Below are 137,576 nucleotides of genomic sequence, written 5' to 3' on the forward strand. Positions count from 1 at the left end.
CTCAGTATCCAGCAGACAGCATAAGGAAGGGTCTGAAGGGACATTTCCTGTGATTCTTTTCCAAGCTTATTAGCAAAATCCTGCCATCCCTCTCCTCAGGTCTAGTCATGATAGTGGGAAATGAAAGCAAGTTCCTTGCACGGTAGGAATAATGTAACAGGACTTGTCCAAGAGGCAGCACCTGTGGGATTCTGCAACCTTGGGAAAGGAGGTTTGGTTTCTTTCAGTAGTTTCAGGAAGATTTACTGAAGCTCTACCTGTTTCATGAAGTGTGATTAGAAACTTTGATGGGAACATTAACAACTTACAAACTCAAAGGAAAGAAGAAGGCCCATGAAATGTGGAAAAAGGGTCTGACTACTTGGGAAGAATACAGGAATGTTGTCAGGGTCTGCAGGGATGCGACAAGGAAGGCTAAAGCCCGCCTGGAATTAAATCTGGCAAAGGGGATAAAGGATAATAAAAAAGGTTTTTTCAAGTACATTAACAGTAAAAGGAAGACTAGGGAGAATGTGGCTCCCCTGCTAAGTGACGGGGGTGTTCTGGTAACGGGGGATGCTGAGAAGGCGGAGATACTGAATGCCTTCTTTGCTTCTGTCTTCAGTGAAAAAGCTCCCCCTCGGGAATCTGAGACCCTGGAGATTAGTGAGAGGATCTGGGGAATGGAAGACCCCCCTTCTGTCAGGGAAGAGGTGGTCCGGGAGCGCCTAGGCAACATCAATGTTCAGAAATCCATGGGACCCGATGGGATTCATCCACGGGTGCTGAAGGAGCTGGCAGAGGTGATTGCTGAACCGCTTTCTGTCATCTTTGAGAAGTCTTGGAAGACGGGGAAGGTGCCTGAAGACTGGAAGATAGCCAACGTCACCCCTGTCTTCAAAAAAGGCAAGAAGGAAGACCCAGGCAATTATAGGCCAGTCAGCCTCACCTCTGTCCCTGGAAAGGTGATGGAACAGCTTGTACTGGATGTCATCTCCAGACAACTGGAAGAAGAGGAGGTTATCAGGAGTAGTCAGCATGGGTTCACAAGGGGGAGGTCGTGCTTGACCAACCTGGTAGCCTTCTATGATGTTGTCTCTGGCTGGGTGGATAGGGGGAGAGCAGTGGATGTAGTCTACCTTGATTTCAGCAAGGCATTTGATACTGTCCCCCATGACGTCCTTATAACAAAGCTGAGGAAGTGTGGGATAGATGACTGGACAGTGAGGTGGGTTGAGAACTGGCTGACTGGCAGAGCACAGAGGGTCGTTGTTGGTGGTGCAGAGTCCGGTTGGAGGCCGGTAACCAGCGGTGTTCCTCAGGGGTCTGTGCTGGGTCCGGTCTTGTTCAACATCTTCATCAATGACCTTGATGAGGGGATGGTGGCCACCCTCAGCAAGTTTGCTGATACAAAGTTGGGAGGATTGGCTGACAGCCTGAAGGCTGTGCTGCCATTCAGCAAGACCTGGATAGGCTGGAGAGCTGGGCAGAAAAAAAACGCATGAGGTTTAACAAAAGCAAGTGTAGAGTCTTGCATCTGGGGAGGAATAATTGCATGCACCAGTACAGGTTGGGGGATGAGCTGCTGGAGGGGAGCTCTGCAGAAATGGACCTGGGTGTCCTGGTGGACGACAGGTTGGCCATGAGCCAGCAGTGTGCCCTTGTGGCCAAAAAGGCCAGTAGCTTACTGGGGTGCATTAAAAAGAGCGTGGCCAGCAGGTCAAAGGAGGTGATCCTCCCCCTCTACTCTGCCCTGGTAAGACCTCATCTGGAGTACTGCGTCCAGTTCTGGGCTCCCCAGTACAAAACAGACAGGGATCTCTTGGAAAGAGTCCAGCGGAGGGCCACGAAGATGGTGAAGGGCCTGGAGCATCTCTGCTATGAGGAAAGGCTGAGTGAACTGGGTCTGTTCAGCCTTGAGAAAAGGAGACTGAGAGGGGACCTGATCCAGGTCTATAAATATCTAAGGTGTGGGGGGCAGAATGGCGAGGCCGGACTCTTTTCAGTGGTGAGTGGAGACAGGACAAGGGGAAACGGCCGGAAACTGCAGCATAGGAAGTTCCGCACAAACATGCGCAAGAACTTCTTTACAGTGAGGGTGACGGAGCACTGGAACAGGCTGCCCAGGGAGGTGGTGGAGTCTCCTGCTCTGGAGATGTTCAAGACCTGCCTGGATGCCGACCTGTGCGACCTGGTGTAGGGAACCTGCTTTGGCAGGGGGTTGGACTCGATGATCTCTGGAGGTCCCTTCCAACCCCTACAATTCTGTGATTCTGTGAACTTGAATGTACTATGTATCTATGGCCATATATTTCCATAAAGAAAGAAGTGAAAGAGTACATTTTTCTTTTTTCACAGTGTCTCTGTTTTGATCATTTCTGTATATTTGGTGTTTCCTTTAGGTTGAAGTTCTGCATGATTTTGAGGCAGCTAACAGTGATGAGCTTAATTTGAATTGAGGGGATATGGCACTAGTAATTCCTTCTGAGACCACAGCTGATCAGGTAACAACAACATGATTATTTATTTCTTTTGCTAATGTTTCCATTTGTCTCAGTTTCCTTCTCACTCTTTATAGTTAATTTGAAATGTTGATTCAGAACGTCTTTACTGTTAGAAAAGACCAACATTCTTATTTTGCCCTTTTGCTTGGTTTGATTTGTGACCAAGCAGCACAGCTAACTAAGCTAAGGTCCCAGGTATGTACTGCCAACAGGATCCAACTTCAGTGCATTTTTCTAGGGCTCTTTTATGTTACTTTGTAGTGAATTTTATACAGGCTTACATACAGACACAGGCTGAATACAGAAGATGGCTTACGAATTGTGCATCCTGCTGTCATGTTGTTGTAACACTGGGTCGGAGCTGACTGTATTTCCCCACATGTTCAGAGTTTTACATGGAGATCTGGGGAAATATGCATTTGCCCAGAGAGAGCACTGAGGCTGCACACCAACAGTTCTGTCCTGCAGCCCAATGGCACAGAGGTGTTCCTACATGTCCTGTGTGCCTCTTGGAACCTGAGCCTCACACAGCTGTGCTCTTGAGCTTTGTCTTTGGTGCAAGAGCCTAACAGTTCAGTGTCATTTAAGATGTTTTATTTTGTCTTAACAGCGTGTTTCAGGTTAATTTTTAAACGATTTAATTCCACACGTTATGTTGATTTGCAGTCAAGTTAATTAATTTTTTACATCCTCTTTAAGAGCAGCCTGTCTTGCACAATTCGTACGAGCCACTTCATGGCTGCAGTGGCAGAAAGCGTTGATGAAAAGCATCCCATTGAACTGGGGGCTGGGAGGTTGGGCTCTGGACCTGCACAGTGAGACAGCCAGGTCTCTGCTCCGAGTGAAGAGCAGTTCTTAAAACATGCCCAAATGCTGTCAGCGCGTTTGGAGAGCCAGAGACTGTTCATTATCTAAGCTGAACTCTCTCTTAATGCAAGAGACAAGTAATTGCTTTGGTTTCTGATTCTTTTTTATTATTGCTTCTGAATAAAAATTATTTTTACTTTCCTTTTCACTGGGACACTTTGTCATTTTGTAGGGACAGATCCTCTTATGCTTACTCAAACTGCGCTGCCTCACCTCTTGGGCTGTTCAGCTGATTTCATTGTCAGTATTTGCAGAACCTACTCTAAGGATATAAAAAGACGCTGTCTTCAGTTATTTTTTCTTATCATGTTTTGTATTAATCTATATAACCTTTCCTTGGTGAATCCATTGATTGTTTTTCTCTTGTGGTGTGCATCCAAATCCCATTAGCGTTCAGTGGAGTGAATCGTGTGCAGTGATGGAGAAAATGAAGCCCCATGTATTCGTGTTGCTGAGATCATTCTGCTCATATCTTTATTACTCACTGTGTATTTGCCCTTCGTGTTTCACATCACCGTAGAACTCAATTTTTCTCTTACCAGATAATTTGCTGATTTACAGAGTATTTGATCTTGGTTCTTTTTTCTCCTGCAAAATTGATCTGAAACCATCATTCTGAGATAGCTGGTGCTGTCAGCCTGTGCTCCCTGTGCAAAGCCAACTCATCCCAGCCAGTGACTCCAACTTTTATCCATAATTATTGAGTTGAAGTCATCATCCATTACAACTTCAGTCCTGAGCAGAATCTACTCTGTCCATGGTAGAAAACTTCATTTCCCCCACCTCAGGTTTTCCAAAAGGTGAGCTTCAAAAACGTGCTGCCAGTTACTCCATCTCTCTTTGTACTGTCTGTAGAATAATAATGAATCAGCATTAGAAATTAGAAATTAGAAATTCCCTGTTAATCATCACTTTTCTCTGACTCCTGTTCTTAAAAGGAACAAAGCACAGAGTTAGCCATGTGGTGAGATGAAAATAGGCTGATCACTGCAAAAATACTGCATGGGTTTTATTCCAGGTGAAATGGATAGCACTTAGGAGAACCCAGCACTTTCCAACAAGAAATCTTCCTTTTGATTGATGGATTTGGATTGCAGCATTGCATGTCAAGATCTGGCTCAGGCTGAAGCTTCCAGGAATTTTTGGAAAAGGTTGTTGAGTATCAACTGACTTTTAGTTTCTAGCAGTTATGATGGCAGAGAAAACAAGAACTGTTATTTCTTCTGTCAATACAGGAATGAGAGAAAAGAACACTCAGAAAAAAATAATCAGATGAAAACATGGATTTTTTCCCCCTCATCTGTGGCATTCTATGATGATTCTAGCACAGTGCTGTGCTCTTACTGTGTAAGTATCCCAATATTGCTGTAAGAGCTTTGAAAACGTCTCCATGTGCATTTGCACAAATGCAGATTTGCTGTAACACTGGATGACTCCAGAGGCTGATCATCCAATCTTCAGTTCAGTTGGAGGTTAGGTGGGATAAAGGCCATCTAATGTGCTCACAGTCTCACAAAACCATGGCAGAACAGAGAAAACAGTCTGTGCAAAATCAGAGTATGCTGTGTAACAAATCACCACTTCTTTTAGCCGTATGACTCTAAAACTTCTCCGGGCCTGGAGTATATAGAAAGGAATGGGAGAGAGCTGACCCTGAAGATGCTCTGTCTTTTCTCTTTCAGGAGGCTGCTTGACAGGCATTAAGGAATCTGAGTGGCTTCAGCACAGAGATGCAAATGGTTATAAAGGACTTTTCCCAGTGAACTTCACACGCCACCTGGAACAGTTCTTCTCACAGGCATACGGATGTGGTTTGAAGCTCAGTCAGTGGGTTCTTCACCTCCTTGAAACACAGGAGCCCACTTTTTCTGTAGTTCAGGCTGTTAGTGGTTTACAGATTGGTTGCTTGTTGAAGCATATCAAAATCAGCATGAGTGCAAGCAGTTAGGCTAGCCATTTCTGAAGCAGTGTGTGAAAACAAATCAAATACAAACAGAAATGTCCTCATTTGTTCACATGCACGTGGCAACAGGTTTGTTTGTGCTTTGCCAGAGCTGTGGTGATCCTGTGTTTGGTCCTTTCCCATGAAATCCAAAGTTAGCCTCCTTGGTAGCAAAACCTGAACTTGTCTGCACTCAGTGCATCGTATTGAGTTGCACTGCAGAAAACTTAATTAGTAATCCTGTAGTAATGAGGTCAAACTATTACAAGTTTCATGTGTTTAAAAAATAATATAATTAACTGCTGCAACGTTTTTCCGTGTTACCTTTGGACGCGCACAGTGTATCTACACGGGAACTTGGACGTGTGTCTGCAGGTGCATGTGGGTATGTGTGCGTCTCAGCAATGTCATGCAGTGCTGTGGCTGTGCAGTGCCATCAGTGCATGCATTGCTCTCCCACTGTCTGGCATTACAGACAACAGTTTTATTCCAAAGCAGAACCAGCTGCTCCATTGCCAAAGCACTGCACAGTATCCATGTTAGTGATGTGAGATTTTCATTCTGAGATGATGAATGGCATCGTTTTCAAAGCTGCTGAACCTTTGAGAAGGCATGGCTCGGTTTCCTCTTCCGGCTGCAGTAGTTACAGTAAGGTAATCTGGAAGAGGAACTGTTATGATGCTCATCTATACTTTTTTATTTAATTGGCTGAATAAAAAAAAACACGACAAAGTTAATCTCTGAGAAATAAGCATGTTTTCACAACAAGTATTTATGCAGCGTACCTTCACAGATTCTTTTAAGGATTTTAGGTACATAATGTATGCTGTATCAAAAAGTCACCTGTAACTTCTGTTTTCCAGTGCTGTGTCATTAAAAATAAACCTGTGATCCACAGATGTTTCATCTGTGATGCTTTTGAAGTTGTGTTACAATGAATTTCACGCGGTTCCTGTGTTCTATTAGGGAATCTAACTTTAATTTAATGCCTCTTTTCCCAAAGAAGCACAGCACAGCTGGGGCACCATCTCAACCACCATCTCAACTCTTGCTTTCAACCCCCAGGTTCCAGCAGGTCTGACTCCCAGCTCAGCACATCTCCTGGCTGCTCCTCCTGGAAATGGGCTCTGGCCACCAGCAGCAGCAGGGGAACTTGTCTGTGCCCAGCTGTCACTCAGGCAGCTGCCTCTTATTCGTCTCTTGCTCGTCCATTGATCTTATGTGAAAAGAAAATTCTCCATCACTCTGCTCTGTTCTGTTTGCAAGCAAGGCAAATTTTTCTATTGTATTCTTTTGTCTGTTTGTTTTTTGTTGCTGTTACATTCAAGTGATGCCTTCCTCCCCAGAGCTGGATCAGCACAGAACTGTTTCCCACTCCTACATTTCTCTGTTTAATGCACTGTGCTGCACTTGGTGAATTACCAGATTTTATGCTTTCCAGGTGATTGTGAAGCAATAGCCGTTGTGTCTTGATTTCTCTAGAGACTTATTACTGCCTAGGGCAGCACACACTGCTAACCTACAGCAGCTATCATTTCTATTTCTGCACTGAATGAACACTCAGAATATTCAGGGCCCTGATGTCCCGATCCTGTGGGCTGTGGACGCTGTGGCCTTGGAAATGAGACAGAGTAACGGAAGATGGAGGAGCGTTTCGTGAGAGCGAACTGATAACTGTGTATCTGCAGCTTCTCTCTAGTTTGCAGCCTTTCACGAATAATGGAAGGTGTGCAAGATGAATGGCACGTTTGTCCCAGTCCTCCTCCTCCTCTCCCTCCCTCGCCCCTTGTTCCACCCCTCCCCTACCTCACACCTGGATGCATCTGTCCCTGCCTCCAGGAGACAAAGCTGCTGTGGGCGCCATCCTGTTCGAACTGCAGGGGACTTGTTTGCATGGTGCTCTGCTTACTGATGCCCTAGCACCAAGGAGAACACAAAGTAAATCACAGTCTCATTAAGCTCATGCTTAATGAACGTGCTTAAGTACCTTTCTGACTCCAGGAAGAAAGGTTGAGCATTGAACAATGTTGCTATGATGGTAAGGTAAGTGGATGAGGCGGTGGGTGTAGGTGCAGTTTGCAGGACTGGGCGGGCAGAGCACAAGCAGCCATTCCACTGTACAAAAGTTCAAATAGGATTTTATTGTCAGTTTGCAAAACAGATTTAAAAGATCTTTATTTGAAACAGTCACAGGTGATGACTCACCATTGGATAAGCCAATTTCTGTCTACAAAAAGTAGTTAGCCTAGCTAACATTTCTGAAAGCAGTGCAAAAGAGTACGGAGATGTTTTTCTGTCTGCTGCAATGAGCAGAGCTGGCTCTGCAGTGTTCTCTGGCAGCAGAATGTTTGCTGCAGATCGGAGGCTGCAGGCAGCCCGTGGGGCTGAAACCAGCTGCTTTGTGAGAGCAAAGCTTTGTCGTCATTTGGGGGAGGAATTGGAGGTGATGCATCATGCATTGCAAATACCCCAGTAAAGTGAAAATCTGCAGTCAATACAGGAGGCCTGAGGTTTCAGCATTCACAACAGAAGCCAGCTAACAGAAGCACTGTGGGAGCTGTATCAGCCTGTGCCCCTTCTCCCAAGAAGCTCAACAGCAAACATTTGTGCTCAGCTGCTACTTTAAAACACCACAGTCACTGTTCCAACAGCCCTTCTGCTACCTCTTCCATGAGAGCTGTGCCTGCAGACCCCAGATGAGGCTGGGGTGCTCTGCCTTATCCAGAATAACAAAAACGTGCAATGGCAGGAAGAGAAGTTTGCACCTGCAGCGCCCTGCCCATTTCTCTCTTCTGTTATTTGGTGCACTGTCAATACATGACCAGCCCCACCACTCCAATTTTTCTTTCTGAATCAGTCATAAGACAAGTAAGTGGGAACCAAAGGCAACTGGGTGTGATGCCAGTCAGCTCCTGTAGAAAGCAGCTCACCTCACACTTGGGGCCAAGTGAGAATGAGGAACACCCCTGGCCTGTTCCTGATCACAATGCAAGCGGAACCCTTTGAGCATTCCCTCTTTAAAAACAACAGCAACAACAGCATCACTGAAAGCTCGTTGAAGTCCACAGACCAAATCACCAAAACAGAAACAAGCAATGGGAGATGGCAGAGGTCTGAATTAGCTGCAAAAGGAGCGTTAGGGCTTCAGAGGGGTTGGTTAGTTTGGTCTGTCATACCAGTTAAGAAAGCAGAGAAGTGAGAGAGTTTTGTATTAACAGAGTTCAAAAAAGAACTTTCAGAGCTCTGATTCTGGCTGGAAGTTCTGTGTACCAAAGTAATACCAGAAGGAATAAAAAAATATCATCTACCAGGCAACTGCTGTGCAAGTTTGATGAGACACCCACTCCCACAACTCCAGCACCACTGCTCTCTCTCAAAGCTTGCACACATACCCAGCACCAGCCATGTGTCTGTGCCTTGCAGCAAGTTGCTCCAGCAAGCAGGCTTTAACTTACTGCATTTTCTTTGCTATCTCAGACAACACAGAACAGCATCATTTTAACCCCCAACTCCATCTTGGATGCAACCACCTGGTTGTGCGCATGGAGTCCAACTCCTCATATTGTGCAGAGCAGGCAGCGTCCTGGATCATCACTGATCCTACAAGGATCATTACTGTGACAAACAAATAGTAAATCAAAGCAACCACTGCGTTTAGAGTTACCAGTATGAGGGATGTGCTCACCACACTCAAATTCCAGACTGGTTTTGGGCATGCGTTCCCATCTTTGCTTTTCCCCATGGTGAGTTTAACTCTCACCTCACTACTTACAGCTGTGAGGGCAAATTTATGCCATGTAGTTTTACACATCCAACAGTCAGCTAGCCAAGACTTAGCTGGCACTGTCTAGGCTCCCTGTGAAATTAATCCAAATAAATGTGTATCTCCAGAAGTCAAATAACTGCAGAGCTGTGGATCCAGAGAGCAACTCCTACCAGGAGCTCTGCAAAACTCTCTGATCCCAAATCTAACCTATTGTTGCAGTGTTAGAGACGAGTCTGCACTCAGACATTCTCTTCCCAAATCATACTGTGCAGCTGTTTCTCTCCTGCCTTCATGCAGTGAAGTCACCTCTCTGAAGCTTCAGGCCTTCAGGCTCAGGCTTCCTCAAGCTGCCAGCTTGGAATTCCGTCCATCTTCACCAGGGTTCTACTGGTGAAACAGCAACAGCGGCAACTACAGGAGACGTGACAGGATTTAAAATTTAGAAAATAATTTAAAAAACCACAACAGAACAGTGAGGTAATGGTGACCTAGTTTCCTAAACTTTATGCTAACCACAACTTTAGGGTTTCAGAGACTTTGGTGCATTATTTGGTGCATTGAGATCATCAAAGGCGTCAAGGTTGGAGGCTGCCTGGGCTCCAGCGACCACGCCCTGGTTGAGTTTGTGATCTCAAGCAATGTGGGCCTGGCAAAGAGCAGGACCAGGACACTGAACTTCAGAAGAGCAGACTTCAAGCTACTCAATGGATTGCTGGCCAAGATCCCCTGGCGCGCTGCCCTCAAAGACAAGGATGTTGAGGAGAGCTGGCGGCTCTTCAAAGATGCCCTCCTGGAAGCACAAGAGGTCTCCATTCCTCTGAATAAGAAAGTGGGCAGGCGAGGTAGGAAACCGGCATGGCTCAGCAAGGACCTGCTGAGAGAACTGAGGGTGAAGAAAGGGGTGTACAAGCTCTGGAAACAAGGCTGTGTCACCTGGGAAGAGTACAGGAATGCCGTCCGGACTTGCAGACGTGGGATCAGGGAAGCCAAGGCGCAGGCAGAACTGAACTTGGCAAGGGACGTGAAAAACAACAAGAAAACCTTCTACAGGTACATTGCCCAGAAGAGACAGGCCAAAACGGGCGTACCTACTTTGGTAAATTTAAAAGGAGAACTGGCTTCAACAGATGAAGAGAAAGCTGAGGTGCTGAATGAGTTCTTCACCTCGGTCTTCACTGGTGGCCAGGATTCTAGTCTTTTTCATGTCCCTGAACCCTGCACCACCAAACCTCTATGTGGGGACCAAGGAGGTAAATCCCTCCCCACTGTAAGGGCAGAGCAAGTCCGAGAGTGCCTCCTTAGACTGAATGAATACAAGTCTATGGGGCCGGATGGCGTGCATCCCAGGGTCCTGAAGGAGCTGGCTGAGGTGGTTGCCGAGCCGCTCTCCATCATATTTGAGAAGTCGTGGCTGTCAGGTGAGGTCCCGGACGACTGGAGGAAGGGTCACGTCACTCCCATATACAAGAAGGGGAGCAGGGAGGACCCGGGGAACTACAGGCCGGTGAGTCTCACCTCCGTGCCTGGGAAGATCATGGAACAGATCCTCCTGGACAACATGCTCGGTCACATAAAGAATGAGCATGTGATCCGAGACAGCCAGCACGGCTTCACCAAAGGAAGGTCATGCCTAACTAATCTTGTGGCCTTCTATGATGGAGTGACGGCATTGGTGGACGAAGGGAAGGCGACCGATGTCATTTACCTGGACCTGAGCAAGGCCTTTGACATGGTCCCCCACCACATCCTCATCTGCAAATTGGAGGGAAGTGGATTTGATAGGTGGACAACCCGATGGATGAGCAATTGGTTGAAAGGCCGCAGACAGAGGGTGGTGGTCAATGGCTCTATGTCCAGGTGGAGGCCGGTAACAAGCGATGTCCCCCAAGGGTCTGTCTTGGGACCGGTGCTCTTTAACATCTTTATTAATGACATCGATGAGGGAATTGAGTGCACCCTCAGCAAGTTTGCTGACGACACCAAGCTGAGTGGTGCGGTTGATACGGTGGAAGGAAGGGATGCCATTCAGAGGGACCTCGACAGGCTGGAGGGCTGGGCTCGGGTGAACCTGATGAGGTTCAACACGGCAAAGTGCAAGGTTTTGCATTTGGGCCGGAAGAACCCCAGGCACCTGTACAGGCTGGGAGGAGTGGTCCTTGAGAGCAGCTCGGCAGAGAAGGACCTGGGGGTCCTGATGGACGAGAGACTGAACATGAGCCAGCAGTGCGCTCTGGCAGCTCGAAAGGCAAATGGGATCCTGGGCTCCATCAGGAGAAGGGTGGCCAGCAGGGACAGGGAGGTGATTGTCCCTCTCTACTCGGCTCTTGTGAGGCCCCATCTAGAGTACTGTGTCCAGGTGTGGAGCCCTCAGTACAAGAAAGACATAGAGATTTTGGAAAGGGTCCAGAGGAGGGATCTAAGATGATCAGGGGGCTGGAGCACCTCCCCTATGAGGACAGGCTGAGGGAGTTGGGCTTGTTCAGCCAGGAGAAGAGAAGGCTGCGGGGTGACCTCATTGCAGCCTATCAATACCTGAAGGGAACCTACACCCAGGAGGGGAGTAAACTCTTCAAAAGGGCTGACAACAGCAGGACTAGGGGAAATGGATCCAAGTTGAAGGAGGGAAGATTGAGGTTGGATGTTAGGGGGAAGTTCTTTACTAGGAGAGTGGTTAGGCCCTGGAACGGGCTGCCCAGGGAGGTTGTGGATGCCCCGTCCTTGGACGTGTTTAAGGCCAGGTTGGACGGGGTCCTGGGCAACCTGATCTGAATGTGTATGTTTGGTGGCCCTGCTAGGCAGGGGGGTTGGAACTACATGATCCTTGAGGTCCCTTCCAACCCGGGTGATTCTGTGATTCTGTGATTCTGTGATTCTGTGATTATCAGCTTGCTCTAAAAATGCCTTATCTGCAAACAGAAATGAGCATATCACTGTTTTCAGACAAATACCATCCAAAATAAAATGAAAGAGTGCCACAAACTTGCATCCCCCCGAGTAAAAACCCAGAAACTTTATTATTCATACCAAACTCTTATACACAAAAGCTCCTATGTCTTTAAAAACATCTTAGCTCTTAGTCCATCACAACTACAACACGTCACACAAATGATCCCATGCTCAGACTCCTACAATACAGACTTCATCTTTGGTGAACTGTGTTAGAAAAGCGTTCATTTTAATATCGCTTTGAAACAGGTCAAGAGAAGAGTGGTAACTCTATCAGCCAGAATGCTGAAAATCAACTGTGGAGAGAAAGTATGCTATGAAAATGCAGAAAGCTGCTTGCTTGAGGCCGTGATGCTGGAAGGCAGAAGAGGCCACACTGAGCAAAGCTTCTGGAATTCCCTGAGGACGGTACTGCAGCGGTGAGCAGGAACCTGGGGATGTTGTGCACTCAGTGCTAAAAGCACTCAAGAGATTCTGCACCAGACAACAGTTCAGGCGCAGGGCCTTGAAAGAAGATCTGAAGTGGAGCCTATATAATAGAGTTAAGAACCAGAGCCAAAGGGCACCGAAAGTGAAAACACTGCAGGGCAGTGTGAAATGAGATGAGCAGTAATCCAGAGACCACTTTAAACCTCTTAAAAATATACAGAGGTACTCATTTAATTACACATTGGACACAACCAAGAGCAGTTTTGGTTTGCTCTTCTCTTCCCTGCTTCAGCTCGTTACATTTGCACATCAAGTTACTGTTACAGAACAACAACAAAACCCACCAAAAAAATGCAACTAAGCTGAACAAGGACTGGATCAGTGAAGGAACAGAGCCATGGCAGCTGTGTGCTGCACCAGCCCACCCTGCACAGTCACGGTGTCAGCACTCAGCCACAACCCACCATGCTGCTCAGCAGGAAGGGTTGAGCCATTACACTGCTCACAAGGGGGTTTCTACTGAAAGCCAGGAAAGCAGCAGATATGCAGGGAGGAAAAGCGCCTCCATCCTTAACTATGGCTCACAACGAGATATGTGATTGAGGAAGTTCACTGTGATACCCCAGAATCAGTGAAAAGCAAAGCATGTGGTCATTCTTACAGGAGGTCCAGAAATGAAAGAGCAGCATAGAAAGAAAAACAGAGGTAAACAGATTTGCTTCAGTGCTTGCTTAACTCAGACAAACATAACTTAGAGAAGAAAGCTGAAGTTTTCAACTGAGCTTGGAGGGGATTTACTAAACAGCAGGTCAGCCTGGATCCAGCTGAGCTCCTGGATCAGCTGTTTTCTGTTGGCCCAGTCTCCTATGAAAAGCCAAGAACAGAAATCCAGCTCCAAGGGCTCAGAAATACTAAATGACAGAGAGCCCAGGCCACCTGAATTTTTTTTTTTTTCCAGGAAAGAAGGGAAGAATAAAGTTGTTCCAAAAACCTTCCTCAATTTTCCTTGTTCCACTACCAAGTAGACAAAAAGCATCAGCTTTTCTCATTTGCACTGAGTTAAGTACCTCAAATGCTGTGGACCGCTGACATAGAAAACACGTTCTTAACACAGAACATTTCTTACATCCAGCCAAGCATTAGCAAAGCCTTTAGCCTCCCTCAATATCCTCTTCCTAAATTGCAACCCTGAGCTCCCCTGCCACGCTGCTGCAGTTTGCCAAGTGATTATTACTCACCAGAACTGCCGTGAGGACAGAGGAAGACACTTCTCATCACTTCCCAGCTTCTAAGCACACATGTTTTAAGTCAACTGTTTTGCTTTTCTCCAGCCTTACTTCAAGCCTCGAGCACAGACATCCCTGGATCTGTCTGGCCTTACTAATATTGCTAATGCAACATTTAAAGGCTGCTGCATGAACAGGAAACTGGGATCTATTTGTGCCCACAGGCCCCAGGCACCATTCCTCAGCTTGCCTCCAGCAAACAAATCCCTTGATAACAACAAGGCACGATAGGTTCACTTTTCCATTTAAAGGAAATGGGCAAAACTCTGTGCTAATTTTGCAGCAAAATGTGCACTTCATTCCTTTTATAAGCAGCTCTTGCAGAGACTGTTACGCAGCAGTGGAAATAAAGCTAGGCAAGGAAACAAACCTGCAGGAACCAAGTCCTACTTGTCACACTGTCAGTGAGACACTGAATCACTGCATTCCAAGAGCCAACTTCAGAGCAAGCAGGCACCAATCTGTGAACCTCATGAAAACCAAACACCAGCATTATATGCAATGCACACGCATGCACAGTCCTGTCTTGCTTGTATTTGAGAAACAAGGTCCCGAGGTAAGGTTGATTAGAACAGCTTATCTTCTGAATAACAGTGCAGGGACATTCTCCTGCTTAAGTACAATGAACATGGTTCTCTCCCAGAATAGCCCAGGCTCTTCCGCTGTAGCACCAGGCAGACCAGAACCATGACAGCTCTGCACTGAAGAACCCCAGCATTTATTTCAGCCACCAGGAGCAATTTCTCCCAGTACGTACATTCCATAAGATCAGAACTTACAGCATCGGGAAAATTCTATTTCAGTCTTTAGAGAATGCAGTAAGCCTTAAACATGCGCCCAGGAATCTTCTGATGCTTGACGTCTGTTTCCACGTGAGCCCATGGAGGTACGTGCACAAACCCCAGTGTTTGTTAGCAGGACTGGAAACCCTGGTTTGAAAACACACCCCAGAGTGTTCTGATGTTAACAGAAACATTACCAAATGCATGATAATAAATTCTATCTCAGAAAATACTGGCCTACTAACTGATGCCCAGGATTCTTATCAGTCAGAAGCAGTGAATCCCTTGTCTCATTCACCATCTGGGCAGCACTCTCGGTTCGTCTGAAGAACAGGACATTACACATCCCACCTTATGGCAGAAGGGTGAATTATAAAGATACTGCAAGACTCAACTGCACAAAATGCATATAATACAGAAAGAGAAGCCCATATTCAAAAAAGCTTTGATCCCCCTGAAAATTAACATCCAGATGGAGCATCCATGCGTCCAAATGTGGGTGCCACAGACTGAAATCACTGCAACAATGGCACAGAGAGGCCTCCTTGCTCTGGTACCTACCACAGACAGACAGCACCTGGGATGTGATCTGTGGAGAGAAGGGCAGCACTCTTGGTGGAAGCCACGTGACCCAGGACCACTCCTGAGGAATCTGCAAACCAGCACAGAACTGCAGAGCACATCTCCAGCTGCTTTTTGCCTCTGCAAGCTCCCACTGAGCCACTGCAAATGACCCAAAATCTTTGCTGCAGCCTTTGGACTTACTTCTCTTGTGCCAGCTGCTCCCCACAACTGTGGGGTGCCCTGGGCACCCTGCTATAAGCTGTAGAATGGAAGGAGCAAAGAGATGCTCATCCCTAAAGGGGCACTTGCTCATCCACAAAAAGTGAAAAGAAACACAGCAGGGGTAAATCAGCTCTGAAGGAACACTTCTACTGTTTCCGTGGAAAGGAAAGGACTTGGGACAGAAAGTAGAAAAAAAGACTTATCCCCAGGAAGCACCGGTCACTCCATGCTGCTCTAAGGGTTAGACTAGGTGAGACAGAGGTGAGACAGGGAGGTCACAGCGAGTCCCACAAAAGCTGGGCAACACCTGCAGGTGGCACATGGACAGTGCAGGACGGGCGGTGCAGTGGAATTGCCAGGTCACAGCCTGAACCACTGCGTGAGCACACGAGTACCTCGAGCGGGGAGCCTTCCTCTCTCTCCATCTCAGCAGTGCTCCCAGCAGCACACACACAGTCAGTCTGCACAGGTCTCCCCCCCCACCCCTCAGCCCCCTCTCACCTTTCAGCACACCGCAGTTCAAACACAGAAGGCTGCATTCCTCAGCTCACCACTTTCTGCCAAACTGTAGCTGGGAGGGATGAGTCGATTCCTCTTTCTTTGATATCTTGTTCTATATCTCCTATATCTCAAATAAAAGCTCTGTCATCACCTCTACAGGTGGCTTGCTGTACAAGCAAGTTTGCTTTACAGGTGGGAAGGGGCAGAGGACATCTGTAACAATCAGAACAATCAGTGCAGTGGAAGGAGGTGTAACCACAAAGGGACTAGCACAACAGAAAGGTGTTACAAAGACAAAGGAAAGTGCTCACCTGTTTCTGAAGATCCAGGCTCACAGGGAAAACTCCACAAGGGAGGGATCTCCAACCAGAGATCCTTGCCCATGCAGAGTCAGCCCTTCAATGAGGTCTAGGAGAGGTGCAGCCAGGCTCCCCTCATTCCATCATACAACTGAACTGCCCTCACCTATGCTCCCAGAGCTGACTGGGTCCTTTCCCCAGATGCTCCATCAGTGGTTCAGGCCCTGACTCAACACTTCCCAGACAGCATTTCTCAACAAATAACATCCAAAGGGGGAAATGGTTATTCCCCTGCTGTTTTCCATGCTGCCCATAACAATCCCACCTCTGCTGTGCTGGTGGGCAGAGCTGACAACAGGATCTTCTCACGAGCCAGCAGGATGAGGAAGTGAACAGAGCTTTTGGAAACGTGCCTGCTGTCAGGGTGGGAGTTTGGGCCTGCCCCAGCACCATGCATTTCCACCACACGACATGGGAAGTGGCAAAGGTGTCAGAGCCAGTGGGAGAGCTGGTGGAGCAGGAGGAAGCTTGCATGCCTGGCAGTTGGAGGGGACAGGAGGTAGCGGCACCCATCACAGCCATGGGCAGTGCAGACAGATGGCATTGGACATGATGTACGGGGTCTTGATGACTGGGGCTTCAGGGGCTGGCCTGTGGACACTGTGGAGAAGGGAAGAGCGTGGTCAGCAGTTGTGGAGACAGGGCACCTACCCTGGGCTGCAGCCCCTACAGCAGAGTTGCAGGGTTTCAGGCTGCACAAAAACCCCTTTGTCTCATTTCGTCTTCAGAGTGACTCAAAATTGAACCCCAGCACTGTCACAGCCTGGGCAGAGCTCAGCAAAGGAACCCTAAACCTGTCAGCTCCCTTCCTAGACCCATGAGATCACTCAAAGAATCCTCTCTTCCTTCAGCAATCCTAACCTCTCCCCAGGGGGCTGGGACCAAAGGGCTCTTCCTTGGTCAAGAACTCTCCATCCAACTCTCAAAGCTCTAACACAGCTCAGGCATCTTCAGCTTGGTCATACCAGCAGTGAAGTGCACGCACCCACCTGCCACAGCTTCGCAAGAAGGCACCACTTCCTGCTGAATTATCTGACGGGCCAGGTATGTCACACTAACAGGGAGAAAAGAAGAAGAAAAAACAACTGAGAGATGGAGAAAAAAGGCCCTCACTAAACTGAGGACCTTGGGGCTCTCTCTAGGACACCTGGTGTCTCAGCACAGTTCACAGTTACTTCAAATGAACACAGCACCTACAAAAGCACCGCGCTCCAACAAGGAAGGAAAGCAAATCCACGATGCTCTGCAGGGCTCCCAGCTCTCAGCAGGCGACGCCTGCTCCGTGCACAGAGCATGCACAGAAACTGCACCTCATCTCTTCCCCATTTATCCCCCCACCACTTCTACAGGCATTGTGGAAAGGCAATGGAAGGCTCGTGGAGAAGACTGGATACACAGGAGATTTCTCACTTCTCTGGTGCGAGAGCACTGCTTGTCTAGACGACAAATATTTTTCAAACAAGCACCAACCAACCATTGCAACTAACAACTGAAATGGCAGTTCCCTGCAAAACCAAACCAACCAAAGAGCAGCCTGTCCAGAGGCCCCTCCTCACACACTTGCCAAAAAGGCCACAACCATTTTTCCATTTGCCAGGCTTACTCACAGAACTGCAGGCTTCTCCTCACCATGGAGACACAACGTGGACACAAACGGGCTGCTGGTGCAGGGAAGGCAATTTCACCTGAGCATCTCACCACAGACGCTCCCTGCGCTCTGCTTTCCTGCAAAGATACAAGGAGAAAAGCCTCAGCTCCTTCGAGCAACAACTGGAAACAACTCCAGAAAATCCCCCACCCAAAAGCAGTTCCTGGTGAGGCACAAAGCAGCCCTTCAAGGTTCACACGTGCTTACGCTGCGGCCTCTGAAGAAACACGCTGCCTTTGTGCTCCTGGCTCCTCAGGGCTCTTTTTCATCACCTCCTGGGCACAGCGCAATAGCTTTTCTTGTACAAGTCTATGACCTATGTACATTCCTCCACCCCAAAATAAAGTCTGACACAGAGTTGTGGTGCAGAGATTGGATGCAAAGCCCAGCCAAGAAACATGCTCTGAAATGTGAAAGAATGCTTCTAGCAAGGAACAAGATCATGCAAAGAAAGGAGCAGGAAAGAAAACCAGCCAACAAATAGGAAACAAAGACAATGGAAAGCAAAGCAAAAAGGCTCGCTGCAGGAAAACCAAAAAAGCAAAACAAAACAAAGAAGGAAAACAAAGCAAAGCAAAACAAGGTCGAGAGGTACAAGAGGAAAGCCAGTGAATTCAATACACGATCATGGCAAAGCAAAGAATCCAAGCAAAGGAAACCGATAAAAACGCTCACCAATGCATAGCAATGGAAAGAAAGAACGAAAATTTAAAAGCAATGCAGGGCCAAGATACTAACACAAAACCAAAGAGCAAACCAAAGCCAAGCAAAACCAGGAGAAAGAAAAGAAAGAGCAAGTACTAAAAAGCCAAGGAAAGCAAAGCAAAATCACCTGAAAACCTCGCAAACAGAAGGGAATGTGCTTAGGAAAGGAAAAAGGACTTCAAAGAACAGAAACAGAAGGGAGAAGAAAATCAACAAAACTGGAAAAAAAACAATGCATTGCAATGCAGAAGGAGCAGGAAATCAAGACAGAAACAGCAGAAAAACAACAAGGAAAACAGTAAACCAACATCAACCTATGCAGCAGCAGCTGCAGCAGGAATGTGAAACAGCAAAGGATCACAAGAATCACAGAATGGCCACAGTTGGGAGGGACCTCAAGGATCACGAATCCCCAACCCCCTGCCACATACAGGGCCACCAACCTCCCCATTTCATACCAGACCAGGCTGCCCAGTTCCCCAACAACCTGGCCTCAAACACCTCCAGGGACAGACGGGCAGCTCTGGGCAGCTGTTCCAGCACATCACCACTCTCATAGCAAAGAATTTCCCTCTGACATCCAACCTCAATCTCCCCTCCCTCGACTCCAAACCATTTCCCCTTGTCCTGCTGTTATCTCCCCTTGCACAGAGCTGATTCCCCTCCTGTCTGTAGGCTCCCTTCAGGCACTGCAGGCTGCACTGAGGTCACCCCGCAGCTTTCTCTTCTGCAGGCCGAACAAGCCCAGCTCCCTCAGCCTGTCTTCGTAAGGGAGCTGCTCCCGTCCCCTTCTCATCTCTCTGGCTCCTCTGGCCCCTCTCCAACAGCTCCCTGTCCTTCTTGCACTGGAGCTCCAGACCTGGACGCAGCCTCCAGATGGGGCCTCACAAGAGCAGAGTTGGGAGCACGGGGGGACAATCACCTCCCTGTCCCTGCTGGCCACCCCTCTTCTTCTGGCCCTTTCCTGAGCCCCAAGGCCACCCATTGGGAAGACCAACAAGGAAACGGGGGAGAACCAGCAGAATTTCAGGGGAGGGCCGACTGGTTCATCGCCCCACAATTGCCAGCCCAAGCAAGGGACTTTTTGACCAGCTACGGAAAGAGGCAGCACCGTTTTAAAAGGTTGGTTTCACTTTTATTCAATACAGAACGATTTGGGTTGCATTTATCAACACAGCCCAAAACAAAACCCCAGTGTCCAGGATGTCTGCTTAGCAATGAGTCATTCAGCCTCCAGGCAGACACAAGGAGAAGCCTGATCCTATGGCCACGTCACCTCCTCTCTCTCCAGGCCCGGCGAGCCGTATTTCAATCTCATACTAGACCGGCTCTGGCCCTGAAGAGACACATGCTGAAGGAACGCAGCATCACCATCTCTTGCCATAGCTGAAGTCCTGCCTCTGGCAAGCCCTCTTTGCTTGGAACGCAGCACAAGCCCTTCCCTTCCAGGTGCCTCAGTCCCTCTGCACTGTCTGTGAAAACCAGGCAACTCAGTCCGCTGCCCTTGGTGCCACCTCCGAGGAAGCATTCCAGCTGATTCGAGTGTCCTGTGGGCCTTCTCGGTTCTTTTTGCTCTCCTTCTTGGCTTCCTTCCTCAGCCGAGCAGCACTTGCCTTGGGGTTTCTTCACTGTCTCCCAAGTCTGAGTCCCAAGATTGTGCCAGTCCTACAAGAATCAAGGCAGAAACGGTCAGGGAACCTTCACAGGTACCAAGTGGCTGACAGCTCGCTTGGGGAGCTCAAGTCACCCGCCTGGGCAGCTTTGGCTGCCAGCACTGGATACCGCCTTCCTGGCATCAGGGCACGCCAGAAACTCCACCTCTATCTCCTTCCCAAAAGTCCCACACAAACCAGAACCCAAAGCCATCTCCTGCAAGGCAGCGCCTGCATAGGGCTTGGACACTGCCTGGCAGCACACACAGCACAGCAGCAGCAGCAGCAGATGAGCTTGCACCCCAAGACTCCTGGCGTGCATCAGGAACACGCGCACATGGAAGGGAGGGCAGGACAAACAACGGCACTCTCAGCAGTGCTGGGCACAGCACCGTAGGCCACAGCTACAGATTGTTCCCTCCCTGCCCATTGCCCGTGCCTTTCTATCAGCCTCAGAGAGCACGACTTACTGGCTTATGGCACCTGGAAACACAGAGAACCTGCAAAGTGTCTCCACAGAAGAGATGGTGGCGCAGCACATTCTCTGCCAGCGTGGGCTCAGGGATCTCAGCTGAGGAGAAATGCCCTTCAGCAGCCACACAGCAGGCAGCCTGCACAAAACCTGCAGCTGCACCATCTTTTCCACCTGCCGAGGACAAGACTCCTCAAGCTTGAGCACTGCTCCACTTGCAGGCGAGGGGAGCAGGAGCTGAAAAGGACAGGAGGACATAAAATAAGGGCAAAGCTTAACAGAAAGCAGACATGCTGCAGACAGTGCCACCAGCTGTGTTTGAACAGCACTGCCTTAGCGCACGCTCACAGTAAGGCACACCTACCTTGCAAGGGCCGCTCAGGAAGGTTGTGACACAGGCACCCGTTGCTCGATTGCTCCCCTGAGTCCCAACTCCATTTCTCAGCCACTCACATTCCTCGATGTTCTGCAACAGAAAAGTCACAAGACGGAAATTCAATTCATTGCAGACGTCCTCAAACCTCCCTTCTCATGGCAGTTGCACTCATTTCTCTGCATGAGAACTTGGGGAGGGCTTACCGAGTGAGCAGCATTTACTGCCAGTTGGCAGCAGCAACCTATGCCTAACTCTAAACTCCTAACAGTAACCTATGCCTAACTCTAAACTCCTAACAGCAACCTATGCCTAACTCTAAACTCCTAACAGCAACCTATGCCTAACTCTAAACTCCTAACAGTAACCTATGCCTAACTCTAAACTCCTATCAGTAACCTATGCCTATCGCTAAAACTAAACACTAAAACTAAGCTAACAGTGAAATCAACAACCAAACCCAGAAGTGGGACCTAACTCCTACAGGGGGAAGATGGAACTGGGGGCCCGCAGAACCGCAGAGGAGCAACAAGGTGGAGGAGGAGCAGATGTTAGCAAGGCCACCCGGCTAATGCCGGGGGCGGGGGCCGCACAGCGGGTAAGGAGCCGAGCGCCTGGACCAGCGATGGCGGAGCTGTGACCGCGCCAACACGGGGCCTGGCACGGTGGTGTGGTGCCAGGCCAGCTGTGCTGCAGGCGGATCCACCTCCATGGGCTCCTCTGGAGGTGGATCCACCTCCATGGGCTCCTCTGGAGGCGGATCCACCTCCATGGGCTCCCCATGGTCGCTCACAGCGCTGGCCCGGGTGCGATGGAACCGGGCTCCCTTCCTCCTCTCCCTCCGCTGCCTGATGGTCATGGTGGGCCCCCTCCTCCTCTTCGGTTCTGGGGCCCCCAGCTCCCTCTTCCCATTTAAAACCACCCTCTCCTCCTCTCTTGCTCTCTTCGTGCTGGACATGGCTGCCACCTGCCCAGCACTCTCAGAGACGAGTGCGCCAGGTGGGGCGGCAGTGACCAAGGTGACGGCTGTGACATGGGGAAGGTTCCACAATGGCACCTGTGCTGCTGGGAGTGGCGTTCTGCACAGGATGAGGAGGGGGCTGCAGGGCACGGGTCGGCAGCTGGAAGCGCTCCCTGTGCCCAGCGGGCAGCCCTTCTCTCCAGCGAGCAACAGGGCACAGAGGAGCCGAACCTGAGGAAGGGTTTTCTCTGTACAATGATACAGAATGCAAGCTGTTAAAATAGAAGTTATGTATCCCAGAATTTACCATCAAAAAAAACAGTTTTTATGCATCGGAAAACGTTCTGCTCATTTTCAGACTGCACAGAGAATCCACAGCTTGGAGTGGATTCTGGCCCTAGAATACGCACCAGCTGCTGATGGGGATCTGCAGGTGCAGGTGGAGGTGGTCTGGAAGGCCTGGGAGGTCGAGAAGGTCTGCAGCTTCCACTGGTGAGAAGAGGGGAATCACTGCCACTAACAGTCTTGTTTTCATTTGAAGCAGCATCTTCAGAGCTGTCCAGGCCCTTTGGGTTAGTCCTCTGTAGGAAAAGACAGAAAGGAGAACGATACACACAGATTCTCCCCCTAAGCTCAGTTCTGGATATCGCCAGGGAATTAGCACTAACCGTCAAGGTTTTGACCAGGAGCGATGAATTAATCATCAGCATCTCAACTTTTCAAGCCCTTCACTTCAATAGCTGCCTTCATTCACTCGGCACTGTGCAGTTACACCTAGCAGTGCAGCAGTCTGATACATTTTACCTGGACCTGAGCAAGGCCTTTGTTATGGTCCCCCACCACATCCTCATCTGCAAATTGGAGGGAAGTGGATTTGATAGGTGGACGACCCGATGGATAAGCAATTGGTTGAAAGGCCGCAGACAGAGGGTGGTGGTCAATGGCTCTATGTCCAGGTGGAGGCCGGTAACAAGTGGTGTCCCCCAGGGGTCTGTCTTGGGACCGGTGCTCTTTAACATCTTTATTAATGACATCGATGAGGGAATTGAGTGCACCCTCAGCAAGTTTGCTGACGACACCAAGCTGAGTGGTGCGGTTGATACGGTGGAAGGAAGGGATGCCATTCAGAGGGACCTCGACAGGCTGGAGGGCTGGGCTCGGGTGAACCTAATGAGGTTCAACACGGCAAAGTGTAGGGTTTTGCATTTGGGCCGGAAGAACCCCAGGCACCTGTACAGGCTGGGAGGAGCGGTCCTTGAGAGCAGCTCGGCAGAGAAGGACCTGGGGGTCCTGATGGACGAGAGACTGAATATGAGCCAGCAGTGCGCTCTGGCAGCTCGAAAGGCAAATGGGATCCTGGGCTCCATCAGGAGAGGGGTGGTCAGCAGGGACAGGGAGGTGATTGTCCCTCTCTACTCGGCTCTTGTGAGGCCCCATCTGGAGTCCTGTGTCCAGGTGTGGAGCCCTCAGTACAAGAAAGACATAGAGATTTTGGAAAGGGTCCAGAGGAGGGCGACTAAGATGATCAGGGGGCTGGAGCAGCTCCCCTATGAGGACAGGCTGAGGGAGTTGGGCTTGTTCAGCCAGGAGAAGAGAAGGCTGCGGGGTGACCTCATTGCAGCCTATCAATACCTGAAGGGAACCTACACCCAGGAGGGGAGTAAACTCTTCAAAAGGGCTGACAACAGCAGGACTAGGGGAAATGGATCCAAGTTGAAGGAGGGAAGATTTAGGTGAGATGTTAGGGGGAAGTTCTTTACTAGGAGAGTGGTTAGGCCCTGGAACGGGCTGCCCAGGGAGGTTGTGGATGCCCCGTCCTTGGACGTGTTCAAGGCCAGGTTGGACGGGGTCCTGGGCAACCTGATCTGAATGTGTATGTTTGGTGGCCCTGCTAGGCAGGGGGGTTGGAACTACATGATCCTTGAGGTCCCTTCCAACCCGGGTGATTCTGTGATTCTGTGATTCTGTGATCTGTACCCCACTGAGCACAGTTCAATGCATCTACACCTTCCTGTCTAAAGCACTGAGGTAATCCAGTGGATTGGCAGGTCAAACACAGAGGCCATAAGGTTTCATTTCAGACCAACACCTTCAAAATTACATTCTTATAAACACCCTGTAGGTAGGCAAGCCTAGTTAAACCACAAGGCCTAAGAGATCCAGTAGAATCACCCACTGACCTCAGCATCAATGTCAAATGTACCTTTGCCCCATCCCAGGTGTGGTACACGTGACAATTCACACCGTGCCACAACAACCTGAAGCGAATGACCGTCATGCACAAAGCCTTGGGGATGTGCAGTCTGCACAACCATCGCCTCGCTTTCCCTTGGCCCTAGGAAGTGCTGCAGCTGCTTGAATGCTACTGTCAAAAGTGAAGCCTATCCTCTTTGGTGTGTTTCCATCAGGCTTTTTAAGACAACGCTGCACATGAAATGTAATCCTGCACACAGCAGTAAGTGCTGTAGCTATGTTCCAGAGCACTTACGTGATCCTTACAATGGATCCTTCAGGAACACCAAAAGCCCTGTTAGGTGGGACTAAAACCACACAAGCTCTTATCACTATTATTGGGCATTCCATACCCAAGCAGGGAAGCACTCTTCTGAGCAAAGAAAGGAAACAGAACTGGATAAAACTTCTACAGGAAGACTCCAGGCTACTCAGCTAAGTGAGCCGTGAGTTCTCCTGCCTTCTTACACATCAACTCAGCTATTCCAGAGCTCATCTGAGCGTGCTGCACATGGTGCAAGCACTTAACATACTCGCAGGACTGGAAACCCATCAAAGTGGCTTGGTGCTCACTGCAGGTTACATGTGGTCACTCCTATCCCACCAAGTTGCACGGGGCATCATCCCAAATCAGTCTTCAAACACTGCAACTGTTCTCTTTTGGTATCTTCTCAACAAAGCAAACAGTTCTGATACCTCCGTGCTGTGAAACAGAAATGTAAAAGGCATGCACCGTGCTGTTTGTGCACCAGTGGCACTTCTTTAAGGATTATATTTATTTTTATGCAGTCTGATTTATCGCTGGGAAACTAAATCTCAAATAAATCTTTTTATTTTGGGCTTTTCGTTTGTATCCTTGAATCGAGAACGGAAGCTGCACTCAGCACACATTAGAAGGAGAAATACTCTGTACTTTGGAGTGAGACAAGTGCTTTTCAGACCAGCTCTAAACTGCAGCTTGCTAGCTTCCATGGAGAAAACTGCCTACTGCTGCTGTGCTCCCTGAAACAGTTCTGCACAGCAGGGACAGTCAAGTTAAGAGACTCAACCACGTGTCCTCAAAACAGAACAGAATTTGCCCATGATACTGAAAACCTGCACTCAGCTCAAGCATTTTCACAAGAGCTATAAATCCAAGAATACCGTATGTGAAGTGGCTCACAGCTTTTGAACTAGGAATGTCGACTGATGTATGAGAGCCAATGCAACACCATGCTTATTTCAGTCCTTTTAAGGCAGAAATTTACTAAGCCAGCTGCTGTGGCAGCCCAAACCTTACTGGCCTCATCAACATTGCACTCCTAACACCAGGTGCTGTCCTCACAACAGAGGCAGCAGGATACACACGCACCTCACAGCAGCACACTCAGTTGCTCAGTGAAGATTAACTGAACCTAAACCTTTCTATGCAACCTTCCCAGCTGTGGCTCCGTACCTGCGAGTGCCTGTAAAACATGCCAACCGTCTGTGCTGCTGGACTCAGCCACACCAAAGCACCTGTTCTTATGCCCAAGGCTGACAGCCCACGCAGTTGTACAACTTTAAACGAAGCAGATAAAGAAAAACCTGCCAACAGTCAGTTTCCAAATGCAAAGCCAGCGCTCTCACGTTACGTTGAGCGAGTACAGAGCAGTTTGGCTGAATGCTGGAAAAAGGGTCCTACTGCTGGTTACGTTAAAGAAAGTTGCAATTAACTTGCTTTGAAAGACAATCCCGTATTTGAATGTACAACAGTACAATTCTTCTTAAGGACGCGCTCAAAACTTCACAAATTGTTCGGTCATCGTGTTTGTAAACCGTGCAGCCCCTCGTTCAGAAATGCAAACGTTGAGTGCAAAAGCCAGGGAAAAAAGTCTTACCGAGCGCCATTTCTTGCTTTGGAGCTGTCACTGCGCAGGACCTCAACTACCAGAAACAAAAGGACAGCAGCACTCTGAGCAGCATCCGGAATCACTTCCAAGCACAAAAAACAGAACTCTCTAAAGCCCAGATTTCTCTCAAATGCCAAGGCTCTCATGCTGCCCACCTATGGCTTCTTTTAAGGATGCACCCATTTCACACCTATGCATGGGTGTGCATTTTCTTAAAGCACTGCTGCCACCAAGTGCAAAAGCAGTGACATTTTCACCTTATGGAAGATGCAACACTACCTTATCCAACTGCACAAACACTGCCAAAGGCACGCCGTTCAGAATCACAGAATCACAGAATTGTAGGGGGTGGAAGGGACCTCCAGAGATCATTGAGTCCAACCCCCCTGCCAAAGCAGGTTCCCTACACCAGGTCGCACAGTGACTCCTCTGCCTCTCTCAGCAGCACCAAGCAGTCATTTTCCCAGTGGAGCTCACTTTTCGTATCCTCAACCCTGTTCTGAGGGCAGGCAGAGCAGGCAGGACAACAAGTTCCTCTGAAATCCTCTCCCCGGCTGGTAGCAAATCCCTGCAGCTGTCTGCTTGAGAACCGCTCTCTCTGACCTGCTCCATTCCCTTTCTCTGTGCACAGTGTAGCAGAAAGGCATTGGAGCAGGTCTAAATTTGGCTGCTCTCCAGAAAGTGTTCCAGCAATTCAGATCAATATTATCCATCTAATATAGCAATTAGATTTGCAAACGTTTCTCAACTGCTCATTCAGCTACCTTGCAAGCATTTGCCTGTTGTGCCAGCACTCGCAACGTGCAGCACTGAAACGCTCACGTCCATAGCACAAATACTTCACCCACTGAACTGAACGACTGCCATCAACAAGGAAATCAGTTACCAGCTCCCAGCTGGTGGGAACTAACAGCAGCTGTGAGCCACAAAGTGGGATGTAAGCTCTCACCGTGACCTGCTGTTCAAGGGAGTTATTCTACTTCCAGAAACAGAGACTTCACTCCAAAGGCTGCTCAGGCAACAACGCACGGCCAGTCAGAGCCCTTACGCTGTGCAGCATGTTACACGGCACCTTTTCAAGGTCTCTCTCTTTTCTCACCTGCTCCACACACCTCGTCATCGTGGAACCCTCTGCTGAACTGCTTTCCAACAGCTGCCCTGCACCTGGAGCACAAAACTGTATTCAGTCCCACTGTCTGCGTGACTTTTCCTACTTGCCAGCATTTTGTTCTCAGTAGGTTAATTTAAGGCAATGGTTTCCCATTGTTCTTTCACTTCTTCCAAGCACTGCACCTGAGGGAAATCTCTTACTTTCACCTCAGCCCTGCTCTACAAGCCTCATGGTATTTGGGCTTTCTTTTGAAAAAGCAAACCAAACAACAAAATCACACTCCATCAGAGCACGCCATCCATCTTTTAAACACACTTACGTATTTGGACGCAACCAGAAACTGACTTCATTTAGTCGTACAAAAAACAAAAACACCTCTCTGGCACAAGCCAACTCATCGTCCAGCTGCTTTCCACCACAGAGAGCCTGTTGCATCCTGCAGAAATCACCTCCCATCCAGTTCTAGTCTGCACACTGCGCCACCCTCACAAGTGCGCCTCTGTCTGTCTCAACCAAAGGAACCGGAACGCCTTACTTTCATTTTAATGTCCTGACACATTTTACACTTACTGAAGGCTTTCGGTTAAAGACTGGCCTTGACTTAAAGATTATCTGAGACCAATTAAACAGAAAAAAAGAGTGCATCTCCCTCTCCAGCAAAAATCTGTGTAAGCATTTCATTGAGATGCCTAACGAAAATTCAATACAAAGCTGTTTCCTAGCCAGAACGCTTATTATTGTGAGACTACATTTATCCGTTCTATATTGCTTTTCTGCTTGTAGGCTTATGAAAATTGAGGGAAGCTAAAGGCCTTCGTTACAGTAAGGCACAAGGGTAGCTCGTGATTGATAAACAAAGTAAGCAAAGTTCAGAAAACTCAGGTGCTGATCTGATTGACGTTACAGGAATGCCGATAATCGCTGCTGATTATGACTCCACTCAAATAAAAGCACACAAAAGCTCTGGTCTCTACAAACACCAAGTCAAATAAACCACTCATTACCATCACTAAAACACTGCATCCAAGCATTCAGTAAAAAAAATCTCATGTAGATACCAGATCTCATGTAGACACCTGATCTCACGTAGATACCAGATCTCATGTAGATGGCACATTTAAGCTGAAAGTCACTCACTTCCTGTACTTGAGGCATCACTACTGGTCAGGAGCTCAGCATCTACCTGCATCCCATCTGCACGGACAGACAAATCCACCACTTCTGCTGGCTCTCTGTCACCAGGAAGATGCAGTGTTACCACTACCTGATCAACTGAAAAGTACAAGAAGAAAGTCAGGGTTTACCTTCATGTATAATGAAAGAGGTCACAGTAATCAAGAAAAAATACACCACTTCTGCTTGCACTCTGCACAATTGCTTACACCTCGTGGTACAGCCAATCACTCCCAGGTGTCAGCAAACTTATTATTCCTACAAAGCAGGGAGAACCAGAGCACAAGCTTTTTGCTGCCTAAAGGAAGGTGTGTCTTTATAGGAGAAGTGCAGACTCTGGTTCCTGCCCACACTTCTTCAGCAATTAATATACCTGTCCTTGACGAGCTGTAGATAGAAGGTGTAATTCACCTCATTCTTCATTCAGAACAGCTACCAAGTCTATCTTGGGAGTAAAACATTGCACGTTTATCTCGTGACATGTAGTTTTGCATTTTGAATGTGAAGATTCTGTATCACATCCCTAGGTCAGAGGTGCTTTTTGGGTACATCCCAGTGTTTTGTTGAAATGCAATGGTAAACAGGCCTGCCTGAATCAACATCCAGTAACACACAGCATGACACCCATCGTTACACAGAGCAGCGGAGTTATAATTGTCAGCTACAATCACAACAGGACAGCGACTGCCAGGAGAAAAGCGCACTGCAGTGCTACCAACGTGCTGCACTTGGAGTGCCCACAACTGACAGTCAGGAAGCAAAAGTCAGAACAGGTGTGCAGCGTGCTGTAGCAGCACCAATTTGATCGTGGCTGTGATGCTCCACTTGGAAGCTCCACAGTGCACATACTGCCTAGAAGCTCACTGGTTCTAAGACCAGTGAGACACGTTACATGGTACAACGTGCACCTGTGTAACACTACTTACAACATCAACTGCAGTCACTCATTTTCTCACCCAGCACCAGAAACCTATCAGTTTTTAGGCTATGTAGCAGGAAAGGTGGGATTCTTACCTCAAGACAGAGAACAATAATTGCGCAGAAAAGTCAAAGTTCTAAGAGCTTAGAGGAACACAAGGTGAAAAGCAGAAGTGACCTGGACCTTTCTCAGGGCTGTCCCAGTGTCCGGTGTGAAATCCATCACACACCAGAGCACCTTCAGGACTGAGGGAGGTTGTTGCCAAGAGCCATGGGACACATTACTGTACAAGACTTACTATGGGATGTTTAAGGGAGAAACCAAAAGCAGTGGGTGGATTGGGGTGACTTGGGGAGGAACAAGTGTGGGACAACAAAGCCACAGATAACAGCATAAATGGGCTGCTTGCATGTAAGCAGTGGATAGTTCAGATGTTATCTGGCCATGTGCTGCACCTGATGAGTGTGGTCTGTCCTATCTTCTCACTAAGTTGCTTGCTAACTCCTCTCCAGGGTGAGGGCTGTCTGTTGTTCTTGCCTGTGTGTGCACTAGGCTCAGACCGTGGATTGGAGGGCCTGTGTGCCCATCTGCCAGCTACAGGAGAGATCCAGGTGCCAGCCACTGGAGACACTCAGGTGAGTGGACTTGAGTGTTGTCAGCATGTACATATGAATATATGTATTCTCACTAGTAGATCTCCACCTGCTCAGCCAGAGGTGAACGTGATGAGGCCTCTGGTAATGCTTGTGTTTGTGTGAGTCCCTGAGGAACTCCGAATGCCAAACTGAGGCATTCTCACACTGCTTTATTCTGCATGAGAATACGAACAGCATCCCACCGGGATGTTTGCTTCTCAGTACAGCACTGTTTGCACAGCAGCAGCAGTAAGAAAGGAGGCTGATGTGTTTCATTACGAGTATTAAGTTTCTCTTGCAATTCTAAATTGCTAGTGAATACCATCCCGAGCAGAAATACACGTTGTTGTGAAAATAATAAAGCAAAAAAAAAAATTAGGTACTAAAAGAAAGAAAGGAAAATACTGGAGAAGGAAAGAAATAAGAAAAGAGAAAATAGCACTCAAATGCATTTAAGATGTACGAAAGTGTACTTGCTTCATGGTCCAACAGATAAAAATGGATTCAGGAGTCTCAAGTCCCAAGTCTTGATGTTTCTTGCAGCAAGTGACAAAGTGGTTTTAACAATGGCTGCACTGGGGTAACACCGACACAGAGTTCCACTGCAAACCCAGCCACACAGGGTGCTGGAGACTACCAGCACTGCACTGTGCATTCCAACAGCACCTGGGCAAAAACAGAGCGGTAAGAAGTGAGCATCTACACCCCAGTGAGGAAGACTAACATCTGATCTAAGCTGGGCTTCATTACAAGAGAAGGAAGGAGCTCTGAAGATTTCTCCCATCTTAGGAGCCTCCTAGCAACCTCTTCCCACCTCTTTGCCTTTGTTTAACAAGCTGGAACCAAGCATTTTGAAAAGTCGACGTAACACTCTTCCAGCGATTCCCCCAGCTGTTCTGATTTCCTCCACATCATCTGAAATCTTTTAAAGGCACGGGGAAGAGTAAGACGTAGTGAGGAGGGAGCCTGACACACACCAATTCATCTCTGGAATATGGGCGTTCCACACATGTACAGCAAGAGTGGTCAAGAACTGCATCAACTAGAGGCAGAAAGTGAAGAGTGACTGACACTGGAACTGCTCAGATCACGCAGTGCTGCCAGCTGGCGTGCATCGCTGCACTGCGCCTCGCTGTGCTGGGCAGCTTGAGCAGAAACATCCCAGCACACGCGTACAGCTTCCTTCCATTTCCAGGAAGGTGTCAGACAGCTCCTCAGCTTCGCTCACCGTTTCACACAGTGAAGGAGACGATCAAAACTAGAAGGCAGAAAAGACTCCTTTTCAACAAAGTCCTGCTAAAAGCCATCGCACGCTTTGAATCCATGTTATTTAGCTGTAGACCAAGTAAGTGGACGATTCAACTGCTACGACCCCCTCAGTTGTTTACGTCTGAGTGGCACAAGAAAGCAGGAGAACAGCCTTAAGTTCCCAAAGCTCTGACCTTCATTTATGGAAGTGAAATCAGCCCAAGTCAGTGCAAGTCAGTATGAAAGAAAACATAATGGGAAGAATGGAACATAGAACTTCACCCAGGAATTGGCTACAAACATTGTTTTGCACTATGCCAGCTGTGCCTCAGACGATCTGCCCTGAAGGCAGTTGGCATAGCTGGCCCTACCGGCTTTTTCTGAAGGAGAATGTTCTTCTGGAAGTGGCCTTCTGCTTCTCTTTCATACTGCAGACCTACAGTTCTTCATTATTTCACTGTGGGTTGTGTTCAGTTGATCAGGACAAAGGTGATCCACGAACGTTTGCAAAATCTCAATTAGCTACTGAAATACAGAACAACATTCTCTCACTGCAGAGGCAGAAGATAACTGACCCTGCATATCACCAAGTCTTCCCCAAGGCTTCTAGCTTGGACAAATACATAGCTTGGGCTCCAAGCCTACTAAGAACCTCAGTACAGAGAAACTCCTCTCCCATCCACAAACTGGTCACGCAGGGAAACCGATACCTGCTAGATGTTCTCTGACTGAGAAAAAAATATTCCATTCTCGATTGCTTCTGTTTGTTTTTTAAATACAAAAACAACAAAACAATAGCTTTCAAGTGCCTCTCTGCACTGGCGGACATCTCCCAAAGCAAATTCCATTTTAATAAAGCTAGAATGAGCCAGGAGATGACCGCTCTTGACAGCTCTCCAACTCTTTGCATTAGATTCCAAGTCCGGGGCTGATTCAAGGTATTTCTAAAGAACAAAGTTCATCAGAGGAAGAGGAATAACCATCCTTCTGTGAAGGCAAGGACATCACTTCTCCAGAACACACTGCTACCTAACCCACTTTCACAGGTGAGGCATTCACATATCTTTCAGCAGTAAAGTTCCAGGAGCTCATTCAACAGTTCTCTCCTTGATGAAGCTGCTGTATCTAGCTTAGTCTTGAAGTTAGAAAATATACAAGGTTTAACTTCAGGAAGAAAATCCCCATTAAACAATTGGTTTCAGCAGACTTTCATTTGGAGGAGTTAAATCACTTGAGCAGCAGCTGTCAGTGCAACGAAACTAGGAGACCGACCAGTTTTGAGGACATGAAAGATTGTGACAGGATCAAAAGATGATGAAATACCTCACGTGTCTTTACGACACAGGAACAGCATTCCAAGCTCGTCTCCAGAGGTATTTCCTTCTCTGCCTCCTGAACATGGAGCAAAGCACCTCGGAATTTATTGCGAGTGCTACAGTGCAACCAGTCTGATGTTACGGGAGACATCATCAGGTCTTGCACGGAGTTCAGCTTGAGCCACATAAAGGTGAAGATGGCTGGAATGAGCTCTTTTATCTTCTAGTAACTTCCCCTATTAAACATGAAAGCAACATATTAATACTTTTTTCCACATCAGTCTTTTCAACAACCGCATTAGCTGACAGTTTTTTCACCTCCACTACACAGACTTCAGACTTGATGAAATTACTCCAACATCTTAGAAACAAGATAACAGGGAAAAAAAAACTTCAGCATTCTGCCTCATGTAGATGTTAAGACTGTCAGACAGTTTGATTCAGAGACAGCACACCTTGATACAGAACAGCTAGTCCATATGGGAACTGTTGAATCACAGTCTGAACCTCTGGTTGATCACCTCAGGTGAGCGCTGAGTCAGCCCTGGGAGCACAGGTGAAGGCAATGCAGCTGTGTGACCAGAAGGGATGGAGCCCGGCTGCACCCCTCCTAGACCCCATCTCAGGGCTGACTGCTACTGAGGAAGGATCTCTCCCGGCACATCGCTCCTCGTGCAGTTTCTTGGGAGCCTGCACACCAGTGAGCACTTCTTCATTCATCTCTGATCATCCTTCTCAACGTGATCATCTTACCAGCCGAACTTTTCTACAGACTACATAATATCTGTTTACTTACTGATCAGACACCAGTCCAAATAAAACAACAGAAAGCCAACAGAAGCCCCTAGGAACCTCAACGTCATGGCTGCTGTGCTACATAAAACTAAGTGCCAAAGTGACGTGGTCTGAAAGCATTTACACAGTACTTGAGAATGACAGCACCTCCTACACATTTTTAAACTCACACAACTAAAAAGTAGCTTAGTCACAACAGACACATCAAGTACTGCCTCTCTAAACTCAACTTCTTAGACATTATGACTAACAGTTTCCCCACATTCTTGAACAGATCAGCCTTAAAATGCATGTGAAAGCCCAGAGCTGCAATTTTCACGCAAGCTAGACAAAAACAGCAGGCAGCAAAGAAACTAATATGTAATTGATTTAAGATTCCTGATTCTAAAATAATTTAGCCAAGGAAATATTGAGATGACCAGATGACATGCTAGGAGCACCCAGTCAGATATGAAAGGTTTCTTCAAGGCACAAAGCAGAGATGAGAAGCTGGAACTTACCTTCAATCTGAGAGCAACAGGATTCCCAGGGAGCAGCCTGGCAGCTTTCTCAACCCAGCAGTTTGCTCTTCCATCACTGGCATCTTCATTACATAACAGCTCCGCAATCTTCAGCGCCAGATCTTTCTCTACCGGGTTCAGCTCCACAGAACGCTGGTTTTCCCCGTGCACAAGCAAGACAACACAGGTTACTGCTATCTTGATCTCACAATCCATATAGAGCAGGAAAGAAAATGAAGGCACCCATTCAACAGACCCAGATGTTCCAACTACAACCCTCAGTACACACTTCCTGAACTCACAGTGAAAAGGCCACCGCTAGATGATAGCACTCAGATAAGTGCTAGAATTCAAAAGAGAATAAGAGAAAGAATGCCCAAACCACATCCTCTTCCTCTACAGCTGCTTACTGCTGTACGTAGGCAGCTGGACTAGGACTTCTTATGACGGCCAACTCAATATGGAGACTGATGGGAAAAAAGCACATCATCAAGGGCAAGAGCGCTTCACTGTGTTGGCAACAGGACTTTTCAGCACATCCTCCCCTTGCCCAAAGCCTGAACAAAGGAACTGTGGCTGAGAAGTTCACATTCATTCACTTGCCTACTCTGCCCCTCTCTACCTCTCTAACAAGAATGCCACCAGTAACAAACAAACAGTGCTACTGAAAAACACCCTTGGTCCAGTCTTCCAGCTGCAACTAGATGACCATCATCCCTGCTGGGCAATCCCACAGCAGATACAGAGCCTTAGAACTAAGGGCAATGGGAAGACGATCACAGCAGCTCCAGACGGATCAAGTCAGGACACAAAAGAAAGGATCAACTGGAAAAAGTAAATTAAAAACTGAAGCCAATTCCAGCAAACAAACAATCATTTTTTAAAGTACATCATAGGCAGATTTGGCAATTAAAAAATGTACATCATATAATTTGCCCACAAATAACACATTTTCTTCTCTGGGTTTAAGGAATGTACTGTACACGGGCTTTGGTGCTGCGTGAATGACTGCAGGCAGAGCAGTATCAAAGTGAACACAAAACATTTCATCGGTTAATGTAGAAAGCAGAGAAAAAGACACAGCCTTCAGGCGTGTCAGCAAATCCTCCCAACTTCGTATCATCAGCAAACTTGCTGAGGGTGGCCACCATCCCCTCATCAAGGTCATTGATGAAGATGTCGAACAAGACCGGACCCAGCACAGACCCCTGAGGAACACCGCTGGTTACAGGCCTCCAACCGGACTCTGCACTGCCAACGACGACCATCTGTGCTATGCCAGTCAGCCAGGGGAAATTATAAAAAAAATACCTATTATAGGTATAATAACAGGTATAATAGGTATAAAATACCAATTATTAAAATAACACCTACTATTAAAAATTAAGGGGAAATACCCCAGATTTAATGGGAAAAACAGGGATTTCTGTGAAAAAATCCCAGATTTAAGGGGAAAAACGGATTTCTGGAAGAAAAAGCCATATTTAAGGGGAAATACCCCAGATTTAATGGGAAAAACAGGGATTTATAGGAGAAAAAGCCACATTTAAGGGGAAGAACCCCAGATTTAATGGGGAAACCAGGTATTTCTGTCAGAAAAAGCCATATTTAAGAGGGAAAAACCCCAGATTTAAGGGGAAAAACAGGGATTTCTGTGAGAAAACCCCACATTTAAGGGGAAAAACCCCAAATTTAATGGGAAAACCAGGGATTTCTGGCAGAAAAAGCCTTATTTAGGTGCAAAACCTCCAGATTTAATGGGGAAAAACAGGGATTTCTGTGAGAAAAAGCCATACGTAATGGTAAAAACCCCAGATTTAATAGGAAAAACAGGGATTTCAAGGAGAAAAAGCCATATTTAAGGCGAAAAGCCCCAGATTTGATGGAAAAAAACAGGGATTTCTGTGAGAAAACGCCATATTTAAGGGGAAGAAACCCAGATTTAAGGGGAAAACAGGGATTTCTGTCAGAAAAAGCCATATTTAATGGGAAAAACAGGGATTTTTGGGAGAAAAAATCCATTGTTCAGGGGAAAAGCCCCCGGTGTAATGGGAAAAAACAGGGATTTCTGTGAGAAAACCCCAGATTTACAGGGCAAAGCAGGTATTTCTGTGCAAAAAGCCCAGATTTAAGGGGAAAAACCCCAGATTTAATGGTTAAACCAGGGATTTCTGGCAGAAGAAGCCCTATTTAAGGGCAAAACCTCCAGATTTCTGGGAAAAAAACGGGGATTTCTGTGAGAAAAGCCCAGATTTAAGGGGAACAACAGGGATTTTTGGGAGAAAAAGCCATATTTAAGGGGAAAAGCCCCGGATTTGATGGGAAAACCAGGGATTTCTGGCAGAAACAGCCATTTTTAAGGGTAAAAACTCCAGATTTAAGGGGAAAAGCAGGGATTTCTAGGAGAAAAAGCCATATTTAAGGGGATAAACCCCAGATTGAAGGGGAAACCAGGGATTTCTGGAAGAAAAATGCATTTTTAAGAGGAAAAGTAGGGATTTCTGGCAGAAAAAGCCATATTTAAGGCGAAAAACCCCAGATTTAATGCGAAAAACAGGGATTTTTGGGAGAAAAAGCCATATGTTTCAGGGGGAAAAGCCCAGATTTAATGGGAAAAACAGGGATTCCTGTGAAAAAATCCCAGATTTAAGGGGAAAACCAGGAATTTCAGGCAGAAAATGCAACATTTAAGGGGAAAAACCCCAGATTGAAGGGAAAACCAGGGATTTCTGGCAGAAAAAGCCATTTTTAAGAGGAAAAGAAGGGATTTCTGTCAGAAAAAGCCACATTTAAGGGGAAAAAACCCCAGATTTAAGGGGAAAAACAGGGATTTTTGGGAGAAAAAGCCAGATTTAATGGAAAATGAGAAATTCCTGGCAGAAAAAGCCATATTTAAGGGGAAAAGCCCCAGATTTGATGGGAAAAACAGGGATTTTCACAGAATCACAGAATCACAGAATCACCCGGGTTGGAAGGGACCCCAAGGATCATGTAGTTCCAACCCCCCTGCCTAGCAGGGCCACCAAACATACACATTCAGATCAGGTTGCCCAGGACCCCGTCCAACCTGGCCTTAAACACGTCCAAGGACGGGGCATCCACAACCTCCCTGGGCAGCCCGTTCCAGGGCCTAACCACTCTCCTAGTAAAGAACTTCCCCCTAACATCTCACCTAAATCTTCCCTCCTTCAACTTGGATCCATTTCCCCTAGTCCTGCTGTTGTCAGCCCTTCTGAAGAGTTTACTCCCCTCCTGGGTGTAGGTTCCCTTCAGGTATTGATAGGCTGCAATGAGGTCACCCCGCAGCCTTCTCTTCTCCTGGCTGAACAAGCCCAACTCCCTCAGCCTGTCCTCACAGGGGAGGTGCTCCAGCCCCCTGATCATCTTAGATCCCTCCTCTGGACCCTTTCCAAAATCTCTATGTCTTTCTTGTACTGAGGGCTCCACACCTGGACACAGTACTCTAGATGGGGCCTCACAAGAGCCGAGTAGAGAGGGACAATCACCTCCCTGTCCCTGCTGACCACCCCTCTCCTGATGGAGCCCAGGATCCCATTTGCCTTTTGAGCTGCCAGAGCGCACTGCTGGCTCATATTCAGTCTCTCGTCCATCAGGACCCCCAGGTCCTTCTCTGCCGAGCTGCTCTCAAGGACCGCTCCTCCCAGCCTGTACAGGTGCCTGGGGTTCTTCCGGCCCAAATGCAAAACCCTGCACTTTGCCGTGTTGAACCTCATTAGGTTCACCCGAGCCCAGCCCTCCAGCCTGTCGAGGTCCCTCTGAATGGCATCCCTTCCTTCCACCGTATCAACCGCACCACTCAGCTTGGTGTCGTCAGCAAACTTGCTGAGGGTGCACTCAATTCCCTCATCGATGTCATTAATAAAGATGTTAAAGAGCACCGGTCCCAAGACAGACCCTTGGGGGACACCGCTTGTTACCGGCCTCCACCTGGACATAGAGCCATTGACCACCACCCTCTGTCTGCGGCCTTTCAACCAATTGCTTATCCATCGGGTCGTCCACCCATCAAATCCACTTCCCTCCAATTTGCAGATGAGGATGTGGTGGGGGACCATATCAAAGGCCTTGCTCAGGTCCAGGTAAATGACATCGGTCGCCTTCCCTTCGTCCACCAATGCCGTCACTCCATCATAGAAGGCCACAAGATTAGTTAGGCATGACCTTCCTTTGGTGAAGCCGTGCTGGCTGTCTCGGATCACATGCTCATTCTTTATGTGACCGAGCATGTTGTCCAGGAGGATCTGTTCCATGATCTTCCCAGGCACGGAGGTGAGACTCACCGGCCTGTAGTTTCCCGGGTCCTCCCTGCTCCCCTTCTTGTATATGGGAGTGACGTGACCCTTCCTCCAGTCGTCCGGGACCTCACCTGACAGCCACGACTTCTCAAATATGATGGAGAGCGGCTCGGCAACCACCTCAGCCAGCTCCTTCAGGACCCTGGGATGCACGCCATCCGGCCCCATAGACTTGTATTCATTCAGTCTAAGGAGGCACTCTCGGACTTGCTCTGCCCTTACAGTGGGGAGGGATTTACCTCCTTGGTCCCCACATAGAGGTTTGGTGGTGCAGGGTTCAGGGACATGAAAAAGACTAGAATCCTGGCCACTAGTGAAGACCAAGGTGAAGAACTCATTCAGCACCTCGGCTTTCTCTTCATCTGTTGAAGCCAGTTCTCCTTTTAAATTTACCAAAGTAGGTACGCCCGTTTTGGCCTGTCTCTTCTGGGCAATGTACCTGTAGAAGGTTTTCTTATTGTTTTTCACGTCCCTTGCCAAGTTCAGTTCTGCCTGCGCCTTGGCTTCCCTGATCCCACGTCTGCAAGTCCGGACGGCATTCCTGTACTCTTCCCAGGTGACACAGCCTTGTTTCCAGAGCTTGTACACCCCTTTCTTCGCCCTCAGTTCTCTCAGCAGGTCCTTGCTGAGCCATGCCGGTTTCCTACCTCGCCTGCCCACTTTCTTATTCAGAGGAATGGAGACCTCTTGTGCTTCCAGGAGGGCATCTTTGAAGAGCCGCCAGCTCTCCTCAACATCCTTGTCTTTGAGGGCAGCGCGCCAGGGGATCTTGGCCAGCAATCCATTGAGTAGCTTGAAGTCTGCTCTTCTGAAGTTCAGTGTCCTGGTCCTGCTCTTTGCCAGGCCCACATTGCTTGAGATCACAAACTCAACCAGGGCGTGGTCGCTGGAGCCCAGGCAGCCTCCAACCTTGACGCCTTTGATGATCTCCTCGGCGTTGGTGAGCAGCAGGTCCAGCAACGCTTCACCTCTGGTCGGTCTGTCCAATACCTGAACCAGAAAGCTATCATCAATGGATTCCAAGAGCCTTCTGGAGCTCTTGCAGCTCGCCGTGTGGTTTTCCCAGCAGATGTCCGGATGGTTGAAGTCCCCCACCAGGACAAGAGCCCGTGAGCCAGACATCTCATGCATCTGGAGCAAGAAAGCCTCGTCAACAGCCTCCCCTTGATCAGGTGGTCTGTAGTATACCCCTAACACCAGCTGACCTATATTTGTCCCATCTCTAATCCTAACCCACAGGCTCTCAACCTGTTCCTGACTGCTTCTCGTAGGGAGCTCCTCACAGTTTATCCAATCTCTGACATAGAGAGCAACTCCCCCACCCCTCCTACCTCGCCTATCTCTCCTAAAGAGTCTATAGCCGTCGATGGCAGTATCCCAATTGTGGGAGTCATCCCACCATGTTTCTGTGATAGCAACAAGGTCATAACTTCCCGAGTGCATCACAGTTTCCAGTTCCTCCTGCTTGTTACTCAGACTGCGTGCGTTGGTATAAAGGCACTTCAGCCGGGCTATCCGTCTCGCCACCTTTATAAGGGATCTAGGATCCCCTAGAACAGCAGCATCCCCAGCATCCCCCTGCCCTAGATCTAGCCCAAAATCGGGCTGCCACCCGAGGAGCTCTTTGTGAGCGCAGGAGGCTGCACAATGGCTGCAGGAGCGCCCCGTCCTCCTGCAGATCCTCCTTCGTGCTGCAGCGTGGCTGGCTGGAGAAGGTTTGTGTTTCTCCGGGCACGAACAACACGTCCTCCATCGCCTCCGGTGTGCTGGATCACGGCTGGCTGGTTAAGATCTGTGTCTACCAGGGTAGCATCACCCAATCCTTTCTCAGCTCCTTCCGTGTGCTGGATCACGGGTAGCTGGCTGACGTCTGTCTTTGTTAGAGTAGTGCCCCCCCATCCGGCTCCACCTCCTGTCGTGTTCTGGAGCACAGACGGCTGGCTGAGGCTTGTATTTGTTGGAGTAGAATGTCCCGGTCTTCCTACTGCTCCAGCCTCGTGCAGCATCACAGGTGGCTGGCTAAGCATTGTATCTGTCGGTGGAGCATCTCCTGATCCTCCTACAGCTCTGCTCTTCTTCTCAAACACGGCTCCTCTCTTGTTCTTTAACATGGTTGGCTGGATAATGTCTGTATTTCTCGGGGTAGCAGCACCCTGACCTCCCACAGCTCCTTCTGTCAGCTGCACTATGGATAGCTGGCTGAGCATGCTGGTTATCTGATCAATGTCTGCCGATCCTCCTACGGATCCTCCCTTGTCCTGCATCATGGAGGGCTGGCTAAGATCTGTATTTCTCTGAGTGTTTCTGGGGGTAGCAGCACCCCGACCTCCCACAGCTCCTCTCTTGTGCTGGATCATGGGTGCCTGGCCATGCTTGGTATTTCTTTGTGTCATGTCTCCAGATGCTCCTACAGCTCCTTCTGTGAGCTGCACCATGGATAGCTGGCTGAGCATGCTGGTTATCTGGTCAATGTCTCCTGATCCTCCCTCAGCTCCTCCCTTGTGCTGGACCATGGAGGGCTGGCCAAGATTTGTACTTGTCTGAGTGTTTCTGGGGGTAGCAGCACCCCGACCTCCCTCAGCTCCTCCCTTATCTTGGATCATGGAGGGCTGGCTAAGATCTGGATTTGCCTGAGTGTTTCTCATGGTAGCAGCACCCCGACCTCCTACAGCTCCTTTCGTGTGCTGCACCATGGGTGCCTGGCCATGCTCTGTATTTCTCTGGGTCATGTCTCCCAATCCTCCTACAGCTCTTCTCTTGTTCTGAAACGTGTCCTCTCTCTTGTTCTCAAACACGGCTTTTCTCTTGTTCTTTGACATGGCTGGCTGGATTATGTGAGTGTTACTGGGGGTAGCAGCGCCCCAACCTCCCTCAGCTCCTCCCTTATGCTGGACCATGGAGGGCTGGCTAAGATTTGTACTTGTCTTAGTGTTTCTGGGGGTAGTAGCACCCCGACCTCCATCAGCTCCTCCCTTGGGCTGGACCATGGAGGGCTGGCCAAGATTTGTACTTGTCTTAGTGTTTCTGGGGGTAGCAGCACCCTGACCTCCATCAGCTCCTCCCTTGTGCTGGACCATGGAGGGCTGGCTAACGATCACGGCAGTCTGGGCACTGGCACCCCCTGCTCCTACAGCCCCTCCCACATGCTGGACCATTGTGGGCTGGTTGTGGACTGTGCTTATCTGGTTTCTGGTAGGGCATCTTCCTCCACGTGCTCTCACGCGCTGCAGCACGGGTGCCCGGACAGTGTTTCTGTATCTCTGGAAAGTGGAACGCCATCCTCCTCTGGCTCCTCCGACGGAACCTGAAAACAAAGAAGAAAGGATGCAAAGCCATTTGCACAACGCCGACCAAGCCAGCAAGAAGTCTTGGCTGGAGGGCCGGGCTCAGAGAGTGGCGGTGAATGGAGTTAAACCCAGCTGGCAACTGGTCATGAGCGGTGTGCCCCAGGGCTCGGTGCTGGGCCTGTCCTCCTCGATATCTTGATTGATGACCTGGAGGAGGGCATCGAGTGCACCCTCGGTACATTCGCAGATGGCACCAAATTGACTGGAAGGGGGTGGCGAGGCCACACAGAGGGATCTGGACAGGCTGGAGAGCTGGGCTGAAGCCCATGGAATGGGTTTCAACAAGGCCAAATGCCGGGTCCTGCACTTGGGCTACAACAACCCCAGGCGACGCTGCAGGCTTGGGGCGGTGTGGCTGGAGGACGGCGTAGAGGAAATGGACCTGGGGGTATGGATGGATGCTGGGCTGAACAGGAGCCAGCAGTGTGCTCAGGTGGCCAGGAAGGCCAAGGGCAGCCTGGCCTGCATCAGAAACAGCGCTGCCAGCAGGAGCAAGGAGGTGATTGTGCCCTGTACTCAGCACTGGTGAGGCCGCACCTCAAGTGCTGTGTCCAGTTTTGGGCCCCTCACTGCAAGAAAGACGTCGAGGCCCTGGAACGTGTTAAAGGAGGGCGACAAAGCTGGTGAGGGGTCTGGAACACAGGGCTGATGAGGAGAGGCTGAAGGAGCTGGGAATGTTCAGCCTGGAGAAGAGGAGGCTCAGGGGAGACCTCACTGCTCTCTATGACTGCCTGAAGGGAGGCTGCAGTGAGCTGGGGGTCGGCCTCTGCTCTCGTGTCATCAGTGATAGGCACAGAGGGAGTGGCTTCAAGCTACGGGGAGATTCAGGCTGGACATGAGGAAGAATTGCTTTTTGGAAAGGGTGGTCAGGCACTGGAATGGATGCCCAGGGAGGTGGTGGAGTCACCGACCCTGGGGGTGTTGAAGGAAAGACTGTATGTTGTGTTGAGGGGCACGGTTCAGTGGGAGCTGTTGGTAAGAGGTGAACGGTTGGACTGGATGGGCTTTGAGGTCTTTTCCAACCTTGGTGATTCTTTGATTCTATGATTCTAAGTCGGAAGCAAAACGCGCTCCCGGCGAGTCAGCCCGGGCACGGCCGAAACGCAGCCCCCTCCCCCGCAGCCCCGCCGCGGCGTCCCCGTGCCCGCAGCAGCTCGCCGGCCGTCCCGTGCGATGGGAGCCGCTCCGCACAGCCCGACCCCCGCCCGGAATGGCGGCGCCCAGAACGGTCGCGCACGCGGGGGCTCCGGTCCGGCCGGCCGGCGCCGGCTATCAGCGGCCGTGCCGCCCGGCAGAGGAGCCCCGAGCCGCTTCCCGACTGCGGCTGCCGGATGCGCGGTCGCAGACGCGGCGTTTCGGGGACGAGCGCCGGTGGGGAGCGGCGCGGAGTGGCTCCGCGCGGCAGCTCCCCCCCCCGCAGCCCCGCCGCCGCGTCCCCGTGCCCGCAGCGGCTCGCCGGCCGTCCCGCGCGATGGGAGCCGCTCCGCGCAGCCCGACCCCGCCCGGAATGGCGGCAGCGCCCGGAACGATCGTGCACGCAGGGGTCCGGTCTGGGCGGACGGCGCCGGCTATCAGCGGCCGTGCCGCCCGGCAGAGGAGCCCCGAGCCGCTTCCCGACTGCGGCTGCCGGACGCGCAGTCGCAGACGCGGCGTTTCGGGGACGAGCGCCGGCACGGAGCAGCGCGGAGCGGCGCGGCTCTGCACGGCTGCTCCTCCCCCGGCTCCCCGCCGCCCATTCCGTACCTGCGGAGAGGCGCCCCCAGCTGCTGCTGAGCCGCACGCTCTGGCGCTGGTCGCCGAAGCGGCAGCGCCGCCGCAGGATGCGTTGCGAAGCAGACATGGCTGCGAGCCGACCGACTGCTGCCGCCTAATGGCGCCAACCGACAGGCAATAACGGCCGCGTCTCGGGACCCCGTTCCGTGACGTCGCCGAGGGGAGCCGCGCGCTGAGGGGGGGTTGATGGGATAGGGGAGATCCGTGGGGGAATGGGGGGATAGGAGGGGATGAAGAGAGATGGGGGGATACGGGGGGATATGGGGGGGATACAGGGGGATATGGGGGGATACGGGTGGGTGGGGGGGTTGGGGGGAAATAGGGGGGATATGGGGGGATGTGGAGGATATGGGGGGATGGGGGGAGAATGGGGGGGGTGCAGGGGATTTGGGGGGATATGGGGGGCAGGGGGGATATGGGGGGGATTTACGGGGGAAATGGAGGGGCATGGGTGGACGGGGGGGCAATGTGTGGTAATGAGGGGAAATGGGGGGATAGGGGAGATATGGGGAGGTATGGGGGGGATGAGGAGGGCTGGAGGGATGTGGGGGGGTGGGGGGGTGGACGGAATGGGGGCGATATGGGCGGGCAGGGGATGGGGGGAAATAAGGGGACGGAGGGTTTGGGGGGGATTTAAGCGGTACGAGGAGGGGTTGAGAGGGAGAGGGGGGGTTGAGGGGGATGGAGGGGAATGGGGGGGCAGGGGAGATAAGGGGGATGTGGGGGGATGGGAAGGATATGGGGGATGGGGGGGTCATAAGGGTGGGGAGGGATGGGGGATGCAGCATATGGGGGGAGTAGGGGGGACAGGGGGAATAAGGGGGGATATGGAGGGATAGGAGGATTTGGGGGGTGGGGGGAGAAAGGGGAAATGGGGGGGATATGAGGGGGTATGGTGGGGTGGGGGGCTATGGGGTGAATGGGGAGATAGGGGGGGATTTAGAGGGGGTGAGGGGGAATATGGGGGAAATGGGGGATTTGGGGGGTAGGGGAGATATGGGGGGATAGGAGGGGATGAAGAGAGATGGGATGGAGGGAAATATGAGGGATATGGGGGGATGAGGGAAGAATGGGTGGGTGCAGGGAATTTGGGGGGATATGGGAAGGGAGGGGGGATATGGGGGGGATTTAGGGGGGATATGGAGGGGCATGGGTGGACGGGGGGGCAATGTGTGGGAATGAGGGGAAATGGGGGACATGGGGGATAGGGGAGACACGGGGGGGTATGGGGGCTCAGGGGAATGGGGGGATGCAGGGTATGGGTGGTATCGGAGGATAGGGAGAATAAGGGGGGATATGGGGGGACGTGGAGGGAACGGGGGGTGGCAGAGATTTGGGGGGATGGCAGAGATGGGGGGGGAGAAGGGGGGTGGGGGGATCAGAGTTGGAGCCATGTGCACACAGTTATTTCCAATGGCATTCATTAAAGTTCAGTGTCAGCTCTTTCAGGATTTCAGGAGTCGAAAGATGCGTAGATAAAAAACGGCCCTCCTGTGCGCTCACTGTGATGAACCTAATTATCCTCCCAGGGCCACGTGAGCAGCAAACTGTCATGAGCAATGAAATCAAGCACCTGATTGCTGGTACTGCCACTGAAATGGGGAGGTTGGTTCAGAGACACAAGTGTGACTTCAGGGGCAGTGAGATCAAGCAGCCCTAGCGTGGAACCGAACAGACTCTGCTGCTCAATTCAAGCCCCATTCCATTTCTGAACAGCCAGTCCAACAGCATTTCTTTATGATGGAGTCCAACCGAGGAGCGAAATGCACAGCTGTATGTGCAGCACTGAGCAGAGTGGGAGGTTCAGGGGATGGAGTACGCAGCTTTCAAAGCCCATCGAATTGAAGCGCAGTCACAAACTGCACATCTGCTCTGCTTTGCCAGCTTACATCCCAGGCTGTATTTTTAATGACAGTCGCCAGATCCTTTCAGAAAACATCTCACACCACACCAGCTGTGGTGAAGCCGTGATGGCCAGCGGTTCTTGTAAGCTGATTTTGTTGGGCATCTCTGCAATGCTTCTCCTGCCTGCAGTCCCAAGCACGGAGACTCAGGGACGTGCAGGCACTGCAATGCCAGTCAGCCAGTGCTCAACCCACCTCACTGTCCACTCGTCTGTCCCACAGCTTTGTTACAAGGATGTGGTGGGGGACAGCATCAAAAGCCTTGCTGAAATCAAGGTAGGCCACATCCACTGCTCTCCCCCCATCCACCCAGCCAGAGACAACATCACAGAAGGCCACCAGGTTGGTGGAGCACGACCTCCCCCTGCTGAACCCGTGCTGACTGCTCCTCATCACCTCCTTTTATTCCAGTTTAAATTCCAGCTTAAACCCTCAACCACAGCCCCCAAGGACCCCCCCCCCGCCCCACGTAGGACCCCACATCCTCTCCACACCCCCTTCCACCCCACACAGAGCTTTGTGGGCCTCAGTGCCCCTCCAGCCCCCCAAATTAACCCCCCAGGGACACTTTGATCCCAACCCCCTCCTCCACCCCTTAAAAAAAAAAAAAACCACAACGACCCCCCCCACCACAAACGCCATCATTGATGTGGGCAGAGGGGATGTTCTGGGGTTGGTACCCAGCGTTGGTGCAGTGGAAATGGCCATTGGGGCAGGCTGAGGTCCCTGAGGTGGGGGGGGAAGGGGGGGGTCAGGGAGGACAACCCCCAGGACGGGGGGGTGCAGGGCAGGGGGGCACAAAATTGTGGGGGGGGGGCACAGGGTGTGGGGGGAGGCAAAGGGCGGGGGGGAGGGGAGGGGTAAGGGTGTGTGGGGGGGGTGAAGGGTGGAGAGGGGTGCGAAGGGGGTGTGTGTGTGGGGGAGAGCGAAGGGTGGGGTGGGGGTGAAGGGTATGAGGGTGCAAAGGGATTGGGGGAGTTGGAAGGTGAGGGGGGGCACAGGGCAGGTAAGCACAAAATTGTGGGGGGGGGGGCACAGGGTGTGGGGGAGGGACACGGTGTGGGGGAGGGGGGGGCAAGGGTGAGGGAGGGGCCTAAGGGTGTGGGGTTGGAGAAGGATCGAGGGGAAGGGGGGCAAGGGTGGGGGGGGTTGGAAGGTGAGGGGGGGCACAGCTCATCAGGGGGGTGCAGGGCGGGTGGACACAAAATTGGGGAGGGGGGCACAGGGTGAGGGGGGGGATCATCAGGAGAAAGCGGGGCAAGGGGGGCACACGGCATTGGGGGGGTGCAGGGTGAAGGGGGGTGCGGGGAACACAGAGTGTGGGAGGGGCAAAATTCAGGGGGGGGGCACAGGGTGTGGGGGGGGCCACCCAGAGGGGTCCCCTCATTTTGGGGATGGGGGTCGCAGCCCCTGCAGACCGCTTCAGGGGGGGCTCACCAGGTTCGTCAGAGCCGTCGCGACAGTCGCAATAGTCGTCATTGACCCACTTGAAGGCGATGGTGGAGGAACCGTCCAGGCAGGTGAAAGGCTGGGATTCCTCATAGAAGTGACGGTCTGGGGGTTGGGGGGGGTTAAGGGGGGGGTGCCCTCAAATGGGGGGAGGTCTAGGGGGGTCCGGGGGGGGCAGCAGGGGGTGGTCACTCACTGCTCAGTGAGACGCCGCAGGGCCGCGTCACTTCCACAGCATCCGGGGGGGGGGGCCAGCAGCAGGGGCAGCAGCATGGAAGGGGGGCTGGGGTGGAAAAAGGGGAGGGGGGGCTGGAATCTATAACCCCACCCCCCCCCTCCCCCGCTGGCCCCCCCGGCCCCACAGACCCCCAGCTCCCTATAGATGCTCGTCAGCTACTCACAGATCGCCCTGGGGATATTTAAAGCCACCCCCCTCCCCCCAAAGGTTCCCTACAGGGTTCCTGCTGCTCCCCCTACAAAGCCCCAGTGCTCCCCCCCATACAGACCCTCCCATACAGACCCCCCCCATACAGACCCCCCCCATACAGACCCCCCCCCATATCCCCATGCAGACCCTCTCATACAGACCCCCGCCATGTCCCTATACAGACCCCCCCAGGCCTTCCCCCCCTACGGACCCCCTCCCCAATACAGACCCCCTCCACGTTCCCATGCCGACACCCCCCAAGGCTTCCCTCCCATACAGACCCCCCTATACAAATCCCTTCCCCATATCCCCATACAGACTAGACCAGCCCCCATAACGACCCACCCCATGTCCCCATGCAGACCCCCCCATACAGACCCCTCCCATGTCCCCACACAAACTCCCTCCCCATACAGACCCCATTCATGGCCCTATACAGACCCCCCCATGTCCCCATGCAGATCCCCCCCCATTCAAAACCCCCCCCACACAGACCCCCCATACAGACCCCTCAGCCCCCCTGCAGACCCCCCCACTCCCCCCTCAGTACCCCATCTCCCCCCTTCAGACCACGTGACCCTACACAGACCCCTCAGACTCACCCAAATCGCCACCGAGACCCCCACAGACCCCCACACCCCCTCCACCCCACACAAAGCTTCGGGGGTCTCTCAGTGCCCCTCTAGGAACCCCCATCTCCTACACAGCCCCCAAAGCACCCCCCTAGAGACAGATGATGCCCCCCCCCACCTTGAGGCCTCCCCCAATACCCTCAACCACCACCCCCCAAGGACCCCCCCCACCCCACATAGGACACCACATCCTCTCCACAGCCCCCTCCACCCCACACAGAGCTTTGAGGGCCTCAGTGCCCCTCCAGGCCCCCCAATCCCCTACAGCGCCCCCAAATTAACCCCCCAGGGACACTTTGATCCCAAACCCCTCCTCCCCCCACATAAAAAACACCCCACAACGACCCCCCCCCACTCACCACAGACGCCATCATTGACATGGCCAGAGGGGATGTTCTGGGATCAGTACCCAGCGTTGGTGCAGTGGAAATGACCATTGGGGCAGGCTGAGGTCCCTGAGGTGGGGGGGGTAGAGGGGGGGGTCAGGGAGGAGGAACCCCAGGAGTGGGGGGTGCAGGGGAGGGGGGGCACAAAATTGCGGGGGGGTCACAGGTGTGGGGTGGGAGACAGTGTGCGGGTAGAGGGGCTGAGGGTGGGGGGGGGAAAGGGTGGGGGGGAGTGAAAGGTGGGGCCCAAGGGTGTGTGGGGGGGGGGGGGAATGTGGAGAAGGGTGTGGGGGGGGTGAAGGGTGGGGAGGGGGGAGCACCAAGGATGTGGGGGGGGGGCCAAGTGTGTGGTGCCAAGGGTGTTGGGGAGGTGGGGGGGGAGGGCAAACGTGGGGGAAGGGGGTGTGAGTAGATAAGGGTGGGAAGGAGGAGCAAAGGGAGAGGGGGGGCAAACGAGGGGGGGCAAGGGTTTGGGGGGGAGGGGGGGTGAAGGGTTGGGCTGATTGGAAAGTGAGGGGGGCACAGGGCATCAGGGTGGTGCAGGGCGGGGGGGCATGAAACTGTGGGGGTGGCACAGGATGTGGGGTGGGACACGGTGGGGGGGGGCAAAGGGCACGGGAGGGTCATAGAGTGGGGGGGGGCACAGGGAATAGGGGGGAGAGCAGGTGAGGGGGGGGCACACCGACATTGGGGGGGGTGCAGGGGGGGGGTGCAAAATTCTAGGGGGGGCACAGAGCTTTGGGGATGGGGGCAGGCACAGGGTGTGGGGGGGCCAACCGGGAGGGTTCCCCCATTGAGGGAAGGGGTCGAAGCCCCTGCAGACCGCTTTGGGGGAGGGGGGGAGCAGGGGGGGGGCTCACCAGGTTCGTCAGAGACCCCCACACCCCCCTCCACCCCACACAAAGCTTCGGGGGTCTCTCAGTGCACCTCTAGGAACCCCCCATCTCCCCCCCCCCCCCACCTTGAGACCCCCCCCAATACCCTCAACCACCACCCCCCAAGGGACCCCCCCCCCACCCCACATAGGACACCACATCCTCTCCACAGCCCCCTCCACCCCACACAGAGCTTTGAGGGCCTCAGTGCCCCTCCAGGCCCCCCAAATTAACCCCCCGGGGGACACTTTGATTCCAACCCCCTCCTCCCCCCCCCCTAAAAAACACCTCACAACGACCCCCTCACTCACCACAGACGCCATCATTGACGTGGCCAGAGGGGATGTTCTGGGGTCGGTACCCAGCGTTGGTGCAGTGAAATGGCCATTGGGGCAGGCTGAGGTCCCTGAGGTGGGGGGGGGGGTAGAGGGGGGGTCAGGGAGGAGGATCCCCAGGAGTGGTGGGTGCAGCGCAGGGGGGCACAAAATTGTGGGGGGGCACAGGGTGTGGGGTGGGAGACGATGTAGGGGGAGAGGGTCTAAGGGTGAGGGGGGGGGGGCAAAGGGTGGGGGGGAGTGAAAGGTGGGGCCCCAAGGGTGTGGGGGTGGAGAAGGGTCGGGGGGAGGGGGAGCAAGGGTGGAAGGGGTTGGAAGGTGAGGGGGGGCACAGGGCATCAGGGGGGGTGCAGGGCGACTGGACACAAAATTGGGGAGGGGGGGGCACAGGGTGTGGGGGGGCCACCCGGGGGCGTTCCCTCATTTTGGGGGATGGGGGTCGCAGCCCCTGCAGACCGCTTCAGGGGGGGCTCACCAGGTTCATCAGAGCCGTCGTGACAGTCGCAATAGTCGTCATTGACCCACTGAAAGGCGATGGTGGAGGAAACCGTCCAGGCAGGTGAAAGGCTGGGATTCCTCATAGAAGTGATGGTCTGGGGGGGGGGGGGGTTAAGAGAGGGGGGAACGGGGGGGGGTTAAGGGGGGGGGGGTGCTCACGTGGGGGGAGGTCTAGGGGGTCCAGGGGGGGCAGCAGGGGAGACGCCGCAGGGCGTCCCCTATGGGGGAGGTGGGGGGGCAGCATTTTGGGGATGGGGGAGTTGTCTATAAGGGGGGGGTCTGACCACCCTATTGACCCTCCCTGTAGGTTTAACCCCCCCCCCCCCGTCCCCCCGCCATGGGCACCCCCCACATCCCAACCCTTCTGCAGGGACAGAAGCACGGCGCAGGTAATGGAGTGCGGGGGAAGGGACACCTTAAATTGGGGGGGGGTACAACTGATGTCCTTGACCCCCCTCCTGTGCCCCCTCCCCATTTTAGAGATCCCTGAGGAATGAAGGTGGTGGCTGAAGGCTGAGATGCGGTGGCTGCAGCGCGACACAGCAGGGGCCATGGATGTGAGGACACCCCCCTGCCCCCCCCATCCCCAGAATTGGTGTGCCGGGGCTTCAACCCCATCCCCAAAATGAGGGGACCCCCCCTCACACACACCCTGTTCCCCCCCCCGAAAGCTCTGTGCCCCCCCCACCGAATTTTGCCCCTCTCACACTCTGTGCTTCCCCCCCCCCCCGAATTTTGCGCCCCCCCCCACCTGCTCAACCCCCATTCCCTGTGACCGCCCCCACTCTGTGACCCTCCCCCACACCCTCTGCCCCCCCCCGGGCCTTTTGCCCCCCCCTCCCCCACCGTGTCCCACCCCCACACCCTGTACCTCCCCCAATTTTTGTCCCCCCCCGCCCTGCCGCTCCCCGAAGCCCTGTGCCCCCCCTCACCTTCTGACCCCCCCATTCCCTTTGCCCCACCCACCCTATGAACCCCCACGCCCTGTGTCCCCCCCCACAATTTTGAATACCCCTTGCCCTGTGCCCCCCCCACCTTCTGACCCCCCCATCCCTGTGCCTTCCCAACCCTGTGCCCCCCCCATTAATTTTGCCCCTCCCGCACTCTGTGCCCCCCCCCACAATTTTGTGCCCCCCTCACAACCCCCATGCGTTGTGCCCCCCATACCCCCACACCCTATGACTCCCCCCACAATTTCGTGCCCCCCCACCCCGCACCCCCCAATTCCTTCTGCCCCTTCTCCACTTCTGACCCCCCCCCACCCTGTGCCCCCCCCATCTTGGGCTCCCCCTCCCTCACCCTGTGATCCCCCCCACCCCCATTAATTTTGCCCCCCCCCTGCCCTGTGCCCCCTGTCAACGGTTTAAGGGCTGGTTTGGCCCGGTTCCGTGACGAGTGGGGCGGAGGGATCCACAGATCCGCGCCTCAGAAAAAAAAGGAAACAGGGGACCCCAAAATAATTAAAAACAGCGGCACCGATCTGAGGAGAAACAAACTAATTCACTAAGTATATTATGGGAATGCAAGAGAACACACTATAGTAGAATATAATCAGAATGGAAGCTAATGAATCAAATATAATGAGAGAGAGAATGTCCGAAAGGTGGATAGGCCTCAGCACAAGGCTGAGGTGAGATGCGCAGTGCAGTTGAGCAGCAGGGAGACGGGAGCAGCGCCCACGACAAAGGGCAGGCGAGAAAGAGCATCAGGAGACCTTGCCAGGAGTTCAACCTCCTCTCCCTGAGCGCAAGGTCCCCTGGGGAATGCAGTTCTTCTCTTCTGGGCAGGTACCCACGACTTGAGCATTGACAGTGAAAGTCCCAGTGCCCCACATGATGTTATGATGTGGAATACCGAAAGCCAAAAATCACAAAACCACGATGCTGTCCTGACAGCTGCTTCTGCTGTCACAACTACTTGGAACGGTCCTTCGCAGTTGGGTTGCAGCTTTGCCTCCTTGGTCTGGATGAGCACCCAGCCTCCAGGTTGGGATGGATGAATCGGAAATTGCAGAGGCGATGATTGTGCCAGCAGTCCTCGGGTCCTGAGAGAGGATAGTGAGGAAGACAGTCTGAGTCTGCGGTTCTTAAGGAACGCATCTTGAGTTTCAAACTGCGGTACCTCATTTTTCTTTCCCAGATATGGGAACCCGAATAAAATTTCCTATGGAGAAACCCCCACAGCCTGTCTTGGTGCTGTACGGATTCGGAGAAGGGCCAGAGGCAAGCATTTGGTCCAACGGAGTCAAGTCTCTATGGCCAACTTGTGAGGAGCTTCTGTATTCTCTGACTCGATCTTTCTGCTTTTCCTGATGACGGCAGGTGCCAGGGGTACGAAATTCCCATTTAATCCCTGAAGTGTGCATTAGTTTCTGTAATGTGTGTGAAGTGAAATGACTGCCTTGGTCTGAATCTACATATCCTACCCCTCCATACCTAGGGATTATGTGTTCCAAAATCACCTTGGCCACCACATTTGCAGTGGCAGATACTGACGGAAATGCTTCTGCCCGCCACTTAAATGGTCTGCTGACACGAACGAGTCTTGATTTTCCCTGCATTCGGGAGTTATGTAAAATCTGCTTGAGTACTTTGGAATGGTCGAATCCCCGGCTCTCTTTCCCCTTCAGGCCGGTGTCTGATAGCCTTATTATTCACTTTCTGGCACGCTACACATCCCCTACAGACCTGTTTAGCCAGAGTATATACCCCTATATATCCCTGTGCTTACGTATTTTCGCAGCACAGCATCACACGGGGCTTGTACTCCCCAATGACTGCCTTGATGCAGGGTGATTAAAATTGCTGTTGTCACTGCCTTGTTTAATATTCTCTCCCATCTGAAATGAGCCTGTTGTGTTTTGTCCTTTTGCCGTTAGACAGCAAGGAAGAACGAGTGTGAGGTGCCTGAGCTGGTGTCTGACAGAGCGTGGCTCAGTTCTCCTTTTCGCTCGAGGATGATGTGGCACTGGAACAGGCTGCCCGGAGAAGCTGTGGATGCCCCATCCCTGAGGTGTTCAAGGCCAGGTCGGACGGAGCCCTGGGCAGCCTGGTCTCGGCCTCCATCTAGCGTTTGGCAAAACTCTGTCTGCGAGATGGGGAATGGCTCCCAGTGATCCTTGAGCTCCCTTCCAACCCAACCCATTCCATGATTCTGTTTTGCCATTACTCCAAAGCCCAAGTTAGCCACTGGTCTTCACAAAGAAGTTGCTGTTGTTCTACGTGACTCCATCCTGCTTAAGTGGATGAACCCACTCTCATGATTGACTTCTTGAGAGAGCCCTACCTGAAGCAGTTAGTCACCCAGCCTTCCGTGGATTGCTTATTCTGGTTCATCAGCATACAATGGAATACTCTAGCTTACATAAAGCTGTACTGTCTTTTAGACCTTCCTGTCTTTTAGAGCTGGCCTGGGGCCCTTCTGCTGGCCAGGGGCTTCGCCATGACCTAGGGCTGCAGCCCACGTCTTGTGGGCATGATTTCTGTCCCTCTGTCCTCTGCTTCCAACAGTCTAGAAGAAAGATCTCGCCATTCTTGAAGCGCTTGGAGTCCACAGGCTCCGAGGCAGGGGGAGTCAGTCCCTCCTACTGGGGAGCATCGTGGGGCTTTGGGGTCACATTGGCTGCCCTGGTTGGAGTAGATTCAGCAGGAATACTTCCCAGGCACCGTGGCCCTGAGCCCAAGCCCACTGTCCCCAAGAAGTGCCCCAGCCCGACACCGTGCCCTTGTGCTCTGCTTGTCCAGTGGGCCTCAGAGGGATGTCCCAAAATATGGGCAGGGAGGCCAAAGCTCTGGGTCAGAGCTCTCACAGGGGTTTATTAGGAACCAATACCGATGCGCAGCATAAGAGCAAGAGGAACAAAACGTGGAAGAACTGCATGGCTGTTTCTGACACCCCTGTGAAAAGAGCTCCTGGCGCTCACGGCTCTCCCAGCGGCACCGACCTCTCCTTTGTGCCTACATCCAACTTCATGGCAGGGACAGAGCCTCTTGTCCCAGAGCTCACATCCCAGAGCTCTGCTGTCGCAGCCTGTGTGTGCAATGGGGTTATGGCAGAGACGTCTCGTCAGTGTCGTCGTAGCCCGTGCTCCCACGGGACAGAGGTGAGGTGTCTCCATCCACTTCGGGGGCCCCGGCACTTCTCCAGGAGCGCAGACTCTCTCCTGCCAGCAGCAAAGACAACTGTTTGCCCCACAGGGTGCTCCTCCTGGCTGGCCCATCACTTTTCTCCTCCGTGGGACATTCAGCCCGTTCTCCCAGTCCCTTTCTCCCCGCGAAACCTCCTGAGGAAAGTTCCTCAACCATGAGCTGTGGCTCTCACTGCCGCACCAGGGACGGCACCCAGCAAGCTGCAGCACTGCATTTCCCTCTCACCTCCGGCAGCATCCCTGGGTCCCTCTGCCTCCTCCTGTCCCCGAGGCACTGGCCAGTCTCCCTGCCCTGGCACAGGAGGCTCTCCAGGCTCAGAAACCTCCCCGGCATCATCATAGCCCTCCACCGGGGAATCGCCGGGCAGAACAGGGATGTCTGTAAGAGAGAGGAGAGCAGTGATAGCAGTGACAAGATCCTCCTCCTCCCATTTCCCCAGGTAGGGCTGCAGTTTGGTCAGGGAGCATTCAAAACAGGATCCACCTGAGAAACTGTACCTCATTTTCTTCTCCCTCACTGGGCTGTACTCAATCTCCTTGTACACGGCTTCAGAGAAGGGCTCCCCAGATCTCCTGGAGTCTGGGGACAGAGACGAGACCCTGCTGTGCTTCCCCAGCCTCCTTCTGCCGCTTCTCCCCTCACTCCGCCATGAACTCCCCCTCCACTGGGCTCTGCATTGCTTGTTGCTGGATGTCAGCGCAGCATCCCACGCACACGCTGAGCCAGGACCTACCTCTGTGCCGAGCTCTGGCACTTTGCATCTGCCTTGCCAGGAGGGCCAGGAGGAGGCCAACAAGGAGCCCCAGGATGATGCAGATGATGACAGGCACCGAGACTCTCCTGCTGACGGTCGCGTAGCCCAGCGTGGGGTATGCAGGGGCAGCAATGTGGCAGGAGCAGCACCAGGCACGTGTGAGAGTTGGGGCAGTAAGGGGTAGAGGGGCAGGGAGTGCAGATGGGGAACCTCCAAGCCCGTGGGGTACATGATGGCCCTCCCCATACATCCACCAGCCCAGTGCCTCTTCCTGGGCACTTCGTATCCCAGAAAGAAGCCCCCGTTCTGGGTCCTGGGGAGACCCAGCTCCAGTGGGAGGAGGTGTTACCTCTTTGTGGGGGGGATGCTGTCATCCTGGGTGCAGCTGCAGAGAAGAGCTGAGCTGAGAGGTGGGTTGGTGGTGCCGGGCAGACCGCTGGCTGATATGCCCAGCACATCCCACCCAGATTGTCCCTTCCTCAAGGCCGGGACGCAGCCCAGCGCTCAGCTCAGCTCTGGGCTGTGAGCAGAGCCTGAGTAAGCCCCAGCTACTCACGCCGAGCAGTTCACCGCTGCATCTTCCTTACGCCGGCAGGCGCCGCCACCCGCAGTGCGGGCCCAGCAGTCCTGCAGAGATGGCTCCGTGCCCCTGCACTCCACCTGCTCCAGCCAGATGGGGTCCTGTCCCCTCCCCAAACGCAGCCTCGGCCAGGGCAGACAGCGCAGGGCCGCAGCCCAGCTGCCTGCACGCCACCTCGGCATCCTGCACGTCCCACGAGTTGTCGCACACGGTTCCCCAGGAGCCGCGGTGCCAGACCTCCACTCTGCCCGAGCACCCGTCCTTGCCTCCCACAGCGTGGATCTTCTCCCCTGTCTGCCAGAGGCGGTGACCTCCCAGGGCCCCGGCACAACCAGGCGAGAAGTGACACAGAGAAGGAGCTCCCACCTGTGCAGCTCGTGGAATTGGGGCACGCGGCTCCCGGCCTCCTTTCCGGCTTTCTCCTGCAGAAGGAAATGTAGCAGTGGAGCAACCTGCGCAGGGCGGGGCCTCTGCTCGCGCCTGGCTGTGCCACCTTGGTCGTGGTGAGGGAAGCGGGATCTGGTGCCGGGTGGCTCGCCTACCATTGCAGGTGATGCTGGCCTCGTCTCACACATCGTCATAGGACTGCAGCTGCCAGGGACCAGAGGGACACCTGCCAGAAGGAGCTGTTGCTCTCCCCACACTGCACGTGGTCCAGCCACGCAGTGCCATTCACCCTGCGGTAGCGGTTGTTTGCTTTCCAGGACCCCTCCGTCCCCGCAGCCCAGCTCCTTGCACACCAGTGGCGCCGTGTAGGCAGTCATCGAGTTGGAGCCGACGCTCCCCCACGTCCCGTTGTAGAAAACCTGCAGGCGCCCGGAGCAGCCATCGCTGTTCTCCAGCCTCAGGGCCACGAACTCTGGCAGGAGGAAAGGCCCCAGGGGGAAGTCGCTGGTTGGGGGCCGGGGAGAGGAAGCCCCTGTGCTCCCCGCTCAGCATCAGGGTGGCCACGCTGCCCACTGCCCCCAGCCGCACCGGTGGACGGGCTCGGGAAGCGGCCTTGGGTGTCCTCAGCCCCCCGGCCTTCCTGTGCCGGGCTTCCAGCACAGACCTGAGCAGACGACTCCTGCGTCCTCCTTGTGCCCACAGTCGTGCTGTCCCCAGGCCTCAGCAGAGCAGTTCCAGAGAGCAGATTCATCCCCAGAGCAGTTCACGCCATCCAGCCAGATGTGCCCGGAGCCCTCCCCAGAGCAAGCCGAGCCGGCCGCCTCCACGGCCCATCCGCAGCTCAGCTGGCGGCAAACCACATTGGCATCGGCCGTGTCCCAGGCGTCGTCACAGACCGTGCCCCACCGCCCCCGGTAGTAGATCTCCACTCTCCCTGCACATCGCCCGGCCCCGTCCACCAGCCGGACCTGGCGGCTCCCTGCAGCGGGGGGAAGCCCCAGCCGTCAGAGGCCGGCTGCCCGCCCGACCCCGCATCGGGAGGACACGCTGCTCACCCCGGCACACGACCCCCACGTCCTCCATGACGCCCACGGCCCGGCGCAGGGAGGCGTCGCAGAGGCTCAGGCCGGCCTCGTGGCCGGCACACCGCACCCCGCGCAGCCCCACGGGGCCCGTCCCTCGCTCGGCCCTCGGCACAATGTAGGCTGCCTCTGCCTCCTCGCAGCGCAGCTGCCGGCACACCACGCCGGTGTCCTCCATGCCCCACTGATCATCCAGGACTCTGCCCCACGTCCCGCGCTGCAAGATCTCCATGCGCCCGTCGCACCGGCTCCCTCCACCCACCAGCCTTAGAGATGCGTTGTGAGGCGGGCCTGCAGGGAGCAGGAATGCCAGAAATGCACGCTGCAGGATTCCGCCGGGGACAGCTTCAGCCTGGTGACGCTGTGGGATCCGCATGGGACTTTGATGTGGCCGTGTGGCAACGAGGCGGAATCCCTGCAGCCTTATCCTGACACACACCTGAGCAAATGACGGCAGCGTCGTTCTCGTGGGAGCACGGAGAGGCCCCCAGGGCGGTCACCGGGCACTGATCTGGGCTGCTCTCAGTCCCCTCGCAGTGGAACCAGTCATTCCACACCGGGCCAGTTCCTCTTCCAAAATGCCCTCCTTCGGGAACGGACACCACGAACCCGCAGCCCAGGTGCCGACAGAGAACATGGGCGTCCATCAGGTCCCAGCGGGAGGCACAAAGGCTGCCCCATGTTCCCTGCACCCCCACTTCCACCCTGCCCACGCACGCCGTGCTGCCATTCACCAGCCTGAACCCTGTGAATTGAGGACAGAGGAGGCTGGAGGGGGGAGATCTGCGCTCCGGTTCCCTCAGGAGATGCAGGAGAAGCCAAAGGGACAACACGAAGCCGTTTCCTTCCGCACTGCCTTGGGGCTGCAGAACACCACATCACCCTCCTGTCCTCACACCCAGCACAGCCCCGTCCCTGTCCCCGGCACACGGTCGGTGTCCGACCGCCCTCCCTGAGCCCTTACGTGTGCAGGTGACTGCAGCAATGCTTGTCTGGGCACAGGGCTGGACCCGAGGGGTCCCCGTGGGGCAGGAGGAGAGGCTGGATTCGTTCCCCACGCACTGCAGCTCTCTGTCCCAGATGGCACCGGTCCCTTCTCCAAAGGGACTTGCTGTGGGGACGGGCAGGGCTGTGCCACACTGAAGATCTCTGCAGACCACATCAGCAGCTTTGGGACCAAAGTGTGAGTCACAGACAGATTTCCACCCATCCCTGTCATGGATCTCCACTCGTCCTGAGCAGCGGCTGTCCCCTCCGACCAGACGGACAAATCCTGCAGTGAGCAAAGGCACCCGTGGGGTCCCGGAGCCCTCTGGCAACTCCACGCCCCTCCTCACCTCCACCTCAACTGGGGACCAAGGAGGGCCCAATGGCAATTCCCCAGGGACCAGCAATGGCAGCGCAACTGCCCACATGTGATGTCTGCTTATTGATCCCCAAATCTGACCTCAGAGGGCAGGAATGGCTCTAGTCCCTCACCTGTACATGTAGCTCCAGCGTCCCGAGTGTGTGCGCAGAATTGAACAAACCGTTCATCATGTTTGCAGTCAGACAGGGCAGACTCAGTGCCTCGACACTGGACCTCAGCCATCCAAATGGGGCCAGATCCTAGCACAAATCTTTCACTCCGTGTAGCACTGATTGCTGACCCACAGCCCAGCTGCTTACAAACCACTGCTGCATCATCTTCATCCCAGTAGAGATCACACACGGTCCCCCACTGCTCCTGGCGTTTCACCTCCACTCTCCCATCACAGCACCCGCTGCCATCCGCCAGCCTCACCTCCGCTGCCCCTTCAAACATCAACATGGGATCCATCAGGAAAGACCAGGCCCCAAACTGGGGGACCCCCAGGCTGGCACAGTCACAAGATTTGGGGTGGAGACTTCCCACTGCCTGTCTCTACATCTCCAGACTCACTACCATCCCCAGGGCTTTCCACGTTCCCAGGAAGCACCGAGCTGATCCTGAGGATCACCCCAACCCGGAGGATCAGACCCTGCTCGACCAGGCTCCACAGGGATGACCCTAAGGAGTCCAGATGTGCTCTGGGGATTTTTGTGTGCCACCATTACCAGCTGGGCCATCGGCACAGCAAGAGCACTGTGCTGGTGAGCAAGGGGTGACAGAAAGATGCTTCAATGTCTGGAAATCACCAGGCATATAACCAGGGCTGCCATAAACTCAGCAGTCCTGGAAAATTATGATACACTCATCCACCCAGAGAGACACAGAATGAAGCACAGGATCCACGCACTTCAGCAACTTCTGCCACAGAATCACAGAATGGCCAGGGTTGGAAGGGACCTCAAGGATCACGAAGCTCCAACTCGCCACTGCAGGGCCGCCAACCTCCACATGTCACAGCAGCCCAGGCTGCCCAGGGCCCCATCCAACCTGGCCCTGAACACCTCCAGGGATGGACGGGGCATCACAGCCTCTCTGGGCAGCTGTTCCAGCACCTCACCACTCTTTCTGAGTTTAAGAACTCAAACTGCCCTTGTTTCAGGGGTACTTAGAAAGAAATCTTCATTCCCACAGGGATCTCAGTGATGCTCACTGGCCCTAGGCCAGCTCGGACTGCTGGTCAAGGCAGCTGGCACTCACCTCTGCACGGCTGCACCCAGAGGAGGAGCCACAGCACCTGAGGGCATCGGAGTCCTTCTGTGCCCATCCTGAGCCTCCTGTCCTGCTGGCACAGCCCTGCAGGGCCCAACTCCCTGCTGCAGCTCCTGGGGGCTCTGGGAACGGTGACAACAGGAGAGCAATATATCTCTGCAGCTGATTATGCAGATGCAGAAGAAGCCAATCAAAGCAGCAGTCTCCTTTTTAGACTTTATCAGAAGTTGTCTCCCCTCCAGTGCAGCCCAGCCCTCCAATGAGCTTCTCCAGAGCTGTTCATGACCATATATGAGGGACGGCTCCGCTGCGGGGTCGTGTCGCTGGGACGGGAATCACCGCGGTGGCTGCAGGAGGACGTGGCTCCATCACCACGTCACCACTTGCACTCTGCAGGAGCGCTGAGCATCTCTCGTGCCGGGAACGCCCAACAGACCGAGATGGGAATGTCCAGCTGGCCCCACGCTGCAGGAACCGCAGGGCTGGGACTGCACCAGGGCCGTGTCCGTAAGGGAGGGGAGCAGCCCCTGGGCCTGCCGCAGACCTGCTGCACCAGGAGCCGTAGCTGGGAAAGGTCCTTGGGTGAGCCAGAGCCCCGTCCTGGAAGTGCCGGCTCACCCGTTCTTCCATGGTGGGCCCCGTGCCGGGTCCCAGAAGGAGCTGGAGCTGGGACAGATCCCACCCTGGCGACAGACTAGAATCTGCGGGCTGAGTCTAGGGGCTCAGAAGCGTCCCCAGCACTCGGCGTGTCACCCAGGGGCCGTTATTCCTCACAGAGCATCGGGGGTCGGAGCCCACCCACCGCCGCAGGTGCACAAACCGCAGCCCCGTGTCACAGCGCTCGGGCAGGAAGACAGTGGTTTCCTCCTGGCTCCGTGCCCAGGCCGTCACTGCGGTGTCCCCGAGCCACCTTCACCACGGCTGCACCAGGCAGGGCTGCGGGGGCTGCTCCTTCAGCCTCCCAGGCACGGCGCAGGGTCCTGACCCCTGTGACATCCCACTGACCGCAACGGCCGCGCTGCGCTGAGACACGCAGCCGCGGGCTGACGGCGGTCATGTGGCACAGCTGATGCTGAGAGCTCGTGGGGCACAGGGATGGTATGGAAAACAAAGCGCTGCTGCTCTGGGCTGCGTGGGGAAGAGGATATCCATCCCAGCCAGCCCCAGCAGGCATTAATCGCTGGTAAGGACGATGTCCGCTGCGTGACGGACGCTCTTGGTGTGTGTCCTGCAGCAGTGACCAAAGGAGATGGAGCTGGCTTTGTGTTTATGAATTCAGATCTACGTTCCATCGTGTTTACTTACTGGTTTTCCTTATCGTGCCACTTCTGAAGGCTTCAGTCACACAGCTCTCCTGACATTAACGTTCTCACACTCCGTGTCCATATAAATCAGTGAATCTGCCCCTTCTCCAGGCTCTCTATCCTTTCATCCATGTTACTGCTGAATGTGAAACAACAGAGGACCCAGCCTCTCCTGGATTTCCTTAACAGGGCTTGGCCTCAGGTTTGGCCTCAGGTAGTGACCCTGGTGTTTGGTTTTGCCATGAAACTGGTGGTGGACTTACAAGCCCCAGCAGAGACAGGGGCACCATCTGAGTATGAGGTGCGCAGACAGGCAGCCGAAAGGAATTCCCACCTGTTGGTGTGTTACCAACAGGCTTCCTGGTCAATCCTGCTGTTAAGGATGCAGAGAATCAGGCTTGGGTCAGGACACAGCAGGAGCGTGTAGGGTTGTCCCCGGGGGCTCCCTGGGGTCTGCCTTGATGTCCTGGGAGAAGGGAAAATGAGAATGGAAGTGCTGAACCGCTTTCTGTCATCTTTGAGAGGTCTTGGATGACGCGGGAGGTGCCTGAAGGCTGGAGGATAGGCAGTGTCACTGCGGTCTTCAAAAAGGGCAAGAAGGAAGAGCCAGGCAGTTATAGGCCAGTCAGCCTCACCTCTGTCCCTGGAAAGGTGATGGAACAGCTGTGCTGGATGCCATCTCCAGACAACTGGAAGAAAAGGAGGTGATGAGGAGCAGTCAGCACGGGTTCAGCAGGGGGAGGTCGTGCTCCACCAACCTGGTGGCCTTCTGTGATGTTGTCTCTGGCTGGGTGGACGGGGGGAGAGCAGTGGATGTGGCCTACCTTGATTTCAGCAAGGCTTTTGATGCTGTCCCCCACCACATCCTTGTAACAAAGCTGTGGGACAGACGAGTGGACAGTGAGGTGGGTTGAGCACTGGCTGAGTGGCAGAGCGCAGAGGGTCGTCGTTGGCGGTGCAGAGTCTGGCTGGAGACCTGTAACCAGTGGTGTCCCCCAGGGGTCGGTGCTGGGTCCGCTCTTGTTCAACATCTTCATCAATGACCTTGATGAGGGGATGGCGGCCACCCTCAGCAAGTTTGTGATGATACAAAGTTGGGAGGATTGGCTGACAGCCTGAAGGCCGTGCTGCCATTCAGCGAGAGCTGGACAGGCTGAGAGCTGGGCAGCAAGAAACCGGGTGAGGTTTAACAACAGCAAGTGTAGAGTCTTGCATCTGGGGTGGAGTAATTGCATGCACCAGTACAGGTTGGGGGATGAGCTGCTGGAGGGGAGCTCTGCGGAGAGGGACCTGGGTGTCCTGGTGGACGGCAGGTTGGCCGTGAGCCAGCAGTGTGCCCTTGTGGCCAAGAGGGCCAATGGCATCCTGGGGTGCATTAAAAAGAGCGTGGCCAGCAGGTCAAGGGAGGTGATCCTCCCCCTCTACTCTGCCCTGGTAAGACCTCATCTGGAGCACTGAGTCCAGTTCTGGGCTCCCCAGTACAAAACAGACAGGGATCTCTTGGAAAGAGTCCAGCGGAGGGCCACGAAGATGGTGAGGGGCCTGGAGCATCTCTGCTATGGAGAAAGGCTGAGTGAACTGGGTCTGTTCATCCTGGAGAAAAGGAGACTGAGAGGGGACCTGATCCAGGTCTATCAGTATCTGAGGTGTGGGGGGCAGAATGGCGAGGCCGGACTCTTTTCAGTGGTGAATGGAGACAGGACAAGGGGAAACAGCCGGAAACTGCAGCATAGGAAGTTCTGCACCAATGTGCGAAGGAACTTCTGTACAGTGAGGTGACGGAGCACTGGAACAGGCTGCCCAGGGAGGTGGTGGAGTCTCCTTCTCTGGAGATGTCCAAGACCTGCCTGGATGCCGACCTGTGCGACCTGCTGTAGGGAACTGCTTTGGCAGGGGGTTGGACATGATGAGCTCTGCAGCTCCCTTCCAACCCCTACCATTCTGTGATGCTGTGATTCCGTCCATAGCAGGAGGCTGTCCTTTCACCTGCCTTCAAAGCCTCTTGATGCTTCCCACCCCAATTCCCCAGGACATTCCCCTGCTGGAGCTGTGTCCTTTTACTGTCCATGGCAGCCTGTCTTCTCTGCCCAGTGCCTCGAAGAAGGAAGAAGTGGGAGGGAAGGTGGTCACAGTGATGCCAGAGATCACTCTGGGACTCCTGGATTGTTGCAGAGTTGAGCAGATCCATCCATGTCCATGACAGGGGCGACAGGCCTCCGCCCTTCCCTCCCCCTCCCAACCCAGTCCCACAAAAATGGGAAGGAAGGAAGGGAGGAAAAGAGCAGCGGCAACAATCTATGGAGGAAAACTTATTTTACTATAATATCGGAATACAAGATAATACGATACAATTTAATTAAAAATACAATTTAATTAAAAATGAGATTAATAAATCAGACAAGATGAGAGAGAGAGTTCCCAGGACTGAGTCAAACCTGAAAAGCTTGGATCGGCCAGGAAAGCACCTCCAGCACCCACTGCAAGGCAGCAAGAGAGCGCCCCCCCACCCGGAAGGGCCAGATCCCGTGACTGCTGTAATGTACAGGGATGGGAACCTGGGACTGGGGCAGTGACACTTTAATGCCCCGTACACTACATGATGTTTTGATGTGGAATACTGAAACCCAAAACCAAAACAAAACATAGAACCATGACAGAAGCGTAGCTGCTTGCATTGCTCTGCTGCACAACTGCCCTAAAAATCGTTGGGCAGTGGAAGCAGAAGTGCCCTTCATGTCCCAAAATGCAGCTGCTCTGGTGGTGTGGTCCTGGCAGCTTTGTGTACACAGATGGAGTCCTGGGGCTGTTGAGAGCCGGCTGTGTAGGGGCCTGGAGGTGGCACAAGAGCAGTGGGCACTTTGATTCTTGTGCAGGCAGCCTGACCAGCTTCCATTTGTTTCTTGCAGGCACGGATGAAGATGCCGTCATCGAGATCTTGACCAAACTCAATGTTCGCCAACGTCAGCGCGTGCAGATGTGCCAACAAAAAGGAAAGCACACGGCGCTTGACTTGGCGGGTTTGTGGGAAGGTCAGCCTCCCTGTGTTTATATTTCAGCCATCGTCCTCCACACTGGAGAGGCTTTACCCGCTTGGCGTGCTTAATTGCAGCACATTGCACGCGTGTGGATAACTTGTGCTATAGCATCCTTGATCCAGACCCCATTTCCATGTTGCATCTCTTTCTGAATGGCCCGCGGTGTCACGGGGGCACCGAACTGCAAATAACGCCCTCGTGGTGTTACTGTAAAAGTTTGCCAAGTGAAGCTATGGATGCTCCATCCCTGGAGCTGTTCAAGGCCAGGCTGGGCAGCATGACCCAGTGGGTGGCATCCCTGCCCAGGGCATCGGGGTTGAGCTTCTAGGTTCTGTACGGTCCCTTCCAACCCAACCCATTCCGCTGTTCAGCATTCCTGTGATGCAATCCCCCGCCCTGGTGCAGTGCATCACAGTCGGAGCAGCCCACGGGGAGCCTCCGCCTGGCATCACAGAGCCGTGAGGTCGCGATGCCCCGTGCTCTGCGGTGCTGTGCTGAGCTCACAAGGCCTGGCTGTGACGCCGTGCCGCAGGCATCGCTCTGTGCGACTCACTGTGGCTGTAGCGGCGGTGGTGGAAGCATGGTGCGAGTGTGGGGGGCCATGGCCCCTGCCCGCCTTGTCTTCCTCTTCCTCCTGATGGCCGTGTGTTTCTGGGAGACCTGCGCTGCTCCGTGGCGAGCACCGGGAACAGGTGGGTGGGCAGAGACGGGACCAAAACTCAGCAGCAGTGGGGGCAAGAAGTCAGGCTGCGTCCCTACGGCCCTGTGCCGCTCTTCCCTGGGGCCTGCCTTCCGGGGGGGTGTGGGGGGTGTTGGGCAGGGGGTGATGAGCAGCACCGCAGGAGCCGGGCAGGAGCCCGTGGCAGCGCTGCTCCCCAGGCCTGGCTCCAGCATGCTGGGCCGTGGCTCTGCTCCTGGCTGGCTGGAGCACAGCCTTCATCCTGGGAGGGAGGCGTCCTGGGGAGAGCTCACAAGATGCGTGCTGGGAGACGTGTGAGCGTTTTCTGCCCCAGCCTTGTGGTACGCCCCATAGATGACTCCCAGTTTCCAACACATCCCCGGCCCACAGCCCAGAGGAGGAGACAGATGTGCTTTCCTCCAGGGCTTCAGGGCAGCCTTCCTTTGTGTGCATCAGAGCCCTCCCAGTAAGAAAGCCCCGAGGGGCTGCATCTTCTTCCATGCGGTCCGTGAGGGATGCGGCATGTGGCCTGGAGGGAGCCTTGTGTGCCCTGCCAGGTGCCAGCCTGCAGCTCATCCCGGCCGCTCTGCAGCTTTGGAAATCGGGACCCGAGTCCTTCTGCCAGCCCGTCCCACAGCCCACCCACATCCAGTTACTGTGGGGGAAGGAGATCACGCTGTGCAGTGGGACCTTCTCTCATCTGTTCTTGATTCTAGATGATGAGCTCGGTGCTCTCTATCTGGATGATCGCCTGGATCCACATTTCATGCCTGTGCCCGAGGGACAGCCCAGAGGTAAGTTGTGTCTGTTTCCTTGAAGGCAGAAACATTCATGCCCTCATAGTTTACTCAGGTGCGATTTTACGTAGGATCCTCTCAAGGTCTTCCAAGTCTGTGCCTTGAAGGGCTTGCACAGATGAACCTTGAGTGTTTCTTTGTTGGGAGAGCTGCCACATTTGGGTGGGAAGGTCACCGCTGCCCCTCTTCAGCTGAGAGAGCCCAGAGCTTCGTATTTGGGCCGTGCCATTGCCTGACCCACCACCAGACCTCACAGGTCTGCCAGTGTTACAAAGGAGGCCCCCACGTGCACTGGAAGCTCTCCTCACCTGTGTGACCACACTTGTGCCTGCAGGCCCTGCTGGCGAATCAGCAGAACGGGATCCTGTCCATGAGCCTGAGGGGAATGCTGGAGGTAAGTCACCAGGCTTCGTTCCCTTGATATTTGTTCATGTGTGGCTGGGATAGTTCAGCAAGGGCTCTGCTTTTCACCGGCCAGTGGGTTCTTCTCCATGGGAAGCATGGGGGGTTGTTGTTTCCTGGGTGCTCTGTGCTCTCGGCGTCGTCTTGGCTTTGCCTCTGTATCTCAGAGGTCTCGCAGTGAGACAATTGGAAGCAGCTGAATGCTGTTCTGTGAGTTCTCTGAGAATTATTTCTCGTGGCCTGGAGGAGGTATTTTGAAAGCTGTGGAATACCAGCCGTCAGGTCACCGGGCCTCTCTGCAGCTTTGGAACTTTTGCCCCATGCCGTTCATTGAGCCCCTTCCATCACTGCAGGTCAGTAAGGAGGAGAGGTGGGCACGTGCCATGGGAACTTCTCTCAGCTGTCCTGGATTCCAGCCGTGTCTCCAGGCAGCGGCTGACCAAAGCCCAGCTTCAATCCGGTCCCTGAGACGCGGGGCGATCCCACAGCTGAGTCCCTGAGAGGTTTTAGTTTTCATTCCGGTTTTAATTTTCTTTCCTGCTTCCTCTGTGGAAGAGAAGGGAAGATATGGGTCAGGCTGTGTGCAGAGTGCAGTGCCTGCCTTGCAAAGCCGTCTTTGCTGGCCGCTCCAGCCCTGAGCTGCTCCCGGTGCCTTGTGCAGAGCCAGCGGGCACCACGCAGTCGAGCTGAGGGCTGAGCTCCAGGAGGGCGTTCCTCTGGGCAGCCCCACGCGGTGCAAGTTCTGTAGGATCGCGGTGCCCCTGCACGTACCTGGGAACTGCTCCCGAGGTGCTCCTGTGTGGAAGGGAGAGAGCAGTGTCACGAAGGAATCCCCTGCTTTAATTGCATCCCGCGTCGTTCCGATTGGGAGGATGTTTAATTAGAGCTGCTCTGTGCTGCGTTTGTTTGCAGATGTGAGTGGAGGAGGTGATCCAGCTTCCCCTCTGAGCTCCGAGACCGAAAGCCGGGCGGATGGCATGGGTAAGTCACGGCTCTGTAATTCCTTGGAGAGCTCTCACTGCCCGCTTCGGTGCCACTTCATGGCACTGCTTCCCCCGTACGCTCCGCTGTTCAGCGATGCTGCTGTGCGTGACTGAAACTTTTTGTGGGTTGCAGAAGTGCCCCAGGGAGGGCTTTGCTCAGTCGCTGGTTCGTTCCTGCGCTGGAGCCCAGGTGGATGCCCAGGGGTGGTGGTTTGTTTTAGCGATGGCGCTGACTCAGCGCTGGTCTTCAAAACCTCGTGCTCGTGGCATTTAACTTCATGCGTTCCGTGCAGGTCTGGAAAGGGGAAAGGATGAATCGGAAAGAGGAAAATCCTCTGAGGAGTCTTACCATCCAAAAGAACTGCTGAGGGGAACGGAAGTGGCAGTTCATGGTGGGTGTACTTCAGTCTGTTCACTGTGAGACTCGGGAAGCTGAGGTCTGATGTCCGTGTGCAGCCTGCACAGCAGCAGGGCATTGCTCAGAGCCGTGCTGCAGCGGTGTTCCACATGTGCCAGAGAAGCCTGTGTGATGCTGCTCACCTCTCACCGCTCCCGGTTCCCAGAGGGCTGTGAGCTTTGTCCTTTTGGGAACGAAGCCGCCCGAGGGTGAGGAGGTGAAGGTAAGGTGGGACGTTGTGGTTTCTTCCAGGGAGGAATGCAGGGAAGCAGCAAAGGATGCAGGGAAGCACAAAGGCTGATGCTGGCAGATCTGTGCGGCAGCGCCACGTGGCAGTGGTGGTGCTGTTCTCTGTTGTGCTGCTGTCTGCGCTGGTGCTGGCCTGTGTTGCTGCGTCACGGCCGTGGAAGGAATGCCTGTGAGTTGTCTTTCTCCCCCAAACACTTCGTTGCTGCATTTGGCAATGAAGCATTTGTGGTGCCGGGATCCTGGGCAGCCGGATCAGCTGCTGGCAGTGCGCTGCCAGGATTTATGCTGCAAGGTCTTCTAAGTTTGCCCTTATTTCCTGTCAGTGAGTAGTGCTTTCTGAAACTCCTTTTCACAGTGTGTGCAAGGGGGGAGAGAGAGCAGCAGAGCGAGCTCATCCTGACACCGACTGGGAGGGAGTTCCAAGTGGAGATGAAGGGAGAGCGGAGCTGGGAGAGGCAACGAGCGAGATCCTTGCCCAAGCCAACAATCTCAGCAATAGTTCCAGTCCGTTCCGTTCTGCCATCCCAGAGGCCAAAGATCTTCAAAGTCATCTGAAAGACCTGGAGCGTGAACTCCAAGCCATGAAAGAGGTCCATGGGGGCAGTGGTGAGTGCTGCTTCCTGTCAGAGGACGGCCCTGAAAGGGAGAGCGGAGGATCAGCGGCAGAGCGTTTGTCCTTCACCCTCCGTTCCCCAGGACGAGTATCACCAGTAGTTCGAAGGTTCTTAGCTCGCCACAGCTACGATCCTTTTGAGGGTCCCAATGAGGACCCAGAAAGCGAGCTTCCTCTGACCGCCGGGCAGCACGTTTATGTCTTTGGAGATGTGGATGAGGACGGCTGGTTTCTGGGAGAGCTGACGGATGGCACGAGAGGGCTGGTCCCTTCCAGCCTGGTGACAGAGGTTTCAGATGATGAGCTGGACACAGCGATGCCTCCAGAGCTCTGTGATCTCCTGCTGGATACGGATGATTGTGTCGATGCAAAGAGTCCATAATGCAGCAACATCCTGTCGCGATTCTTGCCTCACTCCATCTGCAAGACGACCCCCTGCTCCACTTGACGTTCGAGTGAAGTGTGAGCAGGATGTGGATGAGCTCCTCCTGGTTCGATCTGAGATGACTGGCAGTGCGACTGCATGCTGTTATTGTATATTAAAACATATTTTAAAAACTAACTAACAACACTGTTGTTTTTCGTGGATACATTGAGGTGATACTTTTTCTAGCTGAGATTTTGCAGTGAGTCTCGAAGCAGGTTTGAACTGGTAGAAGTTGGCCGTGTTTGCATTCTGTTTCTCATATTTCCTTGCTGATCAGAGTCAAGGTGCCATGCATCCCTTCCCCGCCTCTGGCTGCCCCCCTTCACCGTGAAGAGGACCAAGAGCTTCTGGCACGGAAGTATGTCCATGTGCAAGGCTTAAACTTCATGCGTCTTCCTTCTCTGCTTGGTAAAACTGCGCGTTGGGCTCCTTTGGAGTCTGAGTGCTGGTTTCTGGGCAGTCCTTAGCTGGAGGCTGGAGTGCCTCTATCAGCTGTGGGGAAGACTCAGAGGAAGTCCAGGCTGAGCCACACAGGGAGAGGAGGAACCCAATGGCCAACACACCTTCTGCACCAGCAGCTGCTCCTGGTAGGCGGCCACCGCTTCCCAGATGGCAACTCGCTCTGGAGGGCAAAGGAAAAGCAGGTCACACTCTGATCTGCCGCTTCCCGGCACCACCACTGCTGCCAGGCAGGAACGAGGTGGCAGATGGAAAGGGTCGCCTCCGTGCCAGGGGTGGCTGCAGCACCACTCCTGTGCCGGCCGTGGCCCCGCGTACTTTGGTGTCGCTGCATGTCGGACTGCAGGCCTGGCAGGGCCTGACCAGTGTGGCCCTGCTAAGCCAGACGTCTCTCGGCCAGCTGGGGGGCGCTGCCAGGGCAAAAGCTGGCCAAACACCCAACAGGAGGTGTGCTGTCACTGCTGTCCTGGTGGATGGCAACCCTTTCCGTGGCTGGGGGATGAGAACTGGGTGATTTTCAAAGTCTCCTCCACCCTAAGCCATGCTATGACTCTGTAATGTTATCACCTACGGTCATGAGCAGTGGTTTCCAGATTTGGCATCTGCTTCTCTCGTGATCAAACATCTTTTACTAAAAACAGCCACGCTTGTGGAATCCAGCACACAGGTAGTGATTGACTGAGCTGGCTTTGTAGTACGTTCTGCAGTGATGACCCTGCTGCCCCTCAGGTGATGTCACCCCTGGAGACCAATGGATATCTCCATGGAGAGGAAGAAATCACATCCTCTGCTGCTGAGCTGGGCCGGGCTCCTGGGACACACAGAGCTCCTACAAGTGGGCAGCACTGCAGAGAGACAGCTGTGCCCAGGAGCAGCTCCTGTGCAGAATGCAGCAGAGCTAGCAAAATGATCTACAGGAGACAGGACAGAAGGAAGAGAGCTTACAGGCTGTGTGGCACGTTGGCAGGCTGTGAGCTCACTGAAGGAGCATTTCTCACAGCCCTTGACCAGGTAAGTCTCTCACTGAAGGCAGTGTAGTGAGTTTTACCGCAGGGATCACTAAATCTGGGACATCCCAGTGCAGGTCAGGCTGCATAAACTCTGTTTCATTATCGTGGAAAAAGATCTGCTCCAGCTGAGGGCTTTCCTGCTGCAGCCCTGAGGGCTGCGTGTCCCAGGACGGCTGCAGGCTGTGCAGTCAGGGCTGCAGCCGGGTGCCCAGGGCTGTCCTGCAGAGCAGGTCCCTGCTGTGCCCCAGGGGCTGTGAGCTGGGCCAGAAGGGGTCCACAGGGCAGAGCTGAGCACGCAGTGACTGTGATGTGCTCTGTGGGCCCCAGGGAGGGGATGAGGGGACAGAGAAGCAGCTGCAGGCAGGGACAGCTGTGGTCAGCAAAGACATGGGCAGGGAGGGAGAGGAGAGTGCTGACTGCAAAGGCTGGGAGGGGGAAATGGGCACCTCACTGCCATCCCTGCAGTGCAGATACCTTCCCTGCAGCAACCCCTTGGTCTGTTCTCACTGTCAGCCAGTGCATCCGTTCCTAGTGCCAGGAGAACTTGATTAAGGGTTGCATTAAGGGCTCAACAGAGTGTGGGATGGGGCTCAGGCACCCTCTGATAAACACTGTCTTTAGGGGTAGGAATAACCTGACTCTCTTTCTAGGACACCCCCTGCTTTGGGCTTGTGACTGCTCCCCTGGTTCCTTCTGGGCTGAAGTCAGCCCTGCAAAATATTGCAGCTCTGCCATGGCAGCTCTGTGTTACCCAGCAGTACCACGGAGAAGACGCTTCAGTGTTGAGGCCATGGAAGTGCTGCTCAGGTTTTTAATCTGAGATCACTCTGTTCTTCAATTGTTTCATTGCTGTAGAACAGAGCTGACTCATCCACAGCCTGCAGCAGAGCTCCTTGTACTCTGTGGCACCATCAGCCAGCAGCATCCAGAGCTCAGAGATCTTGCAGAAAGGATGGAGACAGTCCAGGAGGTTTCACAAGACACGGAAAAGGCTTTGTGTGGAGAGGTCTGAAGTAACATTTTCCCGTTCTTCCTTCCTCACACAGCTCTCCATGCCCAGCAGATGCCAATGGCAGCTCCAGCAGTGAGTTCCTGCTCCTGGCGCTGGCAGCTGCAGCTCCTGCACTTCTGGCTCTTGCTGGGCATCTGCCTGGCCGCCCTCCTGGGCAGCGGCCTCATCAGCACAGCCGCAGCCCTGGACCACCGCCTGCACACCCCATGTGCTTCTTCCTCCTCAGCCTCGCCCTCCTCGCCCTGGGCTGCATCTCCACCACTCTGCCCAAAGCCGTGGCCAATGCCCTCTGGGACACCAGGGCCATCTCCTGCTCAGGATGTGCTGCACAGACCTTTTCCTTTCTTCACCTCAGCAGAGTACTGCATTCTCACCATCGTGTCCTATGACCGCTATGTTGCCATCTGCAAGCCCCTGCACTACGGGACCCTGATGGACAGCAGAGCTTGTGCCACCATGGCAGCAGCCGCCTGGGGCACTGGGCTTCTCTATTGCCCGCTGCACACTGCCAGTACATTCATGCTGCCTCTCTGCAAAGGCAATGCCATCAACCAGTTTTTCTGTGAAACCCCCCAGATCCTCAAGCTCTCCTGCTCACAGTCCTACCTCAGGGAAGCTGGGCGTTTGTATTTTGTGCCCCCTTGGCGCTTGGTTGCTTTGTATTCCTTGTGCTGTCCTATGTGCAGATCTTCAGGGCTGTGCTGAGGATGCCCTCTGAGCAGGGACGGCACGAAGCCTTCTCCACGTGCCTCCCTCACCTGGCTGTGGTCTCCCTGTTTCTCAGCACTGCCACAGATGCCTGTTTGAAGCCACCCTCCGTCTCCTCCCCATCCCTGGACCTGGTGGTGTCGTTTCTGTACTCGGTGGTGCCTCCTGTAATGAACCCCCTCATCCACAGCATGAGGAGCCAGGAGCTCAAAGATGCTCTGTGGAAACTGCTGAACAAATGTGTTTCGAAAGCAGTGAACTGCCCAGCTTTTCCTAAGAATCATAATGCAGTTTTTAACAGAATCAGGCTGTGTTTTTTTGATTTCTGTATTCATTTATTCAAAGTTTTCAAAATTCATTCATTATTCAAAGTTTTGTTGTGCGTTTTATGCATTCTAATGTTTCTTACTGAAACATCATTATCCACATCAATTACTGGTCAGTTTGTACTCTCCAGTGCAGCCCAGACACGCTGTACATGAGGAACCGGGCTCTCTGAATTTTAACGAAGCAAAGGGCATGCAACGACTTTGTCTGTCTTCCTTCCTTCCTTATGAGACATTTCTGGAGCTGCCGGGATCAGCTGCTCTCAGAAACCCAAAATCCAGCAGGAAGCAATGGCTGACGGGCCATCCCTCGGCTCCTGGCTGGGGTCTGTGCTTTCAGGCTCTCATCTGTCAGCGCCTCTGACAGGCCAGCAGCACCAGGTTTGCACGTTGGTTGTGAGATCCCCTCTTCCTCAGACCCTGTGAGACTTTGCATAGGAAAAGATCTTGCTTCTTGCTTCTCACCTCAGAGGCTTAGTTTTGTTTTGTTTTCTAGAAGCCTCCATTCAGTGCTTCTTTCCATTTGCCACACAGAGGTGGGCACTGCCTCCAGGATGCCCCAGGGTAGCTGAAGCACGCATGAGAGCCTGGGAAAGGCTCCCCAGGACTCTCAGCAGACATTCTGGAGCGTGAATTTGCAGGTAGGAAGCGCCGATGCGGGGTGGCACAGAGCTGCTGGCAGGCGGTGCAGGTCCTCCTGCAGAGCTCTGTGTCCTCCTGCCTGCCTGAGGTGCCACTTCCATCTCAGGAACAGCCAACAGAGGGGAGACAGGAACTTCTTGAGAAAAGGCTCAGCGTTGCACTAAGAGACAGAATTCAGTGGTGTGGTGATGGTGTGTTGAGCTGAAACTCAACCCCATTGCCCCTTAGCATTGCTGCTCCCGTGCCTTGGTGGCAGTGCTACTGTGTGGCTGCACTTTTCTCTGGGTTTACTCACACTTTGCTCCAGGTTTTACTGACACTCTGCTTCGGGTGTGGGAATCACGTGTTGTTTCTGCATGAGAATTGGATAATATTATTTTTATTTCATGGTCTCCGCTACCATAGTTCTTTTTGGGAGTCCTTCTACTTCACCTGGGGAAGATCTCTGATAGTTCACATCACTGATCCTCCAGACGAACCTTCCCAGGCACGCACACTCTGTATAGAGGTGTATCTGTGTGTATTTTGTCACGCACACTGCAAGAACATCCTGCACGAGAGCAAAGCAGAGAACAGCCGTGGCGAAGCACCTGAAGAGACATCGGCAGGCCTGGCATCATCCCCTGTGCTCTGTGTTTAACGATGACTTTAAAGGAAATCACCAGATCAATACAAGGAGAGCACCGACACAGCTTGGAAACAACAGGACGGCTGCTGACGGACAGCAGGTAACAAATGAATTAACAAGTAAATAGCAAATGTCAACCTTCTGTACGATTGTGAACCTGGAGTACGCAGCCAGTGGGGAAACAGGGGAGGGGGGAGGCAAGGGGGAGCAAACAGGGTCTGAAGGCCGCCATGTTGTGTCCATAGGGAGGGGGGAGGCAAGGGGGAGCAAACAGGGTCTGAAGGCCGCCATGTTGTGTCCATAGGGAGGGGGGAGGCAAAGGGGAGCAAACAGGGTCTGAAGGCCGCCATGCTGTGTCCATAGGGAGGGGGGAGGCAAAGGGGAGCAAACAGGGTCTAAACGCCACCATGCTGTGTCCATAGGGAGGGGGGAGGCAAGGGGGAGCAAACAGGGCATAAAGGCCGCCATGTTGTGTCCATAGGGAGGGGGGAGGCAAAGGGAAGCAAACAGGGTCTAAACGCCGCCATGCTGTGTCCATAGGGAGGGGGGAGGCAAAGGGGAGCAAACAGGGTCTGAAGGCCGCCATGCTGTGTCCATAGGTAGGGGGGAGGCAAAGGGGAGCAAACAGGGTCTGAAGGCCGCCATGCTGTGTCCATAGGTAGGGGGGAGGCAAAGGGGAGCAAACAGGGTCTAAACGCCGCCATGCTGTGTCCATAGGTGCTCCTGCTTGTGGGACACCGCCATTGCAACCGCGAATAAAACCTGCTGTTATCAGAGATACCGTCCTGACAAACATGGCTTGGATATTTCCAACAGTGCTTAGTGGTGGTGTGTAAATTCCAAGCCACAATCCGTTGCCTCAAGCATTTATACAGGGTCTCGGTTCCCCAGTGAGTTTTCCTGTGCTCAGCCATGATTATGGCTCATAATAAGGAGGCAGGAACTCTTATTTTGTTCTGAACCCTAATCCACCCTCCTTCTCCCCCATGCTCTCCTAAGTCCTCTATCAAGGTTTGGTCTTATCTCGAATACTTTGCTTTACCCTCAGTTTAAACTTTTACCATCTGGAACCACAGTCTGCACCTCCGTGTTTTGTGAATACTCTCCAAGCCCCTCAATTAGTTTATCCAGGTCCTGCATTTTGCTTCCTTTAATCTGTAATTCACCAGGAGAAAATGCAGACATTCTTGCTCTGATTAGCAAAAGACCCTGGGAGATGTGAACAAGTTCAGCAGACATGGATGGAGAAAACCAAAAGATTGTAGCTTCCAGTTGTTCTGGTAAATCTTGCCCTACTTTGGTTTGGTTTGGCTTTGGTGAATTTGGCACCTACAAACATTTGTGTATCCCTACCTGATTACCTATACTGAGTTGTAAAGGCTTAAGAAAGCAAACCTCCTCACTTGTGCCAGTGGCTTCCCCTACGGCTATAAACTCACCACTTATTGGAGCTGGAGAAGTATTTCACACCCAATAAGCTGCTCCAGTTACTCCAAATTCCACACTTGGCTGCAGTTCCTTCCTTAGCTTAATCTTCTCCACCCTTAACTGTTATTGCATCTGTTACCAAACCCAGTGCCTCTTTTTCAATGGAAGGAACCCTCCTGGGCCTTTCCAGCTCCCCCCTTCGGCTCCTCCTGAGATCTCTGGGTCCTACAGCCCTGCTCTCAGCTCCTCCCCTGCTAAGGCTTCCCATGCCAACACTGGGATATCCAGCTTCCCAGGTCTCTGCAGATGAAGGCTGGTCGCTTCCAGCGTCTCATCTCCTGCCTTGGCACAAACAACATTACCTGCTAAATGGTCATCACCTCCAACCACCATTGATCACAATTTTTAATTACAGCTATCTTGCTCATGGGGCCCCCAGGCTGCCCAGCAGTATCTCAAGTGGAATTTGCCTGGGAACTTCCTTTCCCCCTGCTCCCCCATACTCAATTTCATTGATTCCTTATTGTTCCCCAAAGTCCACACCTTATAGCAAGTACATTAGTGTGACCACATGCATATTCCTCTTTAAAGCCCAGTCCACAATGCCAACCAAAACGCCACTTTCCTCTATTCCACTGTGGAATTCACACCACTCACACCTTGCATCCAATAGCCAGCATTCACACCAGACAGCAGCTGCTTATGAAGTCTGTTGCTGGGTAATGGACTCTGCCTACTTCCCCAGGGCACAGGAACACCAAATTCCCTGGGCAAGAGCTATAACCAATGTCCCCAGCAACAAGAGCGCTTGTACTGCATGTGGAATTCCACAAGCAATCATTTTATAACAGAAACCCTTGACAATCACAAAGATAACCACAATGAAAAACCAGTTTGGACATTTACTCCTTACATGATCCTACCAGGCCCCTTCCTGGCAGCTAACTGCAAATGCATTTACATTGCAGATACATTTCTGTTGTGATGATTTCTCCAAAGTATTTCAAAGCTTGCATTCCTGAGCACATTACAGCCTCACTCCTGCAAGATTCCACCCGTGAGGTTCTTGGAATTCTCATGATACCACCTCAAGTGGGACCCTGCTCCCAAGGGCTGTCCTGCCACAAGGATCGCCGTGACTGAACCTCCAGCTGTGGATCCACCCTCGCTCCTTCACCCTTCAAGATGTGTAGAGTTTAAACATTGCCAAATGAAACTAGGAGCCCGCTTTTGCCCCACAGAAAATGCAACAGAACAGGAAGCAGTCTTCCCCAGACCCAAACCCCCGGTTAACCCGAGGGCAGTTCCTTCTGGGTGTCCTTAAAATCTGTAGATCTACAGCAGCGATCAGCAGAGCCGGCCCCAGAGCTTAACCAAAGGGAGCAAAGAGAACCAGCAGAAAGCGATGCTTCATTAGCGTAACAAAACGCAGCCCCCATCCCTCCCTCCCTCCCCCGGGTGCAGATGCGCCGCGAGAACGAGCTGTGAAACTGCCCGAGGCCCGGCAGCCGGCTCGGGGTGCTCGCTGTGGGAACTGCCGCCTGGACCTGAGGCTGTGCCGAAGCGGCCAGAGCCTGGCTGGAAGCCGTCCGGGCAGCACGGCGGTGGCAGGAGGAGCAGCGAGGCCGCAGCAGCTCCGGGCTGAGGGCACTCGGCATCCTCTGCTCTCCGCGACTCCCAGGAGCCCGGTCGCCAGCACCAGAGGCGGGAGCAGCCTGCTCCGCACCCGAGGTAGGAGCCCTTCGCGGCTCGTGCAGAGGAGCGCATGCTTCCTGCCCCCTGCCAGCAGCAGCGGGAGGGGAGCGGGGAGCGGCACCGGCACTGCCGTAGCCCCGGCGGGAGCCCGGTCCCAGCTCCGGCTCCTGCCCAGCACAGCAGGTTTGCTGGGCCAGTCGGGCTGCAACGAGGGGAGCAGGGGTTCCCAGGCGTGTTGCAGCCCAGCTTGGGCTCCGAGGGGCGCAGGAAGGGGTTGGAGCTGGGACAGCGAGGAAGCGAGCAGAGGAGTTCAGCGTGCTCTGCTGCCCGGTCGGCTCTCTGTAACACAGCCCAGCTGGGACTGCGTTTCTCCCTCTGAGCCACGGGAGGCACGAGATGACCTCGCTCGGCAGCTCTGCACGCATGGGTTCATTGCTGGAAGTTTCCAACTCCCCGATGCCTCCTTTTGATTGTCTGAACGTGAAGCCTCCAAGGGGGGAATTTCCACTCTCCCGCCCACGGCAGCCCCCAGTTTCCCTTCGGGAGCCCAGCAGGCAACATCTGCCTCTAGCGGCCCTTTCAGCGTTACGTTTTTGTGCGCTCAGCGCTGGGCTGATGGCTCACCAGCGGCCGTGCAAACCCCTGCCAAGGCTTTTGTTCAGGCTGTCCCGGCAGCTGCCCATGCCTTTAGCGCACAGCTGCGGGCCCTGAGCACGTCCAGCATCTGCGCCAGCCCTGCACTGGGCTGTGTAACAGACGCTGAAAAGCTGTGGGCTGGCTGCAGCACGTCAGTAAAGCGCAGCCCAGGCTGCCTCGTGCAAAGACCGCGCGGTGCTGAGAACCGTGCCTGGAAGTGAGCGCGGTGTGCGCGCGGAGCTGAATGGGAAGCGGCGCCCCCTGGTGGGGGAGGAGGGGAATGCAGCCGCCGAGGCATTTTTGGTGCAATGGAGGAACTGGGATCGTCGAACTAGGAGAAGGCTCCGGGGAGATTTCACTGTGGCCTTCCAGTACGTGAAAGAAAAGCATAAACTAGTGGGGGAACGGCTGTTTACGAGCGTGTGTAGTGATGGGACAAGGGGGAATGGTTTTAAATTGAGACAAGGGAGATTTCGGTTAGATATTCAGAAGAAGTTTTGCAGTCAGAGAGTGGTGACACACTGCAAGATGTTGCCCAGGGAGGTCATGGACGTCCTGTCCCTGCATGCATTCGAGGCCAGGCTGGATGTAGCTCAGGGCAGCCTGGTGTGGTAGATGGTGACCCTGCACATAGCAGGGGAGTTGAAACTAAATGGTCATTGAGGACCTTTTCAACCCAGGCCATTCTATGATGTTGTGATTACTTGGAGATCTTCGCTGTAACACATCACCTTAGAGAAGCTCACAGATTTGCAAACTAACCCTGGTCTCTTAGAGAAGATCTGTGTCAGCAAGGTGTCTTGATGTCAAACTGAGTGGGATCTCTGTACAGGTGTGACCTTGAGAGCCATCCCTGATTGTGGGGAGATCCTGTCGTGCACCCACTGCTGTGCAGGAGAGCCCAAGGGGTGCCTGGGCTGCTCCCTGTTTAGGGCTAAGATGAGTGCCTCCTTGCTATGCACTGTCTTTAGGCACACAGTCCATGAGCCCTCAGCTGTTGAACCGGCTGTCAGTTCTTTGTGCCACCTGGTTAGAGTCAGCTTTGTGGTTTGTAATCAGCTTTAGCCAGAGCCTTACCAGTGCTGCTGCTGCTTGTGTTCCCGTGCAAGGCCTGCTGTGCCATCCCCCAGGCAGTGCCCTGCAGATGGGCTGTGGAGGGCTGGGCTGGGACAGGGACTGCTGCATTCCCTCACAGCTCCCCTGCCATTTCTCTTGTCCCTGCAGGCTCCGGTTCAACTTCTGCCTTCCAGCCGTGATCAGCTCAGCTGCAGGAGAGCAGCAGATGGCCGCAGCACATCCATCTCAGGTAGGGGCTGGGGGAAGCAGGCAGGAGAGGCCGAGGGGCGAAGGGATGTGAATGCAGGGGGGGAGGGAGGTGGCCTCAGCCAGCGTGAGTGTGCTGGGGCCAGAGAAGCAGCTGGGACAGGAGTTTGTGTCCTGTCTGAGCTGCTTCCCGGGGCCTTGGCTGTTCCCAGCAAGGAGCCTCTTTGCTTGCAGGAGCCCGTGAGCTTTGCGGAGGTGGCCGTGTATTTCAGCAGGGAGGAGTGGGCGCTGCTGGACCCTGCGCAGCGAGCGCTGTACCGGGACGTGATGCTGGAGACGTACCAGTGCGTGGCCTCGCTGGGTGAGGGCTTTGCTGCCTTTCCTCCTCGTTAGGGCACCTTTGGCTGTGCAGAATGAGCCTCTGCAGGTCAGACCTACAATAAACTGCTATAGAGTTACTTGTTAACTCACACCACCATAACAACAAAAGGAACACATGAGATTCAGAGTGGCTTACAGATCCCAGCACTCTGATAAAATCATAGCTGGCAAGCAGGCATCAGGCAGGAGGGGGATGGCTATCTCCCTGCAAACAGCCTTTGTGTTGTTGCTCTGCATGGTGCCACCAGCTGCAGCAGCCAGATCGCTCCCAGGTTGCTCCATTAGTGTTTATTGGCTTTCTGTTCCATTCCCGTGTGCATTTTTGAATCCTTTAACACACAGCAGTTTGGAAAAAACTGATGGAAACATTGGAATAGGAGTGTGTTTGCAGTGTCATTCAAGCGCTGATTGTGGTTTCACCATGGAGGGACACCGAGTGGAGTGGTTGGAGAAGCAGCTGTGTCAGAATAATGATAATAAACTCATCTCCTCTGTTTCTCTCGTTGAAGCTCCACTTCCAGCCCCCAAACCTGTGGTGATCTCCCTGCTTGAAGGAGGGGAAGACCCCTCGATCCCAGATGTGCGTAGTTCTGAGGTTGTGCCAGGAGACCTCAGCCCTGGTAAGGTGGTGGAAGGAAGGAGGAGATTTGGGCTGGAAGAGCCGTCTCTGTCTGGGTTTTATTTTGTGTACCATCTACTATTTCTGGATTTTCTCTGTTATCCAGCAGGAGGTGGGCTTACAAATGTAAAGGAAGCTGAGCAGGAAAGTGTTGTGGCCAAAAAGCAGTTGAGTGGCATCTCCGTGGGAGAAATCAGAAGGGATGTCCAAGGAGGCCTGGAGCAAGGTCAGGGTGAGCACATCAAGAAGCCGCTGGGAAAGCATCTGGGAAAGACATCAAGAAGCCCATTGGACTTCAGCATAGGTCAAAAGGAGCCTGAAGAATCCGGGAGCAAGGATGTGTGCCAGAAGAAGCAGCAGAATCCATGCAATGAGTGTGGGAAAAGTTCTAAAGTAGATTCCAGCGCTGTTAACCACCAGTGGATAAACTCAAGAAAAAGCCTGTACAAGTGCTCTGACTGTGGGAAGAGCTTCAAATGGAGATCCCACCTAAACCGCCACCAGCGTGTCCACACAAGAGACAGACCTTTTCAGTGCTCAGACTGTGGGAAGTGCTTCAAATGGAGATTTGACCTCGCTGTTCACCAGCGTGTCCATACAGGAGAGAGACCCTATAAGTGCTCTGACTGTGGGAAGAGCTTCGAAAGGAATTCCCACCTCGCCTACCACCAACGCATGCACACAGGAGAGAGACCCTACAAATGCTCTGAGTGTGCAAGGAGCTTCAGAACGAGTTCCCACCTCACCTACCACCAACTCAGTCACACAGGAGAGAGACCGTTTTGGTGCCATCAGTGTGGGAAGAGCTTCAAAGGCAGTTCTGAATTGAAGTGCCACCAGCGCATGCACACAGGAGAGAGACCCTTTCAGTGTCCTGAGTGTGAGAAGAGCTTCAAAAGCCACGATGAATTGAAGCGCCACCAGCGCATCCACACAGGAGAGAAACCCTTTCAGTGTCTTGAGTGTGAGAAGAGCTTCAAAAGCCACAGTGAATTGAAGCGCCACCAGCGCATGCACACAGGAGAGAAACCCTTTCAGTGTCCTGAGTGTGAGAAGAGCTTCAAACGCAGAGCTAGTCTCAACAGCCACCAGCGCATCCACAGGCTGTAGAAGTATCCCAAGATACAGCGTACCTTCAAAAGCAGTTCCAGCCCCATTACCTACCAACACAGCCATACAAGTTACAGAGCCTCCAGAGCCCTGAAGGTGGGAAGAGCCTCAGCCATAGCCCCAGCCTGCTCACTACCTGTGGCTTTGTGTGGTGATGAACCTTACAAATCCCGTGCGTAAAGCAAGAGCTCTGCAGACAAACTAAATCCTCTTTCTCCTTCTTAGCTTGAGAACTAAGCATATTGCTGTCCTTCAGCTGCAGTTGAGTGGCCACGCATAGGAGAATGCATACTGAGATGTGTCACAGCCACAGGAAACCCTCTGCCAGGTGGCACGTTTCTGCCAGGGCTGTGTGCAAGGAGTCACCTCTTAGCTCCCCTGTAGAAACGCCTGTGCTGTGGGGCAGCAGGTGAGGACCGTAAGGAAAAACCTCAGCTGGGCAGATATTTCACCAGGAAGGAAGAAATTCTGTCTGCAGGTTGTGTTGGAAGAGCTTCATCTGGAGCTCAACACGCTGTAGACGCCAGAGAACCGACCCAAGAGGAGAATCCCTGTGAGAGCCTTGACTGCAGGAAGAGGTCCGACCAGAGCTGGGAGCTCATCGCACACCGGTGGATCCACGTGAGGAACCCTATGGATGTGCAGCCTGCAAGAAGAGCTTTGGGCACAGCTTGAACCTGCTGAGGTACCAGAGTGTCTGCGCTGGGGTGAAGTCCAATGAGTGCCTGCAGCAGTGAGTTGACGTGGCACGAAGCCTTAGAAATGCCTCGAGTGTGAGAAGGGCTTTGTGCAGAGCACAGAGCTCCTCGCTCACAGGAGATGGCACTCATGGAAGAAGTGCTACAAATGTCCCATGTCCCCATGTTGCCGGGGACCCACTCAGGGCAGAGACCCTAGAAATGCCTGCACTGCAGGAAGAGCTTCATCCAGAGTTCGATCCTCATTAAACATTGCCCAGTCCATGTGATAAAGTGGCCCTGCAAGTGTCTCTGGTGCAAGAAACTTCTCTCCGGGCTGGCACCTCATTTATCATGGGAAAACACCCAGCAGAGAGACCATGAGGATGCTGGTGAGCCCAAGGATGAGGAAGACCCAGATACTTCTCCCCACACAGGATGAGTTTGGAAGGGAGATGGCATCAGTGGCACCCTCTGCAGAAGGGACTTAAGCCAGGAGCTTCAGATGGCCTCTCCTTGCTACCCAAAGCCGTTCTCTCACCATGCCCGCTTTCCTCTTCTGCTCTTCCTGCCAGCAGCTTTTTGGTGCCGTTTCCTAAGGAGAAGCGGCTGTGCAGGGATGTTCTGTGTGTCTGTGTGCATGTGCTGCTCTCAGTAATGTGTGAGTGCACTGATGAACCTGAGAGAAGGGTCAGGAGAGCAGTGAAGTGGCTCTTGGAGGTTTTCTGTGAATCTTTTGTAAAGAGAAGGGGGTGAATAAAGCAGCTGAGTTGATCTGAAGCTTTTTTCACTGTAGTCTTTTGTTCTTAAAATAAATGTCCGCATGTGCAATGAGGAGAGGGAAAGGTGCAAGCAGAGTTTGGTTTGGGTGCCTCCTCCAGCCCAGTGATTGCTTCTGGGGAAGGCATTTCTTCCACACAACCCTATCATCCTTCCTAACCCAGTGTGCTGCACATTGGTTCTACTGCTCTTCTCGAATGCTTTAATCAGCAGGTCAGAGCAGCTGTGTGACACCAAGCCTTGTTTGCCTCCAATAAAACTACAAAAAGCTGAGCTTGGTCTTATAATGCTCCATCCCAAGTTTCAGGAGGTGGAGCGAGCAGAAGGCAGTGCAAACCCTCAGGTGTACAAGCAGCTCATCCCCACAGCACAGAGATTTCAGAGTGCTCTCCAATGCGAGCTTGCCTTGCAAGTGATCCCTTCAGAGCTTGAAGGTTTTTGCTTTGACCTTGGGGGGTCTGAGGTCTTGTGCAGCAGAGCCTTCACATCTGCTGTGCTCAGCTAAAGCTGCTGTGCTTGGAATGCAGTTTGCTGGAGGTGGAGGTTAATTTTGGTGAGCTAGTGAATCAGCAGGAACTTGCCCACGTCCTCAGGCGAGATTCTCTGAAGGCTTCCTGACCCCCCCGCAAGCTGCACGGAGATGATGATTGTAGTAATGAGAAGCTCTGCCTCCTCCATGCCAGGCATCAGGGGTCCTGGTCTGGTGCAGGAGAGGTGCAGGAGGACCGTGGGCGATTCAGGAACTCACAGCTCCAAGGGAAAATGGGAGCGAGCAGCTGGGAGGCGTTGTGTTCACAGCAACAGGGGGCAGCACCCAGCCAAGAGCTGGGATGATTTACTTCTCAATTGCATCCAATAATTGCTGTCCTGTCGCATCTGTTGTGTGTCTCTTCTTTCCTTTTAGGTTCCCCCAGACAGCATTCTCATTCTTCTGTGTTTTCATCTTACATCACCGTATTTTCAGAACCACTGTGCTGATTTGCGTTGGGTACAAAAAATAAAGAAGATGTATAGTATGAAGCAGGTTTTCCTCTTTCACTCCTTGAAAAATTCATTTCAACTGCTGATTTCCCCCATGTTTTGTCACGTCCTGTTTAGTTGCATTCAGAATTAAAATACTCTGTTTTTTTCCTCTCTAATGTGTAGCAAATCAGGAAACGGGGCAGAAGTCCAGCTCGTCTGAGCAGAGATTTTCTTTTACAGTTTGCATGGAAGGTGAATGGACGCACCGAGTGAGATAAGGCTGCATGGGAGGAACTGACCGCGAACTTGCGTGGGATTTGGTGCTCCAGTTGTAGGCATGTAAATGTATGGCCTTGGGGTTTACCCAAGGATCTTGGGATCTCAACGTGTCCCAGTTGACTGGAAGCTGGCAAACATCCCGCTTCCCAAGCAGAGCAAGGAAGAAGACCTTGGGAATCACAGGCCTGTGGTCTCACTATGGGACCTGGCAAAACTATGGAGGAGATCATTCAGGGAGTCACTGAGAAACTGCAAAGAGAACACGCTCATTGGTAACAGCCAACACGGGTTCACGAGGGGAAACTCTGTGCATAAGGAAGTGCATAAACTTAATTTGCTTTGATGACAGATTTGCTCCTCTGGTCCACCAAGGGAAGTCCAACAAAGCTTCAGCAAAGGATTCTCACAATATCCTTGTTGGGAAATGTTTGGCGTGCAGCTGACTGAGAGCATAGTGAGCGAACCCCTGAGTGATGGGACGGCCTCAGAGTCCATAGGAAATGGAGTTACACCAGGCTGGTGGCCCATCGCTGGTGAGATTCCTGATGACATCATTTTGATGCCAATTCCCTTGCTTTGATAAATGATCTGGAAGACACTGTTTCCCAAACCACTACAGTAGTTGAACTAAGGAAGTGTGGGCGTGGTGAGTGGAGAGTGAGGTGCACTGAGAAACGTCTGACCGAGCTCAGAGGATTGTCTTCTGCCCCAGTTGATATGGATCTTCACAAGCATTACTAAGATTCCCTCTCAGGCTTCCCTACAGCATGCTGAGCAGGCCCAGGTCTTTCTGCCATTCCTCATATGGGAGATGCTCCAGGTCTCGATCATCTTTATTGCCCTCCACTGCACTCTCCCCAGCAGTTCCCTGTCTGCACAACGTCCACAGCCTTCTCCTCTGCTCTGCCCTGCTGAGGCCTCATCTGGAGCACTGAGTCCAGTTCTGGGCTCCCCAGTACAAAACAGACAGGGATCTCTTGGGAAGAGTCCAGCGGAGGGCCACGAAGATGGTGAGGGGCCTGGAGCATCTCTGCTATGGAGAAAGGCTGAGTGAACTGGGTCTGTTCATCCTGGAGAAAAGGAGACTGAGAGGGGACCTGATCCAGGTCTATCAGTATCTGAGGTGTGGGGGGCAGAATGGCGAGGCTGGACTCTTTTCAGTGGTGAATGGAGACAGGACAAGGGGAAACGGCCGGAAACTGCCTGCTGTGCTGCATCTGGGAGGGCGACGGGAAGGAGAGGACCGTGCAGCCCCTTCCCAAAGCCATGCCCGATGCCCTGGCTCGTGCCTCTGAACGGCAGCAGAGGGCTCCTGAGCTCTGTCCCTACATCGGACCCTCCCCGGCTCTTCCTCCGGCCATCCCATAACCCTTCCGCCCTTCCTTTCTCTTCCACTTGCAGGGGGTCTGGATTCCCACCTTCGGCACCTTTGACACCGTCCCCAAAGAGGTCCGGACTGAGGATGGGACCGTGACCCTGCGGTGGCCCATGTTTAACCTGGCTTCAAACCTCACAGCCACGCACCACCTCAAGCCCCACAAGGAGTCCCTGCCAGGTAGGAGGGGGGATTCAACTTTTGCTGGCTTGGTGGACAGGGCAAACGGCCACCGCCTCCATCCTCAAAAGCAAACCTCCCCCTCTGAGGAGCCCGTCCAAACATGGGGCCGTTCTGGCTGATGTCCACCAGAAGCACTTCTAGGGAAGCACCTGTGGAAAACCAACCTTATCAATTCTGTCCCTCGCATTTTTCCGTCCTTAGGAAGGTGGAGCCCATGAAATACAGCAAGGAGGCCGCAGCTGCCTCTCTGAGCTGGGAGCGCTTGTTCCGTGTCCGTGACTGTCCTGCCCGTGAGCGTGTGTCATGGAGTCACAGAATGATTTGAGCTGGAAGGAACCCCAAAAGGGCACCTCGTCCCACTCCCCCGCAGGGAACAGGGACTCCTACCCCCAGAGGAGGTTGCTCTGAGCCTGGTCCAGCCCCACCTTGAAAGCCCGTCCGGGCACCCACCACCTCTCTGGGCAAGATGCTCTGGTGCCTCGCCACCCTTCTGTCAAAAACCTCTTCCTTACATCCAACCTAAAGCTTCCCTCCTGCCGTTTGAAACTGTTTCCCTTCACCTATCCCGACTGACCCTGCAAAAGGCTTTAGAAAGTAGTGTGCTTAATGCAGCATGAAAATGTGCCTGTGAGCAGACAGTCAGAGAGAGCAGCAAGGATTGCTGGAGCGCTGCGTCACACCGCTCGCTGTCTTCTCCTGTCCCGCAGGTTTCAAATGGAGTTTGTAGCCAAACCACCTCCCGCAATACACCCCAAGTCCTCAGGAAGCCTCTCTGGTCAGGAGACAACAAGGAAAGAAGGCACTTTGCCACCTCTGGACCAGGGCAAGGAAGGTAAAGCAGCTGCCGGTTCCTCCCGGTGGCACGGGCAACATACTGGAGATGGAAATCCCCTGCTGACCATCAGCCACGGTCTCTGACTTGGGTCAGAGCTTCACGCCAGCTCAGCACGGCCTCTTCCCATGAGGAACTGCTGGCCTCTCCCTCACTAAGGCGCTGGGTGTGACGTGCCCTCATCCCTGGCTTTGTCGGGAGGATGTGCGGATCTTAGGCCCTGCCCTCCCCCAGTGCAAGGATACGGTCCCCAAAAGCCACCCTGCCACCTCATCATCGCCACCCAGCTCCTCTTTCCCAAAGCCAATGCCACAAATACAGTCCCAAAACAGAGCTGAATGGCAGAGAGGAGGAGCGGGGCCAGGGATGCTGTCAGGGAGGGTCCGAGGGCGGCGCAGATGGCAGCAGCGGGGGGAGCAGAGCGGCCCTCTGGGCTGTTGTGGGAGCAGGCCTGAGCGCCCCTGGTGAGCGAGCCAAAGGGCTGACGGTGAATCTCCTCTGCCTTCCCCACTGCAGGGAGATTTGCTGGCCGTCCAACCTTCATCAAACGGTTGAGCTCAGACAGCGTTGATGGAGGAGAATTCAGACGGATCAGGAGCTTCCTGTGGAAGGAGAGCTCCAGGTTCAGGTGAGGCTGAGGGCCCCGGGCTGCCATGTGCACGGGGGTGACCCAACGAGAGCCCATTCCCTAGCCCCAAAGGGTCCCTGTTTGTGGCCGCCCAACCGTCCTGAACGCAGCACCCGCTGCTGGGATGGGGACGCCAGGAGCCCCCCAGCTCACAGGGCTCTCTGGACAAGTCAAGCTGTGGGCTGCAGGTGGGACACTGGGGTGTGGGGGTGGTATGGAGACACAGGGGGGAAGGGGGGCATGTGGGGAGCGGTTTGAGGTAAAAAGGGGAGGCGTGGGGTGGTGGAGGAGTGGTTTCATTTCTTCCTGAGAGGGAACTGGGGGTCCCTGTGGCCCAAAGGCTGGGTGCTGAGCCGTAACTCTCCATGAGCCGTAGCCCAAGATGACCACAGAACCCTGGATGTGCGTGACCCCATGGCTGCACATGACCCACAGCCCTGTGTGAGCCATACCCCCACACGACCCTGTGACTCCCTGACGCCGCCTGCCCCCATCAGGCTGCGACCAAACGCCACGTTGTCCAAGAACTCTGGGATCCCTGCCCCCACCTCACCTCCATGTGACCCACGACCCTGTGTCCTCACCCCATGTGGCCATAGAACCAGCGGTGTGTGGGGAAAAGGCATCTGCTCCTTGGGATGGGGTGCCGCAGAGCTGCCCCAAAGAAGCCCTGGGGTGGGCTGCAGCCGTACGTCTCAGTTTGGAGAGCTGGAAATGGCGAAAGGGGCTGGAAGAAGGACATGAATGCTTCTGTAGGGAAATACCTGTCACAAGCCTTGGGGGGCAGGAAGCTTCTGTTCCTCTAAGCGGACGAGAAGAGAACAAACTGACCCCACTGACACTGGGAAAGGGACTGGAGCTTGGCTGCTGCGGTGCTGCGTGGCAATGAGGGATGCTTGAACCAGGAATGGAGCTGGGATGGACTTGCTGTTGGAATGGTTGTTGTGGCCAAAGTTCAGGACCCTGCATTTGGTCCCGTTGAGCCTCAGCCCATTGGTTCAGCCCAGCCATCCAGCCTGTCCAGATCCCTCTGCAGGGCCTCGCTGCCCCCAGGCAGATCCACGCTTCCAGCCAACTCGGTGCCATGAAACTCTTGAAGCAGATTTTGCAGCTGCTCCATCCTCAACGATAACAGCAGCTCAGTGCATTTCGCCCATTGATCTCTTCTTGTCAATCCTGTATTTCATGCTTTAGTTTTCCCCTCTCCTGGCAGGCAGGTTTCAGACAAACTTCCAGCCAACATTTGGCAGATTATACCTCTACCTTTCCCATCCGGTTGAACCTCCAGCATCGGCCAACTGCTTTCCTACCTCTTCCTGCTTATGCCAGTAGCCATAAGCTAAAACCTCAGGGAACACAGGCTTTGTGTGGACATCACGTTTTCACAAGCATTCGGCGACTTTGCTCATCATCCTGCCATCTCTGCTAATTTGGCATTGCAGGAAATGACAAATCTATTTTGCTCGGTTCTGTTTAGCAGCAGTTTAAGAAATAGGTGAAAAATGAAACAGGGACCTGATGATAGATTTGCAGATGACGAGATTCACACTCACTTACTGACAGGACATCCCATACCAAACCATGGGAGAGCAGATACTCTCATAGGTGAACGTACACGCAAACACGCAAAGCAAATGTGGACAGGGAAACTCTCAGCACCTACTGCTGTGAAAGGAACACGTATCATTAAAACAGATAAGTGAGGAAGGAGGTGGATGGAAGAAGAGCAAGAACTTCCGAGTTCAAGTTCTAGGCCGCTGCTCGCTGTCCCACCGCTGCACACCACTGAAGTGCCTGGCTTCATGCATGTTCCTCCCACCTGCCCTCAGGTATTGATAAGTATTAACACTCACTAAGAACCTCTAATTGCAGGGTCTGAGATGATGGAGATCTGCCGGATACTTTTCCGGCCCCCTTGGAGGGCAAAACCTGGTTCTTTCCACCAGTTGCACAAAGCTGAGAACTTGCTGAACTCACAAATTCCAAACCACTCCACACGAGCCGGGATTTGTGTCCAGATGTACCGGGCTGCCAGGAGATGACTGACCCCAGGATTGGCCCCGGGCAATGGGACACGAGGCAGAAGGCAGGGACAATCCGGGCATCCCCTAACGCTCCTATTCACTGCCATTTGCTACACAGAGGCCAGCAGGGGAGAGGCACAGAGCAGCACCTTCATGTACTGGTCCTGCACCTTTTGTCCAAGTGCACCAAGCACTGAGAGGCCTGGCAGAAGGGGGAGGACGTGGGGCGTGGGAGTTGCACCGCCACAGCTGATAGAGGCACTCCAGCCTCCAGCTAAGGACTGCCCAGAAACCAGCACTCAGACTCCAAAGGAGCCCAACGCGCAGTTTTACCAAGCAGAGAAGGAAGACGCATGAAGTTTAAGCCTTGCACATGGACATACTTCTGTGCCAGAAGCTCTTGGTCCTCTTCACGGTGAAGGGGGGCAGCCAGAGGCGGGGAAGGGATGCATGGCACCTTGACTCTGATCAGCAAGGAAATATGAGAAACAGAATGCAAACACGGCCAACTTCTACCAGTTCAAACCTGCTTCGAGACTCACTGCAAAATCTCAGCTAGAAAAAGTATCACCTCAATGTATCCACGAAAAACAACAGTGTTGTTAGTTAGTTTTTAAAATATTTTTTAATATACAATAACAGCATGCAGTCGCACTGCCAGTCATCTCAGATCGAACCAGGAGGAGCTCATCCACATCCTGCTCACACTTCACTCGAACGTCAAGTGGAGCAGGGGGTCATCTTGCAGATGGAGTGAGGCAAGAATCGCGACAGGATGTTGCTGCATTATGGACTCTTTGCATCGACACAATCATCCGTATCCAGCAGGAGATCACAGAGCTCTGGAGGCATCGCTGTGTCCAGCTCATCATCTGAAACCTCTGTCACCAGGCTGGAAGGGACCAGCCCTCTCGTGCCATCCGTCAGCTCTCCCAGAAACCAGCCGTCCTCATCCACATCTCCAAAGACATAAACGTGCTGCCCGGCGGTCAGAGGAAGCTCGCTTTCTGGGTCCTCATTGGGACCCTCAAAAGGATCGTAGCTGTGGCGAGCTAAGAACCTTCGAACTACTGGTGATACTCGTCCTGGGGAACGGAGGGTGAAGGACAAACGCTCTGCCGCTGATCCTCCGCTCTCCCTTTCAGGGCCGTCCTCTGACAGGAAGCAGCACTCACCACTGCCCCCATGGACCTCTTTCATGGCTTGGAGTTCACGCTCCAGGTCTTTCAGATGACTTTGAAGATCTTTGGCCTCTGGGATGGCAGAACGGAACGGACTGGAACTATTGCTGAGATTGTTGGCTTGGGCAAGGATCTCGCTCGTTGCCTCTCCCAGCTCCGCTCTCCCTTCATCTCCACTTGGAACTCCCTCCCAGTCGGTGTCAGGATGAGCTCGCTCTGCTGCTCTCTCTCCCCCCTTGCACACACTGTGAAAAGGAGTTTCAGAAAGCACTACTCACTGACAGGAAATAAGGGCAAACTTAGAAGACCTTGCAGCATAAATCCTGGCAGCGCACTGCCAGCAGCTGATCCGGCTGCCCAGGATCCCGGCACCACAAATGCTTCATTGCCAAATGCAGCAACGAAGTGTTTGGGGGAGAAAGACAACTCACAGGCATTCCTTCCACGGCCGTGACGCAGCAACGCAGGCCAGCACCAGCGCAGACAGCAGCACAACAGAGAACAGCACCACCACTGCCACGTGGCGCTGCCGCACAGATCTGCCAGCAGCAGCCTTTGTGCTTCCCTGCATCCTTTGCTGCTTCCCTGCATTCCTCCCTGGAAGAAACCACAACGTCCCACCTTACCTTCACCTCCTCACCCTCGGGCGGCTTCGTTCCCAAAAGGACAAAGCTCACAGCCCTCTGGGAACCGGGAGCGGTGAGAGGTGAGCAGCATCACACAGGCTTCTCTGGCACATGTGGAACACCGCTGCAGCACGGCTCTGAGCAATGCCCTGCTGCTGTGCAGGCTGCACACGGACATCAGACCTCAGCTTCCCGAGTCTCACAGTGAACAGACTGAAGTACACCCACCATGAACTGCCACTTCCGTTCCCCTCAGCAGTTCTTTTGGATGGTAAGACTCCTCAGAGGATTTTCCTCTTTCCGATTCATCCTTTCCCCTTTCCAGACCTGCACGGAACGCATGAAGTTAAATGCCACGAGCACGAGGTTTTGAAGACCAGCGCTGAGTCAGCGCCATTGCTAAAACAAACCACCACCCCTGGGCATCCACCTGGGCTCCAGCGCAGGAACGAACCAGCGACTGAGCAAAGCCCTCCCTGGGGCACTTCTGCAACCCACAAAAAGTTTCAGTCACGCACAGCAGCATCGCTGAACAGCGGAGCGTACGGGGGAAGCAGTGCCATGAAGTGGCACCGAAGCGGGCAGTGAGAGCTCTCCAAGGAATTACAGAGCCGTGACTTACCCATGCCATCCGCCCGGCTTTCGGTCTCGGAGCTCAGAGGGGAAGCTGGATCACCTCCTCCACTCACATCTGCAAACAAACGCAGCACAGAGCAGCTCTAATTAAACATCCTCCCAATCAGAACGACGCGGGATGCAATTAAAGCAGGGGATTCCTTCGTGACACTGCTCTCTCCCTTCCACACAGGAGCACCTCGGGAGCAGTTCCCAGGTACGTGCAGGGGCACCGCGATCCTACAGAACTTGCACCGCGTGGGGCTGCCCAGAGGAACGCCCTCCTGGAGCTCAGCCCTCAGCTCGACTGCGTGGTGCCCGCTGGCTCTGCACAAGGCACCGGGAGCAGCTCAGGGCTGGAGCGGCCAGCAAAGACGGCTTTGCAAGGCAGGCACTGCACTCTGCACACAGCCTGACCCATATCTTCCCTTCTCTTCCACAGAGGAAGCAGGAAAGAAAATTAAAACCGGAATGAAAACTAAAACCTCTCAGGGACTCAGCTGTGGGATCGCCCCGCGTCTCAGGGACCGGATTGAAGCTGGGCTTTGGTCAGCCGCTGCCTGGAGACACGGCTGGAATCCAGGACAGCTGAGAGAAGTTCCCATGGCATGTGCCCACCTCTCCTCCTTACTGACCTGCAGTGATGGAAGGGGCTCAATGAACGGCATGGGGCAAAAGTTCCAAAGCTGCAGAGAGGCCCGGTGACCTGACGGCTGGTATTCCACAGCTTTCAAAATACCTCCTCCAGGCCACGGGAAATAATTCTCAGAGAACTCACAGAACAGCATTCAGCTGCTTCCAATTGTCTCACTGCGAGACCTCTGAGATACAGAGGCAAAGCCAAGACGACGCCGAGAGCACAGAGCACCCAGGAAACAACAACCCCCCATGCTTCCCATGGAGAAGAACCCACTGGCCGGTGAAAAGCAGAGCCCTTGCTGAACTATCCCAGCCACACATGAACAAATATCAAGGGAACGAAGCCTGGTGACTTACCTCCAGCATTCCCCTCAGGCTCATGGACAGGATCCCGTTCTGCTGATTCGCCAGCAGGGCCTGCAGGCACAAGTGTGGTCACACAGGTGAGGAGAGCTTCCAGTGCACGTGGGGGCCTCCTTTGTAACACTGGCAGACCTGTGAGGTCTGGTGGTGGGTCAGGCAATGGCACGGCCCAAATACGAAGCTCTGGGCTCTCTCAGCTGAAGAGGAGCAGCGGTGACCTTCCCACCCAAATGTGGCAGCTCTCCCAGCAAAGAAACACTCAAGGTTCATCTGTGCAAGCCCTTCAAGGCACAGACTTGGAAGACCTTGAGAGGATCCTACGTAAAATCGCACCTGAGTAAACTATGAGGGCATGAATGTTTCTGCCTTCAAGGAAACAGACACAACTTACCTCTGGGCTGTCCCTCGGGCACAGGCATGAAATGTGGATCCAGGCGATCATCCAGATAGAGAGCACCGAGCTCATCATCTAGAATCAAGAACAGATGAGAGAAGGTCCCACTGCACAGCGTGATCTCCTTCCCCCACAGTAACTGGATGTGGGTGGGCTGTGGGACGGGCTGGCAGAAGGACTCGGGTCCCGATTTCCAAAGCTGCAGAGCGGCCGGGATGAGCTGCAGGCTGGCACCTGGCAGGGCACACAAGGCTCCCTCCAGGCCACGTGCCGCATCCCTCACGGACCGCATGGAAGAAGATGCAGCCCCTCGGGGCTTTCTTACTGGGAGGGCTCTGATGCACACAAAGGAAGGCTGCCCTGAAGCCCTGGAGGAAAGCACATCTGTCTCCTCCTCTGGGCTGTGGGCCGGGGATGTGTTGGAAACTGGGAGTCATCTATGGGGCGTACCACAAGGCTGGGGCAGAAAACGCTCACACGTCTCCCAGCACGCATCTTGTGAGCTCTCCCCAGGACGCCTCCCTCCCAGGATGAAGGCTGTGATCCAGCCAGCCAGGAGCAGAGCCACGTCCCAGCATGCTGGAGCCAGGCCTGGGGAGCAGCGCTGCCACGGGCTCCTGCCCGGCTCCTGCGGTGCTGCTCATCACCCCCTGCCCAACACCCCCCACACCCCCCCGGAAGGCAGGCCCCAGGGAAGAGCGGCACAGGGCCGTAGGGACGCAGCCTGACTTCTTGCCCCCACTGCTGCTGAGTTTTGGTCCCGTCTCTGCCCACCCACCTGTTCCCGGTGCTCGCCACGGAGCAGCGCAGGTCTCCCAGAAACACACGGCCATCAGGAGGAAGAGGAAGACAAGGCGGGCAGGGGCCATGGCCCCCCACACTCGCACCATGCTTCCACCACCGCCGCTACAGCCACAGTGAGTCGCACAGAGCGATGCCTGCGGCACGGCGTCACAGCCAGGCCTTGTGAGCTCAGCACAGCACCGCAGAGCACGGGGCATCGCGACCTCACGGCTCTGTGATGCCAGGCGGAGGCTCCCCGTGGGCTGCTCCGACTGTGATGCACTGCACCAGGGCGGGGGATTGCATCACAGGAATGCTGAACAGTGGAATGGGTTGGGTTGGAAGGGACCGTACAGAACCTAGAAGCTCAACCCCGATGCCCTGGGCAGGGATGCCACCCACTGGGTCATGCTGCCCAGCCTGGCCTTGAACAGCTCCAGGGATGGAGCATCCATAGCTTCACTTGGCAAACTTTTACAGTAACACCACGAGGGCGTTATTTGCAGTTTGGTGCCCCTGTGACACCGCGGGCCATTCAGAAAGAGATGCAACATGGAAATGGGGTCTGGATCAAGGATGCTATAGCACAAGTTATCCACACGCGTGCAATGTGCTGCAATTAAGCACGCCAAGCGGGTAAAGCCTCTCCAGTGTGGAGGACGATGGCTGAAATATAAACACAGGGAGGCTGACCTTCCCACAAACCCGCCAAGTCAAGCGCCGTGTGCTTTCCTTTTTGTTGGCACATCTGCACGCGCTGACGTTGGCGAACATTGAGTTTGGTCAAGATCTCGATGACGGCATCTTCATCCGTGCCTGCAAGAAACAAATGGAAGCTGGTCAGGCTGCCTGCACAAGAATCAAAGTGCCCACTGCTCTTGTGCCACCTCCAGGCCCCTACACAGCCGGCTCTCAACAGCCCCAGGACTCCATCTGTGTACACAAAGCTGCCAGGACCACACCACCAGAGCAGCTGCATTTTGGGACATGAAGGGCACTTCTGCTTCCACTGCCCAACGATTTTTAGGGCAGTTGTGCAGCAGAGCAATGCAAGCAGCTACGCTTCTGTCATGGTTCTATGTTTTGTTTTGGTTTTGGGTTTCAGTATTCCACATCAAAACATCATGTAGTGTACGGGGCATTAAAGTGTCACTGCCCCAGTCCCAGGTTCCCATCCCTGTACATTACAGCAGTCACGGGATCTGGCCCTTCCGGGTGGGGGGGCGCTCTCTTGCTGCCTTGCAGTGGGTGCTGGAGGTGCTTTCCTGGCCGATCCAAGCTTTTCAGGTTTGACTCAGTCCTGGGAACTCTCTCTCTCATCTTGTCTGATTTATTAATCTCATTTTTAATTAAATTGTATTTTTAATTAAATTGTATCGTATTATCTTGTATTCCGATATTATAGTAAAATAAGTTTTCCTCCATAGATTGTTGCCGCTGCTCTTTTCCTCCCTTCCTTCCTTCCCATTTTTGTGGGACTGGGTTGGGAGGGGAGGGAAGGGCGGAGGCCTGTCGCCCCTGTCATGGACATGGATGGATCTGCTCAACTCTGCAACAATCCAGGAGTCCCAGAGTGATCTCTGGCATCACTGTGACCACCTTCCCTCCCACTTCTTCCTTCTTCGAGGCACTGGGCAGAGAAGACAGGCTGCCATGGACAGTAAAAGGACACAGCTCCAGCAGGGGAATGTCCTGGGGAATTGGGGTGGGAAGCATCAAGAGGCTTTGAAGGCAGGTGAAAGGACAGCCTCCTGCTATGGACGGAATCACAGCATCACAGAATGGTAGGGGTTGGAAGGGAGCTGCAGAGCTCATCATGTCCAACCCCCTGCCAAAGCAGTTCCCTACAGCAGGTCGCACAGGTCGGCATCCAGGCAGGTCTTGGACATCTCCAGAGAAGGAGACTCCACCACCTCCCTGGGCAGCCTGTTCCAGTGCTCCGTCACCTCACTGTACAGAAGTTCCTTCGCACATTGGTGCAGAACTTCCTATGCTGCAGTTTCCGGCTGTTTCCCCTTGTCCTGTCTCCATTCACCACTGAAAAGAGTCCGGCCTCGCCATTCTGCCCCCCACACCTCAGATACTGATAGACCTGGATCAGGTCCCCTCTCAGTCTCCTTTTCTCCAGGATGAACAGACCCAGTTCACTCAGCCTTTCTCCATAGCAGAGATGCTCCAGGCCCCTCACCATCTTCGTGGCCCTCCGCTGGACTCTTTCCAAGAGATCCCTGTCTGTTTCATCCGTTTTCCTCCAGTTTTCCAGGACCTTGGCTAAGGACATCCCCTTCCTACACCAGATATATCTCCCATTTTTAGCGTGCTTCCAAGCCTGAATTGAGGAGTGGAAACTGAAGACTCGCTGGTTAGCACCTCCCATCCCCAAAGTCCCAGTGAACTCACCTACTGCTGGCAGCCGGACGCTTTGGGGCAGGGAGTCTGATGGCCAGCACCTGGAGGGTCCCACCCTGGGAGGAAGTAGAAAGAAAGAAAGGAGAGGAGAGGAAGAGAGAAGGTCAGAACAAACTGAGTTACTGAGAAAAGAAACAAAAGGAAGATGAATAATTCTTAAGTTCTACTCAAGTAAAATTCTCCTTAAGACAGATTTCTTTTTGCAGCGTTCGTATCCTAGACAATTTAGCAATATTCAGGAGCATTTTCAGTACGTTTCTGTAAGGTCTGCTTCATCCCAGCTGCTCTAAAGTACCCAACAGGTGTCAAGGGGGGATCAGTCCTTAAAGGCACTCAGAAAATCCCACTTTTTGTGTCTAACATTGACAAGTTTACCTTCATGAAGGTGTAGAGAGACTTCCTATGGTCAGGAGTTCTCTTCTGATATCCAGCACATCCATCTCGGAGCGGGACACCATCGCTCTGATCACAGTGCTGTCGCCTGTTCCCAGGCCCCGGAAAGCAAAGCAGCCACGTGCAGCCAACACAGAACTGCTGGAGAATCACCTGCAGACACAAAGGTCTCAGGGCCCAGTCCTGTGCAGGAGCTGCTCTTCATTACAGCATTCTTGCATTCACGGAGCAATCCATGAGCAGCAGCTTGATCCTGACTATGGCTGTTACCCTCATGTGCAGAAAAGCCTGATCTGTCCTGGAACTGCCAGTTTCTGGACTGGCTGCAGCTCCCATCTCATGACTGCCAAGGTGCTGCTGGCTGACTCGAGCACGGAAATGCAAGAAAGAAGCAAGCAATCTTACTCCACAATCTGTTTACCTCCGTGGATTTACACAGTCTTCCAGCAAAGCACACAGGCTCGTTTCGCATGCGCCTGACTGTAAGGAGAGACAAGAACAAGAGGATTAAGGCCAGTAAAAGCAGGAGGTTTTCCACACCGCTGCAGCACTTTCTTGGTGCAGCTGTTTCTTCTGTCAAGATGCAACTCCAGGTGAACAAACAGCAGCTGCAGTGCAGGCATGCAGTCAGTGATGTGCTGTGAGCTGATGTCTCTGTGCCTGGCAGCACAGCAGCACAGCAGGATTTGCACGAAGGCCTTCATGTCTCCTGACAGCAAACCTCTGCTGCCAAAGCTCCCTTTGGCCAAGCACACCGTGCCATAAAGCACAAAGCTTTCTCACCTGACTGTGAAGCACAGAATCATAGAGTGGTTTGGGTTGGAGGGGACCCCTACGATCATCGAGTTCCAACCCCCCTGCAGTAGGCAGGGACACCTCCCTCTACACCAGGGTGCTCCAAGTCCCACCAGCCTGGCTTTGTGCCCACAAACAAAGACAAACCACGTCTGCCTCCTGAAACCACGTAACAGCCGCTCGAGGGAAGACACAGCACCTCTCATCATTTCATTGCTTTGTAGAGAAGGTTTAAAAGCAGGGCGCTCACCCACAGCCAGCAAAGCACCTTCCAGGTCTCCTGACATCTCAGATTTAATGCTGTCTGTTATGTCCTTGTCAGCAGTGCCTCTGTACCATCAAAAACCAGGGGGAAGAATCCATGGCAGAAAGTCAGAGAGATTCAAAGGACCGCTTTGCAACAACGAGCTCCTCATGTACTGCATGAACATTCTATCATTCCTGCAGCACTGTCAGCTACATCAGGATCCTCCCACAGAAATAATTCATTTTCATTGCTAACGGTCTTGCTAATTGGCCTAGCACAGCTATTACCATTTTCAAGACCTGCTGCTTTGTGCTGCCAATCAAGTTTTTAGCTCCTCTCCCCTCTACCCCAATGGCGGTCACAAGAACACACACAGCATCTGTTATGAGCAGGGCCACCACCTGGGTGCTGCCCACAACATTTACCAGCCATAACCTGCTAAGTGCAGAACTGGGCCAGAGCTCTCAGCATCACTGCAGCGCTCCAGCCATCATCACCAGTGCTGCAGCCTCCAATTAAGAAGCGCAGACAGCAAGAAACTGGCAAGAGAGCCACACGTCCCCCGACAGACAGAATGCTCCTCCCAATTTCAGTTACACCAGTTCAGTTCCTGGTGAAATTCCAGTCTAGCTTCTCTCTGCACAAACAGCAACACCCAGGTTGGCCAGTTTGTCACACCTAAAAGCTCCCCAGACTCTTCCTCTTCACATCTGCCTGCACACACACACTGATGTCAGGCAGCAGAACAAGGCCTGGCCTTTTGCTCTGCTTACGAAGCTTGCAGTTCTCATCAAAGCAACGAATCTCTTCATTGCTGGGAGAAGCCACAGTTTCCATCGGCAACCTTCATCTGTTCCTGCTCCCTAGGGAATCGCCAAGGCAAGGTTTCAGATACCAGCAACTGCTCGTGACGTGCAACCAGGTTTCTTTAGGAGTTTAATCCATAAGAAGATGTACACAGCAAAGCAGGAAGTCCTTGGCCAGAACTTAAGCCATACGAAAGGAAGACTTCCAAGCCTTCACCGCCCTCCTTAGTTCTGCATGCCATACATGGTGCTGGCAGTCATTGTCCCAATGATCCCCTCTCAGAATTCCCACTCAGCTCCGACTTCAAGTCATCAATCAAATCCTGGACGGCCAGGAGAGGAGAAAGCAGTTGGCAGAGGCACGGCCTTGGAGGACAGAAGGAACTGAGCTGCTCACCGCTTCTCTTCAGGCTCCAACCCTCCTCGCATCGACAGCTGCTCTGAACTGAACAGGAACAAAACAACCTTGGTCAGGTAAAGTCTCTGCCGACCTTTCTCTGGTGGAGGCTGGGTCGTCTTTCGCTTTTCACCAAGTGACACAACCACGTTCACATCTCTGCAGAGCACCTACCCTGCCAGGAGTGCTCTTGGAGGTGATCAGAACGCGCTGACGTTGGCGAACATTGAGTTTGGTCAAGATCTCGATGACGGCACCTTCATCCGTGCCTGCAAGAAACAAATGGAAGCTGGTCAGGCTGCCTGCACAAGAATCAAAGTGCCCACTGCTCTTGTGCCACCTCCAGGCCCCTACACAGCCGGCTCTCAACAGCCCCAGGACTCCATCTGTGCACACAAAGCTGCCAGGACCACACCACCAGAGCAGCTGCATTTTGGGACATGAAGGGCACTTCTGCTTCCACTGCCCAATGATTTTTAGGGCAGTTGTGCAGCAGAGCAATGCAAGCAGCTACGCTTCCCTCTAACAAACCACCATTTATGCTGCAGCCATTCCCAGTGCTGGGGAAAAAATAAAAGTTGGCCCGTGGAGGGAAGGAGATCAACTTACTTTGGGGATGAGTGGTTGGATGACTGTGAAGAGGAAAGGGACCTGGGGGTGTTGGTTGATGCTCAGCTGAACATGAGCCAACAGTGTGCCCAGGTGGCCAAGAGGGCCAATGGCATCCTGGCCTTCATTAGAAATAGTGTGTCCAGCAGGAGCAGAGAGGTGATCATCCCCCTGTACTCAGCACTGGTGAGGCCGCACCTCGAGTGCTGTGTTCAGTTTTGGGTCCCTCACTACAGGAAAGACATTGAGGCCCTGGAACGTGTCCAGAGAAGGGCAACGAAACTGGTGAGGGGTCTGGAGCACAAGGCTGATGAGGAGCGGCTGAGGGAGCTGGGATTGTTCAGTGTAGAGAAGAGGAGCTCAGGGGAGGCCTCATTGCACTCTACAACTTCCTGAAGGGAGGCTGTGGTGCAAAAGGGTCTGGCCTCTTCTCCCAGGCAAATAGTAGGACCCGAGGAAACGGCCAGAAGTTGTACCAGAGGAGGTTTAGGTTGGATATTAGGAGAAACTTTTCCTCTCAAAGGGTGGTCAGGCAGTGCAATGGCTGCCCAGGGAGGTGGTGTAGTCGCCATCCCTGGTAGTGTTCAAGAGGCGCCTGGATGAGGAGCTACGAGATGTGGTTTAGTAGCTTGTGGTACTAATAGGAATGGGAGGGTGGTTGGACTAGATGATCTTGCAGGTCGTTTCCAACCTCGTGATTCTGTGATTCTGTGATTACCAAAGCCCTTCATGGCCTTCCTGAGTGCCTGCGCTTCTTGCTCAGCGCTGAAACTTGAGACCCCTTGATTATTGCCTGAGGCCACAAGGAAAGGATTCAGCAAAGGCAGATTGGCAACACAGAGTTGAAATGAAACAAACAAACATAATAGATGAACACGGAGATAGTAACACTCCACCCACACAAGTGATGTTGTATCAGGCCTCTGCCTCATGCAGCAGCCTATTCCAGTGGGACTTCCCAGGCACATCAGAAAGAAGCCACAGGGGCACAACTACATGGAGAACATTTCTCCACACTGCCAAACCCAAAGCAGGGCCACCTGTCTGTGCTGCGGCTGGACTGACTGCGGCCGCCTCACGGCGCCTTTGTGCTGCCTCCAGTCCCTGCCCTCAGTCAGCGCCATCCCCTCCATCTCTGGTACAGCAGGAGACACGCACACCTCCACACAGCTGCAGACACGTGGAGATGTTTCCTGGGACCACCTGAGGAGCCCACGGCCGCACACTGCCCTCTCCATCCCCATCAGCCCAGTCCCCAGGCCTGCCCTGTGCTGGTGCTCTGCAATGAACAGCAGTCCAACACACAGCGCCCCCGCAGAATCACAGCATCACTCAGGTTGGAAAAGACCTTCAAGATCATCCAGTCCAACCACGACCTAAACACACTCTAACTCTGACCGCCCTCACAGAAACACAGCATGGACAGGCTCTGCAAGGGACCCAAGGATCACGAATCTCCAACCCCCTGCCACACGCAGGGCCACCAACCTCCACATGTCATACCAGCCCAGGCTGCCCAGGGCCCCATCCAGCCTGGCCTTGAACAACTCCAGGATGGACGGGGCATCCACAGCCTCTCTGGGCAGCTGTTCCAGCACCTCACCACTCTCTCTGTAAAGAACTTCCCCCTGACATCCAACCTCAATCTTCCCTCCCTCAATTTCAGACCATTTCCCCTTGCCCTGCTGTTATCACCCCTTTCCAAGAGCTGACTCCCCTCCTGTTTGTAGGCTCCCTTTAGGTACTGCAGGCTGCAATGAGGTCACCCCGCAGCCTTCTTTTCTCCACGCTGAACAAACCCAGCTCCCTCAGCCTGTCCTCACAGGGGAGGTGCTGCAGTCCCCTGATCATCTTTGTGTCTCTCCTCTGGACCCTCTCCAACAGCTCCCTGTCTTTCTTGTACTGGAGGCTCCAGACCTGGATGTGCAGACGCAGTGCTGCAGATGGGGCCCCACAAGAGCAGAGCAGACGGGGGCGATCACCTCCCTGTCTCTGCTGGACACCCCTCTTCCAATGCAGCCCACGATCCCACTTGCTTTCCCAGCTGCAGGAGCACACTGCTGGCTCATGTGCAGCTTTTCATCCATCAAGACCCCCAGGTCCGGCTCTGCAGGGCTGCTCTCAGGGACCGCTCCTTCCAGGCTGCTCCCTCCTCTCAATCACGGCCCTGAGCACCGCATCCAGACGGTTTTTAAACGCACCCAGGGACGGCGACTCATCCCCCTCCCTGGGCAGCCCATGCCAGCGCTTAACAACCCTTTCTGTACTGAAGACCGTCCTGATATCCAAGCTAAACTTACCCCGCGTCTGTGCGTCCCGTGGAACCCCACAGATGTGACAGTGGGCTCTGGCTTCCGGGGTGCTTCTAAAGGAAACCAGCGCGCGGCGTCAGGAGCGCAGGAGGAGGAAGCAGCCGATCCTGCCGCAGATGCTGCCATCGCGCGTCCCCGCCCGGGACTCGCACACCTTCCTCTCCCCGGCCCCGCTCGGCTCCTCGCGGGCTGCAGACACCGCGGAGGCACTCGCACTGCACGGCCGTCATCTTCTTCCCGTGCCGCCGGACCGCTCTCTGCAGGGCTGCGCTGAGTTCCTGCTGCCGCCGCCAGAACCGCAGCTCGTGTGACGACGGGCGGCGGAGCGGGCGCGCGGCGACAGGCATCGGCGCGGGCAGCCGGACAGGGCCATCCGGGACGCGCGCGGCGATGACGCAACGACGGCGCGACCGCCGCACGAAAGGACCCCGTTCCGCGGCACGACCAATAGCGGCGCGGCGGAGGCGGGGCCGAGCGCGGGCTCTCCGGCAATGGCGGCCGCGGGCGCGGGGCCACCGCGATGGCGCCGGCGGAGCCGCGTTCCCGCCGCCGCCCCGCGTCCCCGCCGCCTCCCGCGCCGTGCCTCGGGGACGCCGGGCGCTCAGGGGAAGGCGGCGCGGGGCTTCGTCCGTCCCCGGTCGGCACCGAGCCGTCCTCCGCAGTCGCCGTTCGGACGGGAGCCGGCTGGGAACGCGGTCGTGTCTTTGTTTGCCGCTCTGTGCGTTCGTGGATTAAACGTTTCCCGTTCGTTTCTCGGCGCTTCTGCCCGCGGTCGTTTCTGCAGCTCCGGTAAGCCACCCCGTCCCCGTGCCCTCCGCCGGGTAAGGACGGGGCGGCGCGAACGGCCGTGTCGTAGCACTGCGAGCGCCGGTCCCGTTCCTCCCCCGCATCCCCTCCCCTCCTCGGCAGCGCGTGGGAAATGGTTGGGGTGGGATTCCGGGAGAGCTGGGGCGGCTCAGCCTGCAGAAGAGGAGGCTCGAGGGGATCCCGGGCGCGGCCATCGGTCTGTGCAGGGAGGCGCGGAGAGGACGGAGCCCGGCTGCGCCCGGCGGTGCCCAGCAGCGGGACCGGAGGCACTGGGCACACGCTGCAGCGCGGCAGTTTTCCCTGTTTGTCACCACTGAGCCCCCGGCTCGGGTCAGCACCGTTGGATATTTTTGTGAGTGATGACGATGCAGGAGATGAGTGCATCCTTGTGAAATCCACCGGGCATCCTAAGGCACGAGGTGCTGCTGGCATCCTGAGGTTCTTACGGGGCAGCAGGGAGAACTGGAGGGTGCAGGGCAGTAGCTGGGGGCTCTTGAAGGGGCTTTGAGGTGCTGTGGGTTCAGAATTGTTGGTAGAGCAACAGAGTGCTCAGTGACTGTCTGAAGGTACTTCTGTGCTGCAAAAGGCTGCTCAGAAGTGCAGAGAGTCAGTTTAGGACAAGTAAACAATCCTTTGTTCATAGCAAATAGATTTACTGGGGTTATTTTATCTGGCTGAGTCAGCCATCTTTATAGATGAATATGCTGAGCACGGCTTGCAGCTCCCTCCTTTAGCTGTGTGTGTTTGCAAGGCTTTGTCCCCAGCAGAAATAGCACTTTTGCTGGGAGCTGTTTTGCTGCAGGACCAAACATCTTGCAGGACTGGTGATGTTTACTAGATACACTTCCTAAAGAATAAGCATAGGCCAGAATTTTAGAGGGTAAGAATTGCAGAAGAAGCATGGCCGATAAACTGAAGCTTTGTAGGTGATTGAGATCTCGGGATGCAATAAGCATTAAAAGAAACTAGGGATGACTTTTTTTCTCTCAGAAGGTGGTGAGGTACTGGAACAGGCTGCCTGGAGAAGCTCTGGGTGCCTCTGGTCCTGATCATCCTGATCTAATGGGTGGCCTATAGCAGGGGGATTGGAACTGAATGGTCTTTAGGTCCCTTCCAATTCAAGCCATTCTATGATGTTCAATGTCAGAATTCATGCAGTTAGTAGTTGCCTATGTGAAAACAGAGTCTGCACCCTTTCAACAGAGAAGGGATCTTTTTGTCTGAGAACCAGTGGAATTAGGGGGATAGGGGATAATTTCAAAAATCCTGTTTGAAATCATAGTTTGGGACACTCCTCACTTTGCCCTCACTTTCTAGAGCATTTCTGAGCAAACTGAGTACTTCTCCCCCATTTCTGCTGCTGCTTTCAATAACTCAGGAAGCTAGCACTCTTTCCTTGTGAGGGAGGGATGTAGGACTGACTCAGTTTGTGTGCAGGACACTGAGAATGAAGATACTCTGTAGATGATGATTAGTAATGTAAGGCTGTCCTCTTCCTGGCAAAGCCATTGGCACTGAGTCTGCTAGGAGTGAAGCAGCACTGCAGTGCCAGGCAGAGCTCCCATTCCCTTCTTCTCTCCCCACCTCAACAAATTTTCCACTGTTTACTTAGAAATCCGTAAAAGAAAAGACTGAGGTTGAAGAAGCTCCACCTGGGGAAGTCAAGGTGGAGGAAACCCCTGCTGCTGCTGCTGTGGGAAAGGAGGCCATCCCTGCTGAGCCAGATGAGCCAACAGAGCAGGCTGCGGTGAGTGATCTGTCCCCCATGTCCATCTCCTGTTTCTGTACCAGCTTGCCATTGCCATCAGACACATGGCTTTTATGAGGCAATAGAGATATTTGTTTACCTCTCCTGTTAAAAAACAAAAAAGAGCAACATGCTGTAGCAAGCATGCATGCTTTGCTGCAGTAAGAAATAATTATATTTTGGAGCTTGTTGAAGCTCGTGGGATTTTTTTCTGTTTGAGACCCTCTGCAGTCTGTTTTAAAATTAATGTAAAAATCAGGTCTTTGCAGCATGGTTTGGCAGCTTGAAAGAAGAATTAATCCTGTATGTATAAAAGAAAAGGTGATGTCACACTGCAGTTCTAGCAGGATAAAGCTGTGAGGGGTTTGCATGGTAACACTGCTGTCAGCAGCTGCCTTGCCCTGGCATCTGGACAGGTCTGGGTCTTATGAGGTGACTGCAGGAAGATGAGCTTAGAAAACACACGAGTGAAGTGAAGTTTGGATATAACGCAGCATCCTTTTATTAAACAAGATAACATGCAAGCATTTCAGATGAAACGTGCAGGAGTTTTGGTGTGGCAGGTGTGTGGAGGCAGTGAGCTGGAGGCTGAGCACTGAGGTCTGATCACAAGTGCTGAAGATGGCGATCTGCTCTACCTGCACTCACACAGATCTGCATGGCTTGTCTTCACCCTTACAGGGCTTTTGGAAAATCTGACATATGTATGTTTGCAGAGCAGCCTCAACGTTTATTAGTGAAAGAGATTTCTATAAGGGGGCTTAGATTTACTTTTCCTCTGAAAAGCATCTTTAGAAATATCCTGCAATCTGCAGGAAGCCAAGACTGAGCAGAAGAGAAAAGCACTTCCAAGTCTTCCAAATGAGACATGAACTACAGCCATCTTGACTGTTTGTTGACCTAAACTGGACCTGAACCTCTTGATCCAGGCTGAGCAATAGCCAGAACTGAATCCAAGCTCAAGCAGAAGGGATGTTGCTGTCTGAATCCCAGAATGCTACAGTAGAATTGGAAACCAGCAGGAGCACAACTGTCCCACAGCGTTTAGGAAATTGTACGTTTTTTCCTCTTGCAAACCTGGAACTCGTGCAGGTTTACAGCTTCTGTAGGAAAGGACCTTGTGATAGATCCCATCTGTGCTGTAAGAAGTATTGTTTGGGGTGGAGAGCATCACTGTTCAGAGCAATTGATCCCTTGGGCATCTTCATGGGTGCCAGATTTAGAGCCACCGACACATGTCTGCTGTTTCAAATGTCAGGCACCCACTGCATGTACAGCTGAGTGTGGGCCTGGAGGAAAGTGATTCTGCACCAACTGATGAGCTTTGTGACCCACCTCTTTGAACAATCCCCTGCTGTGTGTTTCAGCCCAACGTGTGTGGAAGAAGTGTTCCAGGAAGTTTTCCTGCAAACTGGTGAGTTACAGGGGCAGCAGCAGGTTATGATGGGAACATTCTGAGTCTTGGGTGGGAGAAATGTGAGGTAGCTGGAAAACTGTAAGGTCAGCAATGTTCTGGGCTGTTGCTTAATACAAACATTCATCCAGTATGGTGCTGTTATGAGAATACTGATAGCAAAAGCAAATAAAATTGACACGAGCACTTCCAGTGTGGTGATCATTATGTAATTAGCAGGCTTTATTTCTCGTGGTTTTTTGCTGTGTTCTTGTTCTGTTTTTGTCTTACAGCTACCTTTATTTCTGATATATAGCAGTGAGAATCTTTCCACTCCCTGTATGCTGTCCCATTTAGTTCCCACCATTCATTTCAGCACATCCCATACCTGCCATTCTTCCACTGAGCTTGATTAATGCCAGTTTCCCTGCAGTGATTCCCTCAGCATGAGTAAGATGGTGACCATATTTCCTCTTTATACAGGAGAGTATCGAGGCAGAGATAAGGAGACAACTGGAATTGCTGAGGAAGAGAGCGAGGTACGTATGAGCAGCCTCAGGAATGCTGTTGTGCTTTAATATCTTCAAGAGGAGTGTGGCAAAAATATATGTATGTCATCTGCATGTAATCAGTGTGCAGAGAATACAATATGACTGTGACCCAGCTGTGGTACCAGAACATTTCTCATTCAATGCAAGACCTACCTTAGAAACTGCCTGTTGCAGCAGTACAGACTGATAAATATTTTGGGGCAGAAAACAATCAGATGCATGAACAGACAGTGGTATAATGCTGTTTCTATTGACATTTGTGGTAAAGAGAGAATATGCTGCATAGATTCACAGTCGCTTTTACGTTTCCCTTGAATTTGTCTAGCCTTTGTCTAAGCATCTTTAAAAAGGAAAAGGAATTTGGATTCATCCTTTGTTTTTCCTTGCACAGCTGAAAATAATCATGCCACAAGTTCATTTTCTAAACTATGAATCTGGCACTGAATTAGGTAAATTACAAAGCAACTGAAAAACTCAGGGACATACTTAATTTCCCTTTAGGTGGGCATGTAGAGGTAGCTCAAACCCAGTTTCTATAGCTACAGGTGTTGATGCGCTGCGAATGTGAGCTGCACTGCTTCTCTGGCATTGTCTTATCACTGCCAAGCCTGGGCCAAGAAATACCTTGCTCTGCCCTGAGCACAAAGGCTAAGCCTTTGAAATGCATCTTTCCTCTGTTCCAAACTAGGTGCCCTTGTAAAGTAACTTCTATCTGGTCAGCTTAACCTGCTTAGAGGAGCAGTATTACTGAATGCAGAAGAGGTGCTGTCAGGGATCAGGCTGTTTGCTAAGCTGATGTTCTGGCTCCAGTGGAGGACTGTCCTTCTGAGGCAACTTTCATAACCAGTTCTGCAGTATTACTCCAAAAGCCTTCCAAGACTTTGCAAGCAGTTGGTGTGCTCCCTAAAGCATGATAATTAGTTCTTGATCTTATATGAGATGGCTGAGCTGTAATTATGACTAACTGTCCTAAAAATTACCCAGTCCTTTTCTAAATCAAGCCGTGGAGCAAGATCTTCAGCTCTGGAAAATGGGGAGAGCTCAGTGAGCTCCTCGCAGACCCCCAGCTGCAGACTCGGCTGCTCTCCTGCTCTTCATGGCCTCATTCTTGCTGCTGCTGAGTCTGGGCACTGCACTGAGCTGACAGTTCTATTAGAGGATAATGCAGCCAGCTGCAGCCTGGGTAAAGAAGCATTCACTGTTACTGCAACTCAAAGCCACGTGGCTCTGTTATCACAGCCTTCATTACATTGGATGGCCCTTGTTTTTTCTCCTGTGTGGCTGTGCAGATTTCAGTAACCCTTCTGCAGATAGCTGGTTTAGGATACTCTTAGTCTGTGTATTGGTATGGAAGACAGGTTTGTAGAGTTGGTTCTCAAAACGAAGGCAGGAAATACCTGCAAGTACTTGGCCCATTGCAGCTAGGTGTGGGATTCTTGTTCTGATTTCAGTGGAACTGAGTCTCCCTCTTTTTAGTTGAGTTTAGTTTTGTTTTTTTTCTTTATCAAAGACATTTGATACTAATAGTGAGGTTCATTCAGCACTAGCACACATGCTTTTGTAAAAGCCATGTTTTAATTATCTCTCTTGCTTTGGTTCTGTATTGTAAGGCACGGGGAATACCCAGTTCTGCATATGTGAACGTGCTGTGCATTCAGTGAGTTACAGCTACAGCTGTTGAGGGCATCACCCTTTCAGTGCTGCCTGTTTGAGAGCTGACTCATGTCAATTAAAATTCTCCTCCACCGTAAGAGAAAATTGGCTATACAAATGCAGTAAATAGAAAATAAATGCTGATCCTAATCACAACAGGCAGCAAGATCAGTGTGTGCAGCATGCTGTTAGAAGCACATGTGATGAAATCAATCTGACAGGCATTCTGTTCCCCTCCTTTCATACTGGTCTCTTCCAAGGCTTTTACAACCACCATTTATTTGAATACTAGCCTGGGTCAAGACTGCTAAATTGGCAATGCTCTGTGAGACAGGTTTGCATGCCTTACAAGTGACAGGAGAAGATGTCAACATCTGTCCATATCTTTTGATAATACTTCTGTTTGTGGCAGAGCATCCTTCCCTAGCAGAATTTTCAGTTCAAGCTAAAACTTCTCCAGTGGTTTCTGCAAAGCACTGGAGTATTTCCTGCTTCCAAGGACTGCAGAAGAGTTTATTTACCACATCAGTTAATGTCAGCCACTAGGGGTAGATAGAGCTGAACAACAGTGACTGAAGAATGATGGTGAACAAATGCAGGCAGTTCAGGTTGAGCTCAGAGAGCTGCATTAGTCTCATTCCTGGGTGGAAAATCAAACTGAGGAAACAGAGCATCAGGCTGTGAACTGAATTTCTGCTGAACTTAGCTTGACGCTGGTACCTAGAAAACAGCTTTTCTTTAGTGTTAAAAACTTCCTGAAGTTAATTGAATTGACAGAATGTGTTTTTTTATTTACCTTCACCATCGAGATGAATCTCCAATAAACTTAATTCAAGTGTATCACTGTAAACAAATACCAGTGTGTACCAACAGAAATGTTGGGGTGATACATAAATTACCTGTGCTGGAGGAAGGATTTAACAGTGACCTTCAGGAAGGTACTTTTCTATCCACCTTTCAATAACTGAAAGAAAATGCATGCTGACTTTTCAGCACAGACTAATGACAAATGATTCAGTCCTATCAAATCTGCTTGGGTCTTTATTTACGTTTCTTTCTTCTTTAAACTCAGCCTAGCTATAGGCTAACATTTTCTGATACCTGATGACATCTGAATGTTTCTAACCTTCATCTAGCTGTATATTCGCTCCAGCTCACATAGCCCAAGTTGCACATCTCTGTTCAAAAGGAGTCTAATGCTCTTGAAGGCAGTCCAGGTCTAGAGATGGCAGACAGCAGCTGGAGCAGACTTGCAGCCTGTTCCCTAGAGCGGACTTGCAGTAGCACAGGGGACCTCCGGACAGTTTGCCCAGCTTCAACTCACCTTGAACCTGCAGGGAATTTCTCACCCCACACAGCTTGGAGGCAAATCAGCCCTGAGAATGCAGTCCCATAAGTGTTCCAGAGAGCAGTGGAAGGAGGCCGTTGTATAGGCGTGAGAAAGAAGAGGCAGTGAGAACACATGAGCCTTGAGAAATGTTTCCTACACTAGCAATACCCATCTGAAACTCTACTGCATGTTGACAGGAAGCTTTTGTAAATGTCCCTCTCCTGCCTGTAAATGAGCTTTGTCGTGCAAGCCTACCCATGTGCTCCTACATGGTGCTTCAGGTATAGGATGGCAGCCTCCAGTGCTGCTTTCCCCCTTGGGTCAGGAGAAACCCCAGTGAAACCAAAGCCTGCGGCCGGCAGCACCTAAGGAGATTGCAGAGTACAGGGTATCTCCAGCTGATATGCACAGCTCATGTCCTGAAAGGTTTCTCCTTTTATCCTGCAGGTGGTGAGTGCTGCAGATGGGGCGGTGGAGTGGAAGACAGCGTGGTGGTGGCAGCAGGAGCTGGTGAGGGTGCTGCTCCCACGGGACAGGAGGCTGCTGCTGGAGGTGACAAACCTCAGGGAGAAGAAAAGGAGATTGATGTTTCCCAGGTACCTCATGTTGTTGTGTGGGGAGCATTAGAGGAATCCAGCCAGATCCAGCAGCTCCAGCACAGGCCAGACTGATGCAGCTCCATGCCCCAGGGTCCAGCAAGCAGTGAGGATGAGCATGTATTCTCAGTGCACACACAGAGCACACAGACATATTTGTACACACAGACAGCCATGGGAATCAAAGACAGGCACACGGGGTACTCACACAAACACAAGCATTACCAGAGGCCTCGTCACGTTCACCTCTGGCTGAGCAGGTAGAGCTCTACTAGTGAGAAGACATGTATTCGTATGTACGTGCTGACGTCACTCAAGTCCACTCACCTGAGTGTCTCCAGTGGCTGGCACCTGGATCTCTCCTGCAGCTGGCAGATGGGCACACAGGCCCTCCAATCCACGGTCTGAGCCTAGTGCACACATGGGCAAGAACAACAGACAGCCCTCACCCTGGAGAGGAGTTAGCAAGCAACTTGATGAGAAGATAGGACAGACCACACTCATCAGGTGCAGGACATGGCCAGGTAACAACTGTCCATGCTTACATGCAAGCAGCCCATTTCTGCTGTTATCTGTGCCTCATCCCTCAATCACCTCAACCCACCCACTGCTTTTGGTTTCTCCCTTAAACATTCCATAGTAAGTCTTGTACAGTAATGTGTCCCAAGGCTCTTGGCAACAACCTCCCTCAGTCCTGAAGGTGCTCTGCTGTGTGATGGATTTCACACCAGACACTGGGACAGCCCTGAAAGAGGTCCAGGTCACTTCTGCTTTGCACCTTGTGTTCCTCTAAGCTCTTAGAACTTGTACTTTTCTGCACAATTATTGTTCTCTGTCTTGAGGTAAGAATCCCACCTGCAGCAGAAGTAAAGAAACGTTTTTCAACTTGAAATGAAGTAGGAAATACTCTTGTGGTGCTTTTGTTGTATCTTATTTCTTGTCCTAGGAAAAGGTCAGCAGCATCCCTTCAGTAGTAATGGAGCCAGCATCGAACAACGAAGGGGCAGGAGAAGAACACGGTGTGATCATGAACGAGTCCAAAGATGCTGCAGCAGAGATGGGCACTCAGGGCAGTGACAGTGAAACTTGCCAAGTTGGAAGTGAGCAGGAACCAACTGAAGAAGTGCAGACTGCACCTTCTCAAGATCAGCCTGCGTCAGCAGGAGGCACAGCTTCTGACATGGCACAGGGCTTTCTCTTGAAGGTCTGCTGGTTTGTTGTTCTTTTAGACATCTTTTCACATCTAGCTTCTGTGGATGTGTCTGACAGCTGAGGCATTACGATGTTTTACTGAGGCCAAAGGACACCTGGTTTCACAGCCACATGCTTGCATGCACATGCACCCACCCAACCTTTGGTTGTTTCTTCTCCATACGTGAACTTTGAGAAACATTTTCTGCACTTGGATTTTGCTGGTTATATCCCTCTGTAGCTGTAAGAATCATTAGAGGTCTCCTTTCATCTCGCCAAATCAGTACTGACAGTGAATCTTTTAAGTAAAATTCCACTGCCAGCGATTCAGTCAGCAGTATCATAGGATCGTTTGCTAACAGTACCAAAAAGGCATTTTTCTGGCCTGAGAATCTGTAGAGGAAGTTCCAACCCTATTGAAATCTGTGGGACTTCAACAATTCACTGTAATGAAGTTGAAGTGTCCTTTCATGTCCTTAGTATTGCTGTCCTTACGAACTGTTAGAGTATTCAGGCAGAAAAGCTTAATGAAGCTGCAGGGAAATCCTCTGCTTGGCTGGTAAGAGCCACAGAGATTCCTGGTTCACAAGGTTCCTTCACTTCAGAATCAGTGAGCAGGAGAAACGCTCCTTGAGGCTAGATGAACTTCATATGCTTCCTGCTATCGTTTGTATACTTCAGACTAGTTAGTCCCATAGCACTCCATAAATATGCCATTCCTTCTGATCCAAGGTCACTGGTCAAGATTTTCAGCAAACAGTGAGAATGACATTAAGGTTAGAGTGACCAGAATTGTGCAGTTTTGGTGCAGACCTGCTCATCTGTTGTTCATCTTTGGTTTTTTGTCACGCTTCCCTGAGTCAAACATGAATAAGAAGCAGCAGAATGCACGACTGCCATCTGGTTCTCGATGCTGTATTGTTTCATTATTGCAGTGACCACGGAACTGTCTGTGCTTTGAGAAAACTAGGATAGTGCCTCTCTTCAGGAAGAAGAGCTATTTAGTTAAATGGTCTGTTCAGGACAGTGTGCTAACCCCACAAATGTTTCAATAATCACCTCTTTGACAGGGAGATGTTTTTGGCATTCCTATCTGCCAGTGAATGGGAGTTCTTTCCAGGACAACCAGGAGCTGTGGTTCCCATTATTCACTTCTTTTGTCTTGTACTGAAACTGGTGCTGTACCTCTCCCTCTAATTTCCAGGGATGTTTCCATCAATCACAGTATCCAGCAGACAGCATAAGGAAGGGTCTGAAGGGACATTTCCTGTGATTCTTTTCCAAGCTTATTGGCAAAATGCTGCCATCCCTCTCCTCAGGTCTAGGCATGATAGTGGGAAATGAAGGCAAGTTCCCTGCACGGTAGGAATAATGGAACAGGACTTGTCCAAGAGGCAGCACCTGTGGGATTCTGCAACCTTGGGAAAGGAGGTTTGGTTTCTTTCAGTAGTTTCAGGAAGATTTACTGAAGCTGTACCTGTTTCATAAACTGTGATTAGAAACTTTGATGTGGACATGAACAGCTTGAATGTACGTGTCTGTGGCCGTATATTTCCATAAAGAAAGAAGTGAAAGAGTGCATTTTTCTTTTTTCACAGTGTCTGTGTTTTGATCATTTCTGTACATTTGGTATTTCCTTTAGGTTGAAGTTCTGCATGATTTTGAGGCAGCTAATGGTGACCAGCTTAATTTAAATGGAGGGGATATTGCACTAGTAATTCCTTCTGAGACCACAGCTGATCAGGTAACAACAACGTGATTAGTTATTTCTTTTGCTAATGTTTCCCTTTGTCTCAGTTTCCTTCTCACTCTTTATAGTTAATTTGAAATGTTGGTTCAGAACGTCTCTACTGTTAGAAAACACCAGCATTCTTATTTTGCCCTTTTGCTTGGTTTGATTTGTGACCAAGCAGCACAGCTAACTAAGCTGAAGTCCCAGGTATGTACTGCCAGCAGGGTCCAACTTCAGTGCATTTGTCTAGGGCACTTTTATGTTGCTTTGTAGTGAATTTTATACAGGCTTACATACAGACACAGGCTGAATACAGAAGATGGCTTACAAATGGTGCATCCTGCTGTCATGTTGTTGTAACACTGGGTCAGAACTGACTGTGTTTCCCCACACGTTCAGAGTTTTACATGGAGATCTGGGGAAATATGCATTTGCCCAGAGAGAGCACTGAGACTGCACACCAACAGTTCTGTCCTGCAGCCCAATGGCACAGAGGTGTTCCTGCATGTCCTGTGTGCCTCTTGGGACCTGAGCCTCACAGCTGTGCTCTTGAGCTGCACCAGCAATCGCTTTGTCTTTGGTGCAAGAACCCAACAGTTCAGTGTCATTTAAGATGCTTTATTTTGTCTTAACAGCGTGTTTCAGGTTAATTTTTAAACAATTTAATTCCACGTTATGTTGATTTGCAGTCAAGTGAATGAATTTTTTACCTCCTCTTTAAGAGCAGCCCATCTTGTACAATTCGTACGAGCCACTTTGTGGCTGCAGTGGCAGAAAGCGTTGATGAAAAGCATTCCATTGAACTGGGGGCTGGGAGGTTGGGCTCTGGACCTGCACAGTGAGACAGCCAGGTCTCTGCTCCGAATGAAGAGCAGTTCTTCAAACATGCCCAAATGCTGTCAGCGCGTTTGGAGAGCCAGAGACTGTTTGTTATCTAAGCTGAACTCTCTCTTAATACAAGAGACAAGTAATTGCTTTGGTTTCTGATTCTTTTTTATTGTTGTTTCTGAATAAAAGATTATTTTATTTTCCTTTTCACTGGGACGCTTTGTTATTTTGTAGGGACAGATCCTCTTATGCTTACTCAAACTGTGCTGCCTCACCTGTTGGGCTGTTCAGCTGAGTTCATTGTCAGTATTTGCAGAACCTACTCTAAGGATATAAAAAGACGCTGTCTTCAGTTATTTTTTCTTATCATGTTTTGTATTAATCTATATAACCTTTCCTTGGTGAATCCATTGATTGTTTTTCTCTTGTGGTGTGCATCCAAATCCCATTAGCGTTCATTGGAGTGAATTGTGTGCAGTGATGGAGAAAATGAAGCCCCATGTATTCGTGTTGCTGAGATCGTTCTGCTCATATCTTTATTACTCACTGCATATTTGCCCTTGGTGTTTCACATCACCATAGAACTCAATTTTTCTCTTACCAGATAATGTGTTGATTTACAGAGAGTATTTGATCTTGGTTCTTTTTCCTCCTGCAAAATTGATCTAAACCCATCATTCTGAGATAGCTGGTGCTGTCAGCCTGTGCTCCCTGTGCAAAGCCAACTCATCCCAGCCAGTGACTCCAACTTTTATCCGTAATTATTGAGTTGCAGTCATCATCCATTACAACTTCAGTCCTGAGCAGAATCTACTCTGTCCCTGGTAGAAAACTTCAGTTCCCCCACCTCAGGTTTTCCAAAAGGTGACTTCAAAAACGTGCTGCCAGTTACTCCATCTCTCTCTGTACTGTCTGTAGAATGATAATGAATCAGCATTAGAAATTCCCTGCTAATCATCACTTTACTCTGACTCCTGTTCTTCAAAGGAACAAAGCACAGAGTTAGCCATGTGGTGAGATGAAAACAGGCTGATCACTGCAAGAATACTGCCTGGATTTTGTTCCAGGTGAAATGGATAGCACTTAGGAGAACCCAGCACTTTCCAACAAGAAATCTTCCTTTTTCCGCTTCTCTCCTCACACATCGCCCACCATTTTTTCCTTTTCCTCCCTCTTACACTCCTCTCTTATGCTTTCCTTATTTCACTTGCACTTCTGCTCTCACGTGTTCCTTCTTTCTTTTGCACTTTGCTCTCCCAGAGCCTCGCTTTCCCCTTTGCTGTTTCTCAGCAGTATTTCTTGCTTGCTCCCTTTCTCACCTACTTGCACTTTCCCTCCCATGTCTTTGGCAGTGTACCTTTGCTGTTTCTCTCTCTCTACTGCTCCCTCCACCACATGACCCTTTCTCTCTCTTCTCTGCTCCTTCCATTCCTTCTCTTGCTCCCCATCCCTTCTTCTCTCTTCCTCTCGCATGCTGTTTCCCTCTTGGCTCTTGTTTTCTCTCTCTCTGAAATACTTACCCTGTGTTAATCTCCTTCTTAGACTCTTTTCCTCTCTGACTTGTGCTCTCTTGAAGAGCTTACCCTCTCGCCTGTGTTTTCTGACATGCCTTCCACGTGTCACTTATGTGTTTATCTCTTGCTTTTTCCTGTCACACTCTGTTTTTCCCATGTTCTGTTCTTCTATCTTTTATTCCTTCTATCTTCTATTCTTTTTTTCCTCTTGCTTTCCAGTCTTGCATTCTCTCTCTTTTGCGTTTTTCTTTTCTTGCTTGCATTTCCTCACCTACTTGTGTTATCTTCTATTGCATGTTTCTGCCCTTGTCCGTGTGCTCCTACTCTGGTATGCTTTCCCTGCTGCAAGTGCTTTTCCTCTCTTTGCTTTCCTCCTCTCCGTTGGGTGCTCACACTCTCGCATGTGTTCCCAGAGTCATCACAGAGCAGGTTGGGTTGGAAAAGACCTCAAGGATCATCAAGTCTTCTCTCTCATGGTCTCTCACTTCCCTCAGCTCTTCCATGCTTTCCTCTTGCTTGTAAAATCTTCCCCTCTTGCACGGAGGCTTTCCCTCTTGCTTGCCCTTTCCCTCGTGTTTCCTCCTTTCTCATTGAGTTCTTCCCAGGCTCTTGCAATTTCTCCCTTGCTTTGCTTCTCTTTTGCAGACGTACTTTTTGTAAGTACAGGTAGCGACAGGACGAGAGGAAATGGCTTTAAACTGGAAGAGGATAGATTTAGACTGGATAGTGGGGTGAAATTCTTTGCTGTGAAGGTGGTGAGACGCTGGAAGTGGTCACCCCTCCCTGAAAGTATTCAAGGCCAGGCATGATGGGTCTTTGAGCGACCTGCTCTAGTGGGAAATGCCCCTGTCTGTGGCAGGGGGGTTGGAACTAGATGATCTAAAAGGCCACTTGCACCCCAGGCTGTTCTATGATTCTGTCTATATCTGATTTCCCTCTGTCTTTGTGGTCTTTGCTACTGCAGCATCTCTGATGCCTGTTTCTTCTGTTCAGTGGTCACAGTCACGGGTTGATCATTGCACTAGGTGATCTCAGTGGTCTTTCCAAGCCTTATGATTCTGTGCTTGTCTCACTTGGTAAAGGTGGTCACCTAGCAAGTAAGGTGAAGAAAATGTGGTGACATTTAATGCTTTTTTTTTTTTGTCCTGGTTCTTAACAGAACAGATCAGACAGATCTTTGGCTGCCTTGCCCTCTCTCATCCTTTTCTTCTAATTTCTGCAACCTCACTATTGCATGAGATCTGGTTTGTCTGCTTTCCCTCTGATCTGCTCCCCCTCTCATTTGTGCAATCCATCTCATGCCATTGCTGCTTCTTGTGCCTTTTCTCCAGTGCTTTTTTTCTTGTTCTTGAACTCTCCTGGGTTTGCTTTCTTAGTCTTGTGTGTGTGCTTTCCTTTCCTCTTGCCTGCATACCCTTTCCCTTTCTTGCACATGCTTCTTCTCCCATGGGAAGGGGCTGTTTATCAGGGAGCATAGGGTGGGATAAGGGCTTTAAACTAAACAAGAAGAGACATAAAATAGAAATACAGAATAAATGTTTGCTGTGTTGAATGTGTGTATGATTTAGCTCAGCTGCATATGCCGCTTGCATGTCCCACTTGCTCATGTTCCCTGTCTGTAAGAGTTCTTCTGTGATGCTGTACTTTTCTTTTTGTTCTTTACGCATGAGTCACATCTCTCTTCTGCATGTGTTTTTTTTCTCTGTACCTCTCATTTTCCTTCACTCCCTTTTGTTCGTATCTTGGGCTTCCCTCACTGTCTTTGGAGTTCTTGGCACACTTCCCCCTCTTCTCTCATGCTTATGTTTGCTCTCTTGGTTTGGCTTTCCCTCTCTGTCAGCACATTTCCCCTCTCTCATTTTTTGCCCGCTCTGCCATTTTTTCCTAACGTGGCTTCCCTTTGTAGCTTCCCTTATTCACAGGCACAGCCTCCCTCTCTCTTCTAACTCTCTCGTGCTCCTTCTCACAGCCTCAAGTTTTCCTCTCTCTTGCACACACACTTTCCATCTCTTTGCACTGCATGCTTCCTCTCTCTCTCGTGGGCAGGTTTCCACCCTTCCTGCAAACCCCTCCCTCTTTCACTTTCCTTCTGTTGATGTGTTCTGACTATTGGACACACTTTTCTTCTCACGCAGCCCCTTCCCTTTCTTGCTTGTGTGGTCCTGCGTATAGTCCCTCTTTCTTGCACTCATTCCCTTCCTCCTTAGTGAACTTTCCCTTGCCCCCAGACTTGCATGATAACCCTCTCATACATGCTTTTCCTCTCTTGCTGCAGTTTCTTACCCTCAAGCTTCCATGTCCTCTTTTACACGCTTTCTCTCATGCACTTTTCCCCTTTGTTGTGCTTGGTGTCCCTCTGTCACACGCATCCCCTTTCTCCTATGGGTTCTCCCATTTCACTTCTGCTCTCATGCACCTTTTCATCCTCATGCTTTTCTCTTCCCTCTTGTGCATGTTCCCCCACCTTCACTGCATTCCTTCAGCCACGTGCTTTCCCCCTGTAGTGCAGCTTCTCTCCATGATGGAAGGAGAGGATGCTCTTTGTCTTTAACTGCCTCATACCATTTTTCTCTGGTGCTTGCTCTTCCCCTCCCTCATGGACTTCTCCCTCCCTCTTGCTTAGTCTTTTCCTCCCCCCTCCATGCTCAGTCTTTGCTGTCTCTTGCGTACTTGCCATCTCTTGCACACTAGCACTGTCTTGCATGCTTGCTCTCTCTCCTGTGCACTTTTCTGTCTCAGTTTTTCTCTTTTGTGCGTGCATACCATCTTCTTTCATCCATTCTCTCTCCCATGGCTTATATCTTTTTCCTGTGCCTTTTCTTTCTTGCCTGATTTCCTTGTGCTGACACTTTTCCTTTTGCTCATTTCTCATGCACTCATTCTCTCTCACATGGACGTTCCCGCATGCCCTCCTCTCTTACTCTCCCATTCATGCACTTCCCTGTTCTCCCTGTGCCTCGCTCTTCCTCTTTCTCTGTGTGCCATCACCCAGTTTTGCTCTCTGTGTGCGTATGCCCTAAGTCTGTCTCATGCCCAGTCACCTTCTCCCATGTGCAGGCTTCCTTTCCCATTCCTGACACTGTCCCTGTCTGTTGTCCTTGACCTTTCTCCCTCTGGCAGTTTCTCCCCCTGCCTTCTGTTTCTTTATGCATTCCGTTTATCCCTTGCCTGTTTTCTTGCCTCTCCATTTTCCCTGTTTCTCACCTGCATTTTTCTCCCTCCTTTTGCTTTGACTGCCTTGCACTTTCCTTTCTGTGCACTCCTACTTATCACCCATTTTACACACTTGATCTCAGGCTTTGTCTGCATATTGTTTTTACCCTCTTGCATGCACTTTCTTGCATGCTTTCCTTCTCCCTCTTGCATGTGCTGTTGTCACCTCTCTCTCATGTCTGCTTGCCTTCTAGACTGCATGCAGTTTCCCTCACTTCCATGCTTCTCCTCCTTCTCCTAGAAGGAACAAGGAGGAAATCTTTTTCTCTCTGTCATGCACACTCAGTCCCTTTCTCTTTCAGGCTCCTTTCCTTTCTCTCTGTTATGTTCTTTCCATTTGTTTTGCTTTGGAGCCCTTCCCTTTTCTTATGTGCTTACATGCCATCTCTTGCTCTCTAGAGCTTTCCCTAAGCAGGACCACTTCTTCCCTCTCAGCTTTTACTGCTGAGTGTGTCATACAGCACAGACTGTTCCTTTGGTCAGTGTGGGCCGGCTGTTCTGGCTTTGCCTTCCCCAGCTTCTTGTGCACTCCTGCAGTCCCTGGCTGAGGGGCAGCATGTGAAACATAGGAAACCTGATGTTCCCCAACCTCTGTTGAACAAGAGTTACAACACTGACATAACATCAACACTTTTTAGTCATAAATTCAGAACAGTGTATGAGCTATGAAGAGTTAACTCCACCCCAGCCAGAGCCAGCATACCCTCCCTGTTCAGCTTTTTCTCTCCGGACCTTGCATGTTCATTTTCCTTCTCTTGCATGCTTTTTCACACCACCTTGTTTTCTCCCTCTTACTCTCTCAGAGGTTTCTCAGTTGTCCCTTTTTCTCTACTTTTTTCTGGAGTTCTACGGCTTCTCTTTTACTTGCATGCACTTCATTCTCCCTCTCCCTCCCTCTGCTAGCTGTCTCCCTCTTTCCCTCTCTTGCATGCTTTTGCTTATGCATTTGCTTTTCCTTTGCCTCACACTCTTAGCCATTCATTCTCTCTGCCATGATCCCCTGCTCACTTGTGCTCTTTCCCATTCCCTGCTTTTTCCATTCTCTTGCTGTTATTCCTCCTATTTACCCCTTGCTGTGTTTCCCTCCCCATCGCTGTCTCTCTTAATCATCCTTTCCTGGACTTACTGTCCCTTCTTTCCTGTTCTTTCTCAGACTCTCATCCCCTTTCTCTCTGTCCCTACCACTGCCTTCTGCCTCCTGTTCTTTTCACTCTTCCTTTCCCCCGTTTCCACCATTCATGCTCTCAATCTGTCTCCCCTCTAGTTCCTCCTTTCCTCGGTCATGTTGAATTTGTCCTGCTGTGTCTCTTTACCTCTTGCTCGGTCTTTTCCCTTGGCCTTTTTGCTTTTGCCTTCTTCCCTTACCTCACTTTCTGCCTCTCATGTCTATGCGTGCTGTTCCCATCTCCCTCTCCTTTCTTGTTTCCTTGCTGTCTTGCCTTTGCTGTTATTTCCACGTGCCTGACACTATTTGCTTTTTCCCCTTTCAGCCACACATTGCTTTCTGAAGTCTGCTTCTATTTCGGTCTTTGCCTCAGTGCTGTCTGTGCTCCTTTCCCAACCTCTTTTCTTTCTTACTCTTCTCTACTTTTTACCTTGCTCATTCATTCTTTCTGCATCTTTTCTCCTTTTCCTCCTATTTTCCTGTGTCCTCATATCCTCTTGTTTGCCTTCTGTCTCTTTTCTCCTTCCCTGCACTTCTTGCTTCCTGCCCGCCTTCCCCTTTCCTTCTTTGCTCCTTGCTTGCCTTTCCCTTGCTTCTTTCTGCTCTCCACCTTTGTCTCTTTGCTCCCTCACAATCATTTCTCTCCCTTCCCATTCACTCCCAATCCATCCCTCCTTCATGCTCTTCCCTTTGTCCCTCTCCTCACTTCTCTGCCCACTGTGCTTCTTGCCTTTTTCTTCCTCTTTCCTCTTGCTCTTTTCTCTGCTCTCCTATCTCCCTCTTTGCTATTTCCCCTATGTCCTCTCTTTTCTCTCTGACCATCTCCCCATACTGCCTCTCCCCCTCCTGCCATTGCACAGGCTTCTCCCTCCTCTCTCTCATTTCCACAGCCCCCCCCCTCCCTGGTACATGCAGTTCTCTCCATGCACGTTCTCTTTTCCTCCCCATTCTGCTCAGTTTGAGTCTGTTGAGGAGGAGTGCCTGTAACGAGTGTAGCATCTTCCTCCAAAATCCAAGAGCTCTGGCTCCTAATTTCTTGCCTAAGTGAATAAATTTCTGCTTACTCTTGCTTTTGTGCTCGGTGGTATTAAAACTGTCTCATCATTTCCAGAATTGCTGGCGTGTGGGTTTACAGATCCTGCAGTACTCCATTCTGCTTGCAAGAGAGAGTGTGTGGCCCTATAATCTTGATGTTAATGTTGAGCGTTGTTTTTAATTATTCAATTTCATGCAAATTATTCCTAACTCCAACACTCCTGTAAACTTGCTGGAAAGGAAAAGAATGTGTGATACTGGGGCTGAATGGTGACATCACTGCGTAATCCCAGGAGTGTGTCTCCTTGCTTCACAGGGAGTAATGAGGCTTGCAGAGGAGTCCACTGCATGTTGCACCAAAGAGAGAACTGAAGAAAGCTGGAAGCTGCATTCATCTCTCTTTTCAGTGCTTTGGGAATTTCTTCCTCGTACTTCAGAAATAGGAATATTCTGGTTGAAGCACAGCACCCCCTTTATTTCTTCCCTACAGTTAGCAGGGGCTGTGTGGTGCTGCTGGCTTCTCAGTGGTTCCCGTTCCTGCTGAGGCAGAAGTGTTGTCGTTCAGAAGGGCGCCTCCTGAAGGACAGGGCCCTATTTGTACATTTCCTCTCACACAGAGATGTCTGTAGATGTGAGCTGTACATCAGCTGTTGTTCATGGTCTGCCTTGCTATTTTTCCTGTTTGTGTGTTCGCACATTGCTGGAGATTTTGTTGGAATTTTAAATCGCATGGCAAGAATTCAGACAGCAGCCTACGCTTACAATCAAGTTGAGGTTTTAAACTGTGTGTGTGTGTGTCAGGTTCTTGTTGTTGGTACTGTGAAAAGTAAATCAACCTTGTGAAGAAGGCTGTCAGGTCTTTGCTTTGAGTGGTGTGGTGAGGTTCTTTAAGAGTATACAATGTATTTATGCTTGCTGCCCATTTACATGAAACCACATGGCAGAAAGCCTTTGAGTTCTTGTTCTCTTACCAGTTGTAGTAGGCACGTATGCGTGGCAGGTCAGTGTGGTTGTTCCCTTCTGGTCCAGTGTTCTTTGCTAGCTGATACGATTTTGCTTGTCAGATGCATGGGATGTGAGCAGCCAAAATTCTATCACAGTACTTTCTGAGACTTTGGGATTTGAGCTCAGAGCGTGTCCTTATAGTCCTTAACAGAGCTTCATGATACAAAGCACGGTCAGTCTAGCAGGACTGAAGAAATTCCAGCAGACTGCACGTAGCATCTTACTGCATTTCCCTTGTTTTTCTTGACTTTCTTCCATGAGATAATCTCAGGTAGCTGCTGGGTCTGATAGTTGCTGTGAAGAATTGTTTGTTCTTCTCATAAGACAAGCATTAAAATTGTGTGCTTATGAATTCTCGGGTGGATAGGAGGAATGGAACAATGTTCAGAACAAAGCAAAAAGGAAAGAGCATTTTTCACGTCTTTCTGTAGTAGATCGTGTTTGGAAAGTGCCTTGAAATCTAAGTTCAAAGCAGATGTCAGCTTTTATATTGAAATGTTAGGATTAACTGTGGCAGATGTAAGATAAAACCACAGGTGGATAAACTTCCTTTGCAGTCACTGGAGAACAAGGATGTATGCTACTCATTTGTGGGTAGAATTAAAATGAGTTATGTTGGAAATGCTTATGCTTTTGTTTTCAGTGTGCTGGTACTTACCAGATTGTCTCATGATCTGTCACACATGCTGTGGAAGTCATACATGAAAGAATATGGCAAATGAAAATGCTGTGATTTGGCACTCAGGAAATCCTCGGTCCCTCATTGTTTGTTTGTGGGATTTAGTGCAATAAAATAATGGAGAAGTTTGGTATGACCCAACCATGACCCTGCTCTATATATAAAGGCTTAAAATGGTGTAATCTTTCAAGAGCGTAACTTTTGTGCTTTGGCAATCATGATATTGTGCTGCATCTGTAATTGGGAAAATGAAAAACACACAGACGGAAGGACGCTTTATAATGGAAATCAGGCCATCAAACCATTGGCCCTCTTGGCCACAAGGGCACACTGCTGGCTCACGGCCGACCTGTCGTCCACCAGGACACCCAGGTCCCTCTCCGCAGAGCTCCCCTCCAGCAGCTCATCCCCCATCCTGTAGTGGTGCATGCAATTATTCCTCCCCAGATGCAAGGTTCTACTCTTGCTTCTGTTAAACCTCATGCGGTTTTTTTCTGCCCAGCTCTCCAGCCTGTCCAGGTCTTGCTGAATGGCAGCACGGCCTTCAGGCGTGTCAGCCAATCCTCCCAACTTTGTATCATGAGCAAACTTGCTGAGGGTGGCCATTATCCCCTCATCGATGTCACTGATGAAGATATTGAACAATCCCTGTTTTTCCCCTAAAATCTGGGGTATTTCCGCTTAAATCTGGAGTTTTCTGCTAGAAATCCCTGTTTTTCCTCTTAAATATGGGTTTTTCTGTTAGAAATCCCTGTTTTTTCTCCTTAACTGTGTGGTTCTCTCCCAGAAATCCCTGTTTTTCCTCTTAAATCTGGGGTTTTCTCCCACACATCCCCGTTTTTCCCCTTGTGCAAGGATGTGCACACATGTGTGTGTGACTGCACAGCTGTTGTGTGAGTGCATCAGAAAGTCCATGGAGCAGCAGCTCATGGATGCCACTGGACAAATTGGGCCGTGCGCTCTGTGTTGATCTCTATGGTGATGTTTTTATTGACTACAACCAAACTAGGAATGCCGAGTTGGGCGGCACTCGGAACGCTGCCCTGCAACGCCGCGCACTGCAGTGCTGCCTGCTGATGCTCCTCCTCTCAGTCGTTCAGCTGCAGCTTCTGCATCATCTCCACCAGGCTGTTCATGGCGGAGGACTGGAAAGAAACAGAGCGAGTGTAGAAACAGGACAGAAGCAATGTGGGCAGATCTCCTTAAGCAAGGCTGATCAGTGCACTTGCAGAACGGCCCCATGCAGCACAGCACCTTCCTGCCGTTCAGGTCACTGGCGTTACTTCCCACAACAGCTGCCTATGCTAAGATTCATGCTTTGCTGGGGGAACGAGGTTTCCAAGGTCGCAGTGCCCGACATGGCAAGGCTCTTTATGGCAGCAAAACCCTCCGGCCATTACCAACAGTGCCCTTCTCAAGCCAGAGGAAGGCACCCAAGCTCCCCTGGGCAGCTCTCACTGACAGCGTGATTTCCTCAGACACACAGCGGGGTGTTTTTCTGTGACATCACTGCCCTCAGGACATTACAGCATCTTTCACGGCTGTCAGACAGAGGCACTGAGGGCCACAAGAGCCGTGTCTGTGCTCACCAAGGACTCACCTCTGCATGTGCAGCTGCAGCTCTGAGGGAAGCCTTCTTCAGTTGCCCTCTCCTCTCTTTTTGTTGTCGTCGTCTTGCTATAAAGCAAGAATAAAAATGAATTCATTCTGTCAGCAGCAGAACGGTGTAAAAAGGGTACCGCAAAAGCAGAAGGCAGAAAAAAGACAGGGGAAATTTGAGCAGGAAGCCTCTCAGTGAATGACATTTCCAGGGGGACAAACAGAAGACCAGCGTGCAGTTAAAGAGATGGGTTTACATACTGTGGCACCTCACTGCCTTGGGACTTTGGAGGCTTCAACTCTTTTCCCCTCTGCAGAGAAGGAAAAAGCAAAGCCAAGGCTGTGCAGCCTCAGTGTGCTTGATAAGGGCAGCACCTGCCCTGCAGGGCGGTAGCACAGCACCTGCTTACCTCTCAGCTTGGAGCTCCGTGCTGCAGCAGGCCCAGGCTGTGCTGCTGGAGCCGGCACGCTGCCTCCGCTCTCAGCCCTCGTTCTTTTGGTAGCAGGCAGCTGTGCTGCCGTTTGCTGCTCTTCTTCCAAGCCCTTCCGTTTAGATCCAGCCAGGGACTTGGAGACGGAGCGGGGGCACACGGCAGGGGCAGGTCTTCCCCCTGAGCTGGGACCTGTTGATGGAGGAAGCCCTCCAGCCTGGAGACGAGCTCTCTCTGAAAGGACCTCCTGCACCGCTTTCGCGTAGATCTTTCCATTGGGCTCAGCACCTCTGTCTGTTATCATCAAGAGAAGAGAAGAGAGGAGATACAACGAGAGTCCAGTGCTACTTACAGTCTGCAAGATGAGCCACAGTACTAGGAAATCTGTTCTCGAGTGTACACAGTATGGAATCTTAACTGTTGGGTTGAGATTACAAAACAGGACAGGAAGGTAATAGTAGATCCCAGGGATTAATACCTCAAGCAACACACAACAACGTCAGTCCCAGAAAGAACAGAGAGCCTAGCTAGAAAGACAGTGCACCAAACCCAGGTGCCTGCTGTGTGTCCGTACCTCTCTTGGGTGCTGTGCCACACTCGGTGCTTCTGCCTTGCCTTTCTGCAAGGCTGCGCTTGGCTGGAAGGCTGCTTGCATCAGCTTCTGACAGAAAGGAAACAAAGACATGGAGAGCATCTCTTTGGACAAACATTTTAGCACTGCCAGCCACAGACGTCTGCTCCTCAAGCATCGTTTCTTTCCGCTGCTACAGCGTTGTGCCACTTCTGCAGTCAGCACAGATCTGCAGCGCCCTTTCCTCTCCCCTCCATCACACACAGCCCTGCATGCAGCCCTGCTTAGAGGCAGCACCCACACCACAGCTGACAGGAGCTTCTTACCTGGGGAGGCTTTCCGTTTCCCCCCATGCCCAGCACCATCCCACGGACGCGCAGGCTCTGTCCCTGCAACAACAGATCCAGTGTGATTGCACAGACACCAGGAGCAGCACCGTCCTGTTAGCCCACATCCAGCCCCAAAACCAAAAGACGCTGTTCTACAGCCAGAGCAGAAACTGATGTTCAAACTGCAGTGTGCTTACACAAAGCAGTACTGCTCTCATTCCTGTCAGATGGCAGCAGAGGAACCCTGGACTGCCTGACAGCTCTGCAATCTGCAGAGCAAAGCTGCATCAGCAAACAAAACACTACCGGGTGCAAAAGTTGAGGCAGGTATGTTTTGGCCCTAAAAGGAACGCACTCAGCTCTGAGCACCACCACTTATACACAGACTTCTGTTTTGCTGCTGGATCAGCTGTTGCTGTCGGCCTCTCTAATGCTTCCACCGTGGTTACTGGACATCGCTACAGCACTGCAGCCGCTCAGAAGTGATACCTAGAAGGCATTCCTCCATCCTTCACAACAGAGGACTGCAGAAACTCACTTTTGCGTGGCAGTGAGGACGGCCCGTCCCCATCGCGTCCCTCTGTGCGCTGCAAGGCGCCGTTGGATCTCTGGCAGCCTGCTGGCTGCTGCCTCCAAACGCGGGGAACCGCGCCGCGCTGCTTCTGAGAAGAGAAAGGAAGAAACGTTGGAGGGAACGGGCAGCCAAGGTTTGTACAGAGCTTCCCGGTTGTGCCAGAGATGGGATAGCAGAGTGCTGAGATGTTCTTTATCACTAAGGGAAAATACGGCCCCAGTCATGCCCACACCATCAGCCCGGGCTGTCAGCAGCGAGCGCAGAATGCAACCGGTGACTGAGGTCCCAAAGGACCTGCAGGGCTCCCCCTGCTCCAGCCGTTCCCTTCGACGTGAGAAAAAGGGAGAATAAGCAAGCCAAGGAAACCCAGCCGTACCTTTCCTCTCCCAGAGCAGGAATTGGAACTGCGGTCGTCCCCTGGCTGAGACATGGCCGCTGTCTCTGAGGAAGCTGAAGTTCCAAGGGCTGTGCACAGGAACTTCTGTGCTCTTGGATAGAGCTGGCTTCCCTCTGTCTTTGATGGCCTTGATCTCTAAGAATCTCCTTTTGGACAGGAACCCTGCAGAAAGGATCCACCAGTGAAACATCATGAGGAAGAAGCATCTTCCCAGCTTTCTTCTGCCGCGCCATGGAGTCTCTTGAGGAGGGCAGCGTCTGGACGTCAGCTGGCTGCGAGAGCCGCCTGCCACCAGGTCCAGTTTGTGTCTGACTGCCACGGCTTGTGTCAGCAAGTGCCCTTCTCCATCTCCTCAACGGCTCTGCACCCAGCCATGCGTGGGGCAGGGGGTACGAGCTGTGCTCTGAGAAGTGTGTGCTGTCCTTGCTTTTCAATGTCCACCATGAAGGCAGGGGCTCAGCAGTGAATTTCCACGGGAGGAAGGACATCTCATCATCCTCACTGAAACGTGGGATGGAATCTCAACAAGAACCATTTCCCCTGGAAACAGCCGTGCTGAGGGGTAGTGCTGGAGCTGGGAACTCCTCCCCAGCCCAGCTTTTCTGCTGAGACACCTCCCGGCACCCAGCCAGCACCAACCCAGCTCACCTGGTCACTGCCCAGCCGGAGCAGTGCCCAGCTGACGCACACGCCGCAGCGCTGCTCCCAGTGGGCTCTAAAGGATGATCTCTCTCTCGAAAACCACAGAGCTCAGTCTCGGTGTGCAGCACGCTCACCAGACCACCAGCTCTGCTCCAGCTGAGGCACAAACGCTCCCAGCCTGGCAACCACTGTGACCTCAGCAAGTGTCTGCATCACCGCTGTGCTTGCATCATAGGCAAAGGAGTGGTCACCTCCCAGATCCAAATTGTAGGAAACATGAGACTGACCAATGGGGTGAATGGGGTTAATTGAATGGGGTTAATTGAAGTTAAGCAACACAGAAGTGAAGACGACCCTTGTGCAGCCCAGTAAAAACGCAGTATGGCCTCGTAGTGGTCAGCGGGGTCCCAGAGGAACAAGTAGGAGCTGGGAGGAGTGCCCAGCAGTACAGAGCAGCAAAGTGCAGCATGGCCAAGTGAAAACCAGTAAGGAGCAGCATGGCCTCAGAGCGGTCAGTGGAGCCCTATAGGAATCAGCAGAGAGCAACAGGAAGGCACAGCTGTGCCCAGGGCTGGTGCCAGCCTCTGCCTCTGGCTTTAGGCCCCAGGCTGGTGCCAGCCTCTCGGGCTGTGCATCAGGCCTAGGCCTGGTGCCGGCCTTTCAGGACTGGCTTTAGGCTCCACGGCCGGTGCCAGCCCGCCCGGCTGTAGGTGTGGCTGTCAGCCCCGGCTCTGGCGCTGCCCCTGTGGCTGTAACTGCAGCATTATGGCCCAGGGCTGGTGCTGGCTCTCTGTCTGGAGCTTCAGACTTCAGGGCCGGCTCTCAGGCTGTGGCTTCAAGCCCTAAGCTGGTGCTGGCTTCTCGTGCTGTGGCTCCAGGTTTAGGCCCAGGGCCAGTGCAGCCTCTCTGGCTGTGCCTCAACCCAGGGTCGCTGCTGGCCGCTCAGGCTGTGGCTTCAGGTCCCTTGGCCGGTGCCAGTCTCTCTGGCTGTGTGTTTAGGCCCCAGGGCCACTGCTGGCTTCTCTGGCAGCATCTTTAGGCCCAGGGCGTGTGCCAGCCTCTCGAACTGGGGCTGTGGCTGTGAGCCCCTGGGCTGGATGCAGCCTTTTGGGCTCTGGCCCAAAGTCACCAGAGCTGGTACCAAATTGTAAGAAAACATGAGGGCCGCCCCATGGGGTTAGCTGAAGGAACAAAACAGAGAAATTAAGATGACTCTAGTGTAACCAGCCTGGGTCATCCTCTTGCTCAGGCACTGCATGATCAGACCCAGGAGATGTTGCCCCCAGGCTCCCCCAGATTGGAGGCCGGAAGGATTTGGGCTCCCAAGCAATCAGGCAGCATTTGGATGAGTCAGCCCTCTGGTTTTTGTGAGGACAGACGAGTCCACCTTGGAAAGCCATCTGGGCAAAGGCACAACAGCTTTGTTCTTGGGCCGCAGCACTCCGTGGCCAGGCGCTGCTCAAACGCTGGGCCTGCATTTCCTCCTGGGCATCCACGCATGCTCTGAGTCCGCTGCAGCTTTCTGCAGGGTCTGTGGCTTCCTGCTGAGGAGCTCCTCGTGTTCTTCTGCAACTGCCCCCCAGCATCACTGCTGCCTCCTCTGGTGCCATGCCGGGAGATGCGTCAGCGTCCATCAGCCTGCACTTCCTTCCTCCAGCAGCAGCTGCTCCTGCACTGACCTCCATTCACACTGGATGCCGTCCACTTCTAGCGCCAGCTGTCCTGTGAGAGAAAGGAAATGTGGCATTGGCACAAATGCAGAAGCCCACGGCTGTGCCACCACCACGTACTGCAGCCTTGGGAAGCCAGCTGCCACTGCAACCTTGGTCAGAATTAAAGCAGGCACCGTCAATGAAGTGTGACTTGTGAACTGAAGGAATTGCCACAGTCAGAAATAAATACTGAAATCACTTACCGAACTGTAGGTGGTTCCCTCTGAATTCTTTTGCTTTGGGGAAAATATGGACTTGGAATTGAAGGGTACAAGAAAAACGAGGAGCACTTGGCAACTCAGGCAAACTGAGCAGTGTGGAGAAGATGGTCGCATTTCTTCTTCTCCCTGGCCCAGAAATGAGTTTTCCTACCTGAAAAGAGGTACTTAAAAGCGGGACCTTGAAAGACGAAAGAGAAGAAGAGCCTGACAGAGTAGACACATTACAGTCTCACATCAAGGGTAGAAGCCGGAGAGCTCTCATGGCACAAAGCTCAGGGCTGCAGAAATTAATGGTGCCTGTAAGCTTTAAAACAAGGTGAAAGACAAGGTTGAATGCGAACCATCGGCACTTCCTGCAGAGCACATCACACAGCTGTAGGCAGCGCCTGAGCTAACAGTCAGGTCAGAAAGGAGAACCTGACTATGTGAACACAGGGACAAGCTGCTCTCTTCTTCTGGGCCTTTGTTCAGTGAGGATTTCCCCCAGGAGCGCCGCTCAGGCTGCTGCTGTCTCCAGCTGTCGGTCACTTCCACTGCTGGACGCTGTGCCCACAGCTCATTCTGCTTTGGGCAAAGCCTGTGGGTGAACTCCAAACCAAGGTCCCAGCCACGCTAATCCAGCTGGTTGGTCTGAAAGGGCTCAGAGGCCACGCAGGGGATCCCTTCTGCTGCTGGTTCTCTCAGGGCAAGAAGCTCCACTCTCACAGCAGCAGCCAAGAGCCAGAAGGCAGAAAAAGCTGCCAGTCCCCATGGATGTGGCTGTCTGCAAAGACAACAGCTGCCTGCTCTTCAGCAGGGTGACGCTCACCCAGCAAAGCCCTCACCCAGCAGATGCCTTTCCTTACACTCAGGACTGCCTCATGTTTGTGCAGCCCTTGGCACTGCATTTCCAATCCAAGCTCACATAGATCTCAACCATTCCTTCTCTGTCAGTCTACTTGGATCCCCAGTTAGGGCTGCAGCTCAAGAGCTCAACACAACAGGAATAGCACAGCATGCAACTGGGAAACACATCTCAAGGCTGAGAAGAGCCACCTCTGACCTTGGGCACAACTCACCAAGAGCCGGGCCTTGCAAACTTGGCTGATCTGAGCATGTGGGAGGAGGCTGGCAATCAGACCAGCAGTGTCCATTTCAATTGCAGCTCCGTGTAGAGAAGAACGCCAAACAGTAACAGGAGTGAATGAATTCATTCACAAGCTGCACAAGGAGTTTGTTCTCGATTAAAAAAAGCATGCATTCCAAGTCAAAAAGCGAACAGCAGGAGTTGCTATCAATGGAAGACGTTCCTATTCCCACACCTCATCCTCCTACCACAGCTTTCCTTGCCTCACCCCTCACCCCAGCTCCTGGCAAATGCCCACAGACTGAAAGTCAGCTCTCCAATGCATAGACTCCTTTCCCATTGCTCCATTACAAGAAGACTTCAGACTTGTTTCACGCACTCCAACTGACCGAGCAGTGCTATCACAATCACTCCTAACACACGGAGGCCACTCTCAAAAGCTTCTAACAGCTCCTGCCCCAAGACCAACATCTCCACAGCCATCCTTCTCACGTGAGTCCAGGAGACAAATCCACAGCACAGGCTTTCTGAACTACTATCACATGAGTAGTATTTCTGGTGGTAGAAAGGCACAGCAAATAGTCCATCAGAGACATTCTGGCACATCTCCCATGAAAAACAGCATGATTCAAACACCTGTGTTTCTAAAGATGAAAAACATCCAGTAAGCAGCAACGAGAGGCCCTGTCTTTAAATCTTTCCAAAGGGAGAAGTGTTCCTATCCACTTTTCCTGACCACACAAACACGGCCCCAGCTGTCAGAGCCCTTCTGCCATAGCACAAGCAGACTGCACGCACATGAAAGAGCACGCACAGCCCCTCCTGAGGTCCTGGAGCCACGGCTCCCCTTCAGAGCTCCACAGCTTACCGGTGTTTCACACTGATGCAGCCTCACTCAAGCTTCATAGGTGTCAAAGAAGGCCTGCAGAAGGCAAGAGGCGGCAGCCAGAGGACAGGACATTTTCCATTTATTATCCTTTTGTTGCAATAATCTGACTTAGCCTAACTTTCCTGGGTATTTCTCAATTATACCATCTGTGTATTCATTGATTATACATTAGGTTACATTCTAATGTACGTGCTGGAAACTGTCTCCACATTAAGCTACATCATCATCTGTTTTCCACTAATTTTTGTTCTTTGCAGTAGGCATCATAGGTGAGACTGACCTGGAAAGTGAACGTGTGACTACTTGGAAAATCAACCCACTGCTGGGGAGAAAACGACAGGACACCCTCTGCAGGTTCCTTCCCCATCCGCCTGGGGCAGTGGCAGCAGAGCTGAAGATGAGAGTCCAGCAGGCACTCAGACAGAAGTGAAAATCCAAACCGTGACAGTAAGAATGAAGTCTTTACAGAAGTTTGTGTCACTGAATTCAGAGAACTGTTCTCCAACCTCGAAGACGTGACTGTTTTCACTTGGCGAGGAATCAAACGTGCAGCAGAGGAAACACTCTCTGGCTCCTTTCCCTGTGCCCCAGGTCTGTTCTGACACTGGCAGCGAGGCGCAGATCTTGTGTTTCTCAGGGGGAGAAAGGAGTTACAGCTGAATCCAAACCTAGAGTCGGCTTGGGCTGGTAAAATCCCTCCTACAGTGTAGGTACAAATTAATGGATGTCAGGGAGAGATTTCCAAGAAAACCAGCACGTCTGATGGAATGATTCAAGTTCAAAGCTGCATCAGTCCCTTTAGTCACCTGTTGTGCAACACCAAAAAGGAAAACAAAACCCCACATGAAGGGCAAAGTCGGGATGAAGTGAAAATTGAACGGGTTTGGGCGCCATTTCAACATTTTTCCCTTGGTTTTTCCAACCCCAAGAATGAGAAGAAGCTGTAAAGGAGCTAGAAGCCTCTCTGGGTCAACGAAAAGAGGTGGGGTAATGTAAGGATGCTGATTGCCTGAAGTGCTTTTGACTTGGTGCTTGTTATCTGGAGCCATCGTGCGTTTGCCAGCTTCAGTGCTTCTCTCTTTAAAGCACTTGCAATCCGGAATTGAAAGTTTGTCAGATGGCTTTAATAGTGCAGCTGACAGGAGCTGTCAGTGCTGCTGGAGCCCTGTTGTGTGCAGCTGTCTGCGATGGGTGCATGGAGCAGCACTGAACAGCTGCAGCTGTTTCCTGCAGACAGACACGCAGACATAACCCTGCCTTCTGCCTTCTTGCTGTGCTTTTCTGTTATTTCCTAGCATCCTGCAAGCTTTCTTTGTTGTTTTGATTTTGTCTCTAGCTTTGCTTTGCAATTTTTTCCTTTGCTCTGCTGTCGAAGAAGTGTTGAATCCCAGCCTGAAGCACCGAGGGAGCAGCTGAGGAAAGGAGCCGGTGAGCCCTGGGAGCGCAGCTGAAGGCAATGGAGCTGGGTGGCTGGAAGGGGCGGAGCCTGGCTGCCCCTCCTGGAGCTCAGTTAGGGGCTGAGTGGCAAGGGGGCAGGGTTTGTTTCTGGAAGGTTCTGTGCTGTGGAGTTTGTTGTGTGGGTGAATCCTTGGAGATGGTGAGCAGTCCTTTTTGTGCCTCTGTAATGTATTGCTGTTGCTCTGCTGCTACGTGTGTGATGGCTTTCTTTCTAATTTGCTTTTTGTGTTGTGCCTTCTGTCACACACGGGCAAGGGGGGGGTGGGCTGTCGGCTGTGGGCCAAAGGGGGGGGGGGGGTGAGCTGAGAGGGAGTTAAGGGTAGCTGTCAGCTCTGGGCCATTCTTGGCCAGAGGGGTGGGGGGGGAGGGTGGGCTGTCGGCTGTGGTGAAAAATATGGTCATGATTATTGATTATGAACAGTTGCTGTGCTATAGGGGACGTGAAGTAACTGTTTGTTTGGGAGTTCAGGGAAGAGCCATGAGAAGTGAAATGGCAGTTTCTGTTCTGGCTGTCAAAATGGCGGAGCTTTACTGGAGTGAAAGGTGTGGGCTTTGTGTAGGCAGGCCCCGGGTTGATTTCTGTAAGCAGGCCCCCTCTCAGGTTGGTCTTTGCTGCTTGCTGTGCCTACCTGCCTGTTCCCTGTGCTTGCTGCATCTGATACCAGTGGTTGTGGCCAGGCTCCCCAGGGCTGTGGGCCTGGTCCTGAGCTGCTGCAGCTGGAAGACCATCTGCGTTTGGGTTGTCCTTCCTGGAGCATCAGGTTGGACTTGATGATCCTTGTGGATCCCTTACAACTTGGGTTTCTGTGATGTTGGTGGTTTACCTGGAAAATACCAGATGATTTTTTTTTATCCCCTCATGTTTTCTTGGCATTTAAACTTGCAGTTTCACTTGTAAATGTGAGAGTGGAGTTGGATAAGGGGAGGAGGGTAAGTTGCTTCTTTACTTGCTGTTGTCCCAGGTGGGTCTGTGTATTTAGTGCCCAAGTTGTGGTAGCTCTGTAACTAGGTATGTTCCCAATGGTCATAAAAAGACTCTGCTGCCAGCACAGAATTTGTCCACAGGACTGCCTGCTGGATTAAGTTGTGTAGATTGAATATCTGCTCTTTGAGATGGTCTGTTCTGTTCATTTTTTCCAAGACATCAGGTTTTGAGGTTGCAGGGATGTATGGATTAATCAATCACTTGCAGCTTGTTTGAGCTTGAAGCAGTTGAATCGTCCCACACAGCACTGTTAAATCAAACCTTATAATGGCTTTGGGATCGCAGCTCTGCGCTGGGCTGTGCCCCTGGGGTGAATGTCTGTGCTGCAGGTGGCATCCTTCCTCATCCTCGTCCTCCCCCTGTGCTTCTCAAAGCTCGTCCCCCTCATCTTTCAACCTCACACAGCAGTTTCTGTCTGAGCAGAGATTTGGTCACTTTCCAGTTTCTCTGTGGCACCCCCTGTGCTTTTAGTTCTCTTCCTGTGTTGGTGTCCTGTGTAGTCTTCAGCTTGCCCCAGGGTGCCAGGCCAGCTGACAAGAATTTTCAAAATATATCCCTCCTGATTTCTGTATGTATTGTGCTTGTTCTTGATGAGGAACACCCTGGAGCATTGTGAAGAAATCACCATTTCAGACATGCGTATCGTTCACCTGTATAATCAATTACTCCTCTCAAGTCTCTTGTTCTGTAATGCGTTCAGTTCAGCATCAGTCCCCGTCCCTTGTCCTCCCTGCTTTGCTGTCCTGAATGGATTGACCTGAGGTTTTTCTTCAGCCTGCTTTCCTTCCAGTGCTGATGTATAGCAGGTGCTGGTGAGAGCAGAGCCCTGTTCTCTGTAAGTGCCTTGTGCTGAGCCATTGTTTATTGAGCTCTGATCTGCAAGATTAAATATAGCTTCAAGCTACTTGTGTGGAGTTGTGGCTTGCAGTGCTTTGAATTTAGTCCTGCTGGCCAGAGATGGACGAGGCAGGGGTGTTGGGGTACTGAGAAAAGTGTTGGTGTTTGATGCTCTTGGTGGATTTTATTTTTTAAGCGAGCAGTGGGAACCAGTGGAGTTGAGCAGAGAGCCTTAGTGGTGTGGCTGTATCAGGTGTGCCTGATTTCATCATGGTATGTGGCCTCTTAGTCGAGATCAGGCTCTGACCCCTCAAAGCAGTAATGGACCGAGTTCCGGGTGCTACCAAGGCTAATCCAGTAAGGTTTTGATGAAGCTGTCCCAGAAGAGTTACCGATCCTTAGCAGCCTGGCTGGTGTGTGATGTATATTGCTGAGATGTTCCTTTCTCTGTGCTGATGAAGTGGATGCTGTTACATAAGGGCATTAAGGCATTGGATCGTGGCTTCAGAGCACAGTGAAGGCAGTTGGAAGGCAGGCAGGTGACGAGTTGGAATCATAGTGTGAGCCCAAATTCAGCAAAGCATTACTGCTAAGCGGGGGCCTCGGGTATGTTTTAAGTTTTTGTGATTCCTGTGAGACTTGAACGTCTGTTTATGGGTTTGCAGTGCAGGTGCCTAGGAGCCATGTTTTTCCTAGGGAGAGCGGTGTGCTTGCGTACCTTGTGTGCTCTTCAGCAAGGGCATGGTAAAAACCAGTCCTGGATGTTGGGTGAGGAGCAGAGTGAGAGAGGAGCCCAGTCAGTGATGGCAGTCCTGAGCCAACGGGTTTCTGTGCCTCTGTCTGGAGCAGAGACGTTTGGAAATTTTCAGGTTAGCTTCAGGTTAGGAGGTGGTTGCTTGGTTGTGCTTGCAAAGCAATCTCTAGCCAACTGAGGGTATGTTTTCTTGTTTTGTTGCTGTTTAATGACTCTTTTTTTTTTTTCCTTTTCCTCTGTACTGCCTTCGCTGTACCTGTCTCTTCCAAAAGCTGCTCCTTTGGCAGCTGCAGCGTGGGCTCGTGAGATGCCTTGAGTGTGTGGAAGAGAGCAGTTTTGTTGAGGGTTGTTGTTGGCATTTCGGTTGCCAGGAGCGCACGGAGAGACCAAGAAGCTTTGTGCAGGCGGGGAAAAAGGAGTGCTGCGGGTCCTGGGAGCAGCAGTGAGGGAAGGTCTTGCAGCTGGAGCTGTTCCACTGGAACGTCCCCTTGGTGTTCCACTTCTGAGAGGATTTGAACTGGTAGAAAAAGATGTGACTTGAAGCAAGGGCGCAGAGCAGATTTCAGCTTTACAGGTGGCTGTGCCAGAGCATGAAGCATCACCAACTAGCATGGGTAGCACCAGCTGGAGACAGCAGGGGAAGCAGCTGGCTTCCACACAGCCCCCAGGTGGAGTGGCAAGGTGATGAGATGAAGCAGGGTTGAAGGTGTTTTTCCAGGAGCTGTGTCTGGCAGGGCTCGGGAGCAGAGCTGTCCCTGGGGTTGCTGTCACAGGACACCACCCAGCCCCTGGAATGCATGGAACACAGCGCCCAGGGGGGAGATGGGCAGCCTGGGGAGGTGGGGGGGGGGAAGGTCAGCTGCAAGGAGGAAGTCTGCCTCCATTGGAAAAATGGGCCTGTTGAATGCCTTGGGTGAGATGTTGGAGAACAGGAAGTCAGTGAGGTTAAAATGTGCCACCTGGGTGCCGTTTGAGCCCCCCAACCCCACAAGTGCTGAGCAAAGCTCTCCAGTGCCCCTGGTGCTCGTTGCAGTTCCCCAGTAAGCTCCCGTTGCCTCTCGGCGTTGCCTCGACTCTCCTTGTGCAAAGTCGGTGCCCCCGATGGAGATGTTCAGCCTGGAGGAGCAGCAGCTCTTGGCTGCCTGCAGCCACCGCAGCATCCCCAGAGATGGGCACGGGGGCCTGGGGGGGCTTTGGTGCTGCATGAACAACTGCAGGCAGAGGTGTAGCAAAGCAAACACAGAACGTTTAATAGTGAAACGTACAAAACAGTGCATAAATGACAAGATTCCCAACCATTTCCCACCCCTAACAACAGTTTCTGATCCCACCTCCTAAAATTCCCACCCTCTAATCGGTTTCCCACCCCCCGATCAATTTCTCTCCCCCTCCCCACCCCGCTCCTTCCCACCAATAGTTTCTTCCCCCTCCAAAAAACTTCCCAGACCCCCTAAAATCCCACGCCAGCAATTCCTTCCTCCCAATTCCAGCAATTTTGGAGTACAATATTATCAGAGTACAATTTCTCACCCAGAATTGCCACCCCACCAAATTCCCTCCCCCTCTGCTGGCAGGCGAGATCCATGCCCGGTAGCTACCCTTCCCTCCTCCTTGGCATGACTGCAAGTGCTTTGGCTTCCTCCAGAGAGATGCTTTGCTCTGACTGGCAGCCTCAGGCTCCTTCTGGGCTGGCGCCCCTGCAGTTGCATCTGTGCTGGAGGAAGCAGCATGCCCAGTAGCTACCCTTTCCTCCTTCCAGGCATGGATGCTAAGCTTCTGGCCTGCTCCAGACTGGGTGGGCATCTGTGCTTTGCTCTGGCAGTGCATTCTTTTCCTTGGTTTGTTTGTGTTGCTGTTGCTGCTGCTGCTGGAAGGGTTGTTGTTGGTTTTCTGTGTGCCCAGAAACCGTCCCGAGTCCTCGTGCTGGCCGCCGTGCTGACACGGGCAGCTTGGCCTAGCGCCGGCGTTTGTGGCCTGGCGCACGGTGGCAGCGCGGCAGCTTCCTGTCTGTGGCTGGGATGCTGCCAGCAGTGCTCTGGCCTCTGGTGGTGGAGCAGGCGGGCGTTGGGCTGGTGGGCGGCGCGGTGCTGTCCCCGTGGTGCTGGTCTGCCAGCCGGCAGGAGATGCATCCGGCTGGCAGTGCGAGGCGCCTGAGCAGCACGTGGGGCTGTTTGTTCAGCGCCTCTTCCACGAGCTGCCCAGTGCGCAGCAGAGGAGGCACGGGGCGCTTGGCTGGCTCGGTGCTGTCCCCGTGGTGCTCTTCTGCCAGCCGGCAGGAGATGCAGCCGGGTGGCAGTGCCAGGCGGGGGAGAACCACCCGGGGCTGCCTCTGCTGCACCTCTCCCATTGGGTGTGCAGTGCGTGGTGCAGGAGGTTTGGGGGAAGCCAGTGGGCTGGGCAGTGCCAGGCGGGTGAGAATCACCCGGGGCTGCCTTCGCAACACCGCTTCCATCAGGTGTGCATGGTTTGGCCATGGCGGTGCGGGAGCTGCCAGGGCGCTTGGCAGGGGCAGCTGAGGGGATGCTGCCTGGTGCCCAGGTGAGTTGTTGAGGAGCCCAGGTTCAGCATCTGTGTCATTGCTGAGCTCCCGGCTGGCCCTGGGGGAGTGAGGCGGCTCTGTGATGGAAGAGGAGTTGAGGCTGCTGGAGGCACGTGTGCTCGGTGGTTCTTTGGCAGTGGTGCGCTGCGTCAGCTCTTCCCTTTTGCAGCTGTCCAGAGCACTCACAGCTTCTGGAATAGCAGAACATCCCCCGGAACGATGATGGCAGCCTTCCCACCCCCGCTTGGTGCAGACCCCCACCGGTCATCTGTGCAGACCACAAACTCACCATCCATCCAGGTGAGCAAACGGTCAATTTCCATGTAGTTGGCAAGGCTGTTGGTGCTGGCTCTGTCTTCTGGGCAATGGAAGAAATGCCCAGTGGGGCAATGCCAGCTTTCCCCCAGCCACTCAGAGCAGACAGCCCCCAGCAGCTGTGCTGCTCCCAAACTCACCGCTGTTGATCCACGTGAGCAGATCGTCCATGTCTGTGGTGTCGTGCAGGATGCCTGGGTTGGATGTCACTTCTGGAGAAGGAAGAAAATCCCCCATGGGGCACTGCCAGCTTTCCCGTGCCCGCTGGGTGCGAGCACCCCCCCGCCAGCTCTGCTGCCCCCAGACTCACCCTCGTTGATCCACGTCAGGAGCTCAGTGATGTCCTCGGCGATTTCCTCCGGGGTGTCTGCGCTCATTGTGGCTGCTGGAAAAGCAAGAGCATCCCCAGTGGAGTGGTGCCAGCTTTCCCACAGCCCCGTGGAGTAGACAGCCTGCTGCCCGCCCTGCAGCCCCTGAACTCACGGCCTGATTGCAGCGAGGCAGTGCTGCAGGTGAGCAGAGCCGTGGCTGGGTGGGGGCACAGGTTGGTGGGCGCTGGGTGCCCCTGGTCCTCCGAGAGCAGCACGGCATCTTGGAAAGTCTCCATCGGTGGCTCCCAGGTGGTGGGCAGGGTGCAGGGCACGGGGAGCACCTGCTCCTGCAGGGAGGGTACCTGCAAAAGAACTGGGGGGGGGCTGGGGTGGCCGGGGGCCTGTGGCAGGTAGGTGCCTGTGGGCTGCAGGGGCTCCGCGTGGAGGGGCACGGCCCCAGGCCACAGCCCCATCGGCCGCTGGGGTGGCAGCGTCCCTACGGGCAGGGGACGTGCTGAGCATGGAGCAGGGGCGGGGGGGGGAGCCGTAGCTGGGTGCAGCCCCCCAGGTAGGAGCAGCAGCGCCGGTAAGTGCAGCCCTGCAATTGAGGTCAGGCCCACAGGTGGCAGCTGAGCCAGGACTGGGGGCAGCCCCCTGGGTGGGAGCTGAGCTGCCTGTCCCCAGGCACCTGGTAGGCCGGGCCAGACAGAGGGCTGAGGTGCCAGGTGGGTGGCAGTGGGGACAGGGAAGGGTTGGGGGGGGTACCAGCATTGGTCCGCGGATGGTGGGCTGCATCCAGGCGGGGTCCGGTGGTGGCACAGTCGCGTCCAAGAAAGTGGCGTCGGGTGTCAGAGGCACCGTCAGCGCTCGAGGGAATCTCTCTGTGGGGAAATGCCAGACGGGGCGTTGGGCTGAGACCCGGGGCATTGGGATGGGATCCAGGTCACAGGAGTGGGATCTGGGGTGCTGGGGTGAGATCTGGGTCACAGGGGTGTTTTCTGCGGCTCTGGGCTGAGCTGTGGGGTCACAGGGGTGAGATGTGGGGCGCTGGGGTCAGCTGGAGCGTCAGAGCAGGGGGAGCTGCTGCCTTACCTGCCATGACAGCTGGAGAGTGGCAGTTGGG

General features: G+C 52.6%; 7 protein-coding genes and 3 long non-coding RNA genes across 22 annotated transcripts; 5 read left to right on the forward strand and 5 right to left on the reverse strand.

Moving 5' to 3' along the window:
* Window positions 1-19,503: 19,503 nt before the first annotated feature.
* LOC125684322 (E3 ubiquitin-protein ligase Itchy homolog) lies at window positions 19,504-29,215 on the reverse strand. Of its 5 annotated transcripts, none has more exons than XM_048926413.1 (4): window positions 22,627-22,778; window positions 22,369-22,539; window positions 20,989-21,090; window positions 19,504-20,165 (listed from the first exon to the last, which is right to left on the reverse strand). In XM_048926413.1, the coding sequence occupies exons 1-4, from the start codon at window positions 22,666-22,668 to the stop codon at window positions 19,815-19,817; spliced, it is 666 nt and encodes a 221-aa protein (XP_048782370.1). In that variant the 5' UTR covers window positions 22,669-22,778; the 3' UTR covers window positions 19,504-19,814. The 5 variants fall into 5 exon arrangements, 4 of the variants coding, with proteins under 4 accessions (XP_048782370.1, XP_048782371.1, XP_048782368.1 ...); XM_048926414.1 differs by lacking the exon at window positions 22,627-22,778 and adding an exon at window positions 28,310-29,215 and having other exon boundaries at window positions 19,505-20,165; XR_007373269.1 differs by lacking the exons at window positions 22,369-22,539; window positions 22,627-22,778 and adding exons at window positions 20,623-20,861; window positions 22,055-22,077 and having other exon boundaries at window positions 19,533-20,165.
* A 10,370-nt stretch (window positions 29,216-39,585) lies between these two features.
* Window positions 39,586-43,387, reverse strand: LOC125684314 (uncharacterized transmembrane protein DDB_G0289901-like). 4 transcript variants are annotated; one of them, XM_048926376.1, is made up of 3 exons: window positions 43,165-43,387; window positions 41,121-41,378; window positions 39,586-41,030 (listed from the first exon to the last, which is right to left on the reverse strand). In XM_048926376.1, the coding sequence occupies exons 1-3, from the start codon at window positions 43,259-43,261 to the stop codon at window positions 39,664-39,666; spliced, it is 1,722 nt and encodes a 573-aa protein (XP_048782333.1). In that variant the 5' UTR covers window positions 43,262-43,387; the 3' UTR covers window positions 39,586-39,663. The 4 variants fall into 4 exon arrangements, with proteins under 4 accessions (XP_048782333.1, XP_048782334.1, XP_048782335.1 ...); XM_048926377.1 differs by having other exon boundaries at window positions 39,586-40,940; window positions 41,031-41,378; XM_048926378.1 differs by having other exon boundaries at window positions 39,586-40,400; window positions 40,647-41,378.
* Window positions 43,388-45,705: 2,318 nt separating this feature from the next.
* On the reverse strand, window positions 45,706-49,274 carry LOC125684332 (uncharacterized). Of its 2 annotated transcripts, XR_007373285.1 has the most exons (5): window positions 48,853-48,866; window positions 47,966-48,061; window positions 46,744-46,830; window positions 46,536-46,652; window positions 45,706-45,824 (listed from the first exon to the last, which is right to left on the reverse strand). It is a non-coding gene; the product is annotated as an uncharacterized LOC125684332 (long non-coding RNA). The 2 variants fall into 2 exon arrangements; XR_007373286.1 differs by lacking the exons at window positions 47,966-48,061; window positions 48,853-48,866 and adding an exon at window positions 49,179-49,274.
* A 756-nt stretch (window positions 49,275-50,030) lies between these two features.
* Window positions 50,031-55,466, forward strand: LOC125684334 (uncharacterized). Its single transcript, XR_007373289.1, has 6 exons — window positions 50,031-50,089; window positions 50,181-50,257; window positions 51,488-52,030; window positions 52,579-54,287; window positions 54,401-55,012; window positions 55,198-55,466. It is a non-coding gene; the product is annotated as an uncharacterized LOC125684334 (long non-coding RNA).
* Window positions 55,467-55,639: 173 nt separating this feature from the next.
* On the reverse strand, window positions 55,640-59,368 carry LOC125684313 (scavenger receptor cysteine-rich type 1 protein M130-like). The gene is given in 9 exon segments (XM_048926374.1): window positions 55,640-55,794; window positions 55,796-55,855; window positions 55,857-56,041; window positions 56,234-56,548; window positions 56,625-56,942; window positions 57,091-57,396; window positions 57,616-57,924; window positions 58,131-58,445; window positions 59,260-59,368. Coding segments are annotated over 9 exon segments (1,920 nt in total). The 5' UTR covers window positions 59,327-59,368; the 3' UTR covers window positions 55,640-55,749.
* A 998-nt stretch (window positions 59,369-60,366) lies between these two features.
* Window positions 60,367-70,424, forward strand: LOC125684315 (uncharacterized). Of its 3 annotated transcripts, XM_048926381.1 has the most exons (9): window positions 60,367-60,454; window positions 63,482-63,604; window positions 65,006-65,083; window positions 65,421-65,480; window positions 66,401-66,469; window positions 66,765-66,863; window positions 67,121-67,286; window positions 67,473-69,627; window positions 70,277-70,424. In XM_048926381.1, the coding sequence occupies exons 1-8, from the start codon at window positions 60,367-60,369 to the stop codon at window positions 68,110-68,112; spliced, it is 1,323 nt and encodes a 440-aa protein (XP_048782338.1). In that variant the 3' UTR covers window positions 68,113-69,627; window positions 70,277-70,424. The 3 variants fall into 3 exon arrangements, with proteins under 3 accessions (XP_048782338.1, XP_048782336.1, XP_048782337.1); XM_048926379.1 differs by lacking the exon at window positions 60,367-60,454 and having other exon boundaries at window positions 62,831-63,604; XM_048926380.1 differs by lacking the exons at window positions 60,367-60,454; window positions 70,277-70,424 and having other exon boundaries at window positions 62,831-63,604; window positions 67,473-69,647.
* An 8-nt stretch (window positions 70,425-70,432) lies between these two features.
* On the forward strand, window positions 70,433-71,368 carry LOC125684325 (olfactory receptor 14C36-like). Its single transcript, XM_048926435.1, has one exon. It carries the CDS (start codon window positions 70,690-70,692, stop codon window positions 71,341-71,343), a length of 654 nt encoding a protein of 217 aa, XP_048782392.1. The 5' UTR covers window positions 70,433-70,689; the 3' UTR covers window positions 71,344-71,368.
* Window positions 71,369-75,817: 4,449 nt separating this feature from the next.
* LOC125684318 (zinc finger protein 7-like) lies at window positions 75,818-81,552 on the forward strand. Of its 3 annotated transcripts, none has more exons than XM_048926383.1 (5): window positions 75,818-76,101; window positions 77,926-78,007; window positions 78,199-78,325; window positions 78,855-78,965; window positions 79,071-81,552. In XM_048926383.1, the coding sequence occupies exons 2-5, from the start codon at window positions 77,984-77,986 to the stop codon at window positions 80,072-80,074; spliced, it is 1,266 nt and encodes a 421-aa protein (XP_048782340.1). In that variant the 5' UTR covers window positions 75,818-76,101; window positions 77,926-77,983; the 3' UTR covers window positions 80,075-81,552. The 3 variants fall into 3 exon arrangements, with proteins under 3 accessions (XP_048782340.1, XP_048782342.1, XP_048782341.1); XM_048926385.1 differs by having other exon boundaries at window positions 79,074-81,552; XM_048926384.1 differs by lacking the exon at window positions 75,818-76,101 and adding an exon at window positions 76,786-77,072.
* A 5,869-nt stretch (window positions 81,553-87,421) lies between these two features.
* Window positions 87,422-94,878, reverse strand: LOC125684329 (uncharacterized). Its single transcript, XM_048926447.1, has 7 exons — window positions 94,817-94,878; window positions 91,631-91,708; window positions 91,234-91,293; window positions 90,245-90,313; window positions 89,851-89,949; window positions 89,428-89,593; window positions 87,422-89,241 (listed from the first exon to the last, which is right to left on the reverse strand). The coding sequence occupies exons 2-7, from the start codon at window positions 91,656-91,658 to the stop codon at window positions 88,602-88,604; spliced, it is 1,062 nt and encodes a 353-aa protein (XP_048782404.1). The 5' UTR covers window positions 91,659-91,708; window positions 94,817-94,878; the 3' UTR covers window positions 87,422-88,601.
* Window positions 94,879-100,926: 6,048 nt separating this feature from the next.
* LOC125684331 (uncharacterized) lies at window positions 100,927-114,868 on the forward strand. Its single transcript, XR_007373284.1, has 6 exons — window positions 100,927-101,173; window positions 102,804-104,352; window positions 104,815-104,870; window positions 108,313-108,985; window positions 109,408-109,665; window positions 111,295-114,868. It is a non-coding gene; the product is annotated as an uncharacterized LOC125684331 (long non-coding RNA).
* The last annotated feature ends 22,708 nt before the right edge of the window (window positions 114,869-137,576 follow it).

This window comes from Lagopus muta, chromosome 24, assembly GCF_023343835.1.
Source record: "Lagopus muta isolate bLagMut1 chromosome 24, bLagMut1 primary, whole genome shotgun sequence".
Classification (NCBI taxonomy): domain Eukaryota; kingdom Metazoa; phylum Chordata; class Aves; order Galliformes; family Phasianidae; genus Lagopus; species Lagopus muta.

Bases quoted from the DNA above. Each gene is read 5' to 3' on its own strand.
- LOC125684314 (XM_048926375.1), bottom strand. From the start codon at position 43,261: ATGTCTGCTTCGCAACGCATCCTGCGGCGGCGCTGCCGCTTCGGCGAC. The intron at 41,379-43,164 runs GTACGGAATGGG...CTTTGTTTTCAG, and splicing joins CTGGGGGCGCCTCTCCGCAG to GTTCCGTCGGAGGAGCCAGA.
- LOC125684322 (XM_048926411.1), bottom strand. From the start codon at position 22,668: ATGCTGATGATTAATTCATCGCTCCTGGTCAAAACCTTGACGGTTAGT. The intron at 21,091-22,368 runs GTGCGTATTCTA...TTTCTGTTGCAG, and splicing joins CAGATCCCCATCAGCAGCTG to AACATCGAGGAATGTGAGTG. The intron at 20,166-20,988 runs GTAGGTGTGCCT...TGATTCTTGTAG, and splicing joins TCCTGAGCGGCCCTTGCAAG to GACTGGCACAATCTTGGGAC.
- LOC125684325 (XM_048926435.1), top strand. From the start codon at position 70,690: ATGCCAATGGCAGCTCCAGCAGTGAGTTCCTGCTCCTGGCGCTGGCAG.
- LOC125684318 (XM_048926383.1), top strand. From the start codon at position 77,984: ATGGCCGCAGCACATCCATCTCAG. The intron at 78,326-78,854 runs GTGAGGGCTTTG...CTCTCGTTGAAG, and splicing joins CCAGTGCGTGGCCTCGCTGG to CTCCACTTCCAGCCCCCAAA. The intron at 78,966-79,070 runs GTAAGGTGGTGG...TCTGTTATCCAG, and splicing joins GCCAGGAGACCTCAGCCCTG to CAGGAGGTGGGCTTACAAAT.
- LOC125684315 (XM_048926379.1), top strand. From the start codon at position 63,319: ATGCAGCTGCTCTGGTGGTGTGGTCCTGGCAGCTTTGTGTACACAGAT. The intron at 65,481-66,400 runs GTAAGTCACCAG...GTTTGTTTGCAG, and splicing joins GCCTGAGGGGAATGCTGGAG to ATGTGAGTGGAGGAGGTGAT. The intron at 67,287-67,472 runs GTGAGTTGTCTT...TCCTTTTCACAG, and splicing joins CGGCCGTGGAAGGAATGCCT to TGTGTGCAAGGGGGGAGAGA.
- LOC125684329 (XM_048926447.1), bottom strand. From the start codon at position 91,658: ATGCCTGTGCCCGAGGGACAGCCCAGAG. The intron at 89,950-90,244 runs GTAAGTCACGGC...CGTTCCGTGCAG, and splicing joins AAGCCGGGCGGATGGCATGG to GTCTGGAAAGGGGAAAGGAT. The intron at 89,594-89,850 runs GTGGGTGTACTT...GGTTTCTTCCAG, and splicing joins AACGGAAGTGGCAGTTCATG to GGAGGAATGCAGGGAAGCAG.